Below are 122393 nucleotides of genomic sequence, written 5' to 3' on the forward strand. Positions count from 1 at the left end.
AAGTCCGGGATAGACGAAAGAGGAAAGGAAAACTATGACAAGTTGAACAAATCAGTCCATTTTCGTACTTTTTGTCTGACGCTTTTATTTTGTAAATTAGTTATACGCAAAGACCATTTGCGGTTTACAGTAACTATAGTCTTTCATTTTATATCTTAGAAATGATTGTCATCGCATTAACTGATGACAAATACCTGACAACATCTAGACATTGCATATTTACTAGACATTCTACCATGATAATCTGCGTCAATAATGAAGACCAGCAAGATATATATTTTTACGGTACATCATCGACATAAATAAGGAATGGATTGGTAACCTAAAACTAGACATATACCAATTAATGCTACAAGTAATTGTGACTAGGTCCTTGACAAACTAACAGTAAGAATGGACAAGTTCAGTTAAGGTTCAGTTCTGTACATGTAGACGGAACATGCAATATATCATAAACAGCAACGGCATGAAACATTGGTTCATACCTTTACAGTGCACTTGTGCATTTTTCAAATTTCTGTTTGGTTTGCTGATCTTGTTTTGCATTTGTTTTTTATTTCACCTTGATTTTGTATTCTGTTTCCGTGTTTTACTTATTATATCTGTATCTTGTATTTTTTTTTTGCCTTGTTTGTGACCTTATACACTTAAGAAAACCTTCTTAAAGCATTAGCCTTGATTGTGTTTTCCAAAACTAGTCATTTGTTCTTTTGAATAAATAAATAAATAATACTAATAAAATAATAATAATATTAATCATAAAACCAAGAACAAACAAACAAGTAACAAACAAACAAACAAACAAAAACAATGAAATAATATAAAGAGAGGTCGTCAGTATTTATGTGGGCTACAAAAATTTAAGAAAATAATTCCTAGTTAGTGCAAATGACATTAAAGCACAAACGCTTACACAGCATAAAACACGTCTCATAAAGTTTACTAAATAGGCTTCACATTAGTTACACATTGTTCTTCTAATTAAACAACAACTCAACTCTCCTCTGATGGCCTTCTCACATATTCCAAGTACTTCCTTTGATGGTATTCATTACACATTTGTTCGTTTGTTCTCATTAGTAGATTAAAACATCACGCATTTTATATACCGATTAACTCTGGCTACTATGTCCTCACATTTCTAGTCTTCAAAGCGTTCAATGTAAAAATCAGATTCCATGTGATATCTTAATATTTCATTTTTTTTATTAGAAAGAAATTTTATTGAAACACAGGTGGGTAGCAGTTTAGAGCATTTTAGCGAGTGCATAATGTACATTTTGTAGCGGTTACTCTAATGTGTTAAGAATAAAATTTTATGAAGTTTTCATTTTGAATTACCTAATACAATTCACATAATTTATGATATATATCATGTAAAAAGTAAAAACCATAAGTACCAGACTTTGAAAGCTATTTAAGGCGATAGAGGTAAGGGATACAACTATTAAAAATCATTGAAACGTTTGAATTCAGCAGTTTACATATATATCATGTAAGCATCAAAGTAACCTGGATTGATTTCATTCCATTTCAACTGAAAGCTTGACATGCTTTGGTGAAATTGAATATGATACAAACATATCTCTGATTTCATGAGTTATGTCCCTTACCCTGGGTCTACCTCCTTAGATGTTTTGTTTTTGCAACAGAAATTGTGTACATGGTTAAAACTTCGGATATTTTTGTATGCTTATCCACTATCCTCCTGTGATTAAAACAAACTGTTTATTGTATATATATCTAATTGAGCAAGTAATGTTATAGGGCAGCAGTGTTATTTGTATTTTCGTTGGTTGTGTATTTAAATTACAAATTATTTTTATAATGATATTCGGTAGTATACAAAGAGTATCATTGATTTTTAAATGAATACTAGAGTAAAACCTCAATTTTGATATGGTGAGTTACATCCATACTATGAGCAATTGGACAAATATTTCAGAAAAGTTAGTTTGTGAGTGGCATATTTATTTGTGAGTTAATTTCTTCTTATCCGTCAGTCTAAAGGAGGTAGATCAAGGGTAAGGATATAACTCAGTAATATGTTTGTATCATATTCAATATCACCAAATACTACCAAGCTTATATTTGAAACAGAATGAAATCAGTCAAAGTTACTTTGATGCTTACATGAGATTAATGTTAAACGGTGAATACAAATGTTGCAATGATTTATAAGAGTCACTATAAATAGTCGATCAATAACTCTTTCTTTTATAATTAGAATGCAAAAAATTGTAATGCGAAATATATGTTGAAAACAAAATCTGTAGGTTAAAAAAGGCTAACAAATGCGTACAGTCCTATTGAATTAAATTGAAAATGTACAACTACTTACCTGTCAAATATGTCTGTTAGTGGGTTCACAGCATGTCACTTGCAAAATATATCTTGGTTACTATTTTTATGAATTTGAAAACTTGGTCAAATGTATAATGATGGCTCCAATAGACATACATGTGATATATGCATAGAAACGCATAACATCAATGTTTTGTTAAAAAAAAGATTTGTTTTAATTCCAAAATTGGAAAGAAATACAAAAAGAAAATTATGTTATGAAAGCATGCAACATGCAGCGTAAATGGCATACAAACTACCTCTTGAAGATTCTCAATTTTCAAAAAATAACAGAAAGAAATATATATGTTTTTTGTAACATTTGGACAATTAGAAAGTGTTGTCCTTCATCAAGAATTACAAAAAATCCTCACCGGGATCATATGACCAAAAAAAAATAAACAAAAAAAAAAATAAAAAATAGAAAATATGAAAGGCTGATTGTGTTTTTCGGAAATATAGTTCTGAATAAATCAGGATTAACCTAAAGTTTAAGTTTTCTTCAACTTTTAACTTTTTTTGAGAAATCAGCTAACAGATTTTGTTTTAGGAAACCCAAAAATAGTTTGATTAAGTGCTAGATTGTTAAAGGTAAAGTTGACTTTTAAATTCATTCTCTTAATTCCCGATTGGTTGAAATATTCTCTCGATAGTATACACCTGTGTTTGTTGACAAACAAAGATAACATGTATGCATGGTTTACACTATTTTTAAAATAAAGTACATTTAACAGTGTAGTTAACATGTTCGAAGCAGTACTTAAGTATACGTATATAGAAGTATCGTCAATTCGATTTGCTACATACGATTTAAAAGACGTCGGAATCGATAACTGCTAATGCTAGGTCATTCACACTTCTGGGTCACGTCCCGGTAAATGACACTTTACACACGAATGCCTATTACAGATTTTTAAAAAGATAACTTTGAATATATACCTGTCAATTAAGGGGAGGTATTTTATTATCCAATTTCGAAACTAAAGTAGTATAAATACCTGATCGAGATGGGAAATGAACAGATAGTTCTGTTGTGATCCTCGGAAAGGTTGTTATCAAACTGTGCGAGAATTTTCTGTTGAAATATTGGAAATATAAATAAGATTATTTTTGTGCTCAGATGTTTCGATGCTAAAGACATAATAGTCTTCTTATGTGATTGCTTGTCGTGAACACAAGACAAGTCGTGGGTTATATGATGCTTTTCCTTAGAGATTTTATATGAGGAAACTATTTCTTTACTTTCAAATCTCAGGTACAGAACTTTACGCATTTTATCATGTTAAGAATTACAGTATTATCAGCATAAGATCACTATTTAGAATAATTATATCTTATATATGTCTGTTTTTCAATAAAAAATCTAAACATGTGGTATACCTTAAGCTAGTTGCAATGTGTTGATTAACGTTCCACACTACTGTGTTCATATAAAGTGTTGAAGCAATGCATATTTATTTATCCTATTATTTATATTTAAAATTTTGCAACTTTTGGTTTCAACTATATTTCATTAGTATGTATGTGGTTTTTTTTTTTGGTTCATTGACACCCTTTCAGTTTTACCGTTCAAACAACCGTGGATACCCAAAAATTTTCTATATTTTGCAACATTTGATAGGGAAAATTGTGATTTGCACCGTACAAACTTAATTCAAGAATAATCAATAGATAAATTTTAGAGTGTTTATTTTCGTTGCATAATTTATTCACTGCAACGCTTTATAATATTGAATAGTCCATATATAGCACATTAGATAATTTCAAACTTCAAGCTCAGGGGATGATTATAAACTTAATAATGAATTTGAATGATACAGACACACACAAATATTTGTCGTTTGAAAGAAAAAAGTGAATAATGAATATTTGTTCCTTCGATATGCAGCAAAGAAGGGCATGATAAATCTAATTTCCATCAAAAGTGAATAAAATTATTACATCAAAACTTGGCTGAAATAGAGTCACTTTCTGTCAAGTAGATTGTAAAATGGTAAGAAACCTTTCACAATAATATGAAAACCTTCCCGACGTTATCATGTTGTGTGCATATTTATGAACTTGCATATCTTTCATGGAACAGGAGCGTGTCAATTTTGTTTAATGATAGTTATGTTTCGGTGATAAAAAACATATTTTTTTAGAATATCTAAATTGTTATGATTATTATCAGAAAGATGTGATATTATTATGTACACATGCACTGCAATCATAATTGATAATATTTCTAGTATAGTATCTAGTATAAAGGTTTTAAGAACTCTTTGTAAGAATCATGCAGATTATGCAGTATTTGATACACTTTAAAAAGGATGCACATTTGTAGCTTGTATAGTCCTATCAATACAAATTACCAATCATACATGTATAATATTGCAAATTTAGATATGTACACGTGTTTCACCGAAAAACCTCTCATCAGCAGCATTAAAATCAAATACTAAGGAAGGTCTAAATCCAAAACAATGTTCATGATAAAATGTATATTTATTCGTTTCAATCGGCCTGGTCAAAGTAGATAAATCAAATCGAAAATTAAAACATTCAATAGATTCAGTTTTGTTTCAGTGTCATTATAGAGTGATCTGCCTTAATTTTGAACTATACAATACATTTTATATAGTCAATGTCTCCTAAGAAATGTTTTGTACAAAAACACATGTTAATTTTATTATAACTTTAAAACAAAACATCAAAAATAAAAATTTGCAGACACTCCAAACATATACCAAATTTTGCATGATTCTTAGTGGGATTGCTACTAAGTTTATATTATTTGATTAATAGAATGAGCAATAATCAACCAAAATTGTTTCTTTAGATTGATATATTATGATGATATTTGTTCCCTTATTGAATTAATTTTCCTTGTCTATTCCGTCTTTTTTTTTTCTAAAATACAATATCAAATACACAAATTCCTTGTTCAACGTTTTTTTTTTAAATAACTAGGTCAGAAGAGCCTTTTTTCTTACTGATAAGGCCAGAACTTGACATCGAATTACCAGCATGAGTGCAAACCATTTGTTGCAAACATTTTTGCTAATTTCCGGAGCATGAATATCGAGATATATCGCCAAAAAATAAGTCCTATCATAATGGAATAGATGTTTGATTCGAGCAGATATTGTTTTATATAGATTTCAAAATTAGTTTCTATGTTTGCCAGAAGTACAAATTCCCGAGAAAGGTTCAAGGACAATTCTGTGCGGACTGTTACATGTATCAGAAATAAACTTCACACCTTTAATAACTTGGTCAATCGGCTTTGTCTGGTTATAGTTAATTGTTCTACCGTGCGCCTAATAATGCGTTCATTTCTAAGTATATATCTATGCTACATGTCTTGAATAAGAAACTTATAGCATTGTGCATTCTACGGAAAAGGTCTTTCATTTTCATAAATGTATTATTTAAAGGCGATTACCGATTTTCTGGCAATAATTTAGACATGAAGTCAAGAAAACGTGTGCATATAAACGCAAAAGTGTCATACGTGCATCAGTTTTCATCTTGTCTAATACCATACGTCATGAAACAGAGCTTGGTAGACAAAAACTTAAGTATAAAGTGAAACCAAATGAAATACATAGAAAGACAAATTAAAGAACTGAAATGCAAATTTGATCCTAACCCTACTTGAACATCAGTTTATCCACGAGACTACGAGACCCATGTGGATATAGCATTGGAGTGCACTCGCTAGATCTCTTTTGAATCTATATTACAGGTGTATGAAGGGTTGTACATTAGTTTCATAAGTTATCTAATATGAAATGCCTTGCTCTCCTTAACAAAACACAGTAAAATCTTAAATTAAGATTTTTGGTTTGTAAACATATTGCATCAGTAAGTACAAACAAATTATTTCTACTGATAGTTTTCGCAATAAAACAAATCAAGACAAAAACAAAACAAAACAAAAAACAAAACAAAACAAAACAAACAAACAAACAAACAAAACACATCGCTGTAATATGATATTTTATGGATTAAAAAAATGAGAAGTCGTTATATAATTGTTTATAAAGTCTAGACCTAAGGTACATGTGTATCAGTAACATTTGAATGGAATAGTGAACAATAATTTTTCGATTAAAAATATTTTTTTATTTTTAAACTTTTAACTTTTAACGCGGTATTTGTGTTCTCTAAGTGATACTCACTATCATGCCGTGTTTGGGTTTGAAAATAATTATTCATAGAAAGTGCAAAAGGATAATTTTACACCAAATTCAGAATTTTTGTCTAGATTAACATTGCAACTTGAGTTATTATTGGCCTTAAATATCAAATAGATGGAGAAGATAGTTATAATATGAGGCAGGTGTAACTAAATAAGTGCGCGATGTTGATTGTATTTTAATTCCTTACACAGTTAACATTGATTAGAATTCATTTTCTTCATAATTGGTCAAAATATTGAGCTATGACTTCAAGCGCTTTATTTTTGACAGGGAGGGCTATGACAAAATTTAAAATGAAAAAAAAAAATAATAACCATAGTTCATCATAAACATAAATATTCTGAAGGCGTTTTGGTCAAAATTAAATAGAGTGATGCCATGAGATGTGAGAAAAATTGTTACGTGAAGATTGTTATAGAATAAACAAAACCACATAACCACAAAATGATGTTGATAAATTTATAACAACTATTGGATGTCAGGAACCAAACAGGAATTGATGGCGGATTTTATGTTAAATTTGAAAACTGAAATACCAAAGTATCACTAGAACATCTTGGAAAGGTATTTTGTTTTAAAAAAATAGAGTGGAGTTAAGAAATGCACCGACTACGATATTGTTGTAAGGAAGAGTAATCAAGGGAACCAATATTCTAGCGGAAATCAATGGAATGTAATCTAAGGATAAGGACAAGAAATGGAAAACTGACAAACACAATAAAAATCACAAAATAACCAAAATAATAAATACAAAGGAACACAAGTAAATTAGCAACTCGGACTCCACTAAAAACTTGAAAAAATTACCAGGTGCACCGGTATGATAAGCGTCCTCTGGTTTTCTATAAACACTCACCGAGTTGATCATAAAAAGTCAAGTCCAGGGTAAACTAAAGAGGAAAGAAAAACACTAACACGGTGAACATACAAGTTTTCATGGTGCAGATGAAAACACCGTGAAGATCCACGAGTTCATAATGACGACCACAAAACTTCTGTAGTGATGACTTCAATTTATAGGAAACTATAGGAAGAAAGAATTTTTGATATTTTTAACTTCGAAAAATATCGTATTCGTTCCTTAAGTACTTCAAAAAGTCGGCTCAGCTACTTTGAATAACGTACTCAATACGACATCATATCTTATGAAGACAAACTGCAGGATTAATCGTTTATTGATGAAAATAAACACGCATAATATTGTTCTCCTTTGACACTTCCTTGAAATGTCGATACAATAGTTCACAAAAAAGTAGTGGATGAACTATATTTACAGTTTGTGACAGCTTGAAGTACTTTAATTGAATCTACATAAGGTCATGGTGCATTTGTTGCGAAAAAAAGTTCATTCAAAAATATTTAAGAAATGCTCCTTCAATTAATAAATAATTACTGCCATAATAATAGGATTGTTGTTTTTTTTAAAGGTAGTTTTTTTTCAAATGGTTCAATTTTTGGTTGAATATGATATTAAAAGAAATAAATCTAAATAAGATCGTATATTGTTTTTAAAATTAATTAACTGATTTCCAATAAGACATGCTTCTTTCATTCAATATTAATTTGACCAACATTTGCGTCTGTGTTTCTTTTTAGATTTTCTTTATAAGAAATTACTTTTATTCTGTTTATTTTGTTAATGTTAAGGTGAAAAGCTATTTTTGGCGACGATTATAGTACTCTGTGTTTAAAAGTGTGATAAACCAAACTTTTATTGTAATAACTACACTATATCAATTTCAACCCTCAGTTAAAAATGCGTCAATAGAAAAGATATTACTCATTTGATCAAATTCAATTGATTAATTTTCAGTATGACTACGACACGAACTATAGTGTCATGTCTACACCGTCGAACTTCAACCTTGGCATCGACGGCAACGACGACACCGACAGCCCACCACGTAAAAACAATTCCAAACACAGAAACCGCGAAACCTTTCCATAAAATGCCAGGTCCTACCGGTTTCCGCAATCTCCCAATTATAGGAATGGCTTTAAATTTTAAACCATTCAGTAAGTATAAAAGACACTTATCATATTAATATTGCACATTTCTATTTGATGTACATATGTTTTAAATAGCAACCTCCTGTCAGCAGCATTCGAACTAAATACAGGAAATTTCAAGATGAAGAAATAGATTAAATACAAGAAGTATGCAAAACCAAAACTATCGAAGTAGGAAGCCAAATCTAGCACCAATGAGTTCTACTAAACTTCTACATAAAAAAAATGAAATCTAAATAGTTATATATGCATTGTTAATGTGAACATTACTCTTATGCATAACGATTAGCTCTACATAATAGTCCCACTATCCAAATAATCCTTCAATTCTTGCATTTCAATAATTTGAAAAAAAAACATCGATTGCCTCTTATTCATTTAAATGATTCACCTGTTAACATATGAGGGAGTATTTTTTATATAAAAAACACATCATGAAAAACAAATCTGTAATATTATTTACCGCGTTTCTTTGCTTGGACACTTTGCACTGGTCATTAATCGATACGTTTGCATTGTAGCGGAGTATGGGCCATTCCAATTAACAGAGGTTTTCACAATGCTGCGGAACCGATACGGCGACATTTATAGGACGCGTATGGGCAAAGAAAATACTGTAAATATCTGCCATCCCGAAATAGCTGAAGAACTACTTCGTTTACCATCAAAAGAAAACAAACGGGTTGTCATGGCAATTGCTGAAACAACGTACAAGCGAAACAACATACATTCTCGAGCATTAAGTCAACTGTAAGCTCATCTAAATTCTAGTTACGGGCATTGATAAGATCTCTCTAATTAATGTGCCAAGCTATTTAATGTTGACATGAAGAATTTCTAACTCTTCACGTACTATTTGGTGTTGTGATAAAGTGGTGAAGATCATTTTGAAACTGAAGTTTATTTTCATTTACATAAGAAAAATCTTTGGATCACCTGAATATGGTTATGACCCAGTTTGTTATATATATATATATATATATATATATATATATCTACAATTTCTATCAAAATTATCGAAGCATGAGCGATTGGATATTTCGTTAGTTTCAGTACACTAGGTACATCTTAAGTCACTAACCGGGGAGAATTAAGTTACAGCAGCTCCATATTAAGCTAACATGAAAACTGCTAATAAAATGCTTTTGTAAAAGTCAGGCAGGCAGCCTGTTTGATGTTCGAAATTCACCCTAGACGCTGCAGTCAGCCCTCTCAGATTATGCAAAAATCTTGCAAGTCGGGACAAAATAAATAATTTTTCGAGATGTTTTCCAATTGTCAAAACATATTTGATGAGAATAATATACAAGGAATATGAATATATAAAAATACTTTAAACATCTATAGGTAGTCCAAAATTTTGGCCACGCATTTCAACCAAAGTTCATATCATTGTGTCCAAATATTGCTTTGGCATTTTAAATTAGTATTCCAATTCCATAAAAAAATTTTGGGGGTTTAATTAAGTTATTTCAGCAGCAAAGTTTTGCTTTTATTTATTACTGATATTGTAGACCTGCCAAATTCTAATGCAGATATATATATATTCAAATTATACCACATTTAAATGTATCTGATGGTTATGCTTTTAAAATTAAAGGAATTTTTATTCACGCACATGATCAAACGATCAATTTGATTCTGTAGTTTTATTCATCATAATTACTGCTTGTTTTTAAACTATGATATTACTATTAGAGTGTCAGTCTCTGTAAGAATCAGGCAGTGGATGAAACATGGCATAAACAAATTTTGAAAATTTGATTTGACTTTTTGCATTATCAGATCAAGAAAAAAAGACAAGATTTTCCATATCATTTTAGTAAATTGAGTCATGATTCAATTGAAATACACCGAAAATGAACATTTCAAGGGCAGATTACTCTGTCAAAAACCTTACTTAACAGTTTTTTTGTGGAGTCTGAGTTGCTCATTTACTTTTGCTACTTTGTATGCATTATGTTGGTTACTTTATGTTCTATGTTGTATGTGCCCTATTGATTTCCGCTAGAATATTGGTTCCCTTGATTTCCCTTTCTTACATTCTATTTAAAAAAAATATATAACCTGTATTGGCAGAAATGGGTTAGAATGGGAGACGACCAGGAAGATTGTTCAACAAAAACTGATGAAGACTCGTTGTCTAAATATGTTTTTCCCTTCAATCAATTGGTCATCAGACAGTCTTATAGAAAAATTAAAAGAACAAGGGAACGTCGATGACATGTTGTATGAGTTACAGAAATATTCAGCTGACAGTGAGTAGAACTCCAAATTGACTCCTAGTATTAATATATGACGTCGACTGACAGTAAATGTCAATTGGCTTAAATGTCCCACTGTTGTCAAAATATGTAGAAATATATATTATTTATATAAACCGATGGTTTTCTACGATGTAATAAAAAAAAATAATGTTTAATTTGTCAGAATTAAAAAAAAACTATGCCTATAAATAAATTTTATATCACTAGAAATTCCAGAGTATTTACTTCAAAAATAAAAAAAAACCATTCCCTTTACCCCTGATGCAATATCTTTAGTTAATCTTCAGAGAAATAAGATTATTAGATGTAGTATGATTAACCAGTCAAAAACAGTCATAGGTGCAGGGTAGCTCAATGTAATAGCAACATTCCTTGTCCTATTAAAATAGAAAAAAAATCATGACAGTCAATAAATGTGTAGCATTGCGATCGTCAGCTTGACCTTTCTACCGGGAGATTGAAATGGGTTCACAATCAAATGACTGCTACGAATAACTTTTTAATTATACTATTCACAGCATGATTTTAGTATGGTTTATTAGTCCCTTGCAAATGGGTTGTACAATCTGGTTTACAAAATTTTCTGTTTTGTGCACTTAACTATAACTATGACGACATATCTGTATGAATTGTAATGAACGCAATTCGCATTCTTAATTATTCATTTACCGCTCGTCCAATATGATATTTAAATCGTTATTTTTGACAGTAAATAACTGAAGTAACGTCCAATGTGAACAGAGTTTGGGATGGTGATGTGACTGTGACCTTGATAAAAGTTATCATTAGTTGATATACATATATATAATAAATGATATTGGTCTCAGAGCTGCTGTCAGAATTTTTTTTTTTTTTTTTTTTTTTTGGGGGGGGGTCTTCGATCGAATGCAATCCAGGGACAAGGACCAGACATAGAAAACAGACAAACACAACAAAGAACATAAATAACCAAAATAATACATACAAAGTAACAAAAATGGGCTAGCCGGACTCCACCAAAAGCAGGGAGCGTGGACCAGGTGCAACGCTAAAGTAAAAAAAAATGTTCCATTCAATGTAGAAACTTTACATTATTATACGGTTAATCTAATCAAAACAGAAGTTTGTTATTTTTTATGAACAAAACTCAACAGACATCGTTTACTTTAATATTTTGTCTTCCTTGTAATATATATATATATATATTGGTACACAAAGGTATTGGAATGGTTGCATTGAACAGGGACTTGGGCTGCATACAGAACACATCTCCTGTTGACCTTTCTTCTGTGATTGACCCAATTCTCAAGTGCATCCATGAAACATTTTTTCTGCCATTGAACACATATAAGTACTTCAGAACGAAACTTTACAACGAATTTGAGTCAAATTTTCTAATCCTCCACAAGTAAGTCCTAGTAGTTAAAAATGATCTTATTATGGTTGTATTGGTTTTTTTGAAATGTGACTCTAAATGTAAAATTTATTCACAGAATTGTTCATCATTCAGCAATTTTGTAAAAAAAAAACACACACACACACAATAAAAGATAAATTAAACAAACAAATAAATAATCAAAAATAGCAGTTAAAAAGATGGAATTGTTCATCATTCAGCATAGTTAAAAAATGACATTCCCACTTTTAAGTTAACTTATGGCATGACACTGCCTTGAATAGCTAAAAAAGTGATATACAGAGTAAAGACTATTCATTAGATACATTTTGTTTATTTATACGATATTAACTAGGTTTGGAATTGTTCCTGACTTTCTGAATGCTATTGAACGCAATGTTTCTAATTGAAGCTTTGTTGTAAACCTTACTGAAGAACAAACAGCATTACTAAAGAAAGTTGTTGACGAAGGGAGGTTAGCAGAACATATGGAGAAACACTACAATGTATTTCATGACTTGATGATAGAGGGAAAATTGTCACCTGAAAAAATCGTTGCAATCATTTTCGATTTTTTTGTTGGAGGCATTAACTCGGTAATTATTTAAATACGAAAACTATTGTAGCATTTTACTTATAAAGACCTATTTCAAAACAGGTGTATGCCATATTTATTGTTCAGCTATCACCAATAGAAAACAATGAACCCCTGATAAAAAAAACTTGAAATTAAAAAATAAAAAAGTCGGTGTTTTTATCCAACTATTAAATCTTAAAATTTACGTAAGAGTTGTAACTTGAATTAAATATAAAACGAAACCTTTAATCAAAACGGGGTTCGGTTTAGATGGAACATAAGGTTTTGGTTTTCTAGGTAATAAAAGTAAAAACTACTGACAGGATTGCATGAATTATATAACATAGCAAAATTTGACACTGTTTGACTGCCACTTTCTTTTCGACCATCATCATAAATTAACCTACTTTTCTTTTTTCAGCATAAGATTTATTTTTACACGTATCTTTCAGTCTGCGAGTCTGATGTTGTTTTTATTGGTTGATCTGGCTAACAATCCACATAAACAAAGGATTCTGTATGACGAAGTAAAACAGGTGGTTGGCAACAAATCTGAAGTAACGAAAGAAGATTATGACAAATTGTCATATCTTAAAGCATGTGTTAAGGAATCACATAGGTAGGTTTTAAAACTAGAACTATGAGCAAACTCTAGGATGCCACTCTTATATAATTAAACAAAAGTAAATGAGCAACGCGTACGGACTCCATTAAAAACCGAGAGAATGGACCAGGTTGGGTGAGCGTCCTCTGCTGTTGTAGAAAACGTTCGTAAATATGAAAGATGTCCATAAATGCCGAGCTATTCAAACTACAAAATTGATTTCACGAGATGTGAGAAACTCATAATCAACAAGTTTTGAGTGTAGATTCTTTTTCTCTAATGCCCTAAAAACGTCAAAAATACCCAAAAATGAAAAGAGCACGGAATGTTATAATTCCGATTCGTAAGAAACTTGTTGATGCCACACAAACGCAAATATTCCAAACAAAAGTAACTATACGATTTCTAAGGTTTTTGTTCACCTCAAATCTTCCCGAGTCCCTTCATAATTCTTATTTAAGGTAAGAAAACAACAAAATTATCTCATTTAACTGAAATATAACTACAATAGCAATAGAGGCGATTCAAGATGGAGTCCAGGACAATCGATTTCTAAGCCAATCGAACTCTGAGAACAAAAAAGTCACTAGTGATGAGAACATTTTTTTTCACACCGGTCAAGCGGCATGAAAATTGAAACAAAATGAGAGAATTTTTTTTCCTATTATTACTATCACTATCCAAAACTGATGCTTTCTAACAGTTTAAATATGTTAAACCGTACCTACCAGTTTTGTCTTCATTGTTTAAAGAATGGGATAACAATTAAGATTTTGCTGTATGTTATTTATTGATTTTCATTCTAAATGACGTCAAGTTTTTTGACAGAATGCGATACCCAACAATGTTAGGTATGGTCAGATTTATGGAAACAGACGTTACAGTGGCAGGATATTCTATACCTAAGAATGTAAGCTTAATAGGATAATTAATTGGAAAGAGTGAATAACCAAAATATTATCACGAGTGCCGAAGAACGCCTAGAGTTAACGAGGGTGTTGAACTTGTTCCGGGCACGAGTTAAATCCTCAAGCGTTCTTGGCACGAGTGATCATATTTTGATTATTCACGATAACCAATTGATTAAATATTTATTATGTAGATTTTCTATATAATCTAGCGATATTTTCAATATGAATTTTAAATTCGGTGCTTGGTGGATTGATATCAAAGTTGTGACGTTTTGGCGGAAAAAAGTCAGAGAGTGAAATTACCGAATTTATTTCACAGTGTAAATTATCAAAATCTATTACACTGGGATCATTCGATAAAACGCTGCTACATCAATTTGGTTTCATTTTGGTTGATTTTAGAGGTAGATGAATGTATGATTTTCTAAAAGTAGAGATCTGAATACAGAAATGATTAGCGTTATATAAAAGTATAGTATATGTAGACTGAAAAAGCATCGCTTGTTTGGTGGGTTTTTCTCCACCATGAATCATTTTACCATTGGCACTTTCTGAATTTTATGTTGACTGGTAGTTAAATGTTCAAAACGTTTATAAAAAAAATCCTTATAACTTTCTTTGTCTATTTTGTTTGCTTTCTGTGGCCTAAGGAAATTGAATGGAACAGAAAGAGAAATGACAAAGGATTGGCACCTTTTATAAATTTAATTATTCGTGCACTCACTTCTTTTTCAAATTATCGGAAACACAAATTACTTCAAGCATCCAACTGCCATAATCTGATTACATAGGCAATATAAAAAAAATTTTGCATTTATGATAATAAATACCGTTTTGATGTTTTCTGTGTTGCTTAACAATGGTACAATTTTTTTTCATTATTTTGTAACTCGGCGGGTGTTTCTAGAAAAGCAGAGGATGTCTACCCTACCGGTGTACCTGGTCCATACTCCCAGTTTTTAGTGGAATCCGAGTTGCTCATTTGCTTTTGTTACTTTGTACGTATGATTTTAGTTACTTATGTTCTTTGTTGTGTATGTCTGTTTTGCATGTCTGGTTTTTGTCCCTGGATTACATTCTTTTGATTACCGCTATAACCTTGGTTCCCTTGATTACTTTTTGTAGACCCAGGTTATCGTTCACAACGAGATGATGTGCTATGATGAACGTTTCTTCAAAAACCCAAATGAATACATACCCGAGCGTTGGATGAGGGGTGGTAGTGGAGATGAAGAAGGAAATAAACAACCTGTTCATCCTTTTATTATAAAACCATTTGGATATGGTGCTAGAAGTTGCTTGGGACAAAGGTTAGCTGAAATTCAAATGATTACGTGCATTGCAAAGGTAAGCTATCTGTAAACAATAACAGAAAAAACATTTTCATGATTTTAAAGGGGAGGTTGTGATTACGCCAAAGTTCTTTAACCCCACAGTATTTTTGCGCCGGCCCCAAGTCAGGAATTTCTTGACTCTGTATGTCTTGTTTGTAATTCACATTTATGTTACTTGAGTATAATGGGGCAACTCTTTCCCTGTGTATAATAATGTTTTGTGGCCAGCTGCAGCCTGCCCTGTGGTATGAGAATTTCCTCGTCGTTCATTGAAGACCAATGGGTGGCCTTGGGCAGACATTTTACTTCTAATGGGGTTGTTGTCTCTTTACACCATACCTATTCTCGTTGTATTTCTATAAAATGAATAATCTTTCTAGATAAACCAGAAACATATTTATCCGTCCAGTTGTTTATACTTGACCCCGTTCGAAAGTCTGACCACATATGTTGTATGCACGACTTCTTAATCAATCAGGATATTTTTTTTTTATTTTTTTAGTAAGATTATGCATTTTATGTTAATATTCATAAAGGTAAAAAAAGGTCGACGTCTTTAAGGTTATTTTTAAAATGAAATTAGAACTTTTTTTCACAGCACTGTGAGGAATAAGGGTAATTTCTGCGTAGGACTATTATTGCGTACGTTCCAAATGCTCATTGGTTGAATTGGTGGTCTGTAACCTAAATTGTTTTAACATATATTAAATCTGTTTGAAGTGATTGTATTCGTTTTTATGTATTTGCTCACAATATGTTTTTTTTTTCATTTATGACCTTAATTAACTCAGGATGTTTAATGTGGTCGAATAATTTTGCACATAAACCCTTTAAGCACAAGGTATTTGAAGTGAAATATAAAGTATATTATGTTGAAATGTTTTGGCAAATTTGGCGACTCTTGAAAACAACAAAATTTCCATTTTATTTCATTATAGAAATGAATACTAGTGTATGAAGCCGCTGGTGATTTATGGTACTTTAAAGCATTCTGAACAACTAATTCAAATATAAATGTATGGAATCTCTAGTAGGAGAAAACCTAACAAATATTAAACTTAGAATTAGGATCCCGGAATAAAAACAATAACAGAGTATTGACTAGATATAAAAACGATGTACGAATTCGGCACGAATCATACATAAAAAAAAACGTTCACTCATAAATGATTTTGACCCTTGCAGATTGTGAAAAACTTTCAAGTGAATTTGCCTGCCGGACAAACGGATATAAAATGGAACCGACATGTCTTTCCAGTGCCTGATGACAAAGTAAAAATGTGCCTTGATCGTAGACAATCATGAAGCTGTACAGAACTTATTAACAATGGACTCGCTGCTGAAAACGTTACTTACCGAAAGAACTGTGTTCTGCAACACAGAGTGAACAATACTGGATCAATTTGACAACGTTTATCATTTTGTCTTTTTTCTACATTCAACTTCATCTGAGTAAGCATACTAGACTACGCCTCTAGAGGGATATCCAGAGAAACAAATCATTATAGTTTACAATAGTAGCAAAACCATAAGTTTGGATTGGAAAATACAGAAGTTTAACTCTATTGTTACGAATCTGGTTTGCGTTTGACGGTCAAAACAATTTTTTTTAATATAACTGAGATTATATTTTGTCATTGACATTACTTTCGTCTTTCATTTTTGAGGTTGACACTGAGTTTTTTGCAGTTAGGTGCGTTCACTGTTGACCACGTAGTAACTTGATAATGTAATTTTGTGACATGTTTGCATTATATTGTTAGTTTGTTTTATTGATTGTTTAAGGACATAGACCTAGGGTATGGGGCATAACTCTTACAAATCAATTGTACGTTTGTATAAACTATTTTACATATATATCATGTAAACATCTATGTAACTGGGAGTGATTAAATTCTGTTTCAAATGAAAGCTTTATAGACTTTGGAGAAATTGAATATAATACAAGCGTATCACTGATTTCAAGAGTTATGTCCCTTACCCTAGGTCTACCTCCTTAAATATTTAAAAATGTTTTTCGACATACTGATTGACCTTTCGGGCTCTCGATGCTTCTAAGGTCATAGGTCAAATTTGTATTGATAACCATTATGAAGACATCATCCTCTATGAGATGCATTTTTCTCTGATTTTGTCAACTATTTATGTGGGTCTATGTCATTCACAAACGTTACACGTAAAGTTAATTTGCAAGTTTATGAAATCCGTGCAAATGCATTAAATCTATTAGTTTTATACATCTACATTTTGTCATTGTTACGTTTTTGTTTGTAAAAATTAATCTGTATTTTTTATATCATTGATATTAACGAGTAGTCATCAACAATCATGCTTTACACATTTGATGTCTCTCAGACAGTCCTTTCGAAGTTCTCGGGAGTATATAATCTAAATCAAACGTCATATGACAATCGTCAAAAGTCGGGTAAAATCACTTATGACAGCAAGATTTCTTTTTTCTTTGTTATTTTTTGAAAGGACTGTACACAGAGAGTTCTGAGCATCAGATTAAATTCAAAGACTGACCTCTCCACATTTCATTGATGTGTTTGAAGCATGAATATAACAGAACAATGTTAGTCACGAGCATATTCACCCTGGAATCATTTAATCAAAGTAATTGGGGAGAGGTGGCTGGAGAATGGAGAAAAATGGCTAATATGTATATGATATTTAATAAAAAAAAAGGCGGAAAATATTTCGGATAAAACCAACTGAACTGTTTTGATCATGACATTTTTTTCAAATCATGATAGTGACTTGCATTATGGCTATTTTTATGATGTTTCGAAGAGTAAGTTTTTTTCTAAAAGATCAGCTGAATACATTAACTGACAATGAAATTTTCCAATGTTTGCTTCGAGTTTTCAAAAATTTCCTGGCCTTCATGTTTTGCTTAAAAGTGTCTATACAAAAGCCAGAATGAGTGTCTTATGAAAGCACACATTAGAAGCGCATTAGCCAGTCTTCGTAAGGGACAAGGTTTAGATTTTCGTAATTTCGTCTTTACTAAGCCTTGAGGAGAACCTGAAATATACTATATTACATTAGTACGTTTTATTGTTATAAATCTTTATTTTATCAAAATTTATTGCTATTTTATTATGTTTATCTTTGTGTTTGATATTATTAATTTTAGTTCTTCATTGTTATTTCTTATTACTTTCACTGACGACTTTTCGCTTCATACATACTATGAAAATGTTTATCATGAAGTTTGATTTGTTATTTACATACTTAATTTATATAGTTTCCATTTTCAACTTTTTAATTGTATTAACAGATGCATCAATCGCTTTTTTAATCGCTATATATTTTCCGCATCATCTTGACGGGTTCGATTTTTAATTGTTTTTCACACTGAACAATCGGAATCTTCAGCCATTCTAGTTACACAAAACAAAAACCTCGGAGGTACTAGGCGGAAGAATCTGTCCAAAATTTGGATCCGATTCTGAAATTATTGTTAAACTGGTTGAATTTTTTACCATTACTTTTTTTCTAAGCTCCTCGCCAAACTACTTGGCAGAGATATTGTTCTTTATTTCTAGTGATAACTAATTTTTAGCGCCACCTGGTGGGTAAAATTACTTTGATTGGCGTGTGACTACAATTCCGGCATTTTGTTCAAGACAAAATCCTCCTTTTTGCATCCAATGTTCTTTTTTAGTGCAGCAAAAATGGCCGAGTAGTTCCGATTGCCCCACTATGCTGTCAGGGCAAAAGTGAAAAAAAATAATTTCGCATGCAAGTCACTGATATTTTTTATCGCTATTTCACTTGTGAAGTTGTTTGTATTTGTGTTGACAAAGACTAGTGTTTGCTTAATTCTCCATCATGTTTCTTCTCTGCTAAACACTTCATCCTATTTTTCTAAGGCAGAAAATTATCAGTCAATAAGAACAAATTATAGAATCATTGAAAGAAATTAGCGATAAATCAATATCCGATTTTTTTGTCAAATAGTCTTCTTAAATGTTTGAATTGAAGTTTCACTTGGGATAGGCAGCTTTAAATTAGCTTATGAGAAGAAATTTTATTGTTGAGTAAAATCCTCTCCGCATGTATTAATGTATTCATTGTAACTAATAATACGACAATCCTTAATCATATTTCTCATACTGCTCTGTTTCCATACATAAAAAAATCACAGATTTAAGGAGGTACACCTAGGATAAGGGACACAACTCATGAAAAAAAAATCATTGGAACGTTTGTATTCATCATTTTACATCAATCTTGTGTAAGCATCAAAGTAACTTGGACTGATTTCATTCTGTCTCAAATGGAAGCTTGATTGAAATTGAATATGATACAAGCATATCACTGATTTCAGGAGTTATGTCCCTTACCCCAGGTTACCTCCTTAATCAAAAACATTTTGTTTCAGGAAGATTTTCCCCAAGTTTTCTCTAACTTGTCCCTAAATAATAAAACTCAAAGGAGTTGAATTTTTTTTTTCTAAATAACTCAAAATAAACGCTGTTTTATGTTCGCGCAATTTTGTCCAAATACCAAAAATCCCTGTGTTTTATTTGTTTTCCTATAGTCTGTTTCTCTATTGTATTTTACGTACTATCCGGTTTGATATCTAATCAAATATAGTAATACACCCGGTGTCAGTGTACTCTTGTGAATATCTTTTTATCTATTTATACCGTTAATATTGCACTTTGTTATTTTTGATAAAAAACGTTTTCATGTGAAAAAGAAGAATTAAAGTTGTTGAGAGTATTTACCTGTGTTTTATTTTAGTCATTTTGGAATTTATATTCGCCTCATCGCGTGGGAAGTACGGTACACAGACAAAAGAAGTTTTCCGTCATTCTCTAAATGCATTTAATTTTGCGAGGGATAAGACTTGCTGCGTACAAACTTATTTTACACGATTGATATAATTTGTAACGGAAAAATACCGGATGTTTGGGTGGTTATCTCACAAAATTTCTTTTTTTAGTAACTACGAACTGTTAAATAAACATTTAAATGTATTCCAAAATCAAAACACAGATGCAGCTTTACAAATTCTGGAATTCTCTTTGCGTGCCATAAATATCGTTGAAGTTATGTACCTGCTCTAAAGTGCCTGTTCTAAGAGTGTCCTGATATATCAAGGGAATATTGCCGAAAGCCAACAAATTATTTTAGAATACCAAGGTGTCAGTTTAATCAGGAAATATTGTAATCATAATATAAAAAAAATTAAGTAACCTTGTAAGTTTTTTAATACATGCACGGAGAAGGTTTTCATTATGTAACCGGTGGAATGCAAATTTCATACCTCACAAAAAAATCCATTTCAAGTGCTAGCCTCAATTAATCAATTTTAATTTTTCTTTGGATGTTGCCAGCCATCATACGTTTATTCTTCTCCGTCGATGTATCACTCCCCTTTTCAACTAATTGGCATCAATTTAAATCCCAGCAGAGGACAATACTTGCTTCGAAACACTCAGATTAGCTCGGGAAACCCTCGCGATCTGGCTTTTTCTAAAGCTCGTCAAATAAAGTTATCATTTTTCCGCAATATACTGTATATATATCTACAACTTCCCTAAATTCAAATAAGTCGATAAATATAGATATACATGTATGTAGTTGAAGTTTTAATATCTTAATAGATTTGGTGATTTTTAAAACCAATGTGTATATGAAATTTTCACATATATGTTTGGACGAACATGTAAGGACACAGATGGATCTTTTATAAGCTAAAACGACTTCTCTCAGTCTGTTGTGTTTCGTGTGACATTCAGTCAGTATTTGAGGCGTGAGTAAAAAAAAAAAAAAACAACAAACACACCCGTACCCCATCCCCCCAAATAAAATAACAAATAAAAATGAATAAAACAATGGCGTACACCTGAGAAAAAATAGCCAAATAGTAATAGATGTTTTCATACCCAATATGCCTTGTATTTTTTTTTTAACAATTCGAGCTTTAGTAGGTTTGATCTCGATAACAGACATGAATTTGTACTACTTATTTACGCCAACTCATATTTAACCTAACCTATAAACAACGGAAGATTTGATTATATATATGCAAGTTATTTAAGGAAATAAGTCACCTACACGTTTTTTCAGTGCTGGTCAAAAGTCACCTACAAAAAAATTGGTCGAGTGAAGTGACGTCAAAATCAATCAGCGTTTTGCATGTCCTTTAAGCTTCCGAACAAGGAAAAGTCTTCAAAACTAATTTAGCTCCGGCGCTAAAAATAGTATCGCGTGCCTTGTCATTCTTTCGTTTTTGCTGACGCCGTGAGATAAAAATAAAAAAAACAACAACAAACAAACCCGTACCTCATACCCCCAAATAAAATAGAACCATAAAAATGAATAAAACAACGGCGTACGCCTGACAATAATAGCTAAATAGTAATAGACGTTTTCATACCCAATATGTATTTTTTAATATTTTTTTCAAATATACAGAGGAAGATGTTTACAAAATGCTGGAATTTTTAATCGAAAACATATTTGTCCACTGTGGTGGACGTGTTTTCAACAAACGCTCGGCATTCCAATGGGAACAAATTGTGCTCCTTTACTTGCTGACCTTTTCGTTCACTTTTATGAGACTGACTTGATAGCTGATTTGATCCGATAGAAAGAATATCGTTTAGCTAGATTCTTTAATCTCAGTTTCCGCTATATAGATGACGTATTATCTTTATCCTAATTTCGGGCATTTGATACATCGCATCTACCCCAAAGAACTAGAGATAAAGGATATTACAGACACTGTGAAGGCAGCCTCATATCTTGATCTACACTTAGAAATCGATGGTAAAGGAAAACTATTGATCAAACTTTACGACAAACGTGATGACTTTTCATTCAGAATTGTCAACTTTCCTTTCATCTGTGGCAACATCCCTTCAGCACCTGCGTATGGAGTGTTCATATTACAACTCATACGTTATGCCAGAGCTTGCCGAAACTACGGAAACTTTTTGCATCGCGTTAGAACTCTAACAAATAGGCTTCTGGAACAGGGTTATGTTGCTACAAGTTTGAAATCATCACTACAGAAGTTTTATGGTCATCATTATGAACTCATGGATCGTTATGATGTATCCATCTGCACCATGAAAACTGATTTATTCAACTACTCATAGTTTTTCTTTCCTCGTTTGTCTACCCCGGACTTGACTTTTTAGGAGCAACTCTGCGGGTGTTTCTAGAAAAGCAGAGAACGCTTACCCTACTGATGCACCTAGTCCGTGCTCCCAGTTTTTAGTGGAGTCCAAGTTGCTCATTTGCTTTTGTTACTTTGTATGTATGATTTTAGTTGCTTTATGTTCCTTGTTGTGTTTGTCTGTTTTCTATGTCTGGTCTTTGTCACTGGATTACATTCTTTTGATTACCGCTATAACCTTGGTTACTTTGATTACTCTTTAACAATTCGAGCTTTAGTAGGTTTGATCTCGATAACAGACATGAATTTGTACTTCTTATTTACGCCAACTCATATTTAACCTAACCTATAAACAACGGAAGATTTGATTATGTATATGCAAGTTATTTAAGGAAATAAGTCACCTACACGTTTTTTTCAGTGCTGGTCAAAAGTCACGTATAGTATGTATCGATCTTATGCCACATTTGTTGAAAAATACAATTACAGTTGTGCGTTTTGTGATTCAAAGCATACGAATAACATACATTCATTTTTATGTACATTGTAAATAATTGTTGCATGTATATTTCATATTTTTCCTTTTGCTTTTTTAAGGGTTCCATTGCAAAAAATAAAATGAAATAAAATAAAATAAAATAAAATTAATAAAATAAAAATTGGTCAGGTGAAGTGACGTCAAAATCAATCAGTGTCTTGCATGTCCTTGAAGTTTCAGAACAAGCATAAGTCTTCAGAACTAATTTAGCTCCGACGCTAAAAATAGTATCGTGTGTCTTCTCATTCGTCGTCTTGTCAGTCTTTCGATTTTGCTGACGCCATGAGATAAAAAGCATAACAAAACAAAACAAAATAAAAAACAAACAAAACATAACATAACAAAAAAAAATAACAACAACAAAAGAACAATAACCAAAAAGCAAAAAAGAAAAAAGAAAAAAAATATAAATTAAGACCGCTTTATTTTGATTTTATTCTACAATGGCTACATTATTGTAACCTTACAAACTACATATATATATTTTACGTGGCGGATCTAGAAGCTCCGTAATGGGCGATCAAACGATTTCAAGTATTTCTTTTTTTCTGTATGATCAATCGGACTCATTGAGCTTGAATAAAGAAGATCCCGTGGTCCTGATTGAATCATTAAAATTCAAAATTCTTTATGTCACCAGAACTAACATAATATACTTGGTGAGTTAGAAGACTTTCAGAGACACTTAAAACTACAACTGAAGCTTTGTACCTAACCCAATTTCAATCTGAACAATCAGAGGTTTATTAGTAGGTGCCAAATGTGGCAAATTTGATTTCAAGAATTTTTATGCACTTTTCTTGTTTACATATTTTAAAACTATAAAAGCTTATTTAGGTCAAACAAAGCAAAAGAAATAAAATAATTCATGGCCACGAATTCGCGAATCGGTGCAATGAATAGTATATCGTGACCATGAATCAGTGAACCGTATTCCATTAATTGGTAAATTAGTATACCGTGGCCAGGAATTAGAAAATAGATAATCCGTTACGGTAGCATTTTTTTTATCAGCATGATGATGATCAGGTCGTATCAATGTTTGGTGGAGACGCGACTGCCAGGAACTCATTATCGACCAACCACACAATAGCTGACTAAGTGATACGTCAAAGAAGAAGGTGGGTTGTCGATGCGTCTGGTGAACAGGATACTCGAGATTGTCACTTACACAGATAAAATGGTTAAATTATGGAAATGAGAATAGATAAGCAGTCAGATGAAATTAAAGAAGAAAATATAGCCGTCTCTAACAGAGTGAAAATCCTCGAAAATAGGTTCCAAAACATTACAAAGACTGTTAACAAAACACTGACCGAGTTAAAACAAGAGAACCTATTAGTACATTTGTCTCGTTAATGTTGAACGATTGAAAATAAAGCTGTAGAACTAATTCAATAAAAAAACAAGTACTATCTTAAAAAAAGTAGACGATGCAGTAAAATTTGTTCTTTTTACTTATAATTTTCCATATTTCATTCATGAAATAACACATGTCGAGCAATTTCAATATCCGATGCAGTTTTTTTTTTCGAACGCAACTTAGTTATCAGTATATGGCCAATCGGGAAACAAAATTTCGATCCGGTGACCTGCGCTTCCATGGAAGAGCGTCTTTAAGGTCAAAGGGTAAATAGCAAAAGTATACTGACTGCGTTGGAAAAATAGCAGAATACGAAACGAGCTGCTTAGATGTGAGCAATTTGTTTGACAGGGTAGACGAACAGATTCAGGTCAACACGAGTAGAATCATAACTCATGATACTAGTATTAAAAAGCTGAAGCATACGCCGATCGTTCAACTGTTACATAAGAATTAATAGGATCAGAAGAGATAGTCATTTAAAGGCCGAAATACTGGACCTCAAAAATCGATCAATGAAAAACTATCTTATCTAATTTTCACAGGGCTACATAGAGTGCCAAATGAAATGAAAATACCAGAGAAGTATTTACGGCGCTTCCTTAATGTATGTAACGAAGTCGGTATTGACTATTTTACGTTTCGGAGTTGTGAGGTTCATATATTATCGTGATGTGATCTGGAATTCGTGCTTAGTGTTGTAAAACGACTGAAATGTACAGCCTATTGAATACAAGAGCAATTTCCTCTGGAAATTTCCCCTAGACCTCTGTACTCTGTTATGAGAAAACTAGACAGGAAAGTCGACAAGTGTCAATGATACAAGATAAACTGTACATTGACAGTTAATAATTCATTCCAAACTCCATTGTTGATGATCCAGCTTCAAAGAAGTTCCTGGACGGTGCTGCATTGCAGGCTATATATAGCTACAACCCACCAAACACATTTGAATGAATCTGACTCGGGAGTCACGTCCAACCTAAACGTCAACGCCATGGGTCATCGCCCAGTGGAGTTACTTTTACAAGCAAAGTACTCTATATAGATAATGGGTCGATGCAAGTGAACAGCCTCGAGGTTCAGGACTGAACATTTACAATGAAAATGCCAATCATTATGCTGTTGATCATTTGAATATCTACCTTTTAATGTCTGTGGTTTTAAAAAAAAGCTATTGACCAATGAATTTAAAAAAAATATATATATATGTAATCCTGATATACATTGTACACTGTATGTGTTTTTGTAGCATAAAAACTTACATATTTTGATGAGTTAAAACTCCCAGTTGGGTATACTTATACATATAGTGTCAACAATAAAATCAACTGCAAGAGAGCATCTGGTGGAATTGTTTTGGTTTTTAAAACTGACTTTTTTCAAGACTTGAAACTTGTTATGAAAGGTGATAGTCAATCTATAATTTGGTTCAAAATCTCTAAAAGGCGTTAATTTTTAATTCGAATGTACTTTTTGGTTGCATATCCATACCACCAGAAAATTCAAAATACGCTAAATGCAGATGCTTTTGACGAGATAGAAAATGAACTTAATTGTTTAATGAATGCAGATAAATGTCATATCGCCCTGGTTGACTTTAATTCCAAAACATGTATACTATCTGAATATACAATTCTAGATCATGTTACATTACAATTGCTGATTTAAATTAAGAAATTCTAGAGTATACGTACGATTTTAAAACTGTGACTCTTACATGTAACTATGTACATTCACAGAGGGTTTCACAATGTAAATGCATACCGAACGCTTATGGTGATTAATCGTTAGAATCATGGAAAGGTAACAATTAATATATTTCTAAATCAAGAGTTGGATCAGATAAAAACATTGGGGAATGAACATGTAAGGACTCGAGCTTTGTAGACTATCTGATTTTGTCGTCAAATATTTTTGCTCACATGACTCATTTTAGAATTGACGAATTTTGCCCATTATATTCAGATTGCCATAATAGTTTACGTCTTGGTCTTAAGTTCTAGTCTAGGCTTAATGTAGTGGTGGTCACAGACGAAACACCAAATCAAAATTACGTCAGATGGAAATATGAAAAAAATCTGATCATACAAGACGTGTTCACAAAGATGCCAGTGGTATTTAATAGCGGTAAATATCAGACAATTTATCTGTAAATATAACTCAAGACCAACCGAACTTCGTCGTCTCAGATGTAAACAATAACTTTACAAAAGCCGCAATGGAAACATTTTTAAACAAATAAGGAAGCGAAAAAATATAAAAACACGACGATTCAAAACCGCGGTATAACCACGAATGCTCAAAAGGCAGGGAAAAAAGTCATAAAACAAGAAAACGCTATAGCTTTATGAAAAACGCTGAAAATATACGGAATTTGAGATCAGCTGGTAAGGAATATAAATCAGTTCTAAATAAGGCTTACAATGCGTACCAACAATAGCTCAATGATGAGAGTCGAGATATTTTTTTTAAAAAAAGTATAGAAAATTTTGAATAAATTCAACACTAGTAATAAATGACGATATCACCACATAACAAACTCTGTTTGAACATTTTAAAAGCCTTAATGAAAAAGTCGACGGCAATACCGGAGTTCAACCGGACTTCGATTTATATGAGGTCGATGATGACGTAGAAAGATTTCTCAACGGTAAGATAACCGAAGAAGAAATCAGAAAAGCCATATCGAAGTTAAAATCGGCAAAGCGTTCGGAACTGATGGTATAGTGAACGAATATATCAAAAACACAGCCACCAATTTGATGCCAATATATATTAAACTTTTCAATATTATACTTGACACCGAGGAGACGCGTCTTCAAATAAAAATTGCATAACTTTGAGCTCATTTAACCTTCGGTAAATAGACTAGACTGTTCTTACTGTTGACCCATATGTAATAAATAATCATATGTACACCGAGTACGATACGGTTACGTGATCCTCTCCTCATTTAAAAAATACGTGATTATAAATGTGCACGATTTTTAACCACCTGGAGTTGATTGAATTTCTGCAAGAGGTTTCCTGATGTTTTACATCAATTGTAATTTTATTAGGCTACAAGAGACACAGACTCTCTTTTAACTTGATCTTGATTTAAAAGTTTTACCATTCTTTTTGGTGTATTAATTTTGGTAAAATTAGGATTTTAACCTGCTCGCTCAAGCTCGCATCTTGAAAATTTAACCTTCAGTTGTTGAATGGAGAAATAATTTAAACTACAACTGACTTTCATGATGGGAAAGCCTACATATTTTTTTTCCCGATATTTTGTTTAAAACTTTATAGAAAACAGAAATTAACATGTTGTTTTTCATATAACCCCTGTTCATAAGAGATATGAATTATATAGAATGTACTGTAGAATTCAAAACAATTCAAGATAAAGAGAGGTTACTCTGTAAATGACACTAAAATACAATATAAATGATTGGATTTTCAATGTGAGTTATCTCCTAATAGCAGACAGATTGGAATGAATGTTTATACATTTCATCATATAGACCTATAAAGCTACTTAATAACAAAAATAAAAATGGGTAGCCTTTTTGGGGTGGTATCAAATATTACAGAATTTGCATGATTCTCACAAAGACTACCACTTCATGAAGTGTTGGTTGTTTGTCTCTGGTCTTTTTGAACGCCTTATATATACAAATTATAGGAAGGCGAAACCATGAAGTTTCGTGTGTTTCTTGTATGGCCTATGGTCTAAACACGTTATGGAATGATTTAGAAGTTATTGAATATTTTTATGGCATTAAGATATAAGGAGTAAGGTCCATAGTCTTATAGATTTTTCTAAGGGAATAAAATAATGACATCTTGTATGTTGGTAGTATGGTTCATGGTACAGTATTGTATATTAAGTTTCTCAATGATAAACAAATATTGCATGTCCTTTGAAAAGAATGAAGGACATTCAAAACAAAACAAAACAAACACAAACATATAAAGGCAAAAAACAAAAACAAAAACAAAAACAAAACAAAACAAACAAAACAAAAAACAAAACAAAATCAATAATAAACAAAAAAAAAAAAAACAAACAAAAACAAACAGCACAGACACACAAACAAACAAATAAACCTTGACCGGTAACATCTAATTGAAGCTTATATCTACAACTTCAGCAGGTAGATGTTTTTGTAACTAAGATACGTTAAATGTATTTAATCACTGCAAAGTTTGAACAAACATAGGACAAAATTTTGAACTTATATGACGGTGATATTTGCGATCTGAGGGTTATTTTTTAAGGACTTGAATTCATGTTGACATAATCTAAGACATGCAAAAACTGTTCTAAAATGTCATGCACATTATTTGTAATAAATCTAAGCTCCTTCAACGGAAACAAATTCCGGAATGGTTTAGCACTATTCTACAAAACATAGGAAGAAAGATAACTCAAATATGTTTACTACGTAAAGTGTTTCACCAACAAATTATATAGTGTAAATGCAACCAAAATATTTGATAGATAATTTGAGAACCAACAATAGTCATGAAGAGAGTTTGTAAAGTGGAGAAAAAAAAATACATTGGAGTTTAAAAAAAAATGTTACTTCCTTGTTTTATTTCTAGAATTCATCCAGATCATCTTTTATCACTTTTATTAATACTATATTACAATCATACGTTTAAATCAACTATCGCCTTCTGTTCTAATCTTAAAGTATACCCATTATCAAAGTTCGAAGTTCTTTTTGATAGAAAGATATAATCAACTTAGGACAAAGCAAAAAAATATTAGGTTGTCACTCTCTAAGCCTGAAATCAATATAGGATTGTAGTCTAATCTATACAAGTATAGGGACAAAATCCTGGATAGCAGGCTGATACTATTGTGTATATAAGTTTGCTTTGCCTTTAATTTGTATATACATGTATATGAATTCAATAACCACGATCATTCAGAATGACCAGCTACTGACAGTATTGTAAAACTGAGGGAGAAATAAATATGCTGATGTCTTCAATATACCCATACATTTAGAATTAGACTGTGGCAGAATCATGCGAAAATCTGTTATTTGTGCGACTATTTTGGTGGTCATTGTGGCATACAGAGTATATAACGTTCTACACAGGCCGATACCCGATAACATTGCGCAGCCCAATGTAGTTCGTTTGCTTGATGAGCTTGGAAGGATATCAAAATTCATGGTAAGAACACTAGTCTTGTTTTTTAAGGTATTTTTTAGACAGGGATGTGTAAAGATCAAATTTGCAATACAGTGCTACTTTGGTTATAATCACAAAAATATAAAATAATGTTGTATGTAATCTCATGTATTACAACATATTTAAAAATAAAAAAAAAACTAATCTACATTTCGATCAATACGAGAAAAGAAATAACTTTATACACACAGTACAATCATGTACATGTAAATATGCGTACTTTCTATAAGTACAATGTAAAAGACAATACAGCAGACATATATTGAATGTTGTATATATATTTTCAATTGTAGATGAATGCCTGCATTTCATTGGGTATTAATCCTGCTTCTCCTCCAATCAAATTTGTAGTTAATTACGGTTTTGGCTTGTTGATGAACGGCATTTACCATCCTAATCCTGATGTTAAGGTAAGGCCTTTTACCATTGTGCACTTAAATTGATGTGATGTAAACAATAATCATTAATACATGTACATTTTACTAGCATGTATGTGTCGGAGGACACTTACGGTGTCAATAATCCACTGTTTTGTTGAACATTGAATGGATGCATATTAACATGAAACGACAAAAGCGAAAATGGCGTACTTAATTTACTATGAGCTTTGCCATGATGAAACATTTTTTTCATGCATGTGAGCAGACAACGATTAAAATTTATGTTATAATTAATTATTCATTTTGTTTATCTTGAGCATTTAAACCTGATTAGTTTTGTATCAATGTTTCTATCTAGATATCAAAAACTAAAATATCCAATGTTCCAGTGAAGATTATACAACCAAAGGGAAAGAAGTTTCCCTTACCAGCCATCATTTATATCCATGGCGGAGGATGGACATGGTTTTCAACGGGTAATTATTCGATAATACTTTACCATAGGATAAGCACGAAGTTGCATTTATATTGGAAAAATGGGGGAGGAAGTATCAAGTTGATTATTGCAACAGTTTTATTATAGTCTGTGTAATATATGGTGTTAAGTGAAGTTTAAATTTGGTTTCGAATTCATGTGTGACATTTTACTATAACTTTATCAACCGAAAACTTACCCTCCCCCCAAAAAAAAATAAATAAATAAATAAACAAATAAATAAAAGTAAAAATAACACAAATAAAATAAATTAATTTAAAAATGAATAATTATCGAAAGTCCCACGAAAATTTAAAATTAATTTATCTTATGACCCAAACTACCATTAAAAAATTATATACCATAAACAAGGAACTGCAATGACAGTGAACTTCATGATTCCGCCTTGCACACATCATTTTAGAAATACGAGAATTTCATTAATGTTCGAAACGGATATTTTATCATGTCCGAGAACCAATTCATTGTTATTTGTATCCTATCCTCATATTTATAAGTGTATACATGTGAAAAGAGTGTAGCTTAAATCTGAATGAATATAAAGAGAGCCTTACAAAATAATCATATTGTATCGAATTAAGTTATTTTCGTTAATAACTTTGTATTAATTTTATACAGATGTATACCTCTCCTACCTGGAAAACTTAGCCAACCAAACTCAGATGGCAGTGTTTGCAATAGAGTGAGTTTTCAATAACTGTATTTTTTATTATAATTTTAATTGTATATATTACTTGTAATTTTTTTTCCACTTAGTGTTTAATCTGACGTTGATACATGTAATCCATTGCGAAAAGGACACCCTATTCAATAATAGTCAGCATGTAAACCAATCGACATACAATGTACTACTAAATATGGAAACAACAAAAGTAGAATTAAAATCATCAAACCATCGTCATTATACTTATGGTAACATCAACTACCAACCAATGTAAAGCATTTGTGATTCAGTGAGCCGTTTAAGAATTTCTGCAATTTCGGAAGAATGATCAATTGTCTTATGTTTAGAATTTAAATGTTTAAGTGATAAATCCGTGATAAGACCAAAAACAAAAACAAAACAAAACAAAACAAAACAAAAACAAAAACAAAAACAAAGACAAAAAATAAACAAACAAACAAACAAATATTTATTTTCTCAAACAATACTTTCGGCTTAATCATTTGATTGGATGGTATTTTGTATCCAATACTAGCTTTATGTTATTTTAATATAGTGTTTGAAACATATAATGTATATTGTTTAAAATCAAGTCTTTTTCTAGGTATCGGAAAGCTCCTGAGCATTTGTTTCCCACAGGGTTCCAGGATTGTGTAGATGTAACGAAACAGATTCTAATGGGTAAAACTGAAGTCAGCATTAAAGCAGACAAAGTACTCGTAGCCGGTGATGGCGCTGGTGGCAATCTGGCGGCAGCAGTCGCGAGATACTTTCCAAACAAAATCATGATTCAGATTCTTATAAATCCTATCCTCCAAATGCTTGATTTCAATACACCGTCTTATCAAGACAATGCCGACGTTTTACCTGGAATTACGTCGGCAGAAATGGAGGGACTTCATTGGTTGCTGTATGTTGGGCAACCGCTTCAGCTCTTACCGGAAGTAACCAAGAATAAACACGTTTTTCCAGAAACTATTCATGCTTATTGGCTGCATATTGATAGCAAAAAACACTTACCAAATTATATGAAGTTGACTAATAAGACTACTCTATTACCTAAAGAACCATCTTACGACGTAGCGTCACGACTTCAACAATTTGTTACAAATGAAACTCTTTCACCAATGGTGCATCGCAATTTAGGGGATATTCCGAAAGCCTACGTCATTTCTTCTCAGTTTGATGTTTTAAGAGACGAGACAATTATGTACACAACGCGCATGCACGAAGACGGAACGCGAGTAAAACTGAAGCATTATAGGAATGCCTTCCATGGATTTTTCTTATTCTCCCATGATCGAGGTTTAGTTACGCTATACGAAGCAAAAACAGCACTGCAGGAAATGGTCGAATTTCTAAATGCCAAAGTTCACGGGCGTGCATTTCCGTTAGAGGAAATGTATCAAGCGTGAGTTACGTATAGTGCCAAACTCCGAAACGGCGGCTGACGTTCCAGATTTATTGTAGGTAGATAGTATACAAACACCTGCCGCTGCATGGACCTTAGCACATGTGTATATTGCATGATATCCAGGTCTATGGTATTACTAGAAAGAAAGCAACAAGATTATCTACCAGGTAACACACTATGAATAAGACAGCTTGATTAAAGCATGGTGTGGTACCAAAGTATAACTTTGATTTTGAATAAGAACCGAGTTTGACGATATGCCTCGAAACAATTTTGACAGCTTAGTTTGAGCATCAATTTGTAAGGGGTTGGACATTATGCCAAAAACAAAAATAAAATAAATAAATATCTATAAAATAAAATATTACATTGTTATACGCCAGTTATTAAACCATTTTTCGAATTATTTGACCCGCGAACCTCTATGTAGCGGAGATGTGTGCTTCAATGTTGTATGCGGATAGTTCCTGTTTATTTCTCATGATGGGCACTCTATTTCAATAGTTAATAATAAGGCTCATAGACTAAACTAAGTAACACGTATTTCTCAAAGTGTATTTAATAAGTTCTTTACAAGAATATTTGATATAAAAATTCGTGTATATAAAACACATTCGCGAGCAAAAAAAAGCATTTAAAGAAACATTTTATACAAAAGCATCAAACTAGCATGTTCAACTCTCTACAAAAATATCACAGTGTCGGTACATGTCAGAATAATACAGTGGACGACATATGCAGGAACGGGCTCAGTATGTTTAAAAAAGGGGGAGGGGTCTGATTAAGAAATTTATACAAGGGGTCGTCCAGGCTATCATTTGCTCACATTTGTCTAGTATTGACTAGACTTTAAAACAAAATGATGGTTTCAACCCCGAACCCCTGTTTGGATTCGCCATTGAAACTATTCAGTAAAAGAGTCACTTATATATAGGCCGGGTAGATAAGTGTCAAAACTCCAAATATTCTAAAGTTCTATTAAGTTTTTCCAAATTTTCACAATGTAGTAGTAATCAATAAGTGGTCATTTCGAATAATGATGGCAGTTTTGAAAAACTAAATACGATGAGATTATATGTATCAGATTAGTGCTATAGATTTGAACAAAGACTTATTCAGTACATAGGGTAGCAAAATGCATGTTTGCGCATAGTTACATTCATATTATTTCATTTGTGCGATTGATGAATTTTGTATGTTTGCACCGCCTCCCCGACTCCTATTCGCAAATCCATTTTACAAATATTTGAATTAACATGTACGCAAAATATAATTAGACATTGCTAATCATATTCCGTAAATGTAACGCTTTCAATTCGTTCGTACGAGGTTAAGAATATACCTAAGTATGGTAAATGCTTAAATTTGCATATACATATTGGCAATACGACGCGAGTGTAGACGCCATTTTATCTGCCACATTCGTCTCTGTCTCTGTAAATAACATGATGATTGAAGTATTAATATGTATTAATACTTCTAGTTTAGTTTATAGTTTAGTTTTAAAAGCTTCTATTATATAATTACCTGAGAGCTAAAAAAATACTATAAATCACATTTATGATTCGGAAACAAGTGTCGAAAGAACTTTTAAAAATCTATCTCCTGATATACATGTATATAAATTTCCCGAGTCGTAGATATTAACTTGGACAGCTAGCGTGATTTATAAATGCCCCAAACGTACAATTTTATTTACAATGAATAATAATAAAAGCAGAAACAAACACAACGCACAAATGTGCACAGTGCACATATGCCTTCTTCAAGGATTTCGATTGCATTATCTCGACGTGCAATTATTTGTTTTAGTTGGATAGTCGCGCAAATGTAATGCAACCTTAACTGAAACGTAATTCTGAAGCATAGAATACCCAATATTAGGTTGATTAATATCATTAGTTTTCCCATCGACAGAAACTCACAGTTGATTACCTACAACTTGAATGTGACGGAGGAAAGCAACCATGGGTTTCTGAAATTGTACATGTGTAGTTTACCAATTTCCTCGCGGAGCACCATCTTTAGCATCTATACCCTGAATCATCATAATTTTTCAGTTTGATCCATGCTCTCAAGTTTTCAGAATAGCATTGAATATCAGTGAGATAACTAAATTGTGGATATCTTTGAACGGCTTCGATCACATAGTTTTTGTACCGCAAAAAGTCACAGTTGCAAGTCAGTGGGTTGTCCGTCAAGTCCACAATAATCGGGATTGAATTTGACAGGTAGTCGGCCATTTTGAACGGAATAGTCGACACAGAATTATTCGAAAGACAAACCAGTAAAGGGTCTGTTCTTCTAACAGTTCCAGTGTTCGGGGTACCAAGGAAATCGAAACTAGATATAGAATTTCTCGAGAGATCCAAATGTCTTAATTCTGGAAAGTTCGTGTACCATTTCGTCAATTCTTTCGGCACCGAGGATAGTCCATCTTTGGCAACTACGAGAGTTTTCAGCTTTGGGTAGTCAGAATAAGCTGTCATTAATAGAAAGTGATGTTTTCCAAGGTTTCTGTTAGCACTGTTGACCAAGTATTCCAAGTTTGAATATTTACATTTATAATTCAACTGTTGCGCCTTTTGTAGAATAACATCGCCTAATTCCAATAAATGGCTTAATTCAATATCTGCAAGGTTCTTCCCTCTTCGTTGTGGGGGGAAAATATATGTAATATTTCGCCTTACATCTCGCCTTACCGTCTGTTGTCCGCAATCATACTCCTGAGTTAATGGCTTTAAAGTTATGTCAAGAATATTGTGAATATTTGACATGATTGCACAATTTTCTAATTCAAGCACTTGTAATTCGTCCAGGAGGTTGGATTGAACAGCAAAATTAGAGAAAAATCCTTCAATCACGCATCCTTTTACTCGTAATATTTTTAAACCTTTGGCTTTCATAGGATGGGGAAGTAGAAATCGTCCTCCCGAACTGCACGAAACATCAAGAATTATTTTCGATTTGTACGGAAGCCATCGCGCCCAGCCTTTAAAATCATTGAAATCCAGTCTGGTAATAACGTTAAGTTTGCATTTGCGATAACCATCATTATTTTTGGGACAGTTCTTTTCAAAATAGTCTCGAGACTGACCGTATATGCATAAGAAAAGGAAACACTCTATGAATACAACACAATTTAACCATGTGCAGTCCATCTCGTCATAAGCAGCAATTGAAGCTTACTCCCATGTCCAAACATTTGTTTATTTGTACCTTCCATTTTCTACGTCATTCATCAGATGGTGTTTTTTGAAACGTACCACACAAGGCATTAACAAACAAATATAATAGGTGATGTGAAACGGAAAAGGGAGTTTCCAAAGTGTTATTCATGTAATAAACGACCTGGTTTAGTATGTACTATTGACAACATAAAACTGATTCGTGGAAACGGACTTAAATACAGAGTTGTTTATTGTCCGTAAATTTTCGCCCAGTCATGAAACAACTTTTTGCAGAGTGGCCTAAAACACCTAATTGGTCATACACTTTCAGTTTTTTAATTTTGCAATGATCCGGGATCTTATAAATACGTTTCCTTTGATTTACAATTCAAGCATGTCGTATTGTAGAAAGTATCATCATCATCTGTTCTAGAAGCTAGATTAACTATGTAAAAAAAATGTTATTTAAAACAAATGTAAACTAATTTTATACTTTTTCCCCCTCAAAGCTTGCTTTTTAATTCACTAATAATTAACTCGAATCACTACATAAATATATTAACGGAACGGTATTCTCTAAACATTGCGGAAAATTAATCAAAGTATCTACGCGAAAATAGCATGAGCACAATGGAGGTAATTCGTTTAGATATTTCTTAATACTTTCATCATACAAACATATTTATCTCTTTTGAATTTCTGGATAAAACAATATTAAATGTATTGTGAATATTATTTCCTTCATTGGTAAACCACTAATATGAATTAAGAAAAAAAAACCGATATTAATTGTAACCAATTTGATCAAATTCACTTATAAACATTTCTTCTAATGTTAACATGTTTTAACTTAATTATAATTGACTATCAACTAAACTTTTGTTTTTCGTCACTATGAAAGGACATTTCGGGGAACTTTGAATACCACATTACTAAGAAAATCGTAGTGTTAGTTTTTTTATTGCTACATGTTTTGATGTCAAATGATTTGTTGTTATGATTATGCACCTTTTTAATTGGTTTTATACGGTGTTAATTTGTGATTTGGAAGCAGTTATTAGAAGAAAAAAAAATTATAGAAACAAACTTTCCACACCACCACATTTTAGACTTGCTCCCGTCTTGCACTTTACCAACAACTCAACTTTTGCAGCCAAGGCGAGTTCTAACTCATCTTGTGTCGTATACAAGAAACTTTTCACACCACCGCATTTTAAATTGTCCCCTTTTATCAAAAGCTCAACTTTTACAGCTAATATAGGGATATCTCTAACACATCACATGTTTCCTAGTACAGTATCATACATCTGTACCTTATGTGGCTCTATGTATTTAATGTCCCAATTTTATCCATGAAACATTTAATAGGTTGTCAACGGGAATAGTTGTACATGTTTTTTCTGGTGCATTCTGTGGTCTAAGGTCACACTGGTTATATTCATTTCACTTATAAAATTAAAGGGGAATACCTGTGAAATAGTTTTAAGTATTTTTATTTAACCATGTGATGTGATATATTAAAATGTCCTAAAGACCTTAGAAAGGTCAAGTTGTTCATAACATCAAAACTTTATAATACATGTAACTTTTACATAGGATGTTGTTTCACTCCTAAAAGGAAGAGGCTATCTAAATACATTTACATATTAAGTAGAAGAAAGGAACGTTTTCAAACAAAGTCATTAATACTCGCTTATACAGTGGGTCCTGTCTACAAAGGGCACTGAAGTACATGAAAGCGAATGTTCACCGTATTTCACAAATCATCATGAGTCTCTTGTATCACTTTCAATGACTAAACTGTTTAAACAGAACATCTACTTTAACTGAACGAAGCAATCCGTATTGTAGGGTTACAATTACAGTTTCGACAGTGAAACTTGTCAAACCGAATCTCTTTTTTAACTAAAAAAATAGACAAGTCTACGGTTTACCAAGTTTCAAAATGCATTTAAATTGATAAAAATTGACTTTAAAAATATCTGGTACGTGTAGGCAGGTTTTAAATTGAGTTTGAGTTAAACAGGTTTCATTGTATATACTGACATACATTACTCAATGGCAGAATCGAAGGATAATGCCGTAGTTCCCAGATTGTTAAGAAAGAACAGCGCTTGTCATTTCATTTCACCGATGAAGTTATAAGGATTTTGGTCTTATTCGATTAAATCGCGTAGTGTAGTGTCAATTTCATTGTCTGTAGCATCAGCATAGTCCCTGTTTGCCAATCAAAATCCATGATGAGATGCAAGCCCACGCATGCGTTAGATATCGATTATGATTTTGTCCAAAAAAGAACTCGGGTCTATGTAGTTGAAATATTTTGTAATATTATTACATAGAACAAAACGGGACTGCGGGAATTATTGGTGGTATTCAAGTAAGCCCCGAAAGACAAACAAATATATAAATAATAAAATATTCTATATAGGAAAATGCTTTGTATATTAACGTATCGTATAATTAAGTAGTAGTCTTTGCAAGAATCATGGAAATTCTGTATATGATGAAATGTATTATTATTCATACCAGTTTCTATTGTATTTTTGTGACATTTACAGAGTTTTCTTCTTTAGGTTAGGTTTTAATTCAACAGCATCATTTAACATAAATTTATTTCCTAAGAACAAGGGTTATATGAAAAGCCAGATGTTAATTTCTGTTTATTGGTACATTTTAAACAAAATATCAAAAATGAAAATATGTAGGCTTCCCAACAATAAATCACATTTTGCATGATTCTTACCTGGAGTACTACTTAACACCTTACTAAAAAGTAGGAAATTTTCGAGTTTTTGTTCCCGTTTTATATGTTTAAATGTCTTCCCAAGCTTGCCATATCAAAATTTCTTAAATCAATGCGCTGCAATGAGTTGTTCCCCTTGTTCGTTGCATTATACTTTTAAAAATGATTCATAAATACCAACATATTTGGTCAAAGCCTTGAGCGCATAATCGTAATAAGAAGAAATGTACTTTAATATATAATCTAGTTACATTTATATAGTTCCTATCCGGTAAGCGTATACTCTTTGTGTATTATGATTACCAATGGTTGTTCACTTACTACATATTCCTCTTCCGCGGCAACACCTTTCAAAAAGTTTAAATTTCATGTACATGATGTGGCAGTTTCATCGCTTTGATAACAGATAGAGCAATTTCCCGAAGAAAAGTCCTACTGCTCTGCATGCGGAGTTATGTAGACTATTTCGTGGGAGACTCAAACTCTCCATTCGACAATAGACCCATTTTGTGTTAACAGTGAGAAAGTCGATGAGCATGCTTATCAACTTAACACAAAAGGGTCTATTAATTTAACTTAAGTTAGTTATTAAATGTACCTCTGTTAGCATGATATTGAATTGTCGTTTTAAATTATACGTAACAATACAAACAGTAAAGTTGTAATGATGACTGACGTATACAGATTGTAGTCCTTTAGAATATTAAAGATGAGAGCCATTAGATAAGATATCAGTTTTAATATGAAGAAATATTTGAAAATTCCTGTATCTAAAATTTAACACACACACACACACACAACATTTCCTGCAACAACAACAACAAGAACAACAGAAATAGCAACAAAAATACGAAACAACAAAAAACTAAAAAAAAAAACCCAAAAAAAGAAACAAAAGGACAATATAAATAACAAAACAAAACAATAAAACTAGAAAAAAAAATGTGAGCAATGCTTACCAATGAGTGCCAAAGCTACACCAGTTTTCAAAGACCTCGATGTAGCAAAAAGATTGTCTACTATACATGACAAATATGTTGTCGTACCAGCAGACAAAGCCCAAAACAACATTGTTTTTGTCTGCAAAACGTTTTACATCAAATGTTTATTATCAGAGGTAGAGGTAGAAAATAATAGCAGTGATAAGACCTATACTGCTACCACACTCTCCAAAGAAGAGATTGTGGAAAACCATAAATCTGTGCTGTCCTCTTTTGGTCACTTTACCAAGGACGATGATTGTGATTTACCGTCTATGTACTGGATTCCTAAACTCCACATGAATCCATACAAACAACGGATCTGCAAAATGTATCATCAAACCTCTTACAAAACTTGTAACTTCTATACTCACAAGTGTCAAAGAGGATCTGCAGTCCCAACACAACATTTGTTACTCCCGTAGTGGTATTAATTCAATGTAGATCCTTAAAAAAATCGAAAGATCTTTTGGAGACAATCAGTTTAAGACAATTATCTGAATATAATAGCATTAAAATCTATGATTTTCAACACTGTATACTTCTATTCCCCACACTCAGTTAAAATCCCGACTTAAAAACATTATACATCGTTGTATTTTTCCAAAAAAGATGGTACACCTAGATACAAATATATAGTTCTTGGTAGAGATTCCTTATACTTTGTAAGAAATAATTCCAAATCATCTTCCAAATATACAGAGGAAGATGTTTACAAAATTCTGGAATTTTTATTCGACAACATATTTGTCCAGTGTGGTGGACGTGTTTTTCAACAAACGGTCGGCATTCCAATGGGAACAAATTGTGCTCCTCTACTTGCTGATCTATTCCTACACTCTTATGGGGCTGCTTTACAGCTGATTTGATTCGAAAGAAAGAATATCGTTTTGGCTAGATTCTTTAATCTCAGTTTCCACTATATAGATGACGTATTATCTTTAAACAATCCTAATTTCGGGGATTTGAAACATCGCATCCACCCCAAAGAATTTGAGATAAAGGATACTACAGACACTGTAAGCTCATATCTTGACCTACACTTAGAAATCAATGGTAAAGGAAAACTATTGACCAAACTTTACGACAAACGTGATGACTTTTCATTCAGAATTGTCAACTTCCCTTTCATCTGTGGCAACATCCCTTCAGCACCTAGGAAGCTTAGGAAGTAAAGATAGAAAAACAAGCTAGCGTATGTGTTAATTGAAGGGTAAATGTAATATTAACATTAATGATAAATTTTTAGTATATCGGCAGTTTTAAAATTAAAATATAAAATATCACAATTATCCAGCCAATACTTATCTTTCTCATTGAATATTGCCAATATGATTTTTTTTAAAACGAGGAATGGGATAGAAAATATCAACCACTATAGATATGTTGCCGAAATTTAAAAAAAAAAAGTACAAATTAACAAACGTATTTTTATTTTCATAACTCAGTATGATTAATGTATAATTATTTAAAAACTACCCAGTCAATGGTTGTTTTCAGTTAAGCATATTTGTGATTTCTATTTCGTAAAATGCAAAATTTTATGAATAGAAAGTAAGTAATTATTTGTTCTATGCATCAAACTTATTCATATGTTCAGTATTTTGCTGCTACATTGTATGAAAAAAGGGAACAACAAACAATTTTTCAGGTAAATAATAAATGCGTCTGATAAATGTTCACTTTGATAGGTTATTTTTTTCCATTACTTTTACGAGAAACTTTTGTTAACCCTTATATTGTTTACACGGAAAAGCACATAAAATCAAAGGTATGTTTTTCTTCAAAGCCTTATATTTAATTATGGGAATTTACCTACATACAGTTTGGTGAAACCCCTAGATTTGAATAAGCGCATGACTGCAAAAAAAAAAAATAATAATAAAATAAAATAAAAAATAATAATCCGAGTTGCTCATTTACTTTTGTCACTTTTTATGTATTATTTTAGTTACTTTATATTCTTTGTTGTGTGTGTCTATTTTAAATGACCGGTCGTTGTCCTGGATTACATTCTTTTAATTTCTGCTACAACCTTGGTTCCCTTAATTACTCTTACCCAGCAAGAACCTAGGTTTGTGGGAGCAGTGTTATGGTAGCTGTTTAATGTCAGCATACTATTTCATTACTTCTTCAGTTCAGTGTAAAGCAACGAAATAGAACTTTAATAACAATTCAGTTATACACATATAATTTGTATTTTGTGTATAATTCAATTTTCAAAAACTAGTTTGAAAAATGTATACATGTAGTTAATTAAAAACTAGGATTGTAAAAATACAATATTGTGGATTCATGAGAGGTGGTGAAAATAAATCACTAAATTCAGCAAGTTTATAATTTTTATATCTTAATTAAATTAAAAATACTTTGTTTTAAGTCAAACAAAACACAGAAAAAAATATGAACTACCTCAGTGTATTGTAGATTCCATGATTTTATTTATCACATTTGTTAAAAAAGAAGTTATGAAACGTTTTCATTTGATTTGTGAAAAATAGTTATCGCTCTTTGCATTACTGGAATTTTTGGGTAATTTCATTTAATTTTGAAGCAAATAGGAAACAGTTCTGAGAACTAAAGAAAGTAAAAAAAGAACAACAACGTTTTTGTGTTCGGATTCTATAAATTAGAAACATAAACATATAGCTTTCTATTTTAAAGTAAAACCGAACAGAAACTATTTAGAAAGAGAAGACCATCCTTTAGTCATGTGGGTTCGGAAATAAATTAAAGCGTGGGGATTCACACCTAATTATTAAACAATTGAATCAATGCTTTTGCCAACCCAATGATTATTTGTAAATATTCTTTGCACCTTTTTTTTATTTCAAGATCGTTTCAAACTCAACTTTTCAATTAGATTGAGATCATAGTTTTACATTTTTAAAGTTAGATTAAGCGTTCATTTTCATGATTCTGGAATTGATTTAGAGCATTTTACCATACAAAATTAGATTTATCATGTATGTATTTACATACAGTTATGCTTTTATAGCAAAAGCAACATTTGTAAATCCGGTTTGGTTCATTTTGAAAATATGAATGCCTTATAAACAATTTTTAAAGATTTCAAATTTTGTTACTTTATGTTTTGTTGTGATTGTCTGTTTTCCATGTCTGATCTTTGTCCCTGGATTACATTCTTTTGATTTCCGATAGAATCTTGGTTCCCTTAATTACTCTTTCAATATCTTTTATTAGTATTTTCTCCTTTTTCCCAAAATTTAAGTTCCTAAGTACGAAATAAGCCCATGAAAAAAGGTTAAAGTGTGCTTTATATAAGCTTAGTGTTTAATTGCGGGAATTTACCTACTTAAATTTTGGTAAAGCCCCTAGTTTTCACTTTGTCTAGCCTGGCATTGAAGGATATCAATTTTTCACGAGTACCGTCATGATATCTTCGTAACATTTTGAACTTTACAAAAAGCTTACGTATAAAAATAACTTCTATAAAAATGTTGACATGGTCATATGACAATGAATTTGCAGAAATTAGTTCAAAAATAGACTTATCAAGTCACATTTATGGAAAACAAAACGTTACGAAAGAGGTAGGCTCAGAATGATTTGTGTTTGTCTTCTTTTATTTACAACCCTCTTTCAATAGGTCGTAGCTCTTGTATATTCAAATAAACGATATTTCATCTTTCATTTCTTCTCCACCGCTTTCTCCTTTGTATCAATTCTTCCTCATTCCGATTTGCACTTTTAATATTTAATTTCAATCGTTTTAGCAAAATTCACTGGTAATGAGTAGCTTCGGTAAAAGGATTTATAAATCGGCAATTAAATGACGTGTGCAGTATGGAAACTAATCATCCAGTATAACCTTCAATTAACAATTTGAAATGAAAAAAAAAGAATTCTTTACGGCCAATACTCTCTGTATTAAAATGTCAAAAATATCAAAAAATCTCCTCTCCTTGGTTTCTTATCATAGGCGAATTTGGCAAGTATCAAGTTTTATTTTTCTCATTTTATATTTAACCTGATCCGTCTAAAAGTCGCTGAACTTATTTTTGTACTGGGATAAATTGAACTAATTTTTACGAAAAATACATAAAAATATCTTTCTCTTTTTGATAATTTAAACGAAGTATGCAAATAGGTAGTCAAGAAACAGTTGTCTCCCTTATATCAAAATATTGTATTTATGCTGTTTATTTTGTGTGGGCATTCTAATTGAATCTTTTTTTTTTTATTGAAAAAAGAGTGTCCTTCTGTCCTTATAATTTTTTGAATCATTTTATTTATAAACGATGTTATGTTAATCAGACAGAATTCGGAATTGTTTGTGTAAACAAATATTGCATTTTTTTAAATGAATTAAACAGCGCCTTTAAGACTATAATTGTACTTATATAAAGTTTCATTTGGGTTTCATCCTTTGCTATAAATTTTGTTTTACCGCATTTAGTTTTTGAATTAGTATGTTATATTGTATAATTTATTCATTAGAATGTTCAATTTTATGTTCTTTAACTGAATATGTATTTAATCAGGGAATTTATATGTCAAGAAATTCGTTTTTTTTTCTGCAATTATATTGTACCATTTACCAACTTAAGAGATTACATGTAACCAAAGCGAGATTAAACGAAGTTCTATATCCACCCTGCACTAACAGTTATCTAGGAATCTTAAGATTTAATTTTGCACGGTTGAGAAAAAAAGTAAAACACAAATAGATAATAAACCTTTCATGTTAGAGACGTGCATGTATCGAAATAACTGGGAATTACAACGTGTATTAAATTATTTACTGAAGAATTTCGCTTTTTATAGAAACTAAATAGTGAGTATTATGCAATGTTCACTCTAAAAGAAATATGAAACAGATAATCTTGGGATTAGGCAAAGCTTATTTTCAAGGCAATCTGTACAATTTAATGGAATAAGAAAAAAGAACTGTTCTTTTAACGTTGTTTAAAAAAACCCAACATATATTCGATCCCTAATTGCAACCCTACATAGAAACTAAGTTATGATTTTTGAGTGTATTTGTTGTTGTTTCAGTTCATTTTTGACCTTACATTAAATGGAATGGTTAAGGCCTTATAAAACTAGGTTTACCCTTATGCAGACCTGCGTCAGACAGAAGATAGTGATCATTAATGTATCTTCATATCGTTATTTGACATTTTAGTTCATTTTTAAGACGTGTCATGGTTCTGCTACCTTGGATTTCATTGCGTTTGTTGTTGTGGCCTTTCAAAGCTTAATAAAAGGTATTTTAATAAAAGGTAAAGTTGAAGACCTTTCAGTGATCTCTGAAATTGTGTACTATTTTTATAATGGTTATACGATGGTGCATTTATTACGTACGTAGAGAAGTAAAGAATAAATTGGGTATAAATGAGACATGTGATGAGGTAGACATGGCGAAGGCGGAAATTCATGTTATGGAATGGGGATATGATAAATATGACATTTGGAAGTTTTCTCCACAGAAGAGCTGTAGTAGGGCAAAATGCGACAGTGTGGGTTCAGTTTTCAAGCGTATTTATGAGATAATATACTGTATGATTTATAATACAAATTTGAATTGAAACATGTTATTACGTTTTAAATTCAATTAAAGTATATTCTCTATTTCATCATAACAATCCAGTCATTTTTGCAGACGGATAATGTGAAAGATAGTGCGCCTAATATTACCATAAAGAGCAATGAATTCCAGTTGCTTCTTGAAACGTGATGACCGACATACTACACAAACATTAGTTTTGATTACAACGTAAATTACATATGAATAATGGATATGTCGTTTATCAACAATAAATTTCCCATATTTTTTTTTTATCGTAGGCTTAATATCTTGACCACCGGACTTCACCGGACGAGAGACAAACAAGGAATAACAACTATAAAAGGTTTTGGCAGAGTTAAATCACGTGTTTAACCTTTTTCCGTGCTACCTAAAATATCGTTTGCTTAATGTTTGTTTTATAACGTTAACTTAGGCTTAAGGTTCACAAGCGTCTTAATACAAACATGCTGCTTGTGGTAAAAAAAAAAAAAAAAAAAGAAAAAAAACATTGCTATAAAACAAGTTTATGACTACTTAACAAGTCAACATAACTAATCCGGCATTAAGAAAATAAAAGATAAATGATATATGCATTAAAGTCCGAAGATCAATAGTTAGTTCGCCATAAAACGATGGCTTGTACTTGACATAATACAAGCCATACCAAAACAAAACTAATATGCCTTTATAAATTATTGTCGATGGTGGTTGCCATCAATCTCTGTTTATTGTGGTAATAATTTATTTTGATGCGACATTGTCAAAACAAACGCTATATATTAAGTAAGAAGATTTCTATTTTAGGGTTATTCTTATTTTGTTGGTGGAGTTTTTTATGTTGTTGGTATTTTGGGCGATTTGTCAAAGATTAATTTACGATCGGTCGTTGCCGTAATTCCTTTTTTCCTCTTTCCTTTACATTGTAAGCTGTTTTGATATTCGTTTATGATAGATAATTCAACAAAAAATAAAAAACAAAAAAAAAAAAAAAAAAAAAAAGAATATGATTTGCGTCGAACTCCATGTTACCTCCATCCTAAAACATGCGATGAAATAGTAGTCGTTAAATCTTTTAATATGCTTGTACGTTAGATGTTTGTATGGGTTTATTTATATTATTGGTTGGGAATGAAAACCTTTTGCACCAACCATAGCGTTTTCCATTAATATAAAAAATAATAAACGCTTGCATTTAAATGTATATGTCAAATAATAAAAACAACAATAAAAATAACAAATCAAAACAAAAAAGAAAAAGAAATAGTTTCTACGTTCAACTTCCACAAATATAAAACTCCACAAGTTGATCCAGCCAGGCGCATGCCCTTTTAAATATATTTTAATAAAAAGTTAAGCGATGCATTGTGTATCACTGGTTAAAATATGTAAACTTTTCCACATCTTCATTCAAGGAAAAATGTTTGGTCCCAATTTTTGTAAATCTTTGAATTCACAAGATCATCCGAATAAAACTAGTATTCAGTTAAACCATTAAAGTACAAAATACTTGACAATCATCATCGTGTACTGCAATTTTGAAACTGAAAATTGAAACAAACAATTCAATAACTTTTACATGTACATAAAGAGTACTAAAGAAACCAAGATTCGAACAGAAAAAGAAAATAATCCAAGTATAAAGACCAGACAGTGAAAACAAACACACACAACAAAGGGCAAGACAGATTGATTGATTGATTGATTGATTGTTGGAGTTTAACGTCCGAGCAGCAATATTTCAGCTATATTCAGACGATGAACATGAAATGGATGACAAAATGAACATGAAATGATAAAAAAAGGATGGGACACAAGGATAATAGGGTCGACAAATTTTGATTGCCACTAGAAAAAGGGAGGGATGGGTAAGGTCAGGCAATTTAGCCTCCTGTGGCGGAGCGCAAAGGTTCCTACTCCTATCGAATACCACAGCAGGCTTCTATAACGTGCGAGGAACGTGACATTTTTCCCAACACGGTGCGACCCTATGGTTTGCGGTCAGGTTTTCCGTATTATAGCCTGACAACCCCAGCATGTAACACGCCAGGGGTACCCATCCCAGTTGCTCTGTGGGTAGAGCGCCTAGCCCCCAGCTAGGTTTCTGAGCACTATTTAGTCGCCTTTTATGACAAGCTTAGCGCTGCTGCAGGCCTATTCTTTCAACACCCAGACCTGCACGGGGTAAAAGGACAAGAAAAAATTGTAACGAACTAACAAGTACATACAAGGCAAATGAGCAACTCTAACTCCACCAAACCCAGAAGCATGGACCAGGTGTACCGGTAGGGTAAATTATAAATGTTAATTTGAGAGCTGTCTTCTACAGTGAAACCTGTCATAACTGAACCTCTTTGGGACTGAAGAAATCGCTCTATTTAGGTAGGTGTTTTTATACATGCATAATATTATGTTCAAATTAAATTTGAAATTGATGCAATACATAGAGGTAGCTATGTTACCCAGTAGTTGGATTCTAACCCATACAGGTCAAATCATTTACATGAAACAAAGAAGAATATATTTTTAGAACAGATATCATCTGCCTACTCACAAGTGAATGTTTATATATGTCATAAACTGCAGGTATAATGTGTTAATTATAGGCAGTGCACGGTGACCTAGACAATATAAAGTATACATTTGTAAACACTGTGCTCTTATATTTATAGAATTGACTGGTTATTCGTCCAGACGTCACCCCAATAGTGTTGGAATTTATATTTTAAGTGTTGTATTTTTATAATTGCTGTTTTGTTTTAATCTTCAGATTTTATGTATTTTTGTTATTTATTCTATCTATATTGTGAATATGGATTGTCGGTGATTCCTGTTTAACGTTTTTGTCATGTACATAAATTTTGATGTCTCTAAATTATGCTTCTGTATTAAAGTTACGTACTTGAAGACATAACACGTTACGGATATAATGAAATACAAACATTATATTGTACTGTAATTTTACTTTCCGCAGTGTTTCATTTTTCATAAATTTACGATGAGTATTATAACAAATAATTCGCCAAAAATAGATACAAACGAATCATAAGTATATTAAACGTTTAGCGTATTATAATTCCTGACATAATATTATATTAATATTCACAAAAACGTTTAAAAATAACCGATTGAAAAAATAAGAAAAAAATACTTAGTATAATTTATCGAGTTTTTTTTAATCAGAATGTGTAACTACACGTGTATTTCGAACATTTTCTTTAAACAATCAGTGATTGGTATAAGATGGAACAATGCATCAAATTAAAAGTGTTACACTAGAGTTCTGGTATTTATTACGTATGGTCCATTCTACTTTTTATTTATCCCAATCACGGCAAGTAATCATTAAGCAACTGACATGTATCAGCAGACGTCAAATTGCCACTACAATTTGGTTACAACTTTATAATTGCTTGGGTCGAATAGTATTTGTTTAAAATTGCTTGAGTCAAATTGTACTTAGTGCAATGATTATGCTATTAGAAATCCTAATTTCCGGTTTCAAATAAAGGAAACCAGTTAAAAAATGATTTTTTGGTTGTCCAGACTTGTCAAGCACCATTTATTAAACATATCTATTTTAATGCAAATATTCTATTTTCGATTTCTAACCTTTCGAATTCCATTCATACGATACCGTGTCAAATTGACACTATTGTCTTATTTGCAATTCTGAAACCAAATTACGGTGACAGCAACATAAAATATACTTGCATAAATTATCACTACTGACAAAAGTGAATTATGGTTTACATGCATGACCATCATTCACCTGAATATATTTTACAATGTGTTCAACGTCCACGAAACGTATTAGGCTAAAAAAGATTGGCGGTAAACCTAGAATTAAAAAATCGAACGGAATATGGTACAAAATTTAATATTTAAATTAATTTTTTGTAATATGCATTATTTAAGTTATTGTTTCAACCCTATATTCTTTACTTTATATGGCTTACCACCCAACATCCCACCCTAGACCTATATCGGTCCTCGAGATCGCACCCTTACTCAAAACAATTTAAGGAACATGACATATATCAAAATCTGTACCACACGCCGTATCAAACCTCGTCCTATATCACCCGTCAGAACGGTTTCCATTATATTGATAAATAAATTTAGGGTTGCCATGGCATATGATACAGTTTAAGCATTCAATATTCAATATATCATATTCGGATTTTTCTAAAGATATACTATCAAATACTACAGGTATTCTGAGGTATATGTATAACCAAACTAGTAAGAAAATCATTCAGCACATCTAACAACATTCCCCTGTGTATCTTAGAACACATGCTGTATTTGCATGAATACGTATACCAAAATCACACACACAAAAAAAAATCAATAAAATAAATAAAAATTCACCGGGGTCAGGCTGGAACTAAAAACCTATATTTAAACTTCGAACTACTGAATCGTACAACTGTTAAGTCAGTACTTCTACAACACAACACGCAATATTATCCTAGTAAGCTGTTTAAGGTTTTTGTTTTTCATAAAAAGAATACATTTTCACCTAAATGCATATTACCAACCTTCTTGCGCTCACAGACGCTGTACATATATCACACACCGCAAACCAAATATATTGTAATGATTGTGCTTCTTCGGAAATTCCCGACTCAAATTACATATTATGTAGTTGTATAATTCGGAGCAAAAATGGCAAAATGCATTTTCAACGACTTTTGTTGCCAACTTAATTTTGTACCATTCCTCCATCTGATTAAAAAAATTCCAATTTTTAGAACAAGAGTTTCACCGTAACAAATGTGTTAAGGGCATAATGCGCAAGCCCCGACAGTAACAACCAAGCTAAGACAAGCACCGACAGTAACAACCAAGCTAAGACAAGCACCGACAATAACAACCAAGCTAAGATGAATCGATCTGGATGCAAATTGATCTCTGGAATAGTGATAGGAAATGAATAGTTATGTTAATTTTAAGAACAGTGATTACTTGTTTAACCGAACCACTTTTGGGCTGTAAAATTTGTTCGATTTAGAGAAGTTATTGGTTTTTTTTTAGGTTGAAAATATATAAAGTTGATACAAGGGTATTAACAAAGTGTCACAGTATCTCGTTATGACAGGTTATCGGTTTAATCAGAATTCATGTCGGACATATTTCACTGCTAGTTATCTCGCTACAAACAGATATTGTTTCTTAAGTTGGAGATAGGCATGCCATGATTGTATTAAGCTTTATTTTATCGCTATAATAAGAACATATTTAATGATACAGTACATGCATATATAATCAGTAAAAACCAATCGTCAATCAGTCTTTAGTATCGTCTGTGGTCAGAATCATCGGTCATTTATAATATTTGTAGGTTATGAACTTTTGTGTTATGTTTAGCAACACCCATTTTCTCATACTACACACGCATATGCAATATCCATAATTATATATCGCGTATGCAGTCGAACATTAAAGTCACAGTGCGTATCTTAAATGCCGATATTATGGTTCGTCTCCGGCATGCCTTACTTCATATTGGTATGGATCACCAAATTGGTTCGTCTCAGCATGAATTGGCTCTAATTAGTATGGCTTTCTATATTAGTTTGACTCAGCATGACTCGGTTGCAATCGGTATTGGTAACAACCTTAAACGCGTTGTTTCATGGTGTACTATTGGCCATTTCCGAGTGTAATAAATTACAAAGGCTAGAAGCATAAGCGTGATTTCTTTAAAAAAAAAATAAAACAAAGTTCTAAGCGCCAATCAACAATTGTCTACACTAAGGTTTAATAATCCAACAATCCTGTCGTTCTTCCCTATACAAGTGACGTCTAGCAAGTCTTTAAACGTTGGATACATTTTCAGTATTTCTTTTAAGTATGTTCTGTAAGCAATTATATCACATCCGCAAACCAATGGATTGTCTCTAACATCAACAATGACCGGTATATTCTGTTTTCCTACTGCAGGAACCTTCGTTAAACGATTGTTTCGTAAATTTAGATACAAAGGTACAACTCTTCTGGAAACGGAGGCATCTGGATTCGATTGTACGAGATCAAACGCTGATATGTCATTAGAAGAAATGTCTAATATTTCTAAGTTAGGAAAACTATATTCCCAATTTATGAATATTTCGGGAAATAAAATTATTTTGCTATTTGACATGTTAAAAATGGTTAATTTGGGAAATTCAGAATTTTCCAACGGAAGTACAAAATAAGTCATACCATCAGGACTTCCGCTGATATCTATTACCTCGAGATCTTTGTATCGGCATACTTGTCCTGATTCTAGCTTGTCCTTTAAATGAACGTCACCAGAATCCATCATGATTCCGTTTGAGCTTAACTTTGAAAAATCTTTTGGTTCAATCACAAGATCATAGCTTATATTCTTCATTATCAAAGAAACAAGGGTTTGTTGTCCACATTTTGAAACTTGGTTTGAGAATACATGAATTGCTTCAAGAACACCACTCTCTATTACGCAACTTTTCATTTGTAAAGAAACTAGCCGGTCAGAGAATTTTGCAAATTTGGTATCGGCATCGTTGAAGCCAAAAACTTTACAGTTTTCTACGAATAATTCTAACACATTCTTCGACTTCATTGGCCACGGTAAACGAACTTGTCCATTTTCTCCACATGAAATATTCAACACAATGTGTGTTGTTTCTGGAAGATCGAAAAACAACTTTCTAACGTCTTTGAATTCAAGATAATTCACTACATGTATGTCACATTGTATTTTTTCTCTTGCTGTGACTTTACAAAACCGATCTAACCCCGGTAGATTAGAAAAAACGGAGGGCGATGCAGAATGGAAAAGCCATAAAAACACATAAACTTTAAAACTAATCCTTGCTGAAGAATCCATCGTGTCCATACGACTGCCTCAGTTGTATTTCAATCGAATTCGCATTAGCTAGACATATGAAGGACTATTTTTAACTACAAGTTCATAATGCAAACATAAACAATGTCTACCTGTGGTTATAAAATGTCATAGCTGTCTTGTAAATTAATTTTTATACCTTAAGTAGTTTTTGTCAAACATACATCGTCCTATCGAAGGTCTTGTCATGTAATATGTAAACTAAGCACTACCTATGTTCTTGAACTTTTGTATTGTAATTTACAATAGTGCATGTCATTTCAATCAACATTATTTTTTTGTCTTTATTTTCCGAGAAAAATTGAAGAAATCTTTCCGATTGTAGTCCGTTGTGGTTAAATAAAATTGGAAGGACGATTTTATACTAGATTTAGATTTAGATTTATTTAAAATTCCCCTTTCAATCTTTGAATATTGTTTCTAAAAGATGATAAAGCTATAATTATATTAATTAATCTTTTGATTTTTCTTCACCATTAATTTTGTTCATTAAAACAAATTCTGAAGCACCCATCATATAAGTAAAATGCTTGATTCGAATGTTTAAATTTACTGTACATTTCATTTATTTAATATAAATAAAATAATGGACGTTGATTTTGTGCTGCTAAAACCGCGAGTACATTCTACATGTACATGAACAACAGTTTTGATATAAGTACTGGTTATCGAGTAAACGATTTTTGTCTCCATCAAGGGCAGTGCACAGGGTTTTTTCTATATTAAATGGGTATGTAAACTACGCAAACGAATCATCTACATATATGACAAGCTGGCGTTAATCTTAAAAGCAACAATTGGAATTTCTATTATCGTACATACATGTATGTGGCATTTACGGCTTTATTGTACTGCTGAAATGTTACTTTTGGGCCCGCATCAGCCCCCCTTCCAGGAGGCACTATGTAGTAGGTCAATTTTTGTCGAAATAAAGCTACCAAATAGAAAATTCTAGTTCCCCCTAGAGGCATGATGAAGAAATTTGTATAATGATTCATGGAAGTACACACAAAATGTTTTATTAAATGTCGGGCATTTGGGAGTTGGTCGCAAGAGGCGGTATGCCAAAGTAAAAAGTGAAAGCAAACAAACATTGCTAAGAGCAAGGAGCTAGGTATTGACAGACCTAGAATAAAGGAACACAGTGACAGCAAAATCAGAAATTGAACTACATGTAATCCTGGCACTTAAGGGAAATATATTTAACCGACACCCCGTTACAAGGGTTCCCGATACACGGTCAGTTCCGTAAGTTTACCAGTTTATATTTTGGAGAGAGAACATTACGAAAGGGGACAGAAATACTTCGAATACCTTGCATTACAATTATTTACAGTCAGATGCATCACGTCAGACTAAGTGTTAAATCGACTACTTTAAGCATTACGCCCACAAATTTTCAGATGGGTCAGTCATGCGTACCGTTCTGAACAGTACAAAGCCATGTTGTTCTTAGGTTGGAGCGTGAGTATGTATCCCGAAATTATCACTTAAAACCTAGATTTCTGTTGTATCTCATTTGCACGCGCTTAGAATCAGCGAGTTACTTCTTTTATCCAGAGTCAAACAGTTTAAAAGTTTTGATTAGTTTTTTGAGTTCTTACAAGGCTAGATAGTCTATTGTTGTTCTTGTATGGTCGAACTAGATAGCCTACTGTTGTTCTTGTATGGTCGAACTAGATAGCCTACTGTTGTTCTTGTATGGTCGAATTAGATAATCTACTGTTTTTCTTGTATGGTCGTACTAGATAGCCCACTGTTGTTCTTGCATGGTCGAACTATATAATCTACTGTTGTTCTTGCATGGTCGAACTAGATAATCTACTGTTTTTCTTGTATGGTCGTACTAGATAGCCCACTGTTGTTCTTGCATGGTCGAACTATATAATCTACTGTTGTTCTTGCATGGTCGAACTAGATAATCTACTGTTTTTCTTTATGGTCGAACTAGATAATCTACTGTTTTTCTTGTATGGTCATACTAGATAGCCTACTGTTGTTCTTGTATGGTCGAACTAGATAATCTACTGTTTTTCTTGTATGGACGAACTAGATAGCCTACTGTTGTTCTTGTATGGTCGGATCCTCTTTATGTAGATGGAAAGTTTGATACAAGATGTAAGAAGTTAAGAAACATTATTACTGTATGATACGTGTATTAATTGTTTCGCATAGATCTTAAATTGTACACACATTTTACGAGACTGTCAGTGGAGGTCATCTAATATGTACATGTATGTAAAAAGAGGTGCGTATATAATTTATTAAAATCGATATTACTTCAGGGTTAGCATCTGCAGATTCATACAGTCATCACTTAAATTACCATTATAAAGTTTCTTTTAATTATCTATTTCTTTTATTATTGGAGAACGACAGTAAGTTTGAGCAAGATACTATCCAGAAGAAATGGTAATACTGCTACTGCACAAAACATGTAGTAGAGGAAACTCGAAAAAAAACGAGTAAACTCAGTTGTTAATGAATGTCAAACATTATAACTGTATGAAATATGGAAACAAGCTAAGCAGTATGCTTCGAACAACCAGCCTAGATTTTAATTCTGCACACAAAAAAAAATTATGTAGAGGTAGAAAAACAAACAACTCGAAAAGTGAGGAAACTCATTTGTTAATGAATACTAAAACGAATCAGTAGCCTACATACATGTAATGTAAACAACAACAAAAAGTTTTCTTCGCAAGTGGTGTATCTCGCTCTCTTTTCCTGCGCTTTTGGAGATGGACACTTTTGGACGTGACCATTTTTGCGGAATCAGGCAAGATGAGAGGGGCCAGGATCCTATAATTCTGCGTTAGACCTTATTATTTTATACCTGTCTGTGGTACCACGGGAAGGTAAGTTTAAATAAGGCTTTATCTGTTACCAGAGCGGCCGGTTCACGACTGGTAACAGTCGGAATTTCTCGTCATCTGTAACCAGGGTGACTTATTTACATGTGGCCTAACGCATGTAAGGATCGGGCTCCCTGTTCACTCAGTAATGCACGGAGGAATTCCGTTATTGCTGTTACCAGCGAAACGCCTACCTTAGCCAACTTACTTCTCGGCGGTTTGTACCGTATTGCCAGATCTCCTCTTTCCGCTTTCTGCAGCCGTTTTGCTAACACAACAATTCACATATTATTGAATCTTTTATTAATTTGTTAATGCCCTAATATAAAATGTATTGTTAAGATATGGTTGTAAAGTATGGTTGATGACCCGTCACAATCCATTCACGAACTTGCACCTGCATAGTATTATGCCATTGGTAATATGCTTGTAATTAAAAGCGTCGTGTATATATCAAATCAATTGGAATTATTCCGAAGTGCCTATACATTTATGATAGATCAGGTGTCTGCTAATACTGGTGCGAAATCTAACGACAAGACACATGAAAAAGATGAATGGCAGTATTATGCTAAAATAAATATTAATTACATATACATGTAGAAAAGATCAGGGCAATATTGTTGCTAGCATTACTTTATTCATTGGAAAGGGCATAATCCATTAAAAAAAATGAATTTAGCCCTTAAATTGTGTGTTTAAATGTAGGTCTATGTTTCTAGCTGTGGGTACAACATGGTAAGAAAAAAAACACCATTTTGAATTTTCATTTTGAAAGTTTAATTTGGCAATCAAAACGATCATGATTATGTTTGTTTGTTGGGGTTTAACGTCCGAGCAGCAATATTTCAGCTATATTCAGACGATGAACATGAAATGGATGATAAAATGAACATGAAATTAAAAAAAAAAGGATGGGACACAAGGATAATAGGGTCGACAAATTTTGATTGCCACTGGAAAAATGGGGATGGGAAAGGTAGGGCAATTTAGCCTCCTGAGGCGGAGCGCAAAGGTTCCTACTCCTATCCAATACCACAGCAGGGTTCTTTAACGTGCGAGGAACGTGGCATCTTTCCCAACACGGTGCACCACTATGGTTTGCGGTCAGGTTTTACGTATTATAGCCTGACAACCCCAGCATGTAACACGCCAGGGGTACCCCATTCCACCACCTGGGGCACACATCCCAGTTGCTCTTTGGGCAGAGCGCCTAGCCCCCGGCTAGGTTTCTGAGCACTACTTAGTCGCCTTATACGACAAGCTTAGCGCTGCTGCAGGCCTATTCTTTTTAACACCCGGACCTGCACGATTTCGATCATGATTAAGGAAAAAAGTAAAGAATTCCACATAACTTTGGTAAATTGAGGTATAATTTCATTGAAACTTACTGCAAGTGGACATCATGGGGAAAAAACCTCATTTTTTAAACATTTTATTGAAACTTTTTGAACAAATCCAGTGGTGCATACATCAAATGTTTTTTTTTCGAATAGAGAAAGCACACTTAAGTGAAATTATATTGTCAGATCGGTCGGTTTTTTGACATGCAGGTATCTGATTTTTTTTTCATTTTGACAATTTTGCCTGATACTTACAAAACCTTACACATACATAGAAAATATAAGTCAATTTAAGTACAAAAAGTGCATGTACAATGTATATTTAGAAGTTTAACAGTTGTATCCATGGTGTTTCATCAAATTACAGGATACAGACATGCAGCTGCTGATTCAAAGTGTTGAGGGAAATAACATTCTCAAGTTCATAGCCTTAGTACATAATCAGAACTATTAAAGATTGAGCTGCTCGTCAGATAAAGGTTCTGCTAATAAAAATGAAAAATCTAGGATATTAAATGTCATGGTAATTTAAGTCAAGATTCATGTTTAGAATGCAATCCTGAAAACTGTGCTTAATGCTTCTTTATACAGTATTCTATATATGTGTTTGTTTCATTCCTTTAGTTAAGAAATGTCCTAAATACTGACTTAAGCTGAACCTTAAAAGTGAAAATTCAAAAATGTTAAACCTTCAGGATGCTCGCTTCTAATGGCAATGCAAAACCCGATATTCTAAGCTAAAAAATAAGTAATCCCCCCCAACAAAAAAAAAAACAAAAACAAAAAACAAAAAAACTGATGTAGGTGTCTGAATAGGTGTCTCCAACACACTGCTGTATCGATCTCGTGACCTCGTCTAGACCTACAATGTAACTAACGTCTTTCTTTAATATGACAAAGTGTTTGAATATAGTTTAGTTGTAATATAGTATTACTGCGTCAGATTTTCCAATATCGCTAGCCGAGTATCAATAACTGAGCCAATATGGAAAACTTTATGCAATTATACCTTTATTGACTATATAGCTAACTAGTCCAATATGTTATAGTGGCCTAGGCCTAATCGGCTTAATCCCATATTGGCACACTTTTGTATTTTGTATTACTTGGGCAGTTTTGATCATATTTAGACTAATTTTCGAACGTTAGTCAATAAATCATCGTACATGTGAGAAAGTAAGTACGTTAAATGAAATTAATTTCTATCGTATTTACGGGCTACTTTTTAAGTATTACATCCGACCCATGAGATATTTTCAGATTAAATGATATGACCAACCCCTTGTACAGAATTCTTAATTTCAAGGTAAGCGAGTCAAGTCTACAGCTTCTAGTGTTTTATTACTATAAACTATAAAAAAAAGTTTGTAAATAAAAAAACATGTATGATCCACCTGTTATACTCTAGGGCTTAAAAGATATGTGTTATTTGCAAAAACTGCATTTACAAGCATCCCTTCTCCCTCATTCCAATGAATCCCATAAAATGCTCCAAAGATAATTATTCTTTCTCTGATTTCCTGCGCTAATTTATTTCATAATTTCGGGACAGCATACTTAAAAAATGTAAGCCATAGCTGGTGGTTCTTACCCTTGGTTGTTCCACTTCATCACAATATCTGAATGAATATGAAGAGTTTTGGGGTTTAATGATGTTTTTAAGTAAGTCGGAGTATTTCCATTCAGGTTCACATTCCATTAAGTATATTTGTAATAGTGGAGTCCGAGTTGCTCATTTACTTTTGTTACTTTGTATGTATCATTTAAGTTACTTTATGTTCTTTGTTGTGTATGTCTGTTTTCCATGTCTGGTCTTTGTCCCTGAATTACATTCTTTTGATTACCGCTATAACATTGGTTCCCTTGATTACTCTTAAAAGTTTGTATTGCAAGAAAACGTAATTGTCTGCTTTTCAAAGATTGGACATAAGAAACAGCTGTTCATATATTGACATATCATCATTATGAATAAATCTTAATGTCCTTTCCTGAATGTATTCAATCTTTCTAGAGCTAGTCACACCACAAAAAATACCACACCAGTGTACAGTAATCAAAATTTGATAAAATAAAAGTATAGTAAATTGTCAATCGTCCAAGCTTATTCAGATGAGTTCCAATCCTTTTTATAACATTTAGCTGTTGAGATGCTTTTTGCCATATTTTTGACACATGAGATTTAAAATTAAAACAAAAAATCAAAAGTTACTGATCGATGATGATTGGGGGTTTACACGGTCTTGACCCGCCTTGCAGATCTCGCACGATCGCCCCTTACGGGATTCCGTTAGTATCTCCTGTTAGTATTTACATGTAACCAACGAGTTACTCGATAAGAGTATGTCTTGCTAGCGGCTGGGCTGCTGTGTTAGAGCGCTGGCCTGAACCCGCCCCACGTGGTTCTAAGAGCGTTTTACAACTCAACTCTAACCGCCTCTGAGGTACATGCACATGTACTGGATTTATTTCATATTTGGTTTAATTGACAACTCAATTCCCACATAAAACACGTCATTTGAAAGATTGTTCACATTCCATTAAGTATATTTGTAATAGGCTTTGCACGGTCTACGAATTTCTTCCTAAATTTTCAAGGAGCGTTAGTGAAGCAAATGGCTTTCTTTTCCGTGAATATCGTACATTTACCTACGGTCTACATTGTATGTAATCGCATGGTTTTGTAGAAAATATACAAACACCAACATATTTTCTAATTGTTCTACAAATGTACCGTCACTGTATGGGATAAACTTCCCAAGGATGGGAATACTGGGGTTTTGAGGTATGGGGCAATGATAAGTGCGGCCGTCCCGCAATATGGACTGGGCACAAGGCAATGGTCAATGGGACGTCGCGCAATGTATATTGGGGCAAGGTGTAAGGAGGATGGGGAATTGGTATTAATCAGGCACACACTGTTGATATAGATACAAATGTATAATGTACATGTAGATAAACGCGCACCTACTATTTTCCTTAAGACTGACAACTCCTCCAACTGACTGTTTCTTCTCTGAACGAAGAAAAAATGTTATAATTTTTGAAAATTGATTGACACATGTAATATTTGTCGTGATGTATGTTGTTTTTTTTTCAAAACGTAACTTTTATGACCCAAATATAGCCTTTTTTCTGGTCAAACGATACCTCGTTCGGTTGAAATATGTGCAGGTCTTGGTAAAATACTAAAACATTGATGCCTACACTTTTTTTAAAGGAACCACCTTCCATATTTATGCGCATCGTTTTGTAGAAACACATATACAGACACTTACTGTATTTCTATTGACCAAATAACGATCTATTTCTCTCAATGACAAGCCACGGTCATACTCCACTTCATCCCAGTAATTCCGATTAACCCACTTCAATGACATGTTTTATTTCCTCAAGTTGTGACAATTGCAATATATCAATATGCATTTGGTATGAATAACTTATTATCACCTATTTGTCAAGGTAATATATGTAATATGTTAATACAGATTGTAAATATACTGGTCTAGATTGGTTCAAAACGCTAAATATAATCAAGAATTTGGCGCATTTGCTTATCTGACGAAACCACAAACAAATGTCTAGATGAACTCCGTTGTCATTTGTTATTGCGTGGCTACAAACCAGCAGACAAAGATAAGGGATTTGAACGTGCTAACAACATCAACCGAAATGATTTCCTATAGTATAAACCTTAAAAAAAGAAAAAGAACGAAAAAGGTTCCTTTTGTGCTGACTTACCATCCAGCCTTTAATAAAATCCCCCAGATACTTGCATCGAATTGGAAAGCCATTTAAAAACATCATAAGCTCTCTAATGTCTTTCCTGAAGCACCTGTTCTGGTATTTCGCAGACCTAGGAGATGCCCTGGTAAGAGCAGAGATTTCATCTAAGCCAAAACAAAATACATGGGCCAGTGTCAACCATGTCGAGATGAAAGGTTTAAGACCTGTATCCAGATACATGTACTACATACCCACACATTTAAAAGCTACTGTACTGGAAAAGAAAACGCAATTCTTGGAAAACAAAAAAAAACCTTCTCCAGTGCCGATGTGGTATGGTGGTATGCAGAACGTTGCCAAGACAAAAATAATCATTTTAACAGGCGAATAAATGGTCATCGCAGTGGCTACAAATGTAAACCAGAACTCCCTCTGAGTTGCCATCTGAAATCTGCCGGAGACACTGAGGGAGATCACCACAACAATGAATTACTATCATAACAACCTTGCATGCTACAAAACTGCGGGTTCGGGTGTCAGAAGAATAGGCTCGCAGCAGCGCTAAGCTTGTCGTAAAAGGCGACTTAATAGTGCTCAGAGCCCTGGCCGGGGCTATAGCGCTCTGCCCACAGAGCAACTGGGTTGTGTGCCCCAGGTGTTTGAATGGGGTAATCCTGGCATGTTACATGCTGGGGTCGTCAGGCATAATAACGAAAACCTGAGCGCAATCCACAGTGGTGCACCGTATTGGGAAAAATGCAACGTTCCTCGCACATTAGAGAACCCTGCTGTGGTATTCAACAGGAGAAAGAGCCTTGACTGCGCCACATACGGCTAAATTGCCCGACCTTTCCCACTTCTCTCATATTCTAGTGGCAATCGAAACTTGTCGACCCTATTTTCCTAGTGTCCCATCCCTTTTTTCATTTCATCATCATTTCATGTTAATTTTATCATCCATTTCATGTTAATCGCCCGAATATAGCTGATATATTGCTGCTTGGGCGTTAAACACCAACAATCAATCAATCAATAAGAGTAGTCCAGGAAAGTTTTTGGATGAAAAAAATACAAACAACAATTTCTCTAGATGGAATTAATGAAAAAAAAAATACTGTTGAGTTCCGGTCTAAATTTAAGCCCACTGGTGTAACACCTTAGTCCACTATTCTACTACATTTTTTTGTTTAAATTTTCTTATTTCTTTTCTACATTTAATTTATTTCCATTTTTTGAAACAAAAACTCCCTCGTTCTCATTCATCTTTACAATCATTTGGTTATATGCGCCTTTTATAAATGTACCACCACTCTATGCTCATCCAGCTTCAGGATCTATTTATTGATCTTGAACTTTGTCCTGATGAAGGAAATTATTTATCCGAAATTTTCAATGTATATTTTACCATCATTTGGTTTTGTTTGTTTGTTTGTTGGGTTTTTACGTCCGAGCAGCAATACTTCAGCTATATTCAGACGATGAACATTAAGTGCAGGATAAAATGAACATGAAATGATGATGAAATGAAAAATGGGATGGGACACAAGGATAATGGGGTCGAGAAATTTTGATTGCCACTGGAAATCGGGAGAGGTGGGTAGGGTCGGGCAATTTAGCCTCCTGTGGCGGAGCCCTATGGTTCCTACTCCGGGAGAATACCACAGTAGGGTTCTTTAACAGGCGAGGAACGTGGCATCTTTCCCAACACGGTGCACCACTATGGTTTGCGGTCAGATTTTCCGTATTATAGCCTGACAACCCCAGCATGTAACACGCCAGGGGTACCCCATTCCACCACCTGGGGCACACAACCCAGTTGCTCTGTGGGCAGAGCGCCCTAGCCCCCAGTTAAGGTTCTGAGCACTATTTAGTCGCCTTTTACGACAAGCTTAGCGCTGCTGCAGGCCTATTCTTTTACGAAAATGATTATTAGATTTTTATAGAAACAATGATTGTTTTATATTAAACGGAAGAGTAAATGGAGATAAATGAGGTAATTTTACTGGCAGACAAGCAAGTGTTGTTGACTATTTTATTTGTACATATGCATTGTTTAATTTTGTTGTTACCCTAAATGTATTGGAATTTTCTGAGTTGTACTCAGTTGTGCATACACCTGTTGCTCTTAAATTAAATTGCGAAAGTGGACGAAACTTAGCAAATAGCACAAATGAAGACTGTAATGATGGTAGAAAAAAGATTAAAAAGTGGAATGAAAATAAGAAAAAATTGTTTTAAAGAAAATATAAATTTAGATAAAGTTGAAAAATTACTGCAACTTTTGAATAGCATAAATGAAGATGTAGTTATAAATCAAGACATGGTAGATAACATAGTATATTCTTTTAATACAATTGTAATTGAATCTGCAGAGAGTGTTTTTAGTGCATATACAGTTAAGAAGGTTAAAATATATGTAATAAAAGAGAGAACAAACCTTGGTTTAACAAAGATTGTTGTCAAAAACGTAAGGCTTTTAGAATAGCAAAAAGACGCTATTGAAACAACAAAAATTATATTAACAAGGAACGAAAGACAAGTGCTGAACGTAGTTATAAACGAGGGTTAAATAGAACTATAAATTTACATAGACGAAACATGAGAAACAAAATTGAAAATCTCAGAAAGAGTAACTTAAAAGATTTTTGAAATTTATTGAGAAGTAATAGACACATACGTAACAGTAACGATATTTCTATTGATGTTCTGCACGAGTTCGTCAAATATTTGAGCACGGCAGATGATGATAATATTGCTCCTGAGTTCAGCCAGAAGAGTTGAACGATACTATAAATTGCAATATTACAGAAGATGAAATTCAAAAGTGTAATAAATCATTGAAAAATGATAAAGCATCACATGACGATTTTATTATCAATGAATGTATAAAGAGTTCGTCATAGATTTTTATGCATATCTATTCAAAACTTTTCAATATCATATTCAGCACAGGACACGTTCCTGAAGTTTGGCTCTGCGGAAATATTTTACCGCTCTATAAGAACAAGGGAGAAAAGAGGGATCCAAAGAACTACAGGCCTATTACTATTCTAAGTTGCCTTGGAAAACTGTTAACAGCTGTGTTAAATACACGTCTTAGTGATTTTGCTGAGACATACTTTTTTCTAAATGAAAATCAATTCGGATTTAGAAAAGGTTATTCCACATATGATAGCATCTATATTTTACATATATTATTTGATCTTTTGAAATTAAAGAAGAAACTGTTCTGTGCGTTTATTGATTTTGCTAAGGCTTTTGACAAAGTCTGGCGCCATGGCTTGTGGCGAAAGCTAATGGCAAGCTCAATAAACGAAAAGATGCTCAATGTTATTGTAAATATGTACAGTAATATTAAGTCATGAATCTGTAATGGCACAGATTTTTCTGATTATTTTTCATGTAATGTTGGTGTTCGACAGGGTGAAAACCTAACACCCTTGCTTTTTTCTTTTTAATTAAATGGTCTAGATGCTTTTTCAATAGCAAGAATATGGAGGGTTTAACCCATATAACTGATGATTTAGAAATAGAACTGAATCACTTTTTAAAATTGTTTACTGTATTATATGCTGATGACACTGTCCTGTGGCAGAGTCAAAGGAAGATTTACAAAACCAGTTATTTGCACTATATGATTACAGTGAACTGTGGAGACTTAAAGTGAATATAGATAAAAGCAAAATTGTTATTTTTAGCAAAGGAAGATTACCGACTAATTTTAGTTTTACGTATAATGAATCCGAATTGGAAATAGTAAATGAATTTAAATATTTAGGAGTAACTTTGACAAAATGAGGTAGTTTCCTACGGGCAAAACAAGTAAATGCCAAGAAAGCTACAAGTGCAAAGTGTGATATCCTAAAGAAAGGAAGATTGCACAATTCATCTATTAAATGTCAACTGCAACTCTTTGACAAGGTAGTTCAGCCAATACTTTTATATGGCTGTGAAATTTGGGGATCAGGGGATAACCGCATAATTGAGTGGGTACACTCAAAATTCTGTAAAATGTTATTACATTTGAAGAGTACCACACCAGACTATATGGTCTACGGGGAGCTTAGGAGATATCCTGTTGATATTTGCATCAAATTGAGAACAAATAATTACTGGTCTAAATTAATATTGGGAAACGAGAGAAACTACCTGTTACTTTGTACAAACTTTGTTTACGAAAATTGTTTGATGGACAAAATATCATTTGGATTAACTTTATTAAATCCATATTTGATAACTGTGGATTGTCATATGTTTGAGATACACAAAATTTGTCAGTAATACCTGGCTTTATAACACTGTCAAACAAAAACAATCAATTTAACCAGTCATGGAATTCCCAAGTTCAGAATTCACCGAAGGCACTAAATTATCGAATTTTCAAAGAAAAGTTTGAGTTCGAACACTATTCGAAAGTTATAGGTCATAAAAAGGCGATCGGACTTTGTAGATTTGCCGATCAAATCTGGCAGATGGCGAAATATCAATCGAAATGACAGAAAATGTTTTTAATGCAACTCTCACGAAATTGGTGATGAGTTTCATTACCTCTTTGTTTGCTCCGCATTTGATATGGATAGAAGGTATACTTTGAAATTTAGATTTAGATCACGTCCAAATATTCTTGTTATAATATGAGACATGTAATGCAAACTAAGAACGTCTCGGATCTTAGTTACTTACTTACTTACTGCCCTTTACGCCAGTGGCATGTAGGGCAGCAACGAAGTTCCTCCACTCTTGTCTATCATTGGTAAGTTTCTGTAATGTGCCCCAAGTCTTCTTATGTTCTTTGACTTCTGCTTCAATGGTGCGTCTCCAGGTGATCTTTGGGCGTCCTCTCCTGCGTTTTCCCTCAGGTGTCCAGAATAGGGCTGTTTTTGTGTTGTCTTTTGGGTCTTTTCGCAGGACATGTCCTAACCACTTCTATCTTCGTTTCATAATGATGGTGGCCATGTCTTCTTGTTGGCATCTATTAAGGAGGTCCTGATTAATGATCTTAAGAGGCCAAAGTATTCTTAGGATCCTCCTCAGACTCCTGGTGTGAAAGGTTGAGAGTTTGTGTTGGTCTAACTCTGTTATCCTCCAGCACTCTGACCCATAAAACAGGATAGGCAAGACGCAACTGTTATACAATTTTAGTTTGGTGCGGATAGTGTACTGTCCTGATCTCCAGACAGGTTGCAAGCTATTAAATGCTCCTGTTGCTTTTGAGAGTCTAAGGTGGATGTCGCTCTCCGTACCTCCATCAGTTGTAACTATACTAACGAGGTATGTGAATTTGTTGGTAAAAGGTAGACATTGTTTCTTGCAGTTTGATAGGTGTTGGTGTGTTTACATTCAACATCATAACCTCGGTTTTCTTTTTGTTGATGTTTAGCCCAATTTGTCCTGCAAAATTCTGAAGTTTCTTGGTCTTTTCTTGTAGGTGTTGAGGGGGTGTGAGAAAGCAAAGCTATGTCATCGGCAAAGTCTAGATCTTCCAAGATGGAGAAGGTATTCCATCTGATGCCTCTTGGTGTATCTTTCGTTGTTTGTCACATCACTCAATCAATGGCTATGATGAAAAGTGAGATGACATCACACAGCCTTGACGGACTCCAGTTTTTACATTGAAATACATGTCGCTGTTGTTTCCGACTCTGCATCTGAAGTTCGTGTAGAAACTTTTGATGACGTCTATAAGTTGTTGTGGTATTCCGTATGATCTAATTATTTTCCATGAACTTTCTCTATGTATGCTATCAAAAGCTTTTTCAAAATCTATAAATTTAATATAGAGTTGTCTTTGCCATTCAGTGCTCTGCTCAATAATATTGCGTAGCGTGAAAATTTGGTCGATGCAGCCTCTACCTGGTCTAAATCCAGCTTGTTCTTTTCTCAATAGTTCATCTACAGATCTTGCAATTCTTTTGATGACAACTTTGGCTAGTATCTTAAATGGATAGAAATCAAAGTAATACCTCGCCAGTTATTACAATCATTTAATGACCCTTTCTTTGGTAATTTTATGATGGTTCCTTTGTTCCACTCATCTGGTACTTTGGTCTTATGGTCTTATTCCAGATATCTTGGAAGATGGGATTGAGAATTTTTGCGGATAGGTATGGATCGTTTTTAAAGAGTTCTGCATTGAGATTATCACTACCTGGTGCTTTGCCATTTTTCAGACTTTTGATTGCTGTTATGATTTCAGATATTTCTGGTGGTTCTATATCTATGTCAAGCTCTACTTCTGCATCTTTAATTTCCGGTTCTTGAGAAGGTGGTGGCCTGTTAAGTAACTCTTCAAAATGTTCTGTCCACCTTTTTTCTTTCTGAGGTTAATATGTTACCCTGTTTGTCTTTGACAGGTAAATTTGGAGATGATCTATTCTTCCCACATATAGTTCTTGTAATTTTGTATAATTTACTCTGTTCTCCTTTCTGTGCTGCTTCTTCTGCATTATTTGCTAGCTCTTCCATAAAATTCCGTTTGTCTGTTCGAACTATTTTCTTAACTTCTTTTTGTATTGAGCTGTATTCTTGTTGGAGTCTTTCTTTTAACCGAGGTGATTTGGTCTTATCTCTTTTGGCTTTAATCTCTCTTCTATTATTTATTGTTTTCCAAGTTTCAGGTGTTATCCAGTCCTTATGTTCTTGCTTTTGTCGCAAACCTAAAAACTCTTCGCTTGTTTTTGTATATATGTCGGTTATTTTGTTCCATTTTTCATCAATATCATCCACAACATCTTCCAAGATATTTAACGCTTCATATTGAGTGTTATTGAAAAGTCATTTTTTACCTTCAAGATGTTAAGTTTTTTCTGTATCATAACGAGTGGTTGTAACTTTCTTTCCAGCTGCTCTGAGCTTGAGTCTGATATTTGCTGTAACAAGTTGATGGTCACTTTCTACATCAGCTCCTCTTTTGACTCTTACATCTAGCAAAGATCGTCTCCACATTCCATTTATCACGATGTGGTCAATTTGATTTCAGTCTCTTAAGTTTGGTGAATACCACGTTAACTTGTGGATATCCTTATGAGGGAATAGTGTGCCTCCAATGACATAGTTGTTGATGTTGCAGAAGTCAGTTAATCTTTCACCATTTTCATTCATACTACCACATCCATGTGTACCCATAGTTCTTTCGAAGTTCAAGTTGTTATTGCCTACTTTTGCATTCAGGTCACCCATGATTATTTTGATGCCATGTTGTGGGGTTTGATCGAACTCTTGTTGAAGTTGCTCATAGAATGCAAACCCGTGCAGGTCCGGGTGTTAAAAGAATAGGCCTGCAGCAGCGCTAAGCTTGTCGTATAAGGCGACTAAATAGTGCTCAGAAACTTAGCCGGGGGCTAGGCGCTCTGCCCACAGAGCAACTGGGATGTGTGCCCCAGGTGGTGGAATGGGGTACCCCTGGCGTGTTACATGCTGGGGTTGTCAGGCTATAATACGGAAAACCTGACCGCAAACCATAGTGGTGCACCGTGTTGGGAAAGATGCCACGTTCCTCGCACGTTAAAGAACCCTGCTGTGGTATTCGATAGGAGTAGGAACCTTTGCGCTCCGCCACAGGAGGCTAAATTGCCCGACCTTACCCATCCCCCCCTTTTTCCAGTGGCAATCAAAATTTGTCGATCCTATTGTCCTTGTGTCCCATCCTTTTTTTTTCCATTTCATGTTCATTTTAGCCCCGTGCAGGTCCGGGTGTTAAAAGAATAGGCCTGCAGCAGCGCTAAGCTTGTCGTAAAAGGCGACTAAATAGTGCTCAGAAACTTAGCCGGGGGCTAGGCGCTCTGCCCACAGAGCAACTGGGATGTGTGCCCCAGGTGGTGGAATGGGGTACCCCTGGCGTGTTACATGCTGGGGTTGTCAGGCTATAATACGGAAAACCTGACCGCAAACCATAGTGGTGCACCGTGTTGGGAAAAATGCCACGTTCCTCGCACGTTAAAGAACCCTGCTGTGGTATTCGATAGGAGTAGGAACCTTTGCGCTCCGCCACAGGAGGCTAAATTGCCCGACCTTACCCATCCCCCTTTTTCCAGTGGCAATCAAAATTTGTCGACCCTATTATCCTTGTGACCCATCCTCTTTTTTCATTTCATGTTCATTTTATCATCCATTTCATGTTCATTGTCTGAATATAGCTGAAATATTGCTGCTCGGACGTTAAACCCCAACAAACAAACATGTTCATTTTATCATCCATTTCATGTTCATCGTCTGAATATAGCTGAAATATTGCTGCTCGGACGTTAAACCCCAACAAACAAACAAACAAACATAGAATGCATCTTTGTCTTCATCGCTGGCATCATTTATTGGAGCATAGTACTGAAGTAGCGTCATATTAACTTGTTTACCCCTCAGTCTAGCCATGATCAATCTGTTGCTGACTGGTTTCCATTCCATCAGGGTTCTGTCTACTCCTTTCTTTAGAATGATGGCTACTCCCTCCTGATGTTTCCCATCTTCTCTTCCTGAGTATAGTACTGTTTCGCCTGTTGTTGTTTTTATCTTTCCAGATCCTGTCCATCTACTTTCACTGACACCTAAAATTTGTAGTTTGTACCGTTGCATCTCAGCTGTTATCTGTGCGAGCTTGCCTGTTGCATACATCGTTCTCACGTTCCAACACCCGATGTATGTATTGGTTTTTACTATGTTGAGGGCCTCTCTAGTCATGTTGGTAGTCTCCTCTCGGCTTTTTCTACCTACAGTCATTAAAGCTCCACTGTTTGTGTGCAGTAGATTTTTTCTTCGTTGCTGTTTCCGTAACATATCTTTTTTACAAGTTAGGGTTGTTAGCCCTAAGCTTAACCCCCATAACTTGGAGGACCAGTAGATTTTCTGTAGGGGGATCCTTCCCTTAGATGGATGCATCACCTAAGGGAAGGATCCCCCTAAAGAAAATCTACTGGTCCTCCAAGTTGTTTTTACGGATTTTCTGTCTGGGTTTTCTCCCATAGCCTTTGACTGTCCAAAGCCTTCTACAAGGCAGTAGTGTGATGCTATTTAACCCATAGCTGGATCAAGGTTGATGAATGCTAGGGCGTATCCACACGTCGATGGGCCTACACATTGCATCTCTAGGGTCCTTGATACTCCGAGATCCTCTACAGTTTAGCCTAGGATACTAGACCCTAGTTACCGTGTGCTGTTTCGAGGAGGCACTGTAGAGATCTTAGACTGGTACAGGCTTTGTACTGACAAGAAAGACTTACGCACTCGGCTTTCTTTTTCACTTACAAGTAGGCTAGTCAGCGGCAGTAGTAGAGTCTTCGACTCCCCCTGCACTAGGCGCATATCCAATCCCTGTGATAATAATCACTAGCACACTCGGATCTTAGTAAATTATATAAATTAATTAATGCTATAATTAAAAAGTTGAATTCTCCAGGGTAATAAATATGTTTAATAATAAAACAATTTGATGTACATTTGTAATGATTTCGTAACCTATTGTAGTGATATTCCTAATTATATGGCAAGCCAAAGTGGACAAAAATGAGTATTTTCTAATATTTTCAAATAATATTTTAATATTACAAATTCATTTTCTAATATTACAAATTAGATTTCTTATATCACAAAACACTTTTTTAATATTAAAAAAATCATTTTTTAATATTAAAAATTCAATTGAATTTCTAATATTAAAAAACGATTTTTTAATAGTAGTAGCTGATTTTTTAATATTAGAAAATCATTTTGTAATATTAAAAAATGTGACTGATTTTGCAATATTGCAAAGTGATTTTCTAATATTACAAAATGTGTGATGTTTTGTAATATTACTAAATCGGGAATTTGTAATGTTAGAAAATGATTTTTTTAATATTGCAAAATGAATTTCGAATATTAAAAATATTTTCTTATATTAAAAAATGATTTTTCAATATTACAAATTCATTTTCTAATATTACATATTAGATTTCTAATATTACAAATTAGATTTCTAATATCACAAAACACATTTTTAATATTAAAAAATCGATTGAATTTCTAATATTAAAAAGCGACTTTTTAATATTAGAAATTGATTTTTTTTAATATTATAAAAATGGATTTGTCGTATTCAATTACGATTTTTTAATATTAGAAAATGATTTTGTAATATTAAAAAATGTGACTGATTTTGCAATATTGCAAAGTGATTTTCTAATATTACAAATTCATTTTCTAATATTAGAAATTCAATTTCTAATATTACAAAATGTGTGATGTTTTATAATATTACTGAATTAGGAATTTGTAATATTAGAAAATGAAATTTTAATATTACAAAATGAATTTCTAATATTGAAAAATCTTTTCTGATATTAAAATAAAGATTTTATAATATTAAAAACTCATTTTCTAATATTACAAAATATTGATTTTTGTCCACTTTGGCTTGCCATATAATTATGTTGTTTTGGACATCATATATTTTGCCATTAGTATATTGTAATGTTAACTGTCTCTATACCACTGTAAAGAGGTTTATTGAGAAATAAAGATATACATGTGTAGTCAAAGTAACTTAAAATTGATTTCATAAGGTTAAATTAATGACCCTTATGCACGCCAAAGGTCAGTAAGACAATTGAGCATTTTATGAACTCAATCCAACAGCGGAACACGGCAATTTCGTACACGTAAATAATCTTGTTTTCGTACCGATGATGATATGCTATTTTAAATATAGAAGCAGGAATGAAATAGATTAGACTTTAACGTCGCTGAAAATTATTGTTTAAATTTGTCTGTCAACAATACAGTACTGTATTTTCTGTGTAAATTTATTTTCAAGTTGTTTATCGATCAAAATTCATTGGATTGGATTTCATATTTGTGTTTACATTCAAAGATCTGGAGCTATATAAATAGATATACCGAATTTACCTGTAAGTATTTTGTGTAAACACATTTTCTGTAATATTCTTCTTCTCAGTACCACTAACTACATGTATGTGTGCACGTTTGATTTGCCAATTACATAATGAATTCTGGTTTTGTAATGCCGGGATTGATTTCAGTACACGCGTAGTAGTGTAAATAATGTACATGTAAATATGATAATGTTCTTGCACATGTATGAGAAACTTCCTGGCTGTTGCAGAAAATGTGATACGCAGTAGCTGCATGGAGACAGGGAAATTAAAACGGGACAGGGTTAATATTAGATTAAGGAAGAATTGAATTAAAAACGATGTCTAAGTACATGGAGAATATACATATGTATCTAGGTGGTCAATTTGGTCCTATTTCAAATAAAATGGCAGGATGCATTACATTTCAATTGTTATTACCGGGATTTATGGCAAGCCAAAGTGGACAAAAATGAGCATTTTCTAATATTACCAAATATTGATTTTTGTCCACTTCGGCTTGCTGTAGGGATTGCTATTATCTGTTAGAATCTTCTGGCAGTGGGTGAATCATGTTAAAAAAAATCATCTCTTACTGTGAAATGCTATTCAAAATGTTATCTGAAATGCAGAAATTGCATATTAATTTTATGAAATACATTGCAATTTCAACTTCAAAGGGAGATCTTACACTTTCTCCCATCGTCCTATTAGAACTTAGACACTACTGTACCTAGAATAAAGATTTTTTTTTGTAAGATAAGTTCATGTTTTTTTTGTTTTTTGTTTTGTTTTTTTGATTTTACAGAATTTGTAGTGCTTTGAATGCCATTTTTTAAAGTCGAGGCATGTTATATTGCAATCACCTTATTAGTGAGTACGTCCGTGCGTTACACTTTTAACAGATTTTTCAGCTTCTGTGAGAGGGAATGCTTACACGAATATTTGCATGATGACTAGTGCCATTTTCCCCTTTTTCAAGTGCCTTACTTGTCTACTTCCTCTTTACCGATCCACTTCGTATTTTTTTTTCAGCTGGTACGTGATGGAAATTTTCGTAACGATTTCTAAATTTTTATGAGAGGAAATGCTTAGATATTTGGTGCATTGATTTTACATGATGACTTGTACCTTTTCCCACTTTTCAATTACCTTACTCATCTATTTCCTTTTTACCGATCCTCTTAATAATTTTTCAGGTATTTTGTAACCGTTTTCTCACCTTTTATTGGAGGTAATGCTTAGATTAGATATTTGGTATGTTCCTTTTGCTTGTTGAATTGTACCGTGTCTCACTTCCCCAGGTTTGACTGAAATGGTTGCGTGGGCGGGGGGGGGGGGGTATTCCTAGCACGACGTAGCGTGCAACATCTTGTTGTGCTACACCGAAGCCTGTCCGTCCTTCCCACTTCGCACAATAACCTAAAAAGTGGTGCCACAATTTTTTGTGAAACTTCGGAGAATTATTGTCTCTTTTGATTGACGTGAGTTCTCTTTCTTTTTTGTTTAAATAGATTTCCAAATTTTCGTTTTTGAGTTGTATGACTAGTATATTCGGTCACAAATGGAGTTCTTTATATTGAGAAGAGCTCCCTTTCTATTTTTGAAAATTTTACTATTTAGAGTGATGAGACTTCATTCATAAAATGGGGGAGGAATTTCACAGTTTTCAGACTACACTGTATAACGCAATAGTGGTTTCACCTATTTTCATAAAATGTTAGTGTTTTCTTTGATTAATGAGAGTTCCTTTCAGTTTTCATAAATTTATGAGTTTTCATTGTTGAGTCATGGAACTTTTTTTTTAATAGAAAAGGGGCAGATATTCCATATTTTCGCAAATATTCTGAAAATGTTTCGGACAATTTTCTTGAAACTTTCTTTAGTGTAGGCTGCATTTCGATTTAGATGTAATATTTTGGATTTCACATTTTTGATTATAGGACTTATTTCATACAAATTAATGGTACAATTCCCGTTAATTGAACTCAAAATGCCATGATATTGTGAATTGTTTATTGTATATAGTGATGGTTCTTTTGATCCAAGCTTTTGATTCGAATTCACAGCCAACAGATACAGAAAAAATATGGGTCTATATATTAAGTGCTTTGTCTGTCTGTCTGTTTTTTTTAAGTCTTATTGCAAGTATTTAAGATATTTGACTGCTTTTAGGATCTTTATTTGAAATAAAATAAAATGCAAGAGACACCAATGTATGGATAAGAAACCAGGATCAATAATTTGGTAAAATGAAAAGGCTGGATGCAAGTCAGTAGAAAACAAACTCAGGATCTAAACAAAAAAAAATCAGGACAGGCTAGAGTAAACATTAAACAGTTGTAGCAGAAATAATACTGGAAAAAATCCACAATTCAAAAGTTGATCTTAAGCCCATTAGAAATCAAATGTTTGACCCCTGAACTTAATACATAGGTGTTCAATGGGAAGATTGTCTCAGGATAGCGAGCTTGCCTCGAGTGCGGGTGGTGGTGGGTCGATCACCGACCGAATCATACCAAAAACTGTAGAATTGCTAATCACTGCTTCTCTGTCAACCACGCGGTAATTTAGGGGATAGAGTGACGTCTTGTTGGCTCGGGGTCCGCATAATGTGTCCTAGTGGATCCATATGCCTATCTGCGGGCTACTTGGTGTTTTTGTGAAGTGTGCACAAAAAAGATTCGGTTCAGGGTGTAGCAGGGTCTGTTCGATTGGTCTTTCGTTGAGCTCTGAAATGCGTGACATATCAGCCATAGGACATTAAATGATAATCAATGAATTAATTAATCAGTGGGGATTTCTATTTGTCTAAATTTGTATCTAGAATGTCAATGTACAAATTCAAAGTGCTGAAGCACGACGTCAAGGAGTAAACAAAGTTAAAGCTAAACGGGTCCCTTAAAAACACATAATACTGAACGAAATACTAATATTGCAACTGTTACACTTATTCATTTTTCACATTTATGTTTTGGTTCCTTGTCAGTTTTTTTTATTTGGACTCTGTCAGTTTTTTTCTGTTCTGATGTTCCCGGTCGTTTCTTTTTTGTCAACAATTTCCGCACATTTGACACTTCGGCATTTCTCCTCTTCCTTTAAACACACGGATAACGCTTGCAAATTTGACTGAGATGCACAAACATAGAGATCAGATGTAGATAACGACCGACATATTGTTAAAGCTGTTCAGAACCAAGTTTTATGACATTGTTCTAGATCCTGAACTCAATTCGATGATCTCTTCGTCTTACTTAAACGACAAAATAATTTGAAATGATTTAAAATTCTTTATAGTCCACATCTGTATAAGATAAATAATTCTTGTTGTTTATATGTGATTGGTGCACCATTTACTGTTCATTATTTAATGTATATACGATGGCTTCTATTATTTTTTTTCAGTTTTAGCCCAACGACCATACAAAATGACTACAGTTCCGAGTTCAGAAAATACGGTTACAGTAACACAGGATTCTCATCCACAGATGACCTCAAATACTACTGCAGTAGCTGGGCAAGGAGTACAGCAGCATTTTATCCCAGCCACTCAGAGTCATGGCGATGTAATCTATCAAGGCGGAGTTCCCCCGGCAGGACAAGTTGTTCTTCAGGGCACACCACTAAACATGAATACAACTCCAATGTTGATTGGAGGGACAAACCAAAATATAAATACGACTCCGATAATGATTGGAGGGACAAATCAAAATATGAATACAACTACGATGATGATGGGAGCGACAACCCAAAACATAAATACAACACCGATGACGATACAGGGAGACTATCCACAGAGCAACCAGAGGTCAACTGACGAAGAAGTGTTCCCTGTCAGGACATTCAAAATCTTAGGAGGCATTCAAACAGGACTCGGTGTTTTATTGTGTATTCTTAGTCTGGTTGGTGCGATCATTGATGGTGTTCACATGAAGCAAGCTAAGTCATGTTTGTACAATTATAATTATCATTGGGATTATCATGGTGACTATCATCCATGTTATTATGGTTACATGAACGGTAATGTTACGGCACTATTCGCCTTTGATGTCACGTGTCTAATTCTAGCTGCATGGGTAAGTATGCAAAAGCACCGCCGTACTGTTACTTTGATAAGGCTTTACTCTGAGTATGCTCGTCAAAGCAAGATAAAATGAACACTGTTTTATGGTGACTAGTTAATTACCAAAGATTCAATGAGCTTGGGGAATTAAAATAAAAAAAGAAAGTTGAACATTATACTTCATGTACTGTCATGGGGGGTGGGGGTGGGGAGGGACTACGTACAACGTACAATGTATGTACAGTCAGTGGGAGACTACGTACTGGTGTTTATTATTATATGGAGATTACGTATAAACTCATGGGGAGACTACGCATGTACTTTCATGGAGATTCTATGTAAGAACAAAACATGAGTGCTAGTAGAACGTATTTTCTATTGAGAAGGATAAACAATGTCCTATTGTACGAAGAAGCTAAACAAATTTTAATAGTTTTTTTTCAGTTCATTTTCGTCATTGCATATTAGAAAAAAAAACAATTAAAAAAATATATAGTTATTAGTAGCCTGTAAGTATTGAAATTGACAACCATGTCACGTGGTCGATTTCGGGTGTTAATTACACTGAATGAGAGTTTACAAGAAAAAAAATATTAGTATATCAGGTACATGTAGTCAGGGATTGGAATTTTAAGGATTATGGATGTGCAAAATCGAACCATTCACTCACATACCTGACATAAATAATTGTTTTATGAGTGAATCGTCCGATTTTACACAACGATAAATTCTGGAAAAAAACAGTGTTTAATCCTATAATGAATAAAAGAAAAGACTTGAAATAATAGACACGTTAATTGTTTTGTATGGCGAGTTTAATTAAAGTTTTGATTTATCTATACTACAAAATATGCAAAACTTTAGTTTCCATGTAATGCTACTTAAATTCCAAAGTTCATCTGAAATAATATTTTTTTTTCAGTTCATACTGACTGGTTTCCTGCCTATGTGTATGTCAAGAAAAAGAAAAAACAGTTGGAGATGCTTGGTGAGTTCTAATGTAATGTAACGGTTTGTTGAAGTGACGTATCTTAAATTTTATCCAGCAGATGGTATTTTAGACCATATTAGATAGAAACTAAAAAAACTTGATCTAAACCCACTAACACTAACTGGGGTAGCATTGTGGTCAAAACTACATGCATGAACAAAGTTGTCAAACAGAAAATAAATGTTTCCCAAGTCAAAATTCTAATCTCACGCTATAGTGTCGGGAAACTGTTGCAAAAACTAAAATGTTATGGACGTACGGAAACCAAGCTCACTATACATCTTCGGAAAAGCGTGGGGTATATTAAACTTTTTTCTGAAGAAATTCTTATCATATTATAATAAAACAAAAGTATTCCTATAGTCTTATGCAAGTAACTACTTGTAGGAGTTATCCCCTTTAATTGACTAAAATGACGATTTTCTGTTTTTTCTCCTTGCTTCTATTCTTAACACCATTTATAGAACGAGAGAAATGCCTTGATCCTAATGACATGACCTTAAAATCGTTTTGTTTTTTTAACTCACCTTAATATGCATTTATTTTGACGAATGGGTACTCCTATCTTTAAGGAACGATATCATTAAGAGTCGTTAGCTGGTAAATGTATTTGTAGTTCATTACAGTCAAACGGTTTATTCTGTTGATATTCAATATATTTTTTAAAATTACAGAAAATAGCATTCATGGTATGCAGCATTATTGGAGCCTCAGTTTTTGTACCAACTGTCTTCAGCCTGGGTGTGACTGGATCCATTATTGTAAGGCTATCCATAATTGAACTAGATATCTCGCCTGTCAAAAGTGTCTCTATTGTTTGCTCAAATACCTGTACATGTATTTAAGAGACTGTCCATTTAGAAACGCGGCAGTTCCTATGATATGGATGACACATGGTAAATTTTATTCCACGGATTTTTTTTCCATTGTAATATTTTTATCATATGTATGTCCAATGGTACTAAGATTTTCTTAAATCGACATTGGGTGGCTCAGAAAATGATTTTACAGTTCACTAAGAAAGCAACTACATTTTGCACAAAATTAACGAGTTATTTCCCTTTTTCATCGAGTTTCAATGCTTTTCTCTTTAAACATTGCAGTTAATTAAAAATCAATGTTCAGCTTTGAAGAAGGATGCATTTTAGATATGAAATAGACGAAAACAAGAAAACGAGATTTGCCATGTGCTACTCTGCCTAGTTTTTACGTGGATGCCGGCTTAATAATAAAATCAGAGATATTTGTAATAAATCAGTCTTGAAAATCTACCAGAATTTAAAATACATTGTATACTATACATATCATGCATTTTATTTTCAACTTTATGGAATACATGTACAATAGATGACATATTAAGGAAGATGCTTTGTCGGGCGCATAAGTCGGTTTTTTTGCGCTAAATGTCAGTCCCTGCAAGAACCAGGCAGTAGGTGAAACACGGTAGGAAAAACCCATCATTTTGATAGTGTAATTGGACTAATTATACCATTAGAATCAAGGAAAACAGACAAGATTTCTCTTATCATGCTGGACCACTGAGTTTCAATTTCATTGAAATGCACTCAAAATGAACATTTCAAGGGTAGAAACATGTAACTCTGTCAAAAACCTCATTTTTCTAAGATTCTGTTGAAAATTTCTGCGCAAAGCCAGTGACCCAGTGATCATATAATGGTCTTTTCAAATAAAGAAAGTATCCTTGAGTGGTATTACATTGTCAGATCGGTGGGGTTTTGACATGCTTGTTTTCTGATTTTTCCCATTTGCCTGATTTTTACAACCACTTACAGTGTATTACTTACTATCTACTTCAGCTTTTATTTTCAATTTGTGCTTAATTCTATTGAATGTTACTGTATTGTTTGGCTATGGATGTTGACATCATACTGATAAGGGTGAAAAGTAAATATGATCTGTTTGTTTAAATCATGGGCATCTTTAATACACAAGTGTGAAGTATACAAAGTCATTTTCTTTTACAAGTTATGATAACTCTTGCATCACTCCATATTTAAATATTCACAAATTAAAAATAATAATTAAAAAAAAAACAATAGACTAGCTCTTTGAGTGAATTGTTCCTTTTGGTTAAATAAATTGCATATTAGTAAATCATATCTATTAGAACATTGTAATATAGAAAACAGAAAGAAAAGACTCAACAGAAAAACTTTGTAAAACCGTTATTTATTGTTCCCTCAGGGTATTTCACTAAAAATACCTTCCTCAAATGTAAACATATATATTTTATGTAAGTTGCGATTTTGTATAGTCCCGCAATCGAATGCAAAAATACACCGTGTACTACATATGTAATTAGTTTAGTCTTGTCCAGTAGTCAGGCAAACATTTTGCTATCGGAATGGTATGAAAAGTGCGACATCGGGAACACTTTTTTGCTGGGGGAGTATTGCTGTACAATTGTACATGAACTTACATTTGTATTTTGCATACAAAGATAGACAATCTGTTTTTATAGAATATTTTTTTTATTTAATGATATTTTGGCCAAATCTTACTTGACATTGCTACGCAATTACACTTTAACTTTCTTAGTTTTAAAATCCTTATGTTTAGGATAAAAACGTTTACAAAGATGTTTTTTTATTCTTTCTTATTTAAATATTAAAGTTAAAGATTCTGTAAATATTCAAATTTTGAGTAAAATACAGGATAAATTTCAATTATAGAAAGTAAAGTATAGGTTTATTCGATACATTGTTTTAGGTAATGACAAGACCATGATTTAAGGAAAAAATATATGCTACATAAACCTATCCAACGTTTAAAAATATATTTTTGTGTTTTCAATATTTTTTCAGAGAAATCTTCGCCAGGCAACAGGGAAAACAGTAGTTCTCTCAGCGTTCATTGCTGTGTTGTCTTTTGCGGAGGTAGTTATAGCTATTGTATCCGCATCATACTGCTGTTGTTGTACGAAGTGGAATACAAACAATTCTGGCCAACAGGTATTATGATATGAAAGTTGCCTATGGCAATGCATTGCTACAAGTTTCCATATTTCTTTGCAGTTCCAGCTTATGTGAAAACAGTTGTCAGTAATAAGGTCATTGATCTATACATATCATTATGATTGATATTTTGTATGAAATAAATTACATACACGCTTAAGAAAGAACCCCCCCCCACCAAAAAAAGAAAATGAACTACCTCTAGAAAAGTTCCTTTTACATTTCTCATACATGAACGGTAGATTATTCTTCACTATGTAAATCAGTTGTGAAACACTATTTTACACATCTGGAAATTCACCCCTTTACAATATAAAATCCATGTTCTTAATACGGCGGACCTAATCAAAGCAAGTACAGAAATTTACCAATCATGTATACAGCTGTCCCTATTTTTAATGACATGGTAACGTATATATCAATAAATATTACAGGGCTTTGTTTACATTGGAGGAAACAATCCACATTTGATCATGATTCCCCAGTCACAGATTCCTGGAACAAACATGCAGCCTGTTGTCATGACGCACAGAGAACAGCAATATACAGTTAATCAGCCACTACTTCAAAGCCCGTCTAACGGGGATATGCCTCAAGCAAGTGCAAGTAATGTCAGCATGAATCCTCCACCCTATAAAGAATAGGACGGACATTGAATAACTGCATTGTAAACATGCGCATGTAGGTTGATTATATACATTTATTCAACAGGTCAATTTATTTCCTTTCCTCGTTTGCCTACCCCGGACTTGACTTTTTATGTGTAACTCGGCGGGTGTTTCTAGAAAAGCAGAGGACGCTTACCCTATCGGTGCACCTGGTCCATGCTCCAAGTTTTTAGTGGAGTCAGAGTTGCTCATTTGCTTTTGTTACTTTGTATGTATGATTTTAGTCACTTTATGTTCTTTGTTGTGTATGTCTGATTTCCATGTCTGGCCTTTGTCCCTGAATTACATTCTTTTGATTACCACTATACATGTAACCTTGGTTCCCTTGATTACTCATTGACAGTATTCTGAATCTCTATGTTGCATACATCACTATAGTTAAATTGAAAATTATAGAGGTACACACATATATATATATATATATATATATATATATATATATATAATATTTAATTACATGTATATATATATATATATATATATATATCTGATCCGAATCTCAAAGCTCCCAAATATGCCACCGTTACACCGTTGCTTTGTATCTATGTCGTACGATAGTACATTGATTATATACGTAGACATTATTTTAGATCTCTTAGTCCATTTACATGTTTTCATTATTTATGTACATTTTGTATAAAGTAGGACTTTGTTTCTAAGTTTTGAAATGTAATCTCCTAATAAATGATGACAAAAACAATGATTACAATGCAGGAAATATTCAAAATCCATCAAATATGTTTTAAAGATGTATATACACAGTGGTAATTTAGGTTTCTCAAGACGGAGATGTTTTATACATGTATGTACAGTATCTCGATCTGAAAATCGAAATTTTGTATACTAATACCTTTTAAAAAGGATTAAAATCTTTAATGATTCCATGTAAGAAGTATATATACTTTTAAACATCCAATTCGGCTGTTTAATTTTACAAAATGTTCTCGAAAATCTTCGGGTTTCTTGTGTATCCCGTCGAAGAAAAGAGAGATTACACGTCAAGCCTACAAAACCTCGGTTTATGTGATGATCGTGTGGTAAAGGGCAGCTAGTGCAACAGAGCTGGTTTGATCTCGATTTAAACATATTTGGGTTAAATGTTCGTCTGCCATATGGCGACGTTCAACTTTTACACTGGATATGACAATATATTATATTATATAAGGTGCAATATAAAATCATAGCTGTCTTATGCCAGTACATTCAAATAAACACAGGAAAACTTGCGACACGTTTTTTTTTCAAATGGTAAGAACCACGATGAAAAACTAAAGGACAAACGAATTAACGTTAAAAAAAACAAGTCTATAAAAACCATATGGTAAATTTGTTTTGTCCTCCATAAATATAGTATGGATTGATATAAATTTTTGAAAACATTTGTTTCCATGAGTTTTATAGGCACAAAACATATCTATTCTATAAGCATTAGTTTCAACATGTTTTAAGCGGAGGACGCTTACCCTACCGGTGCACCTGGTCCATGCTCCCAGTTTTTAGTGGAGTCTGAGTTGCTCATTTGTTTTTGTTACTTTGTATGTATGATTTTAGTTACTTTACGTTCTTTATTGTGTATGTCTGTTTTCCATGTCTGGTCTTTGTCCCTGGATTACATTCTTTTGATTACCGCTATTACCTTGGTTCCCTTGATTACACTTTGATTACCTCTATAACCTTGGTTCCCTTGATTACTCTTTGAAAATATATGAAAACATATAATATAATTTTACCTGTGTACCGCCATGCATATTGTTATATTTATTTTACTTGTACATGTATTATGAATACTTTTATACATCTTTGCGTAACTTAACTTTGAATTTAGTTTTTCGATTAGTTTTGATGAAATCTATTGTTAAGTACTTTTGATTCTAGTTAAGTTGTCAATTGTATATATTATTTTTTATTTGCATCATGTAAATTAAATATCTTTTCCTGTGTGAGTGTACGTCGTAACCAACGGTCTCCACTCATGTAGAAAAATGCTGTTATTGTGTGTGCTAAATGTTAAGTACTTCTCCGTCTAAGAATCAGGCAAAATGTGTATAAGGCGTAGCACATGAAGGAGATTTTATTGCATTAACCAAGTATTTATACCCGATAACCTCCAGAAATAACCACCAAAGTGTTTGTAAAATTTGCCTTTTTAAGCTGTTGATACGTCAAATTTAGTTGAAATGCACTATGGAAAAATGGCGGAAAAATTTTCCCGCACTTTTTCCTTATATAAGCAGTCAAAAAATATCTACGTCACATTTTGCTTGTTTTTTTTATATGAATTGAATATACTTGTGGCAAAACAAACCAAATTGAGAAATATGATGTGCCACCCATTGCCTGATTCTTACACAGAATGGTATTTAAATATTATTAAACCTAAGAATTATGCAAGAACAATTGATTGATGATAATTGTATCTTTTGCATAAATAATTAATAGATAAGACAATTGCCTTGAAAGAAGCTATTTAAGCAAAGACAAAGAACTAGAAATGAGCTGCACGTTTTGCGAGACGTCATAATAAATTTATTTTGCAGAACATTCTACTGCTCAAATGTATTCAATATGCACCAGAAACTATCCCTCTGCACTTCTAAAGATCACAGACTTCGTAGAAAGATAATCATTTAAAACTAATTGAACTGTATTTTGTTTTGTTTTTTTTTTCTCACCAATTTACTCCCATTTGTAAAGTGATTTTCCATTGGGTAGACGTCAAACTACCCCCCGCCAGTACCCACACCCGATCGCCTCATTCCCATCTAAATCGCCCCTTTATCCTTGTTCCATTCCCAATGCTTCATTTCCCATTAGTATTCAACTTCGCCCAATACGAAATTAACACGGAATACATATTTGATACAATATTGTTAAATTTTAGTATTATTTTAGCTTTGCCTGTGGGAGACGAAGTTATTTGTACTCAATGCAAATTACATGTAACTTTGCTTAGCTGTTATAACTCTGATGTCTCGAGCCATTCATGTTTTGACAAAGGATCTACATACGTAGGACGTCGCTAATGCTCCGTCCCTATTAACACGTTAAAAAAAAGTTAATTATCAATGTGAGCCTAATGAATGTCGATTCCCAATCTCCCTTGCCCATGTCCCATTGCACATTGCCTCATTCCTCATTGCACTATGCGTCATTCCCCATTAACCTATCCAGCATTCCCCATTGCATAGTCCTCAATTCCCCATTGCACAATGCCCCTTTGCCCATTGCTTTATGCTCAATTGCCCATTACTCTATGCTTCATTGCCCGATGGGCCATTTTCCATTGACCAAAGATCCATTTACCATTGTACAATTGCACAATACATCAATCTCTATCGCGCAATGCACCATTCTCCATTGCACTATGTTCAATTCCCCATTGACTAATACCCTGTTTCCCATTGCCCCATACCCTACTCTAAAATTTATGTTGTTTTTATCCAGGTCACGTGTCATTGGTTACTATGTGTATTCAGCAAGTGTGTAGTGTATCGTCAATATTCATTGCTCGCTTTATAAAGTTATATATATGTATTTTGTGATATGTTATTGTATTAAAGATAATAGTAAATGACAGTTATGTGTAAAAAATGTTTGTTGGTGTATTTCACATCTGTTTTTCTCCTATCTGTTACAAAGACGACCCTCTTGTAAATTGTTTTTGTCTACATGACAAGACAATTGTCTTTTACTAAATGTAGAACTTCAGTACTGTAACACGGTACAGTTTTATCATTTGTGTATTTATATTCCATTTAAAATCTGCCAATAAAAGAAGAAAAGAGTCTGCGTTTAGCATATGAAGCATTATCACATTTTTCTTGAAATTTTCTGTCGTTATGTAGACGACGTCACAGTCGATTTGGCGTAACATTCCCATTGGAAATTCTCAATTTTTGCTCACCTGGCCTTCTATTGCCATCAGTAGGCGTCCGTCGTCGTCATCGTTAACAATTTTTTTCAAAACTCTTCTCTGATACTACTTGACCAGTGAGAAAGTTCTTTGGGGTATCCTGCATAGAACTGATGTCGGGAGTTTTGATGAGTCGCAAAACAAGGCCGCGGTTACTAAAAATAGAATATAGGGATCAGACAGAACTTTTTCGCAAATTTCCCAAAACCGTTAGGTTAAGCCAAATTCTGACATGGGGATAAAAGTGTTCATCATAATTAAATCTATCGATGGTCAAAGTTTCGTTTTAATCTGAAAGCCATGATGGAGTTATTTTCCTTTTTGACGTTGTTTTGATATTTTTAATGTTATTTCTTTCTTTCTTAGTGTTTAGTCATAGAACTGATGTATGGTTTTTTTATCCGTAGAAAATCATGACTGCTGTTACTAAAAATACATGTAGAACAAAGGGGTCAGTCAGAAGTTTTTCTCATATATCTCCAAAACCGTTTGGTTAAGCCAAATTCTCTCAATAGCTGAAATGATCTTAATTATAAGGCTTACAAAAGTCTCTGGGGATCAAATTTGTCAGACAACTCCTTGTAAGAGTTTTTGGTATTGAAAGGTGAAAAATAACTTTTTTTACAGTTTTTACCAAATATCTTGATAGCTATGAATGAAATTTTCAGTTGCTTAATTGATCCATATGATTAGGCCTACAAAAGTTTGCGGGGACCAAAGTTGTCGGACGACTCTTTGTTAGAGTTATTGCCTTTGACAGGCAAACAGATATGTTTTTAGTAGTTTTCAGCCAATATCTTGAAAACTATAATAGACAGAATGAAATATTCAGTTGCTCAAATGTTCCTTATGATAAGTCCTACCGAAGTCTTCTTCAGTCAAAATTGCCGGACAACTCCTTGTTAGAGTTATTTCACTTGAAAGGCAAAACATTAATCAGGTGAGCGGTTCAGGCTCCTGTGAGCCTCTTATTTTTATTATGACGGCAGTAGCACGTTATCTTATATATGAAGTAGTAAGAATAATATAAAATTATTAAGTTGCCCATCAATAATTATTTGCTGTCATTATAGACAGAAATGCGGATACATGTATATGAAAAAAGCAAAGCCAGATGCAATTGAAACATTGACAATCAACAGAATAGGTCAGACACATTTCTTTAAAGAAAAGTTGGAAAATAATTCATTATTGGCGTTAAAATATGCACAAATAGGTAAATACCAGCCTTTTCAAAAATTACTCTTGTTATCAGCCATTAATTGAAATGGTCCCTTGGGAAGGATACAAAATGGACTGATAACAAAGTAATATTTAACACCAGTACAAGCCACTAAAAAAACCTGCTCACCTATATCATTTCTATTTTATTGAATTGAGGAATTGTCTTTTTCAACCTGCTCGATATTTGGAGTTGTATGTCCAATGATTGAAATTTACAAAATCATATATAACACTATTGAAGGATTTGAGTCTAATGTCGATGAAACCAAATTTGCATTTTAGGGCAATAGCGTGGGGCTGTCACAATTCAAGTCAGTCTCATATTGATTTGAAAGTTGTACATGCATACTTGTTACTTGATAGTTCTCATAGGTTTTATATGTTTGTGGTCGATTCGAGTTGTTGAGAATAATTTACCGTACCTCATAGTTGCGGTAATAAACTTTTTGACGATCACACTTTTATGCCATAGTGTCATTAATTGTTCACCTTTTATTTTGATTTGTATTTGAATGACTTTGGAGGTTTCCTAAGGTAACCATGGACTTCGCCATTGGTCGACCAAAGGAGTATCAACTTCAGATCCAAAATCCTTAATAATTCACAAATACCTTTATCCTGTGGGGCTACTGCTCCTCTTGTTTCGTATTTCAATCTAAATAACTTTTTTTGAGTTTCTAGATGCATAACATGTCCGTTACCATAGATCTATCTCCTTAATGGCATTGTTTGATGAGAAAAGAGGGATTCATCTTCTATTCCTTAACTCCTCTGAAACTATATAGAATGTAATGAAAATTTCACATTGTTTATCCCATGATGCCATTGTTCACCTCTTTTTGTGGTGTGTAGGAGGTATCATCATCACATTTTTTTACATATACTTTTCTTTTGATTAGACCAAATCAACGTCATGAAAACATGGTTTATATTTTATACGGGGAATAGATAGAATTATAGATCTACATTTGTATGGCAGATATTTCAGTTTAGGACGAGGATGATTGTCTCAAGGTGAGCACGCTATCCGGAAACCATTTAGACCATCGAGGCCTATTTTCATATAGGGATAATGCAAGCGATATAATATAATTAATAAGATGCGCATCGGCCGGACATGGTTGTGTGATTGCCATTCCCCTTTATGTGTTCACTTTTATACGCCATCTTCTAATGCAGTAAAAATATGTCAATAAAATCAAATTGGAATTTTTCTTTATCTTTTAACTGTGGTTCCCAAATTTTCACCACTAATGCTTAATCCTTAATTCTACGTCCCAAATTCTTAGTTCTTAATCCTTGATCCTTAATAAACAATCTTTAATCTGCAATGCAAAAATTGAGCTTCTGCAATGTATACAGTATTTACGATGCTGAAATAAATACATTAGTAATAACATTAACATTAGTTGTATGGTCATCACCATACTCGTAAATCATTATGGTGTATCCATCTCCACAATGAAAACATACTTGTTTTACCCTTTCCTTTTTCATCTACCTAGGACATGACAAAGCGGGTGTTTCTAGAAAGCAGGGGATACTTACAATACCAGGGCATCTGGTTCATGCACCCAGTTTTTAGTGGAGCCTAGGTTGTTCATTTTCTACAGTATCTTTGTACATATTATTTTGGTTATTTCATGTAATTTGTTATGCGTCTTTAGGTTTAATCCTTTGAAAATATTCTATTGGTTTCAATTCAAATTTAGGTTGCATCGAATATTTTATCTCTCATATTAACAAAAGCGCAAGAGGCAACTGGTCCTCAGAATCCTTATTCTTCAGTTCACTATTTTTCATCATTTTTTAATGCTTAATCCTTATTTACTATCCTTAAATCTTAATTATCTACTCCTGATTTTGCATGATTTAGTTTGCAAATTTCATGATAATACTTTTATGAACAACTGGGCGGATGTTTCTAGAAAAGCAGATGACGCTTACTTTACCGGTGCACCTAGTCCATGTTCCCAATATTTAGTGGAGTCTGAGTTGCTCATATATTTTTGTTGCGTTGTATGTATTATTTAGGTTATTTAATTTATTTGTTCTGTTTTGCATGTCTGGTCTTCGTCCCCGGATAACATTCTTTTGATCTCCGCTAGAATCTTGGTAACCTTGATTACTTTTTACACCAGGAGGAATATGTGTTTTATATATATATTGCTCACAACAGTATGTTTATTCAACCAAGGTTAGTTGATACGACATACGTGATGACTTTTCAATCTGAATTGTCAACTTTCCTTTCATCTGTGACAACATCTCTTCAGCACCTGCGTATTGAGTTTTCATATTACAACTCATTCGTTATGCCAGAGTTTGCCGTAACTACAGATACTTTTTGAATCGCGCTAGACTGGTTACAATTAGACTTCTGGAACAGGGTTTTGTTGCTACCAGATTGAAATCAACACTACAGAAGGTTTATGCCCGTGGATCGCTACGGTGTATCCATCTGACCATGAAAATGGATTTGTTCAACGTGTCATGGTTTTTCCTTTCTTCTTTCGTCGACCCCGGATTCGACTTTTTATGCGCAACTCGGCATGTGATTCTAGAAAAGCAGAGGATGCTTACCCTTCAGGTGCACCTAGTCCATGCTCCTAGTTTTTAGTGGAGTCCGATTTGCTCATTTACTTTTGTTAGTTTGTATATACTATTTTATGTTCCTTGTTGTGTTTGTCTGTTTTGCGTGTCTGGTCGTTGTCACTGGATGATATTCTGTTGATTTCCGCTAGAATCTTGTTTCCTTGATTACTATTTAGCAGGATGATTGTGGATTTAAAATTAGATTCAACATAATTAATGTTTAAAATTTAGTAATAAAAGATTAAGATTACTAGAAATAAATTTCTGTTTTAATATTGGTTCTCGTATAGTTACGTACGGAATAAACAAAATTATATATCCAACAGAGAACCAGTGCATGAGTATTGAAGTGAATATCATAAATCGGTGAGCAATTAAAAAAGGTCATGTATTAATCTATAATCAAGGACCGGAAGCCTTCGGAGGAGAAAAGTATGATTATATGTACCTAGGAATTTTGGACACTACAAAATATTAACTGCATACGAAACATAACAAAACTAATCAAACTAGAATGTAAGTAATATTACACAACTGTATCTAAAAATAGTAACTCGACATCTTACATAGTGAATTCTGCGTCAGATTATTACCATCCGGAAGTACAGGCAGAAATGAATACGGCTTTAAGCCTAACCTAAAGGATGTAAATACTGAAATCGTGAGAGCAAGAGATGCGTTCTTGTTTTTAAAGAACTTCTTGCATTTATGCACTTATGTTTCAATCAGTTAATGATTTGACGTCTTAAGTTCTTTACTTCACTTTTACATGATATAGTTGTTTACATAAATATCTACGCATAGGAAAGTCGTATGTATTATATTATCATTATTTCTGCAGGTATATTTTGTTAATGTATCTGAAACAACACCTTTAAAACATAAAACAATTAGCACCCAAATAAAAATAAAACATGTACGACGTTTTTTCTTTCTTTTTTTATTGCCAGGTCATTTACGATCTCCGCAGTTTCCGATAATGTGAATATGAGTTCGCCATTCTTTATAGTGATTATGGTTTTAATTTTACATTATTTAAAGCTGTATTAGCTGCCAAATTTGTTCAGTTCTGATTCTACTGAATTTTACTGATTCAATGAAATAAGTTCGTAGTAAATGCAATTGAAGCAATTTATGTCGACAATACATACAGAATAATGTGAAAACAACGTTATTTTAATCAAAGAAGATTGATAGCTCTAATCTAATTATTTTTCTCCATTACTTCCGAAGATTCCCGACAGGGCATTCACCAGGGTTAAAAATGCTTTAACCTTGTTAAAAAAATAACAATAACGGGTACACAGGTAAGCACGTGTCTTGTTTACATTTAATTCCATCTATTTCTTGATTAGTTTTCAAATAAATAATGACAATTATTGACCATATTTTTGCCACATTATATCACAATACATAAATTTCAAACGGATCCTTGAGTTATATTCGAACGTTTTTTTTTCTTTTATGGCCTGGGCACGTCGGTCTTCCTTGCCGTTGATTAAACGCTTTCGTTTTGCAATCAGGTTTGTTTTTAAAGAAGTGACCTTTACAGCACATGCGCGTATTAAGGTCACCAGAAGTCACATGCATACGAATTTATCTATGCAAGACAATAAATATATAGACACCTATTTCATGTATATAATGCATTTTATTTGTGGATATCAAATGAAATTACACAGGAAAAGTACAATTTAGTAGAAATAATTCAAAGTTAAAGCATTTATCAACTGATACGAAATTCTCGTAAATGACAGTTAATGCAGCTTTAAAATACCAACAAATATTATGTCTATACAATTGGTATATTGTATCGGGTCTGAGTATGCTAGCAGCCTGATTTGTAATGTTTTTAACCTATTTATGCGTTCTGGCTTGTATGAAATAAAGTAGGAAAATAAGATAAGATATTGAAAAAATGGCAGAGAAAACAGATTCAACAGGTTAGCTAATTTTCTTTTGTTTTGTTGATTATAGCTATGGTCTATCTAGAGACTGTCACCATGACTACCATACCCTGTGCACAAACAACGAATTCAGAGATACATGATCCTCATCCACAAAATAATATAATGTCACCACCGAGTTCCTTTCAATTTATCATTCAACCATCTCAAAGTCAACTCCAAAGTGCCAACTCTCAACAAATACAAGTTTCGCCTGTTGTAATACAAGGAGTACACCAAGCCATGGATGTATCTCCTGTATCGACTACTCAAGAAGTCTGCCCGCAAACTATCACTACAAACGAAGTAAACATATTTCCAGTCAGAACCTTGAAAAAACTTGGAGGCATTCAAATAGGTCTTGGTGTTGTTTTGTGTTTTCTTAGCTGTATAGGTACAATTATTAATCGTGTTGAATGGAAACATGGATACGTGAACTGCGATTGGAAAGGTGGAAACTTTCAACAATGTTCTAAAAGCCGTAATGGAATATTTCAATTCGTACTTGGACTTGATTTGTCATGTGTGTTTTTGTCAGGATTTGTAAGTTCACCTTTATTTCTACATATACCTGATATATTTCATTGATACATTTCCTGAAAAAAATATATATGAAACAAAATAACATAATATCATCGATTTTTCAATCTTTTTATACTCGTATTTAACGCATGCACCGACTACCCCGGATTCTGGATGACACGATTTGAAAATTGATGCGTATTGACTTCCAATAAGTAATTATTAAGATATAAATATTCATCGTTATCATACACGTCACTTGCAAGGAATGGGATTAAATATATGGTGTCCGTCAGGCTGACCGTTCTTCCTTTTGGTAACGAGGGTATCCATCGTTTCACCTCCTACATCACTGAGTGGATTTTTATAAACTGTCACAGAATCATTATGAGATATCCCCTTTGCGCACATCATTTTGTGTTTTTTATCCTAATCAATTTGGGAATTAAATTTGCAAAACATGATGCTGAAGTTTGGTTGTACTAAAAAATGTTATTTTACATCCTAGTTCTTATGGTAATGTAATAGATAAACCTCGAAAGTTTAGGTTACAGACCACCAATTCAACCAATGAGCATTTGGAACGTACGCAAAAATAGTCCTACGCAGAAATTACCCCTGTTCCTCATAGTGTTGTGAAAAAAGTTCTCACCTTATTTAAAAATTTTAAACAGTTTCTGAAAGGACAAACATTTCTGTACATTTTATAGGTGCATTTTGCTTCTTGTGATGTGAAGCCTAATCTCCATAATGATTTTTAAATATACCCCTATCTTGTGAAAACACTGGGATTTCCCATGCTATTTATAGACCCTTCACTTCCGGTGACCAGTACTGCACTGCAAGTCTGCTAACCCCACATGCCATTCTGAGGATTGTGAGCTGACATATGTAGAATCATGCTGATATATAGTCATCTGCAGGTTAAAGTTAAGGTAAAGTCCAGAGAAGCCATTGAATATTGTGAAATTAGCATAGAAGCCTATGGAAAGTGGAATTAGTGGTTTTTAGCCTTAAAACAAAATCATTTATGCTGGAAATTATATTTGAATAAACTTATCCACAAGGGTTATGATCATCGTATCAGTGTTAAATCTCTGAATTATGTTTTTATTGATTCTAATATAGACTACCTTGTAAATTAATTAGATATCGATCAAATTTATAACATTTTACCCTACTTCCTGCCAATATTTTTTTCTTGGCAATTGCACGAAAACCTTGCTTTTTTATACTATATCCTGATGGATGTGTTTTTATTGATAAATTTGTTTAAGTACACCAGGTGTGCTTATCAGTTCACTTTATGTGCCTGTCCCATGCCAGAGACCAGTATATTAGTAGTTGTCGTTGTTTTTCTGTTCATTGTTATTCGTTTTACGGTTTTTTGTGTAGATTAAGTCCATTTTCGTCTTTTATGAATATGTTCTCATCATTTATTATGAGGTCTTTTACAACCTGCTTTATGGTATGGGTTTTGCCCATCATTGAAGACCATGGGTTGACCTGTAGAAGTTGAATTGGATCGTTGTCTTGCATTTGGTGACTATCTCAATGGCAACCCATACCATTTCTCATATTTTATTAACCACCTCTTTTACGTTAGTCTTTCTACATCATTGAATTTGAATTTAATGAAATTTTGAAGTTTTAATTGCATATTCCAACTGAAGAATTCTTATTTTAAAATCATTGGAGAGGTCAAAAGTTGCATGCTTCCGAAGGGTGGAGTATAAATTCATAAAGCAATGCAGTTTTTAATCATATAGCTTGTTTTGTTGTAATCACATCTCTAAGAAGCTTAACCTTTATATAACTTTATTTCAGTTTATCATTACTGGTTTACTTCCTATGTGTATGTCGCAGAAGAAAAAGAACTGTTGGAGATGTATGGTAAGATTTAAAAAATTCTGTGAGATTGCAATGTTGAGTAACTGCTTCGGAAATAAATGTTTTGTATTTGATCGGTATATATCTATCGTGAATATGATTATCGCAAACGGGTTACTGATTAAAGGATAAAAGGGTTATTAGACACATTCAAACTGAGTAGAGAAAAAACTTAAACTCGCTTCAAAAATGTTTGTCATTAGTTCGTTGCACACTACCTAGTGAGATTTAAAAAAAATTGTTATCTCCAAAGTAATCATTTACAAGCCAAGTAAGAACCTTCAGTTGTTTAGTTGTAACAGTTCAAAATTAGTACTCTGGTTTTTATTATTTTTCGCATTTCATTTCGAATTACAGAATGTTCCCATCTTATTAAATCCTTTGTTTTTCACTGAGTTACTCAACCTTTATTAAATAAATGACGTGCCAGTACCAGTGGTATCAATTAATCCAATTTATTGTAGAATGTACCAACTAAACGGAATATCGCTATACGGGCATATTCAAAAGCAAAAGTCATATTTTTTCCAGTTACTTATAATTAGAAATAAAATTCTGTCAAAGAGCAATCAAGGGAACCAAGATTCTAGTGGAAATAAAAAGAATGTAATCCAGGAACAAAGACCAGACACAGAAAAACACAACAAAGAAAATAGAGTAACAAAAATTACTCATACAAGTAACAAAAGCAAATGAGCAACTCGGTGAGTTGCTCATAAAAGTCAAGTCGGGGTTAGATGTAAGAGGAAAGGAAAACTATGACACGTTGAACAAATAGGTTTTCATGGTGCAGATGGATACACCGTAACGATTCGATTCACGAGTTCACGATGACGGCCATAAAACTTCTATAGTGATGAATTGTAAGAAGTTTAGTGCGATACAGAGTCTGCGTAGTTACGGCAAGCTGCGGTAGAACGCATGAATTTTGATATGAAAACTCCATACGCGGGTGCTGAATGGATATTGCTACAGATGAAAGGAAAGTTGACAATATGGAATAAAAAGTCATCAGGTTTAATCAATAGTTTTCCTTTACCATCGGTCTCTAAGTGTAGGTCAAGATATGAGGCTGATTTCACGATGTCTGTAGTATCTTTTATATGAAGTTATTTGGGGTAGATGCGATGTATCGAATTGCCGAATCTAGGATTGCTTAACGATAATGCGTCATCTATATCGCGAAAACTGTGATTAAAGGATCTTGCTAAACGATTTCTTTAGGATTTCTTTCGGATCAGATCAGCTATAAAGTTAGCCTCATAAGAGTGAAGAAAAAGGTCAGCTAGTAGAGGAACACAATTTGTTCTCTTAGGAATGCCGACCGTTTGTTGAAAAAAAGGAAATAATTGGTTGGAAACTTTCGTTTGAAATCAGTAGGGAATTTCAGTTTAGTCAGAGAGAAATAATAATACAGACAATATATCTTGTGAATATTTCTGCATTAAAACTCATTTATTGTTTAAAACAAGTTCGATGACTTATGGCACATAGCCTTTTTAATTAACCTTTCATAGCTGGTGCATCATAGAACCTTTCTAACATGGTGGAAATATATAATTCAGAAATATTGGCTATAAAATATCTCAGACCAAATTATTCAAATGTTAGAAGTTATATTTTTATTTCATGAAAATCAAGTACAATGACAAAAGGACAAAGTTGCCGATAAAAAAAATCCACAGCTATCATGATAGACAGCGACGCTGATGTAGGCAATAAGCAAATAATTCAAATGCAACAAAAACACAAAGAATCATTAGAATAGACCATATATATTTCTCACCACTGGTGTAAAATATGTAAGATTAATCAAGGGAACCAAGGTTATAGCGGTAATCAATAGACTGCAATCCAGGGACAAAGACCAGACATGGAAAACAGACATGCACAACAAAGAACATAAAGTAACTAAAATTATACATACAAAGTAACAATAGCAAATGAGCAACTCGGACTCCACTTAAAACTATGAGCATGAACCAGGTGCACCGGTAGGGTAAGCGTCCTCTACTTTTCTAGAAACACCCGCCGAGTTGCTCATAAAAAGTCAAGTCCGGGGTAGACGAAGGAGGAAAGCAAAACTATGACACGTTGTAATAAATAGATTAACTCATATTATCTTGAATAGTGCCTTTGTTATTAGTCATTAATTCATATTGTTCCCCGACTTAACGCCATCGGATTCGATGTCAAGATCTATGGATGATTATTTTATTGACCTTTTAACGAGATCGTAGTAAAAATCCTTATTAAACTAATCCTGACAGAGGGTGGACTAGGTTAAATAGAATAGAAAGAAATAAGTGGAAGGGGTGATCGTCGAACATACCAAAGCAGACATCGTCGGAGAAAGATGTGTGATAATTTGGTCTACCAAAATAAAAGCACCAGTGCTGTTACAGAAATAGATTGTTACCTTGCTTTTCCCATTTATTTTATTTTTTTCAACCAATGCTTTGCCATTTTAGTGAAGCCACTAACCCACCATACCTCTGATTAAATCCATCCTGCTTTGTGTCGTTTTAGAAAACATCATTCATGGTCTGTAGCATTGTTGGAGCATCTGTTTTTGGACCGGCCTTATTCAGTCTAGGTGTGACGGAATCCATTGTAGTAAGTTGTGATAATACAAAGTTCCCTAGCATTAATTAATCATATTTTGTGAACATTTTAATTTTTAGAAATGAACATATTTTATGATATGAACAAAGAAATTCTAGCCAATGAATTACATTATTTCTTATTCGCGTTTGGTTGTGATGGATACGTTTGATGTGAGAACCCCAACCTTAAGCTTCAGGTGGTCTCTTAAAATAATGTACTCGTAAATCAAACATACTTTTATAGTAAATTCTAAGCGTATACGCAAACTCGGAACAAAAATAAAATCTAAAATAAACACACAAAAAAAAAATTAAAACAAAAACAAAAAAAAACAAAGCACCAAAAAAAAATTTTTAAAAAACTATAAAAAAAACGGGTAAACACACACACACACACACACACACAACATGTATGTTTCTTCATCGTGTTACATAAATTATACTTTTCAGATTAGTGGTTATTTTGGTCCAAAGGGGTTGGTACTTTCAATTATCAAAACCTTCTTGTCTTTTATGGCGGTTGTGGTTGCAATAGTGTCGGCATCCTATTGTTGTTGTTGCACTAAATGGAATATCAATACTTCAAAACAACAGGTATTTAATCATAAAAAGCAGACGATACATAAACATATTACACTGAAACTTATCTAAACCATACCCTGAATAAATCAGACAAATTTAACAGTATCTTTATCTCAGTTTTTTTGGCCCCGTGCAGGTCCGGGTGTTTAAAGAATAGGCCTGTAGCAGCACTAAGCTTGTCGTATAAGGCGACTAAATAGTGCCCAGAAACCTAGCCGGGGGCTAGGCGCTCTGTCCACAGTTTGTTTGTTGGGGTTTAACGTCCGGGCAGCAATATTTCAGCTATATTCAGACAATGAACATGAAATGGATGATAAAATGAACATGAAATGATGAAAAAAAGGATGGGTCACAAGGACAACAGGGTCGACAAATTTTGATTTTGCCACTAGAAAAAGGGGGGATGGGTAAGGTCGGGCAATTTAGCCTCCTGCGGCGGAGCGCAAAGGTTCCTACTCCTATCGAATACCACAGCAGGGTTCTTTAACGTGCGAGGAACGTGGCATCTTTCCCAACACAGTGCACCACTGTGGTTTGCGGTCAGGTTTTCCGTATTATAGCCTGACAACCCCAGCATGTAACATGCCAGGGGTACCCATTCCACCACCTGGGGCACACATCCCAGTTGCTCTGTGGGCAGTTTTTGTTTGTTTGTTGGGGTTTAACGTCCGAGCAGCAATATTTCAGCTATATTCAGACGATAACCTCTGTGGGCAGAGCGCCTAACCCCCGGTTTCTGAGCACTATTTAGTCGCCTTTTACGACAAGCTTAGCGCTGCTGCAGGCCTATTCTTTTAACACCCGGACCTGCACGGGGCCTGACTGATACGCATAATATTACTAAGTTTCATGAAATTTGTTCAATGAATAGAAAACTTATGGCCATGTGAAAAAGGTGAAATCATCGAGGCAGTGGTTAGGTAATCTAAAGTGTTGACTCACTGGGAGTAAAGGCTTTTTTGTTAGGTCGCTCCTGTGTCCGTTCAAGCGCTTGTGAAAAGGCTGTTTAGATTCACCAACATATTGAAGGCTACAAATGGAACAGTGGAGCAAATATATTACATTAGCACTCTTGCAGTGCACGTTGCAAAATATTTTGTAGCGTTTCCCCGTGACTTTGCTGGTGAATGATGACGAGTGGTGCATTTGGTTGCAACATTTACACTTTTTGTCACCACAGGAGCGACTCTCGCCTGGAGTCAAGTTGGGCTTAGATATTTCAGCCCTCACAAGTAGACTACGCAAACTGTCTGGCTGTCTGAAAGCAATCATAGGTGGTTCGGGAAAGACTTTGGATAATGTTGAGTTTCTCTTGACAGAAGCCCAGTGCTCACGAATGGTGTTGTGGCTGTTTTTAAGGCAGGGGTGGTATGTTAGAACACAAGGGGTTCTTTTACATTTTTTCTTTGCCTTGTATTGTAGCAGACTACTTCTTGAGATATTGTGAATTTTTTGGAACCCTTCTTTGATGGTCTTGTATCTATATCTCCTTCATCTTAAATTGTTCTTCAGTTGACCTAGACGTTTCTTTAAGGATTCGTCATTTGAACAAATGCGTCTTAGCCTAAGCGCTTGACTGAATGGTATACTCTTAGTCAGGTGAGATGGATGACAGCTCTTAGGCATAAGATATTGATGTGTGTCAGTTGGTTTTTAGTATAGGTCCGTGGAGAGCTCCCCCCCCCCCAATAAGGTGCTGGAGGTATCGAGGAACGATTGTTATTTCAGCTATATTCAGACAATGAACATGAAATGGATGATAAAATGAACATGAAATGAAAAAAAGGATGGGTCACAAGGATAATAGGGTCGACAAATTTCGATTGCCGCTGGAAAAATGGGGGTGGGTAAGGTCGGGCAATTTAGCCTCCTGTGGCGGAGCGCAAAGGTTTCTACTCCTGCCGAATACCACAGCTGGGTTCTTTAACGTGCGAGGAACGTGGCATCTTTCTTTTAATACCCGGACCTGCACGGGACGAGATGCTAGTAGCAGATGTTTCGTGAGTGAACTTAATTGAAAGATGTTGATTGTTGGCACGAGCGATAAAATTGTTTAGTTCTTCTTCGTCATGTGTCCACTTCATATCCACGCAATCGCCCCGTGCAGGTCCGGGTGTTAAAAGAATAGGCCTGCAGCAGCACTAAGCTTGTCGAATAAGGCGACTAAATAGTGCTCGGAACCCTAGCCGGGGGCTAGGCGCTCTGCCCACAGAGCAACTGGGATGTGTGCCCCAGGTGGTTGAATGGGGTACCCCTGGCGTGTTACATGCTGGGGTTGTCAGGCTATAATATGGAAAACCTGACCGCAAACCATAGTGGTGCACCGTTTTGGGAAAGATGCCACGTTCCTCGCACGTTAGAAAACCCTGCTGTGGTATTCGATAGGAGTAGGAACCTTTACGCTCCGCCACAGGAGGCTAAATTGCCCGACCTTACCCATCCCCCCTTTTTCCAGTGGCAATCTAAATTTGTCGACCCTATTATCCTTGTGACCCATCCTTTCTTTTTTTCATTTCATGTTCATTTTATCATCCATTTCATGTTCATTGTCTGAATATAGCTGAAATATTGCTGCTCGGACGTTAAACCCCAACAAACAAACAAACAAACACATCCACGCAATCAAAATTTGTCGACCCTATTATCCTTGTGACCCATCCTTTTTTTCATTTCATGTTCATTGTCTGAATATAGCTGAAATATTGCTGCTCGGACGTTAAACCCCAACAAACAAACAATTGTTCCTCGATACCTCCAGCACCTTATCGGGGGAGAGCTCTCCACGGACCTATACTCAAAACCAACTGACACACATCAATATCTTATGCCTAAGAGCTGTCATCCATCTCACCTCACTAAGAGTATACCATTCAGTCAAGCTCTTAGGCTAAGACGCTTTTGTTCAAATGACTAATCCTTAAAGAAACGTCTAGGTCAACTGAAGAACAATTTAAGAAGAAGGGGATTTAGATACAAGACCATCAAAGAAGGGTTCTAAAAATTCACAATATCCCAAGAAGTAGTCTGTTACAATACAAGGCAAAGAAAAAATGTAAAAGAACCTCTGCCCCGTGCAGGTCCGGGTGTTAAAAGAATAGGCCTGCAGCAGCGCTAAGCTTGTCGTAAAAGGCGACTAAATAGTGCTCAGAAACCTAGCCGGGGGCTAGGCGCTCTGCCCACAGAGCAACTGGGATGTGTGCCCCAGGTGGTGGAATGGGGTACCCCTGGCGTGTTACATGCTGGGGTTGTCAGGCTATAATACGGAAAACCTGACCGCAAACCATAGTGGTGCACCGTGTTGGGAAAAATGCCACGTTCCTCGCACGTTAAAGAACCCTGCTGTGGTATTCGATAGGAGTAGGAACCTTTGCGCTCCGCCACAGGAGGCTAAATTGCCCGACCTTACCCATCCCCCTTTTTCCAGTGGCAATCAAAATTTGTCGACCCTATTATCCTTGTGACCCATCCTCTTTTTTCATTTCATGTTCATTTTATCATCCATTTCATGTTCATTGTCTGAATATAGCTGAAATATTGCTGCTCGGACGTTAAACCCCAACAAACAAACAAACAAACAAACAAACCCTTGTATTCTAACAGCCACAACACCATTCGTGAGCACTGGGCCTCTGTCGAGAGAAACTCAACATTATCCAAAGTCTTTCCCGAACCACCTATGATTGCTTTCAGACAGCCAGACAGTTTGCGTAGTCTCCTTGTGAGGGCTGAAATATCTAAGCCAAACTTGACTCCAGGCGAGAGTCGCTCCTGTGGTGACAAAAGGTGTAAATGTTGCAACCAAATGCACCACTCGTCATCATTCACCAGCAAAGTCACGGGGAAACGCTACAAAATATTTTGCAACGTGCACTGCAAGAGTGCTAATGTAATATATTTGCTCCACTGTCCCATTTGTGGCCTTCAATATGTTGGTGAATCTAAACAGCCTTTTCACAAGCGCTTGAACGGACACAGGAGCGACCTAACAAAAAAGCATTTACTCCCAGTGAGTCAACACTTTAGATTACCAAACCACTGCCTCGATGATTTCAACAAAATGAAAATCTTCACCGTGGAACAAAACACGATCTGGAGCGATCTACAGAGAGTGAAGCGGGAGGCATTTTGGATAAAAGAACTCCGTGTTTTACACCCACACGGATTTAACAAAAAACATTTTCTTCCTATTTTGTATAGTTTCTTATAACAGTATTTGTAAATATATTTATTTTTATAGTTCAGTATTCAAGATCAACACACAAAGTGTGTCTATTGCACAATGTTCAAGATCTTTGTTACTGTCGGTAAAAATTTTTTTATACGTCTCAGGTATTCACCTGATTAGGTAGTGAGTTGTGTTCACAGACCATTTACTTTCATTCATACACGCTCTGTTTATTTAAGGCACTGTTGAAGGTCATTTGTTGACTGAAAAAATTTGCCCATTATATACTTTATTATAGTGTGTTAACATCTTAATCGGTATCGTTGTACAATCCTTTAGACTTTTATATATATAGTCGTCACATTCTGAGACGTTGTATAATATTGATTCGTCGTGACATGCATCACTAATAAGGTGATACAGTATAAAGAGCCTAATTAATTAAAGCAAAAAAGGTGAATCGATATGTTGTCTGTTGCCATGGCAACGAAAAATTGAAAATTTCATGAATCTCAAAATTCACCTTTTTCACATGGCCATAAGTTTTCTATTCATTGAACAAATTTCATGAAACTTAGTAATATTATGCGTATCAGTCAGGCCCCGTGCAGGTCCGGGTGTTAAAAGAATAGGCCTGCAGCAGCGCTAAGCTTGTCGTAAAAGGCGACTAAATAGTGCTCAGAAACCTAGCCGGGGGCTAGGCGCTCTACCCACAGAGCAACTGGGATGTGTGCCCAGGCGGTGGAATGGGGTACCCCTGGCGTGTTACATGCTGAGGTTGTCAGGCTATAATACGGAAAACCTGACCGCAAACCACAGTGGTGCACCGTCTTGGGAAAGATGCCACGTTCCTGGCACGTTAAAGAACCCTGCTGTGGTATTCGATAGGAGTAGGAACCTTTGCGCTCCGCCACAGGAGGCTAAATTGCCCGACCTTGCCCATCCCCCCTCTTTCCAGTGGCAGTCAAAGTTTGTCGACCCTGTTGTCCTTGTGTCCCATCCTTTTTTTCATTTCATGTTCATTTTATCATCCATTTCATGTTCATTGTCTGAATATAGCTGAAATATTGCTGCTCGGACGTTAAACCCCAACAAACAAAACATCTCAGTTATTTTGATAATGTATTTTGAACTGAGGTAAACCAAACACCTGTCTATACAAAATTAATTTCAAAATCAAAAAAGTGTTCGGTTTAGACACGTTTCACTATATATATTTGTCAAAGCAAATACTATTAAGATACAATGCAGTTCATATGATATGGATGACACATGGTGAATTTTATCCCATGAAATGCTTTGTTCTAAAATAGCCCAAAGATTTAATGTTTATATCGTATGTATGTCAAACAGTCAAAAGATGTAATGTTTATATCGTATGTATGACAAACAGTCCAAAGATGTAATGTTTATATTATATGTATGTCAAATAGTTTAAAGATTTTTTTATCGACAATGGCACACTCAGAAAATGATTTTTAAAGGCAGCAGCCAAATTTAATAAAAAATTCTTGATGTTCTTAAAAACTAATTTTCTCATGTGCCACCCACTGCATAGGTTTTAAAAATCCAAGAGTCCTTTATCAAAATAAGATATATCGATTATTAAAACTAAGAAAAGACATAATAATAGTATTATTAAAAAACAAACGACAACAAAAAAAACAAGATTTTATTCTGATGACGTAATAAGATATAGGTTTACTGTGTTTTTTCCCTACCTGATTTTTCACGAACGTTTTGCGCAAAATAAGTTTCTTTTCTACAGATTCTTATAAAAAAAAAGTCGGTGAAAAAAAAGAGACGTTAAAATGCCAAATTTGTTAGCCGGACTTTGCTCATACACACAAGTCTGAAATTGCCCAGTAAACGACACTATATAGTTCATGTAACTGATACCGGAATGCCGGAAAGTTTAGGATGCCGATCGTAGTATAATATATATCATATTAAGCAGTGCAATAGAAGTATTAAAGTTTGCGGATATTGAAGCAATGAAGAAAATGTTTTATGTTTGATATATCAGCTTTAATCATTTTATTACCCATCATTTTTTTTATTTTAATAATTTTAATTTTGACACGTTTTATATTCAGAAATATGACTCAATTTACAGGACACTATTTACCTTGTTATTCAAAATCCGGAATCCATCATGGTTCCCCAGCAACAGAATCAAAGCATGAATACGCAACCAGTTGTCATGACAACCGAAGAACATCACTATGTTGTTGATCAACATCAACTACAAACCCCAACGTGCAGAAACGTGCAAGACGTCACTGGGAATCCACCACGATATAGCGATTGCATATAAGTGTATTCCATCTGGATATGTTTAAGATGTCTTTTTACTGTTTACCAACATCTGCATAAATCTAAAATAATGTTTCTTGTTTCACATTTGCTATCTTACCTTGGTGCAGTTTGACAAACCAAAATGAGTGCAATTAATTATTGACAATATTTTATTATGTAGTGTAATTTTTTTATTTGCTATGTATCAATGTCTGTTACATTTAATAAAAGTATTAATGCACAAATCCCAATAATAGTTATGAAAAAAAAACGTACACACCCTCCCCCCCCCAAAAAAAAAAAACAACAAAAAACAAAAAAACAAAGTTATAAAAAAATTAAAATAAAATTAAACAGGGAATATGCATATGCATATCTTTTTATATAAATAACAATAATTTAAATCCTTCATAGGATTCAGAAGGCAACACTTGCAATTCCTTAATTCACAGAGCACATACTCATGTACTACAATATATATATATATATTGCGTCATGTGACATGTCAGAAAAAGTCAGATGCTATGACATACTCATGTACTACAATATACATTTTGTGAAATATGACATATCAGAACAAGTCAGATGCTATTAGATGCACTATCAAATTGTTAGATAAATAAATTACCTACAGTTAAATACGGTCAAGAGCTATCAAGAAGTATCAATTTAGAGTACAACTCTTCTAGCATCTTTATTGTCGGCTAAGTTTTTTCTGGTCACTGAAGTCATAATGTGCTCTTGTGAACGGTTGCAGCAAGGACTTTTTATTGTTTTTAGACAACCGTGTGATTAAATAAATTCAAGAAAAAATATACATACCTGGTAGCATCATGGAAAAAGTGTATAAGTATTATTCTGTATAAGTACAAGGCAATGGGTGCATATCATTTTTCTCATTGTGGTCTTTTTTGCATTAAATATATTCAACACATGTAGAAAATAACAGAAAAGCAGTGCAGCTGTGACGTAAACATTTTATAATTGCTGATATAGGGAAAACGTGCATGGAAATTTTCTCGTATTTTTTTCAATTGTTTCACCTATCAATATCTTGAACGGGCAATTTTGACAAACACTTTAGTGGTTATTTCTAGAGGTTAAAGGGAATAAAAACTTGGATAATGCTATACAGTCTCTGCCTTTTTTTCTTCGTGTGTTACACCTTATACAGATTTTCCTGATTCATAGACAGACAAGTACTTTTAATAATATATCTAAGTAATGAAATAATCTTACATGAATATTAACCCGGACCAGGATATAAATTCCTACGAGCAATCAGAATAGTCTTGTTAAATCTATTTAATAGAAAATGAGATCCAAATTAGATACGATTTGGTATAGTCTACGATGAATTGGACAATACGAAAGGGCCATAGGGCACACATAAATTTCAGACAAAATTTAGATATCAATGTTGGCAATTAAAAAAAATAGAAAACAGAAACCTTATAATTCATGTCCATTAGGCGAAGATCCATAGGAATAAGGAATTAAGCATGAGTAATGGGGTAAGGGGTGTAGGTGTAGGGGAAATTTATCCCGTACAAGTGCCGGTTCACGAATCAAAATGAAAAAAAAAACGTTCATCTCCTATAGAAATGATCGATAATTATGAGTAACTGTGCGAGGTCAGTGCAGTCGTACACCGTTCTTTAGTAGTGATATCAGGAATAAATCTGATCTTATGTAGGACCACTAGAATCTTGACGAACAAGGAAAAGTCATGCATCCATGATAAAATAAGGAGCAAAATAAGATACTTTGTTGACGTGTTTTAAAATACCAATCGCTTCAATTACCATTATCATACTTCTTATCTGCTGACTGTCGGGCACGTCTAAAATGTGATAAAATTTCATCAATATTCCGTTCAAGTTCCCAGAGTTATCTTTCTTTTCATAGAAATGTCTTGAAATAGAAAAGTTCAAAATATGGATACAAACCTTTTTGACGTAACAAGTCCCGAATTTACATTCGATTTATTTCGCTTCGTTAGTTTGTTCAAATAAGTTAGTTTGCAGATTGCGTTAATGCCGAGTACAATGCAAAACACACGAGTGATATGTGATTAACTAATTTAAGTAATTCAGTCGATACTAATCTTATTATTTAAAGCTACATTAGCTGTCATTTTCGTAATTTTTTGTTTCTATTGAAGTATGCCTTAATTTGAATTATACTACTAAATTGTACTTTTCCTGTATAATTTCATTTGATATCCACAAATAAAATGCATTCAATACATGAAATAGGTGCCGAAACATATACTGTCTTGCAAGACAAAAAGTCGACTTAGATAAATTCGTATGCTTATAACTTCTGGTGACCTTAATTTAAGAAAGTGCTGTAAAGGCGATTTTTTAAAAAATAAATCTGATTGCAAAGCGAAAATGGTTAATCAACAGCAAGGAAGACAGACGGATTCCAGCCGTAAAAGAAAACTAGAATTGCCATTGCGAGCAATAGCGGATGTCGCCCCGGCAACCATTGAAGTTCCCAATTTTTAATATTTTATTGTTATGCCTATTCAACTCCTTTGACAGACCTATTTTAAAATTCGTAGGTTGTTGAGATAATGCAATGTCCTAGATTGTAACCTAAGGCAGCCATTTTGAAAATGACGACTTTTCGTCAGAATTTTAGCTTGAATTACTGGGTCTGACTGATACGTTTGTTTGTTTGTTTGTTGGGGTTTAACGTCCGAGCAGCAATATTTCAGCTATATTCAGACGATGAACATGAAATGGATGATTAAATGAACATGAAATAAAAAAAAAGGATGGGACACAAGGATAATAGGGTCGACAAATTTTGATTGCCACTGGAAAAAGGGGGGATGGGTAAGGTCGGGCAATTTGCCTCCTGTGGCGGAGCGCAAAGGTTCCTACTCCTATCGAATACCACAGCAGGGTTCTTTTACGTGCGAGGAACGTAGCATCTTTCCCAACACGGTGCACCACTATGGTTTGCGGTCAGGTTTTCCGTATTATAGCCTGACAACCCCAGCATGTAACACGCCAGGGGTACCCCATTCCACCACCTGGGGCACACATCCCAGTTGCTCCTAGCCCCCGGCTAGGTTTCTGAGCACTATTTAGTCGCCTTTTACGACAAGCTTAGCGCTGCTGCAGGCCTATTCTTTTAACACCCGGACCTGCACGGGGCCTGACTGATACGCATAATATTACTAAGTTTCATGAAATTTGTTCAATGAATAGAAAACTTATGGCCATGTGAAAAAGGTGAATTTTGAGATTCATGAAATTTTCAGTTTTTCGTTGCCATGGCAACAGACAACATATCGATTCACTTTTTTTGCTTTAATTAATTAGGCTCTTTATACTGTATCACCTTATTAGTGATGCATGTCACGACGAATCAATATTATACAACGTCTCAGAATGTGACGACTATATATATACAAGTCTAAAGGATTGTACAACGATGCCGATTAAGATGTTAACACACTATAATAAAGTATATAATGGGCAAATTTTTCAGTCAACAAATGACCTTCAACAGTGCCTTAAATAAACAGAGTGTGTATGAGTGAAAGTAAATGGTCTGTGAACACAACTCACTACCTGATCAGGTGAATACCTGAGACGTATAAAATAATTTTTACCGACAGTAACAAAGATCTTGAACATTGTGCAATAGACACACTTTGTGTGTTGATCTTCAATACTGAACTATAAAAATAAAAAATATTTACAAATACTGTTATAAGAAACTATACAAAATAGGAAGAAAATGTTTTTTGTTAAATCCGTGTGGGTGTAAAACACGGAGTTCTTTTATCCAAAATGCCTCCCGCTTCACTCTCTGTAGATCGCTCCAGATCGTGTTTTGTTCCACGATGAAGATTTTCATTTTGTTGAAATCATCGAGGCAGTGGTTAGGTAATCTAAAGTGTTGACTCACTGGGAGTAAATGCTTTTTTGTTAGGTCGCTCCTATGTTCGTTCAAGCGCTTGTGAAAAGGCTGTTTAGATTCACCAACATATTGAAGGCCACAAATGGGACAGTGGAGCAAATATATTACATTAGCACTCTTGCAGTGCACGTTGCAAAATATTTTGTAGCGTTTCCCCGTGACTTTGCTGGTGAATGATGACGAGTGGTGCATTTGGTTGCAACATTTACACCTTTTGTCACCACAGGAGCGACTCTCGCCTGGAGTCAAGTTGGGCTTAGATATTTCAGTCCTCACAAGTAGACTACGCAAACTGTCTGGCTGTCTGAAAGCAATCATAGGTGGTTCGGGAAAGACTTTGGATAATGTTGAGTTTCTCTCGACAGAGGCCCAGTGCTCACGAATGGTGTTGTGGCTGTTAGAATACAAGGGGTTCTTTTACATTTTTTCTTTGCCTTGTATTTTAGCAGACTACTTCTTGAGATATTGTGAATTTTTAGAACTCTTCTTTGATGGTCTTGTATCTAAATCCCCTTCTTCTTAAATTGTTCTTCAGTTGACCTAGACGTTTCTTTAAGGATTCGTCATTTGAACAAAAGCGTCTTAGCCTAAGAGCTTGACTGAATGGTATACTCTTAGTCAGGTGAGATGGATGACAGCTCTTAGGCATAGCTCTCCCCCCGATAAGGTGCTGGAGGTATCGAGGAACAATTGTTTGTTTGTTGGGGTTTAACGTCCGAGCAGCAATATTTCAGCTATATTCAGACAATGAACATGAAATAAAAAAAAAGGATGGGACACAAGGATAATAGGGTCGACAAATTTTGATTGCCACTGGAAAAAGGGGGGATGGGTAAGGTCGGGCAATTTGCCTCCTGTGGCGGAGCGCAAAGGTTCCTACTCCTATCGAATACCACAGCAGGGTTCTTTTACGTGCGAGGAACGTAGCATCTTTCCCAACACGGTGCACCACTATGGTTTGCGGTCAGGTTTTCCATATTATAGCCTGACAACCCAAGCATGTAACACGCCAGGGGTACCCCATTCAACCACCTGAGGCACACATCCCAGTTGCTCTGGGCAGAGCGCCTAGCCCCCGGCTAGGGTTCCGAGCACTATTTAGTCGCCTTATTCGACAAGCTTAGTGCTGCTGCAGGCCTATTCTTTTAACACCCGGACCTGCACGGGGCGATTGCGTGGATATGAAGTGGACACATGACGAAGAAGAACTAAACAATTTTATCGCTCGTGCCAACAATCAACATCTTTCAATTAAGTTCACTCACGAAACATCTGCTACTAGCATCTCGTCCCGTGCAGGTCCGGGTGTTAAAAGAAAGATGCCACGTTCCTCGCACGTTAAAGAACCCAGCTGTGATATTCGGCAGGAGTAGGAACCTTTGCGCTCCGCCACAGGAGGCTAAATTGCCCGACCTTACCCACCCCCATTTTTCCAGTGGCAATCAAAATTTGTCGACCCTATTATCCTTGTGACCCATCCTTTTTTTCATTTCATGTTCATTTTATCATCCATTTCATGTTCATTGTCTGAATATAGCTGAAATAACAATCGTTCCTCGATACCTCCAGCACCTTATCGGGGGGAGAGCTCTCCACGGACCTATACTCAAAACCAACTGACACACATCAATATCTTATGCCTTAGAGCTGTCATCCATCTCACCTGACTAAGAGTATACTATTCAGTCAAGCGCTTAGGCTAAGACGCATTTGTTCAAATGACGAATCCTTAAAGAAACGTCTAGGTCAATTGAAGAACAATTTAAGAAGAAGGAGATATAGATACAAGACCATCAAAGAAGGGTTCCAAAAAATTCACAATATCTCAAGAAGTAGTCTGCTACAATACAAGGCAAAGAAAAAATGTAAAAGAACCCCTTGTGTTCTAACATACCACCCCTGCCTTAAATACAGCCACAACACCATTCGTGAGCACTGGGCTTCTGTCAAGAGAAACTCAACATTATCCAAAGTCTTTCCCGAACCACCTATGATTGCTTTCAGACAGCCAGACAGATTGCGTAGTCTACTTGTGAGGGCTGAAATATCTAAGCCCAACTTGACTCCAGGCGAGAGTCGCTCCTGTGGTGACAAAAAGTGTAAATGTTGCAACCAAATGCACCACTCGTCATCATTCACCAGCAAAGTCACGGGGAAACGCTACAAAATATTTTGCAACGTGCACTGCAAGAGTGCTAATGTAATATATTTGCTCCACTGTCCCATTTGTAGCCTTCAATATGTTGGTGAATCTAAACAGCCTTTTCACAAGCGCTTGAACGGACACAGGAGCGACCTAACAAAAAAGCCTTTACTCCCAGTGAGTCAGCACTTTAGATTACCTAACCACTGCCTCGATGATTTCAACAAAATGAAAATCTTCATCGTGGAACAAAACACGATCTGGAGCGATCTACAGAGAGTGAAGCGGGAGGCATTTTGGATAAAAGAACTCCGTGTTTTACACCCATACGGATTTAACAAAAAACATTAAGTTCTTCCTATTTTGTATAGTTTCTTATAACAGTATTTGTAAATATTTTTTTATTTTTATAGTTCAGTATTCAAGATCAACACACAAAGTGTGTCTATTGCACAATGTTCAAGATCTTTGTTACTGTCGGTAAATTTTTTTTATACGTCTCAGGTATTCACCTGATTAGGTAGTGAGTTGTGTTCACAGACCATTTACTTTCATTCATACACACTTTATTTAAGGCACTGTTGAAGGTCATTTGTTGACTGAAAAATTTGCCCATTATATACTTTATTATAGTTTGTTAACATCTTTATCGGTATCGTTGTACAATCCTTTAGACTTATATAATTATTTTTGTTTGTGCTGCATCGTCATGACTCGACGATCCGATACCCATTAAGTCTACTGGTTGGCAGATTTATATATATATATACCAAATAAAGAACCCTGCTGTGGTATTCGATAGGAGTAGGAACCTTTGCGCTCCGCCACTGGAGGCTAAATTGCCCGACCTTACCCATCCCCCATTTTTCCAGTGGCAATCAAAATTTGTCGACCCTATTATCCTTGTGACCCATCCTTTCTTTTTTTCATTTCATGTTCATTTTATCATCCATTTCATGTTCATTGTCTGAATATAGCTGAAATATTGCTGCTCGGACGTTAAACCCAAACAAACAAACAAACAAACCAAATAAAAGGCTAGAGATTTTCATCTAGATATGATCAAAATATGAGATCCATGCCATCTTTTTTCTCCATATTTTGTACATTACAACCAATCTTTGGAGGTCAAGAATTCAACTCCTCTCTAAGACCTTTGATGAATGCTTGTTATTACCTATTACATTATATATATATATCCTATATACAAATATACAAACAATAATTTAACTGATTTCTTTTTTCGTGCATGTATTCAAATCCTGCAAACTGCAAAAAATATTATTTTTTGTATTGTAACGCCACTGCTTTTAACGTAAGTAATAACATTTTCCTATATAGTCGATCTGTATTCAAAGTCTGAACATACGTCAATAATACAAATGTGGCTGTTAAATTGAATGTATGCGCATTGCAAGGTACATCGAACTATAACATAAATAGCAGTGATTTTCCAAATTCTCAGTTTATTAATTACTATTAAAATGAATAGGTAACGAAATGATATGTTAACTTACATACACACGTTCAAATCTTTCACAGTGTCTATTAATTTTACCATGTTTTGTGCAATTAACTGTTTTATGCATGAGAAAGATATCAATAAAGGTTTTTATTCTTTGTACCACATGAATACATGAAAGGAAGTCGAACAGATAATACAGAGACATTCTTGGTCTAAACAATCGTAAACTAAAATAACCAGAGGGGATTTTAGACAGGAAGCAATCAAAGTGAAAAATTCTAAAACTTGAAGGGGATGTTTCTCTAGATGGCTATGACCTACCAACACCATCAAAACGGAAGTCTGCAAATTAACTAGCTTGTGGAGCATATGAGGCAGTGGAAGAAGGGGTTGAAAGAGATAACAAGTTAGAAGAAAAAAAAAAGAAATATATGGACAAATTTTTATCAAGTACAGAACTTTTTTATGTGCGTCTTATTTTCTAAGTTGACGAATGCACGGAAACGATTGTCACAGTACAGACAGAAATATGCATGATGTGGTCAAAATATAACAACCCAAACTCTAGCACTACACTAAATAGTACAAAGTTGCGGGGTTTATTGTATTTGATCTATTCGTCCCAACTTGCCGTCACCGGGATAGCACCTCCATTTTGCATGCAATGGTAGGGCTCAAACTTCGTTTAATGAATGGAATGGATGAAATCTTAAATGAATTTATTCTTTTATTCTTGTTCAGAAATGTTTTTACGGGGAACAGCTTTTTCAGAAAAGAGATGGATATTTAATAAGACTATTTAGACGTGGATAGTGCCTCCATTCCTAATGGCTTTCTTACAAACCTTGCGAATGGTTTGCAGTGGTAAGGGTTGGGATTTTATAAGCAATTGGTCAAGTTGTAAATGCACCTTAATTGGGAAAGGGTGGGGAGGTTTAAGTAAAAAGAAGAATTATTTAGACGACTTGTTTTCTGAATGTTGCCTCTTTCTTAATGGATTCCATTCAAACCATGCTGAATATCTAATGTAAAAAAAATCTTGTAGTTATTCATAAAGGTAATAACAAAACAGCATACATTGATTTGAGGGGAGGGGTGAAATTTTGTTGAGTAAGAATGTTACGTTCGTATGTTAATTATCCGATTATCTCTATTAGCCCTTTGTTTGTTCATTTGGGTAACGTACGATCTGTTTCTTTATTTTTGTTTTAGCAAGATATTCAGACCTTTCTGAGAGGATTTTTAGGTGTGTTTAATTGTGCAACATTTTTCCACAAAGTCCTGATTTAAAAGGGGAGGGTTTATGATCACATCAAAGTATTTTAAAGTGCATTGTTTTTTGCACTTGTCCTAAATCAGGAATTTCTGCCATCTGTTTGTGATATATAAGCACCACATGGTGGTGACAAAGGGACGTAACCTTCTAAAACTGATAGTTTACGATAAGGAATAAAAAAACATCCCTTTTATCGTAAATTTTAGTATTAAGTTTACCATTATCGATATGAATACAAAGATCAAAGAACGGACATTCTATTTTATCAATATTTGCTTTATTCAAAGACAGTTCTACAAGATATATAGTATTAATATTGAAGTCATCGTTGTTAAGAGTCTAAATACCGTTCAAATATCTAAAGGTGGTATTAAATCCTTGAACCAAATGTTGTTTGGAAGGGTTTTTGTTAACGCTAGCCGTAAAACGTGATTCATAACAGTACAGAAAGAGGTTCGTATTATGCGGTGCATAATTTGTCCCCATGGAAGTTCCAATAACTTGACGATAAACGGTCTCGTCAAAGCATACGATAACGTGGAATTATATGAATTTGAGTGCTTTAAGAATTTTAATGAAGTCAAACTGATGTAGTTTGTATATACTCGTTTCTAAAAAAATATCTAGAAGAATTTGAGCAAGCATATTCTCATCATGATTTATTAAATGATCATTGATAAGATATTTTTGTTTATAATATTATGTGGAAGTGTAGTGTATAAAGTTGTAAAATCAAAACATGGGAACTTTATATTTTCAAGCACTTCATCCGGGTTTTTAACACTAAAAAATATCAAACTCCACTAGTTCCATAAGCTTTGTTACAATAATTTATAACTTTATGGTATTGAGTCCACTAGTAACTAAAATAGAAAATCTAGTTGTAGAGCAATGTCTTAAAGAGGAAATGAGTCTCTATTTATAAAGTGATTTGTAAAATAAGAGAAGCCAGTAAACAGTATGAACAGTTACTTCTTTGCTACCAGGCTCAGCTTGTCAAAAGGTAGCGAAGAGTTTGTGTTTGTTCACAATTTCACTTTCTGAAACTTTAGTCAGTTGGAACGTTCGTGAATTCGTAATTTCTTTTTATACAATTTCAATATAAAATTCACAACAAAGAACAATAGTATTATTTGCAACTTTATCAGCAGGAAAAAAAAGCAATTTCCTTGCTGAATTCTTTCAATAAGTGTATTCGGGAAAGACGATTTTGATGTTGTTTATTGTGAGTAAAGGGTTTCTTGAAATGCTTTATTCGTAGATCAACCGTTTTCATAATTGTTTTGAAGAAAGAATCTAATACTTTCTCAAGCTTTATCCATTTATACAATACGAATGAAGTGAGTCGTGAATGATGTAACGATAGTGGCTGTAGGGTGATACTTAGGTCCTTTTGTAGAAATATTTTCAAAGCTCGGTCTCTAACGACATTCAGATAACCTGTAAGAACATGGGAACTGGGACCATAAATATATTTGGAGTTCAATTTCAAAATATTGATATATATAAATTCTTTAGATGTTCACATCGTTGAATAATTCACTATAACCAATGACATATTCACGGTTTAGTTTGTGCAAATATAGCAAATAGAAGGGAGTTTAGTAATATCAAATTAAGCGCCCCGTGCAGGTCCGGGTGTTAAAAGAATAGGCCTGCAGCAGCGCTAAGCTTGTCGTATAAGGCGACTAAATAGTGCTCAGAAACCTAGCCGGGGGCTAGGCGCTCTGCCCACAGAGCAACTGGGATGTGTGCTCCAGGTGGTGGAATGGGGTACCCCTGGCGTGTTACATGCTGGGATTGTCAGGCTATAATACGGAAAACCTGACCGCTAACCATAGTGGTGCATCGTGTTGGGAAAGATGCCACGTTCCTCGCACATTAAAGAACCCTGCTGTGGTATTCGATAGTAGGAACCTTTGCGCTCCGCCACAGGAGGCTAAATTGCCCGACCTTACCCATTCCCCTTTTTCCAGTGGCAATCAAAATTTGTCGACCCTATTATCCTTGTGACCCATCCTTTTGTTTTCCATTTCATGTTCATTTTATCATCCATTTCATGTTCATTGTCTGAATATAGCTGAAATATTGCTGCTCGGACGTTAAACCCCAACAAACAAACAAACAATCAAATTAAGCATGGATTGTTTCCTTAACTGTATGATCATTTAATATACCAGCAATGTTGATGAAATCAAAGCCTTTATGAATATATTTAATTTTTAGAAAATGCGTTTTGTGATTTTCTGGACAATCATTTTTTTTAAGTTTGGAATAACAGTAGGCAAATATAACTCGAGCTGTTTCATTTTTTGGACTGCTGAACGAAATTTTGTTACAATCCTCTAGAGTAGTAGTGTGTAATCTAGTGACTGGTATTGCATTTAGTTTGATAAAGAGTTGATGGAGTTCATTGTTTTTAGAAATTATGATGAGTTTTAAAAACCGCAGTATTGTTATTTCAGTGTTTTCGTTTGTTGCGATTTTCTCTGCGTTCATGAGACCTCTTGTTACGCATTGGTTTAGAAACTATATCGACAAGGTTGATCGAATTGAATCTGTTCTTGAGATATTACCAATTGCCAGGACTAAAAGGGTAAACTGTTTGTAACATCCATATCAATTATATATAAACAATCTACGGGAATGGCCGAACTTGGAATGAGTTTCTCCTGACGGTTTATTGACTAATTCCAAAGGTTAAACAGTTGAATATTTAGCGCACTACTAAGTCTGAATAGGATACATTTTGTTCTAACTTGTGCTAACCCTGTCTTAACTTCTCTAATATGTCTGAAAAATACTTGGATTGTCTCGACTGAGTCTCATCATGTCCAATAAAGTCTCAAAAAAGTCTGTGTCTCCACTTGTTTTGACTGTGTCTCGACTTGTCTTATCTTGTCTAGAAGAGTCTTGAACATTCTTACCAGTCTTGAGAAGTCTTACAGAAGTCTCGACCAGTCTCAAATGAATTTCAAACTGTCTCGATAACATATATTTAACAATTTAGGACTGAAAGCAGTCCTAATGTAAGAATTCAAAGATAAAATCACTGTACCTCTTTGGGAACAGGGACCAGGTGCACCGGTAGGGTAAGCGTCCTCTGCTTTTCTAGAGACACCCGCCGAGTTGCTCATAAAAAGTCAGGTCCGGGGTAGACAAACGAGGAAAGGAAAACTATGACCCGTTGAATAAATCAGTTTTCATGGTGCAGATGGATACACCATAACGATCCACGAGTTCATGATGACGACCATAAAACCTCTGTAGTGATGACTTCAATCTTGTAGCAACATAACCCTGTTCCAGGAGCCTATTTGTTAGAGTTCTAGTGCGATACAAAAAGACTGCGTAGTTTCGGCAAGCTCTGGCATACCGTATAAGTTGTGATATGAAGACTCCATGGAAAACATCAAATTGATTATAGGAAAGTTTAATGTAAGAATTTGAAAGAAAGTCAAATAAAAACAGTTTAATTGAATGGTTCGATTTTTCACCGCTGCCTGTGAAATAACTAAATTCAGAAAAAAAATATATTAAATAAAATTTACTCTGCCTAATTTATATCAATACATGCATACAAACATTTTTAGTAGATAACAGGTTTTACACACTCTTAGATTTAAACAGCAATATTGTGCTTAGAAATTGAATCAGTAACAATGAAAAATGTAAAATTTTGGGCGAAACTGTACAAATTATAGCTTGAAAACCCGTTCGTGGTAACCTCTGAAGCCCGTCTTTTTTAAACACTCCTGTTCAGCCCCGAAGTTAGTTTAAAAATGGATCTGTGTCGAATCGCTTTTCGGTGCATCTTAACACCGCTCAGGAGTGCTGGATACACACAGGACCAGATAAAAATTGTAGGTAACTGTATGTGACGTTCATCTTTGTACTAGAGAAAATTGTATACAAGTATTTACGCTATTCAGACAATATACAATATACCGTGCAACCGGCCCGGCAGGTGGCATTTATTACGATCCGCGAAATCACAATTAACCTACATGTACTTGAATCACATAAGCAATAAACATGGTACTGTATACAATGATAATGTTGTATCATTATTATACAGATCTATGTTGATATATAATGTTCGTGTGATAAATTAATTACAAAAAACATAATAATAATAAAAAAAAAATTTTCGAATTCTTCTTTTTCTTCCTTTATTTGTGTTTATTGATGTTGTGTATGCGGTTTTTTTTATGAAATAATAAATAGTTTATAAATGGATGTATATTGAGAAGAAAATGGGTTAAAAATCATGCATGTCAATAATAATATTATCTTATGTACATCTATGTATAGATGTACTTGAGCCATAGAAATTAATTGCAAATTTATTTAAACAGATTATTATACTATTTTAATTTCTCTTCTTACATTTGCTTTTTTTCGAATATATTGCATGCGAGAATGTAGTTCAAGCAACTGGCAAATGCTACATGAGTAGGTTACCATCCAGAATAATCATATGTTGCTAGTTAACAAATACTTGCAACGTTAGAAGAAAAACCTAAATATGTTTTAAGCATTTTAAAAAGAATCGAAGATATAAGAGATGCGAGATCCATCCCCTATATAGCATAGGGAAGGAAAATAGTATGGATTGACGGAAGTATGGACTGACGGAATTACGAACACCCTACTTCTTCACTTATCCTCACTTTGCAAGTTTAGGTACAAAAACGATATCCAAATGCCTGACCATTTAATGATATAGTTGATCGTCCCTTGGCAGAAAGGACGAGAACGACTTTACCAATCGAACAGGCCCTGCTTTAAACTAGTACTGTACAGCCAAAATAAAAGAAGTTCACAGTCTCGCTTGCACCGAAAACAATGTGTCTGGCTATCTTTTTTTTTTGTTAGATGTATTATGTATAAGTATTACGAGATATGTATTCAGAATCTGTAGAGGATGTTCCGCGTTAATGTTCTAGATGCATAAGTTCGCATGCTAATGCAAAAAATATGATGATAAATAGTCTAGTCGACGCTAATAAGCCTCTGTGGTTACATGTACATGTTTGACATCATGTACAAAACGTTCATGAACTATCTCACTTTTTATATAGTAAAAAGCAGACAAGTGGCAGCAAATTTGTATAAGTTACATGTTTAACAATACAAATGTTATAAAAAAAACATACAATTATTGACTCCTTTCAGTTTGGCTATGCATTATGAAATCGAATGTTTGAATTTGTTAACAACAAAACACAATCATCATAATCATCTGAGATGTAAGCGGGTTGTTTCTATGGTTTGTAAGCTATTCTTTATTATCAATTTAGATCGAAGATCAGAATTAATATAGCAGTCGCCAGAGATTTAGATTTGTAAAGCCTGATAGCATCAGCAGTTATCGTACACTACCGCAGGAAAATAGTCCCATTGATATACCCCACTAAAGTTCAAATGCAGATAGTTAGGTCCAATTTATAGGTATTTCTAATACATAAAATTTGATTCTATGTTATTTACGCCAATAAACAAACCCAATAAATAACTTTGTCTGCGAACTAAATATGATGATTACTTTGGTTTGTATTACCACGATCCAATTAAAAATAGTTGACCTCTATCCTCTTACATGTATCAATACATATTTAATTCAATGCATTTACCCGAATAAACCAGTCGTTCAGTGTCGATATATTCAAGTTGCCTATTTGTTTTAGAAGCATAAAAATCACATTATGTTAACCCTGTGAGATTATAAATAGTTATCAATCATATAATTGAAACATAAAGAGCAATGCTGAGCTGAGTACTAAGAGCTTCAGGTATTTCATGCAGGCTCTGGCGGATAAAAGGGGCAGTGGTTACGATGAAAAAACTCGTATAAGGAAAGGGGTTTCAGTCTATTATTTTCCACTTATCTTTTGTACCTTTCTTACAAAAAGGTAGCATAACCCCCGAAACCATCCTGACGTATTTTTATTACGATTACCACCTCGTGACATTAGAAGCCCTGATCTGACAGGTGAAAATAAAACTGCATAGACGATGCTATAGAAATTTCGATTGTGCATTTCTCCGGCATTGTGTCGTTTGTTTGGTCTGGTGTTATTGTTTTTTGCAATAATTATTCTATCTGGCTATTTTAGTCATGTGTATGTTATTATAATACAGCTGTAGTTGATCCAGGGCCATAAAGGTGCATGGCAAATATTTCTTGCACCAGACACATTAGTGAAAATATATTCTAAAACTTTATCGTTAATGTTAAAGTATGTGATTCTGGAACTATAGTCGGCGTCACATAAATAACATACTGTTAAAATTTGAATAAAAATATTTTCTACGACTTTATTGACACCTACCGTCGTTTAAATTGTCTTAAATGACTTGCTCAATCGTTTAGCCAAACGGCTTCTCCCTAAACATTGAATCGTTAAATTCCGGTCAGATTTTAATTCTAGGTGCCAATATTTACATTGTAAAAAGTCGGCCATGTTTACAGTGATCGGGTTGCTAGGAGATGTTGTTTACGTTTAAATGGTTTGTCCAAAAACCGAAGAACCCAGAATGCACTTCGGCGTTATTTCGGATATCTCGGATTTATTTTACGCGAACAACGTACAATACCGAGAAGTTGATCAAGCAGACGATTGTCACCGGAGTTCGACGGGAACTTACGAACTTCGTTTGTAAACAAATCGTCCCGTAAAAACCAACATGGCGGATATTAGTATGGGATTTTCCCGTAAGGATTTGTTACGCATGATTTAAGCTAATAAGCGACTTGTTTTTGAGAAGCTGTTTGACTAAACGAATGAGCACGTCATTTAAGACAATTTAAACGACGGTTGGTGTCAATAAAGTCGTAGAAAATATTTTTATTCAAATTTTAACAGTATGTTATTTATGTGACGCCGAGTATAGATTCCCAGCGCTTTTACGTGACACACAGACGTCTATGAAATAACTTGTAGGACTTGAGCTATAAAGCTTATCAACTGAAAAATGTAGCTAGTTTAGAGGAATATGTATTTAAGGGTTTGATTTATTTCAATGATTGTTGCTTAATTTAACAGACAGTTTTGATCTGGAAGTCGATGAATTGAATTTTTGTCACCTTTCCTCCTTGAATAACTTCCGCGTTGTTTGGTTTTCATAAAAAAGACACAACACAATATATGAATTGAAAAAGGCATTTTTTTTTATCAAAATAACGAAATCTAAGTATCAAAAGGACATCAGCAAAACACAACTATATATATGCAGCGATTTACAATAAGTCTAGAATAACCTGATTTGTAAAAATACTGAAAGTACATAACTAACCCATGAACAATATCTGAGCTGAAAATCAGAGGTGATGGGCAGATAAATTGAATATCGACCGAAAAATGTAAAAACTGTGAATGGCCAACTAGTAGTTTGTAGTTCAAATATGCACTATGTCGGGGAGTTTTGTGTTTATTCATCTAGGTGTTCCATGGAAACCGATATCGAACTTGAATATTACGGAAACTGGCGCACTACTACGATGCATCAAAGAATTTTGGTGTGTGTGTGGTTTTTAAATGTTTTTCGTATCAGAATGGGGAAATTAAAATTAAAACAATTTTCAATAGTTCAATATTAAGCATTTATAACAATACGTCTGTGTCACGTATGAATTCGATCCCCGTACTATCCATTTTTCCCATATTTTTTTTGAAATTTGACGATTATTTTAGGCGTAAAAATTCAAATGATCGATATAAATTGATTCAGTACATGAGTACTTTGATTTTTAGACGGTAGCTTCGGTGTAATACTTAGATCGCTCCCGATTTTATTTTAAACGAGTGTCTATTGGTGTCAGAGAGGAGCCAGTAAAGCGGGGGTATAGAGATGAAAAATGTCTTTTCCTACAATTGTATAGTTAATGACCTGTATCAAATTAAAAGGGACTTTGTGTATGTACATATGCATGTGCCTGTATAATGAATTGTCAATGTATGCATTTGTATTACTGTTTATAATATTCACATATGTTTTATCGCTAAATTTAAAGCGATCATTTCATGGATAGTTCAATATTATAAAAACTTTAATCAGGGGCTTTATTATCTCATAATTTGTTAAGTTTTCAGAATTTAACATAAAAAAAACATGTATTTAGACACATGGTAGTTAGCTGACAATTGATATGCGACACGTACGCGTGTATACTGCGTCTTTAGTGACATTACACAGATACTGAGTGGAATCATTTAATATGTAATATACTAGCGGTATACTTGTACATGTATATATAGTTCATTTTTGTGTCAAAGTAATGTTATAAAATCTAGTACTGATCAAGTGAACCGAAGACGAGAAGTATGAATAAAATTTAAACCTTATATACATGTAGTTACGCTTGTAACAAAGAATTAAAAAAAATGATAAAATTCCGATCGATCTGAATGGAGATTTAAGGCTCTTCCCTTACTCCACTTTTACATGTATAAAATTTACGTGAATTTTTCTATTCAAAGATTAGACAAGTTAGCCCCTAGACCCCTCGCCGTAGGTTGCTTCCACTTCTAAAAAAGCCTGGCTACGCCCCTGACAACTCAACTATAAACATAGCAATTATCTTAACGTTTAATTAATTTCATTGTGTGATGTTTGGTATGGAGGCTTATTTCCTATACATCACATGTATCGTATATGTATAATTCACACGCACAATTAATTTGCGCGCTGGCGGTCCGTCTAAACACCGCAAAGACAGGTCTTAGTGCACTAAGACCATAAAAGTTGCACTAAGACCAATAAGACGTCATATTTCTGGAGTAAAAGTACTACCATTAGAATGGTAATTTAAAATTACATAAAATAAATTTAGAAAGGCTTTACTTAACTGTGTTTGTAAAACATTTTCTGTGCATTTTATTTTTAACTTCAAATAGTAACGAAATCATCAAGGAGCTAAATATATTTATAGATATTGTATCATTATGTATATATTCCTGAAACCATGTACAAAAATTGAACACAATTATCGTTTTAAATAAGATTATCACTATAAACAAAATCACCAGAGTCAAGCTTGATTGGTTTTTACTGTACGCATCATTGACTTTAATTTACGATAAATGGACATCAAAGAGACCCGGTCACGATCAGTCAATTGCGTGATTGCTGGCTCGTGCCGGGGAAATTGCACAAAAGACTAAATAGTGAATGATTCAATGACTATTATTATATTATTTTTTTAAATTATCTTTCCAATGATAGTACTTTTACTTCGGTAAAATGTCATCTTACAGGTCTTAGTGCTTCTTGTGTGGTCTTACTGCACTAAGGCCGGCCTTTGCGGTGTTTAGACGTACCCGCGCGCTAGGGTTTGAAATATGCAGCTGATAGATCATGCACTAAGTAATGCCATTTATAATCAAAGTACTATCTGTTTTCGATAAGTTACATGGGCTATGCATATAAAGGATTTGTTTTTTTATCGAGTGAAAAATAAAGCGGAATTAGCGAGAAAACAACAATGCAATCATTGGAATAAATATAAAAATAGAACTTCATGTATTTCAGTGATAAACTCACCTCAACGGTGCAACCAAATTTGAGATCATTATTTAAAATATGTTTACATGTAATATTAGACTAGGAGCTTGAAACTGATATTTTTATATTTAATAATTCTTTTAAAAAAATGACGGTTTATGTTGATTGAAGCACAACCCTGTTGTCGGATATTTATTTTAGTTAATCGGATTCACTGGGATAAATTCACGATGATACATTTGTATGTATACCTATAACGCACATTTTTCCTTTGGACTGATTTGCAAATACATTATGTATCGGACTACATTTGTAGGTAATTTGTAGGGACGCTTTTCCCACAATTAAAGATAGCATGGACAGATTCTTTTATCTTTTCGCGGTTCGAGGATCTGTTGACAGAGGTGTGGGCTTGCAAGTAACAGACAGGTAAACACGTAGGACTTCTTATGGTGCAACATGATTATTTAATTATGAGACAAGTTGCAGTGTTTTTAAATCAGTAAAACAACCAGTTTTGATCTACCACAGTGGTTTAATGTAAATGTTGCATAACAAGAACAATAAACCTTGTACAAGATTTTTTTAAATATGTTTTGGGGAGGAAAAAAAATTACCACGCAAAGCCTCTCAAATAAAAGAGTTGAAAACAGGGAATTCTTCCCTATACCGACTGTCAAATATTACGATACCTCAAGATAGGGTTACCCCCTCCCCCATGTTTACGGTACTACCCCTCATATGGCTGTTTTTTTTCATTGTAAAACTTCTAAATACATGCATGCAATGTTGTTAAAAGGGAACTTCTGAAAATGAAGTACATTTTTATTTTCATTATTTCATAAGTTACAGGCCCAAGTAAAACGCAATATTTCAAGGTCCACAAATAATTTTGATACATCCCGGGTAGAAAAAATAAAAATATTATATGTTGTGAAATGGCACAAATAAAACGTTCAATTTACAATAACGAATAAGTGAACAATGCTACTTTTAAAAGGTAAAAAAGCAAGTACATAAAAAATATGAATTAAAGGTACAAAATTGACGAAATGACAATATGTCGTGAAATGTTAAAGTAAAGGTATATCTAATATTTAGATATCAGAATAAAAAGTATCATTATTCAGAAAAATATACTGCAAATACAATAAACATTCTCACTTTTAAGCAAATTAAGCCAATTTCCGAACATTCTAATGCTATAATGGGAGAAAAACTCATGTCGAGACTTATAAGGTTTTTGACACTGTTCGAGATTTGAATTAAATTGCTGAGGCAGTGGAGACTAAGTCGAGACTATTCGAGACTGGTAAAACTGTTTGAGACTGGTCGAGACAACTTAAGACTTTTGAAAACTTGGTCGAGACAGGTCAAGACTGTGTCAAGACAAGTCGAGACATGGTCGAGACTAGTTGAGACTAGTTTGGAAAAGGTGAGACCCGGTCAAGATAATTTAAGTATTTTTCAGAAAGAGTTAGCATAAGTTAGAACACAATGTACCCTATTCAGATTTATATAACGTAGTAGTGGCGTCATAATTGATTAAGCCTTTTATAAATGACACTTTTGAACATTTTTGGTCGGTTGAAACGATACAGATGGTTCTATGTACGTTTAGATAAATGTCGACTGGTTTCACCCATATACTGAATGCCATATCCCGTTTTTTTCATACAAGAAGTTCAAATGATTAGTCCAAACATTGTATGAGTTCAATAAAAAGAGTAATGTTTCTTTTGAAGATTGCAGTCGCTATTTTTGTACAGTACTTAATATATTTAATATCTTTAGATTTCAAGTAAAAATAATGCATTCGGAATTATCCGGACCCAGATTCTTTCATATGTCTTTCTGCGAAAAATTTTCATAAATCATTCTTACCTAAAATAGGTGGGAATCATTCTGAGCTAAAATATGGATGAGAAAAATTGTCACTGATTGTTTAAAACAGCAAGAAGGGCAACCCTGTCCATTTATAACCAGTCTAATGGAGGGGTAAGACATACCAGATCAATTATTCGTAAATATACAATTTTTAACATGCTTTTATAAAGTCATTCATTATTATTAATGGTTTAAGTATAGCTGTAACAGGATTGTATGGATATTGCCTGTACATGGTTATTTATAATTGTACCAATGAACATGTAAGAAAAAAGCATATCGTCATACAAAAATGTCCAACAAAACGCGTCCAAACACATATCGTTAGACCTGTAAAATATTAAAGGGAATATTATAACGTTTAGCAAACTTACTTTCAACATGTAACTATATATATTTCAGTAAAATTTGCAAAGATAATTAATGTATGCTTGTTGCCAATTAAAACAGTAATCAAGGGAAACAAGGTTATAGCGGTAATCAAAAGAATGTAATCCAGGGACAAAGACCAGACATGGAAAACAGACATACACGACAAAGAACACAAAGTAACCAAAATCATACATAAAAAGTAACAAAAGCAAATGAGCAACTCGGACTCCACTAAAAACCGGGAATATGGACCAGGTGCACCGGTAGGGTAAGCGGTCCTCTGCCTTTCTAGAAACACCCGCCGAGTTGCTCATAAAAAGTCAAGTCCGGGATAGAGTGTACAGTTGGATGTTTTTATATGTGTAATTTAACCAATGTACCAAAAGGGTACAGACCTGTAAATTATCAATACACTTAGCAAACTTTTTAAACACGTATGTAGTGTTCAGGAAAATTTGCAAAAGGTAATAAATTTGCTGTTTTCGGACATAACATGAGACA

At 33.9% G+C, this 122393-nt stretch overlaps 7 protein-coding genes across 14 annotated transcripts; 4 read left to right on the top strand and 3 right to left on the bottom strand.

The window, feature by feature from the left end:
* Positions 1 to 3141: 3141 nt before the first annotated feature.
* Positions 3142 to 20342, top strand: LOC148616905 (putative cytochrome P450 12d1 proximal, mitochondrial). 2 transcript variants are annotated; one of them, XM_088584070.1, is made up of 10 exons: positions 3142 to 3598; positions 8344 to 8546; positions 9062 to 9290; positions 10620 to 10798; positions 12005 to 12194; positions 12595 to 12778; positions 13212 to 13378; positions 14192 to 14273; positions 15400 to 15621; positions 16547 to 16759. In XM_088584070.1, the coding sequence occupies exons 2-10, from the start codon at positions 8345 to 8347 to the stop codon at positions 16550 to 16552; spliced, it is 1461 nt and encodes a 486-aa protein (XP_088440196.1). In that variant the 5' UTR covers positions 3142 to 3598; position 8344; the 3' UTR covers positions 16553 to 16759. The 2 variants fall into 2 exon arrangements, with proteins under 2 accessions (XP_088440196.1, XP_088440195.1); XM_088584069.1 differs by lacking the exon at positions 16547 to 16759 and adding an exon at positions 16794 to 20342 and having other exon boundaries at positions 3155 to 3598.
* A 9176-nt stretch (positions 20343 to 29518) lies between these two features.
* LOC148616906 (neutral cholesterol ester hydrolase 1-like) lies at positions 29519 to 33159 on the top strand. The gene is made up of 5 exons (XM_088584071.1): positions 29519 to 29825; positions 30137 to 30253; positions 30582 to 30699; positions 31338 to 31401; positions 31988 to 33159. The coding sequence occupies exons 1-5, from the start codon at positions 29676 to 29678 to the stop codon at positions 32796 to 32798; spliced, it is 1260 nt and encodes a 419-aa protein (XP_088440197.1). The 5' UTR covers positions 29519 to 29675; the 3' UTR covers positions 32799 to 33159.
* On the bottom strand, positions 32328 to 36047 carry LOC148616907 (uncharacterized). The gene has a single exon (XM_088584072.1). It carries the CDS (start codon positions 35956 to 35958, stop codon positions 34822 to 34824), a length of 1137 nt encoding a protein of 378 aa, XP_088440198.1. The 5' UTR covers positions 35959 to 36047; the 3' UTR covers positions 32328 to 34821.
* Positions 36048 to 50380: 14333 nt separating this feature from the next.
* LOC148616908 (uncharacterized) lies at positions 50381 to 52469 on the bottom strand. The gene has a single exon (XM_088581613.1). The coding sequence runs from the start codon at positions 52089 to 52091 to the stop codon at positions 50967 to 50969; it is 1125 nt and encodes a 374-aa protein (XP_088437739.1). The 5' UTR covers positions 52092 to 52469; the 3' UTR covers positions 50381 to 50966.
* A 13560-nt stretch (positions 52470 to 66029) lies between these two features.
* Positions 66030 to 68790, bottom strand: LOC148616909 (uncharacterized). The gene is made up of 3 exons (XM_088585093.1): positions 68293 to 68790; positions 66807 to 66890; positions 66030 to 66338 (listed from the first exon to the last, which is right to left on the bottom strand). The coding sequence occupies exons 1-3, from the start codon at positions 68788 to 68790 to the stop codon at positions 66030 to 66032; spliced, it is 891 nt and encodes a 296-aa protein (XP_088441219.1).
* A 1844-nt stretch (positions 68791 to 70634) lies between these two features.
* Positions 70635 to 83346, top strand: LOC148616910 (uncharacterized). Its single transcript, XM_088584073.1, has 6 exons — positions 70635 to 70898; positions 74268 to 74938; positions 75848 to 75913; positions 76591 to 76677; positions 78742 to 78888; positions 79326 to 83346. The coding sequence occupies exons 2-6, from the start codon at positions 74291 to 74293 to the stop codon at positions 79533 to 79535; spliced, it is 1158 nt and encodes a 385-aa protein (XP_088440199.1). The 5' UTR covers positions 70635 to 70898; positions 74268 to 74290; the 3' UTR covers positions 79536 to 83346.
* Positions 83347 to 87660: 4314 nt separating this feature from the next.
* On the top strand, positions 87661 to 102430 carry LOC148616911 (uncharacterized). Of its 7 annotated transcripts, none has more exons than XM_088584075.1 (7): positions 87850 to 88132; positions 88525 to 88598; positions 89269 to 89780; positions 91587 to 91652; positions 94179 to 94265; positions 94706 to 94849; positions 101119 to 102430. In XM_088584075.1, exons 3-7 carry the CDS (start codon positions 89271 to 89273, stop codon positions 101317 to 101319), a joined length of 1008 nt encoding a protein of 335 aa, XP_088440201.1. In that variant the 5' UTR covers positions 87850 to 88132; positions 88525 to 88598; positions 89269 to 89270; the 3' UTR covers positions 101320 to 102430. The 7 variants fall into 7 exon arrangements, with proteins under 7 accessions (XP_088440204.1, XP_088440202.1, XP_088440203.1 ...); XM_088584074.1 differs by having other exon boundaries at positions 87850 to 88102; XM_088584078.1 differs by lacking the exons at positions 87850 to 88132; positions 88525 to 88598 and adding an exon at positions 87661 to 87807.
* The last annotated feature ends 19963 nt before the right edge of the window (positions 102431 to 122393 follow it).

The sequence above is a fragment of the Perna viridis genome, chromosome 5 (genome assembly GCF_037379345.1).
Source record: "Perna viridis isolate PV_CMFRI_1.1 ecotype Kerala chromosome 5, ASM3737934v1, whole genome shotgun sequence".
NCBI classification, from domain to species: domain Eukaryota; kingdom Metazoa; phylum Mollusca; class Bivalvia; order Mytilida; family Mytilidae; genus Perna; species Perna viridis.

Excerpts from the sequence above, each read along its gene's own strand:
- LOC148616905 (XM_088584069.1), top strand. The coding sequence starts at position 8,345 with ATGACTACGACACGAACTATAGTGTCATGTCTACACCGTCGAACTTCA. Across the intron at positions 10,799-12,004 it reads ACAGAAATATTCAGCTGACA|GTATTGGAATGGTTGCATTG; the intron begins GTGAGTAGAACT and ends TGGTACACAAAG. Across the intron at positions 12,779-13,211 it reads TTGTTGGAGGCATTAACTCG|TCTGCGAGTCTGATGTTGTT; the intron begins GTAATTATTTAA and ends CGTATCTTTCAG.
- LOC148616911 (XM_088584078.1), top strand. The coding sequence starts at position 89,271 with ATGGTCTATCTAGAGACTGTCACCATGACTACCATACCCTGTGCACAA. Across the intron at positions 91,653-94,178 it reads AGAACTGTTGGAGATGTATG|AAAACATCATTCATGGTCTG; the intron begins GTAAGATTTAAA and ends GTGTCGTTTTAG. Across the intron at positions 94,266-94,705 it reads GTGTGACGGAATCCATTGTA|ATTAGTGGTTATTTTGGTCC; the intron begins GTAAGTTGTGAT and ends TATACTTTTCAG.
- LOC148616907 (XM_088584072.1), bottom strand. The coding sequence starts at position 35,958 with ATGGACTGCACATGGTTAAATTGTGTTGTATTCATAGAGTGTTTCCTT.
- LOC148616908 (XM_088581613.1), bottom strand. The coding sequence starts at position 52,091 with ATGGACACGATGGATTCTTCAGCAAGGATTAGTTTTAAAGTTTATGTG.
- LOC148616906 (XM_088584071.1), top strand. The coding sequence starts at position 29,676 with ATGCGAAAATCTGTTATTTGTGCGACTATTTTGGTGGTCATTGTGGCA. Across the intron at positions 29,826-30,136 it reads GAAGGATATCAAAATTCATG|ATGAATGCCTGCATTTCATT; the intron begins GTAAGAACACTA and ends TTTCAATTGTAG. Across the intron at positions 30,254-30,581 it reads ATCCTAATCCTGATGTTAAG|ATATCAAAAACTAAAATATC; the intron begins GTAAGGCCTTTT and ends GTTTCTATCTAG.
- LOC148616910 (XM_088584073.1), top strand. The coding sequence starts at position 74,291 with ATGACTACAGTTCCGAGTTCAGAAAATACGGTTACAGTAACACAGGAT. Across the intron at positions 74,939-75,847 it reads GTCTAATTCTAGCTGCATGG|TTCATACTGACTGGTTTCCT; the intron begins GTAAGTATGCAA and ends TTTTTTTTTCAG. Across the intron at positions 75,914-76,590 it reads AAAACAGTTGGAGATGCTTG|AAAATAGCATTCATGGTATG; the intron begins GTGAGTTCTAAT and ends TTAAAATTACAG.
- LOC148616909 (XM_088585093.1), bottom strand. The coding sequence starts at position 68,790 with ATGTTACGGAAACAGCAACGAAGAAAAAATCTACTGCACACAAACAGT. Across the intron at positions 66,891-68,292 it reads AAGACAAAGATGCATTCTAT|CAAATATCAGACTCAAGCTC; the intron begins GTTTGTTTGTTT and ends AACTTGTTACAG. Across the intron at positions 66,339-66,806 it reads AAAAACTTAACATCTTGAAG|AAAGAAAAAAGGTGGACAGA; the intron begins GTAAAAAATGAC and ends TATTAACCTCAG.